The 143169-nt window shown below is 38.7% G+C and overlaps 2 protein-coding genes and 1 non-coding gene across 6 annotated transcripts; 1 reads left to right on the forward strand and 2 right to left on the reverse strand.

Moving 5' to 3' along the window:
• Positions 1 to 7077: 7077 nt before the first annotated feature.
• Positions 7078 to 23287, forward strand: GJB7 (gap junction protein beta 7). The gene is made up of 3 exons (XM_032650878.1): positions 7078 to 7854; positions 11838 to 12081; positions 23049 to 23287. Exons 1-3 carry the CDS (start codon positions 7078 to 7080, stop codon positions 23285 to 23287), a joined length of 1260 nt encoding a protein of 419 aa, XP_032506769.1.
• Positions 11026 to 11098, reverse strand: TRNAG-UCC. Its single transcript has one exon. It is a non-coding gene; the product is annotated as a tRNA-Gly (tRNA).
• Positions 23288 to 25903: 2616 nt separating the features above from the next.
• On the reverse strand, positions 25904 to 117898 carry ZNF292 (zinc finger protein 292). Of its 4 annotated transcripts, XM_032650899.1 has the most exons (9): positions 114660 to 117898; positions 114264 to 114460; positions 69466 to 69620; positions 69193 to 69271; positions 66775 to 66910; positions 51618 to 51820; positions 45035 to 45171; positions 42403 to 42544; positions 25904 to 35473 (listed from the first exon to the last, which is right to left on the reverse strand). In XM_032650899.1, the coding sequence occupies exons 2-9, from the start codon at positions 114429 to 114431 to the stop codon at positions 28328 to 28330; spliced, it is 8166 nt and encodes a 2721-aa protein (XP_032506790.1). In that variant the 5' UTR covers positions 114432 to 114460; positions 114660 to 117898; the 3' UTR covers positions 25904 to 28327. The 4 variants fall into 4 exon arrangements, with proteins under 4 accessions (XP_032506790.1, XP_032506792.1, XP_032506793.1 ...); XM_032650901.1 differs by lacking the exon at positions 114660 to 117898 and having other exon boundaries at positions 114356 to 114454; XM_032650902.1 differs by lacking the exons at positions 66775 to 66910; positions 114660 to 117898 and having other exon boundaries at positions 114264 to 114456.
• Positions 117899 to 143169: the final 25271 nt, after the last annotated feature.

Below are 143169 nucleotides of genomic sequence, written 5' to 3' on the forward strand. Positions count from 1 at the left end.
CTGGCAGTGCCAGAGTTTCTTGGACAGTGTTTGTGCCCATTCAGAGCCCAGAGAGGGCACTTGCTTCCTGATGCCTGAACCACACACGAAGTGAAGCCTCCTGTGCGGCGAGAAGTTGCTGGCATGGCAAAGGCTCATCCTGCAATAAGAGAAGAATGGGAGGGCTGGTGCTCAGGTCCAAAGGCTCAGAAGCTCAGGTTTATAGTTAGTACACCCTGAGTGGAGTCATCCCTAAGGGACCCATCCACATTAGCCAAGCCCCAGGAAGCCTGATTTATAAAGCACCTCTCCAGGGACTGGAAGTCTTGCATCTAATCTCAGGAGGATTTCATTGCACAGCTTAAGGAATCTCAGCAAGAAAACAATTCCTCAGAAGGTTGCATGGTCACTTGGAGTCATGAGAATCAAATGATTGTAATGGACATTTAATCCAGGATGTATAGGAGCCAGATGCATTAGCTATCCTTGTCCTACCAGATGGTTACTGGGACTCACTTTTTTAAACCTAAGACTTGCGCATATTCTCACTAGCTCTGACAATAGCTCAGCATGTTTGCAATAGGGGTTGTCCCAGAAAGCCCAGGATCCTCAGTTGCAGAAGAGAGAGTGGTGTCTGCACATTACTGTGTTCTCCCTACCCGGAGAACTGTGTAGACTCTTAGCAGGTCCATGCCATTTTAGGTTGTTTCTGTTCACCTATCTTTCACGCAGACCTCTACTTTTTTGTGAACCTTTGCTGCCATGTCTTGATGCCGCTCACAGGACCACATGGTTGGTTGTCTTCTCTCTGTTTCTTCATTTACTACCCACTTTACTCAGGTACCTTTTGGTTGCTATGATTGGAAAAACGTTTCCAATTTTTTTTTTAATTAATTTATTTATTTTTGGCTGCATTAGGTCTTCGATGCTGCACACGGGCTTTCTCTAGTTGTAGCAAGCAGGAGCTACTCTTCATTGCAGCGCACAGGCTTCTTATTGCGGTGGCTTGTCTTTGTTGTGGAGCACGGGCTCTAGGACCACGGGCTTCAGTAGTTGTGACATGTGGGCTCAGTAGTTGTGGCTCACAGGCTCTAGAGCACAGGCTCAGTAGTTGTGGCGCACGGGCTTAGTTGCTCTGCAGCATGTGGGATCTTCCCGGACCAAGCCTCGAACCCGTGTCCCCTGCATTGGCAGGCGGATTCTTAACCACTGTGCCACCAGGGAAGCCCTCCAATTCTCTTCTTGATGTTCGAAGTCTTGCATAATCTTACACCCTTAAATCTACATACCTACCAACTTTCTAGTATTTTTCCAGGAATACAGGACAGATGATCTCTCTGGGGTGGGTTTCTTCTATAAATAACATCCCATGATGTTTTTTACTCATTTCACACTCAAAGGAGGTATTTGTCTCCAAATTCTGAGTTACTTAATTTAGCCTGACAGTGCTCTCACTCCAGGACGTCATGTTTTAGGGAGGCCTATGATACTATTCTTAATTTCTCTTAATCAGTTAGTAGAACCTTAGAATAGCTGGTGGAGGATTTTGAGTTTTATGGGTTTTGCTCTTATATTTTTGTCATTGATCCATTTTAACTTTTTTTAATGGTGTGAGGAAGGGATCCAACTTCATTCTTTTGCATGTGGAAATCTGATTGTCCCGGAACCTTCTTCTCACTCCCATTTTTTTTTCACAGAACAAAGAATAAACTTCTTTAAAATGTGTTCAACATCACCAATCATTAGAGAAATGCAAATCAGGGCTACAATGAGGTATCACCTCACACCAGTCAGAATGGCCATCATCAAAAAATCTACAAACAATAAAGGCTGGAGAGGGTGTGGAGAAAAGGGAACCCTCTTGCACTGTTGGTAGGAATGTAAATTGATACAGCCACTATGGAGAACAGTATGGAGGTTCCTTAAAAAGCTAAAAATAGAACTACCATACGACCCAGCTATCCCGCTACTGGGCATATACCCTGAGAAAACTATAATTCAAAAAGAGTCATGTACCACAATGATCATTGCAGCACTATTTACAATAGTCAGGTCATGGAAGCAACCTAAGTGCCCATCCACAGATGAATGGATAAAGAAGATGAGGCACATATATACAATGGAATATTACTCAGCCATAAAAAGAAACAAAACTGAGTTATTTGTAGTGAGGTGGATGGACCTAGAGTCTGTCATACAGAGTGAAGTAAGTCAGAAAGAGCAAAACAAATACCGTATGCTAACACATATATATGGAATCTAAAAAAAAAAAAAAGTGGTTCTGAAGAACCTAGGGGCAGGATAGGAATAAAGATGCAGATGTAGAGAACGGACTTGAGGACACAGGGAGGGAGAAGGGTAAGCTGGGGCAAAGTGAGAGAGTGGCATGGACATATACACACTACCAAATGTAAAATAGATAGGTAGTGGGAAGAAGCCACATAGCACAGGGAGATCAGCTCGGTGCTTTGTGACCACCTAGAGGGGTAGGATAGGGAGGATGGGAGGGAGACTCAAGAGGGAGGAGATATGGGGAGATATGTACATGTATAGCTGATTCACTTTGTTATAAAGCAGAAACTAACATCCCATTGTAAAGCAATTATACTCCAATAAAGATGTTAAAAAAAAAATGTGTTCAAAGCCCTCCAGAATATAAGTTCCAACCTTTCTCCCCAACCTCTTTAAATCCACTCCCCCTAGAGAAGCGTACACATGCACATTATTTCCCAATACACACTTCACTTATATTCCACAGAACTCTGTTCAACTTATTTTGTCTGTAATACATAACAGACAAAATTAATTTAGATCAAATGTTTGGGGGAAATTTCCAATTTCCAAAATTATTCCTCATATTGGAATACTGAATATTTTACTTTCTGAAAATATTTATGTTTTCCAAACTAAATTCCTATGCAGTTAACTGCTGCTTTTTAAGAGAAAGGAGGGAGTCATAGGATAATTTGTATATTAGAAATAGTAAACGGAAACTTTAAAAATTGGGAGTAATCCTTAGTAATTTAATAAAAGGGATAAATTAAAGACCCTTTTTAAAAATAAGGAGACAATCTACATTATTAAGAGATAAAAATGTTGAGCTGATGACTTCACTGCTTTCAAATGCTTAAAGGGCTATTACTGGGAGATTCCTAACTATTATCCTTCATAGGAACAGAGCTAGAGAAAAAAAAAAAGAAAAAAAAAATATATACTTACCTTGCAATTGGAAAGACTTCACTTTGACACCAAGAAAAGGTTTTTAATGGAAAAACTAAAAATTATAATGATAATGCTTACTGAGCACCTACTGTGTGTCAGTCTCTGTTTTGAGCCCCATGAGGTAGGTACTATTATTATCACAGATGAACTTGGACTTGAACCCAAGGAGTCCAACACTGTGTTCAGGCTCTTATCCGCTATGGTAAACCACCCCTGTTAAAAGTGGACTCATATTAGAACACCCCTCCCTCCTAAGGAAAGCCATTGCCTTTCCATCAGCAGAGAACTTCAAAATAGGATGGACATTAGTCAGGTGAAATTCATAGTCCTGACACATTTGATGGCGTCTTCTGATCCTATTCAAACACCAGTCACTTTCTTACTACTTTTCTTTTTGAAAAAAAGAAAATCTCTTACCTTTATCCGTTCTCTGCAATGTCCAACAGGGTACTTTTAAATATTTTGCAACATTACGTAAATATCCTCCTGAATAATACAGACAAATGCCCAATGACACATGTCATAGGGAAACATAAGACCCTTTTGTCCTCTTTTTAATCTTTGGGGCTTTGTTTTAATAATTCATGGAGATGTTAACCTTTCAGGTGGATTTGAGAATCCTTTTTATTTAATACAATTTTGTTTGTGTTCTGAAAACCAAGGACATTGAAGTATTTATTCCCTGCTGAATAGGGCATTGTGTACATGTGTCTTTGTTGTCTCTGAAAATACCTCTTAACCTTCATACATGTCAGGGTTCTAGTATGTGGGCTTGTTACATAATGTTCCCTCTGGAAGAGATCATGTGACGAGCTCTGGCAGGGACGCTACTATCACAATATCCCCATTTTCTTTACCTTCTGGTTCCCCTCACATCATCATTTCCACGATGCTCCTCTGGCGGAGTCTATAGAGAAGGCAAGATGTAATCCACCTTTGTAATAGGAGATAGGACCTGAAATGGCAAGGTTTTCACCTGAGAAATCATGAAGTATCTTAGCGGCAGACCTGGAGCTCCAGTCCACATCTTCTGATTGTACTAGTGAGTTAAGAGCAATGGTTTCAACTGGAGAGATTTTGCTACATCTTCCCAGTGTACATTTGGAATTGTCCGGAGACATTTCTGGTTGCCACAAATAGGGCGGGAGGTGGTGCTACTGACATCTAGCTAGGAGAAGCCAGGGATGCTGCTAAACAGCCTACAATGCACAGGACAGCTGCTGGAACAAAGAATTATCCAGCCCAAAATGTCAATGGTGCCACTGTTGAGAAACTCTGTTTCAGAGTAACGAAAATTGGATTTGAACCCTGCTTTGCCTCTTATTTTGTGACCTTGGGAAGTGGCTTTATTTTTCAGAGTCTGCTTTCTCATCTGAAAGAACACCACAACCGCCACCATAAACAAACCAACAAAAACCCCACTTTCCAGGCTGGTTGTGAGAGACCAACTCAAAAGAGAACCTGCCCCTAGGTTCTTCACTAAACAGAGAAGGCTGAGCACACTGTAGGCTCAAGAAACAAAAAAGAAACAAAAGAAACAAAAAGAAACAAAACCCAGGGGCTTTCCTAGTGGCGCAGTGGTTGAGAGTCCGCCTGCCGATGCAGGGGACACGGGTTCGTGCCCCGGTCCGGGAAGATCCCACATGCCGCGGAGCAGCTGGGCCCGTGAGCCATGGCCGCTGAGCCTGCGCGTCTGGAGCCTGTGCTCCGCAACGGGAGAGGCCACAGCAGTGAGAGGCCCGCGTACCGCAAAAAAAAAAAAAGAAAGAAAGAAACAAAAATCACTGCCCAGCCTATGGAATTCAGTTATATGACAAGATGGAAGCCAAGAGTGCAAGAAAGACAGTGTCGCTGAGTTGGAAAAGAAGGCTCCCTAGCTTCCTATCCACTTTTGTAGGGTAACGAGCAAAAGAGACGGAGAGGGGCGCAAGAGAACTGAGCAGCATTGAGGGTGTACTAGGAGGGGAACGGAGGAGATGCTGAGACCGGACGTAGAAAGCAGTGGGAGGGTTGTATGGGTGAGAGAGAGCTCAGCAGTGACTTGGAAGTGAATTTGAGAGATATTTAGGAGGAATCAGAAGAACTTGGTGAGCAATTTTAAAAGGGTCGTGAGAGAGGCATCTAGGATGAATATGAGATTTCTGACCTGGGTGCTCGGGCGTTAGTGTTGCTGTTTAACCACATAAGGAAATCAAAGGGCAGAGCAGATAATACACTGAACTACAGACATATCAACCTGGAGATGCCTGTAGGATATTTAGATAATAGCCAGGAGGCAGTGAGATCTGGAAGTCCGGGGAGGAGCCTAAGATTTGAGAAACAAGAACCTGAAAGCAGTAGTTGAATCTGTAGGAATGCATGAGGTTTTGCAGGAAGAGGATATGGAGGGAGAAAAGAGCAGAGGACAGAGCTGTTCAGGGCTGGGCAAAGACAACCAAGATGGTACAATCAAGAGGATCAGAATAACAGAAAGAGCGGGGAGAGTGGTATGGAAATCAAGACTGAAAGAGTTTCAAAAACACAAGTGCAGGCAACAGTATCAAACACCACAGGAAAATTAAAGATTTGAAGCGTCCAGAACACTTGGTAATTGAGAGGTAGTTGAAGTTAAGTGCAATGCTGAGAAGGAAAACTAGACTCAGTGAGTTGATGAGTAAATAATAGTTGAGGAAGTAGAAATAAGGGATAAAGATAGAGGTTGTCAGAAAGAGAAGCTGTGAAGATTCCCCCACTAAAAATGGACAACACTTCAGCACGTTTATACACTGAGAGGAAGGAGGCAGTGGAGGCTGAAGATACAGAATTCAGAGCAGGGGAAATGGGTAGATCAAGAATGGGATTAGAGCTGGAATGATCATGATCATTTTGAGGTGAGAAGAGACCAACCCTCTCCCTCCAAACTGGGTAAAGAAGGTAAGTTGGGCACCAATGTAAGTAGATCTGGAGGGATGAGGGAGCATGAGTTTGAGGGAGTTCATAGTGGAGAGCCTCACTTCTCACTATCAAATTGTAGGCAAGCAGCTGGGGTGAGATACGGGACACAGGAGGCGGTAGGGACAGGGAATAACCTTTAGGGATTAGGGACGGGCACTGACAAATTAGAGAAAGTGAGTAGAGACTACAACTTCAATGTGTGCAATCCAAAAATTAATACACAGAAGTAGACATCACAGACATAGAAAACAAACTTATGGTTACCAAAAAGGAAAAGGGTGGGAAGGGATAAATTAAGGGTTTGAGATTAACAGACACACACAACCATATATAAAATAGATTAGCAACAAGGATTTACTGTAGAACACGGGGAACTATAGTCAGTATCTTATAATAACCTATAATGGAAAATAACCTGAAATAAATATATATAGGAATCACTTTGCTGTACACCTGAAACTAACACAATATTGTAAATCTACTATACTTCAATAAAAAAAGAACATCAAAAAAAAAGAGAAGCTGGCGTGTGAGGGATATCTCAAGGTACCAAGGTCACCTTGGGATTCATATCTAATTCTTTCTAGATCAGCCATAGAACCCAACCATCCTTAGAGAGAAGCCATAAAGTAGAAGGATTTGTCTGGGAATGGCCTAGTGTGTGTGGGATGACAAGCCAAATTCCAAGTTAAACTGGGCATGGGCTCACTTACGTCCTGTGGACCAGCCGTGTCATCTCCTTGTATGAAAGCAAGCATATCCTATGGGATTCTTAGAGAGCCCTGAACATCAGGGTTGTAATAATGCAAAAAGTCAAGTTTATCTTCCATAATTCCATAATCTACAAGTAAGACAGTAGAAATGATCAATGGAATAGAAGTAAATGAATCATGATGAAACTGTTTTCTTTTGCAGAATATTGCCTTCTTTGGAATCTAAGTCATGAGTTGGACGTTCCTCAGAGACCTCCTGAGTGGAGTAGATAAATACTCCACTGGGATCGGGCGGATCTGGCTGGCGGTCACGTTCATCTTCCGTTTGCTGGTCTACATGGTGGCGGCAGAGCATGTATGGAAAGATGAGCAGAAAGAGTTTGAGTGCAACGTTAGACAGCCTGGTTGTGAAAATGTGTGTTTTGACTACTACTTCCCCATCTCCCAGGTCAGACTTTGGGCCTTACAACTGGTCGTGGTCTCCACGCCTTCACTTCTGGTAGTTCTACATGTAGCCTATCGTGAGGGTAGAGAGAAAAGGCACAGGAAGAAACTCTATGTCAGCGCAGGCACCATGGATGGGGGCCTGTGGTACACTTACCTTATCAGCCTCATTGTTAAAACTGGTTTTGAAATTGGCTTCCTGGTTTTATTTTACAAGCTCTATGGTGGCTTTAGTGTTCCCTACTTTATGAAGTGTGATTTGAAGCCCTGTCCCAACACTGTGGACTGCTTCGTCTCCAAACCCACGGAAAAAACGATCTTCATCCTCTTCTTGGTCATTACCTCATGCCTGTGCATTGTGTTGAATTTCACTGAACTGAGTTTTTTGGTCCTCAAGTGTTTTAAGTGCTGTCTCCAAAAATACTCTAAAAAACTCAAGTCCTCAATGTGTGAGTGCCATAACCTCAGATATGTTAAATATGGTGAGATGGGGGCCCCTCCCTTGCTCCAGAAGCACCATTTAGACTCAGCCATGAGCACAGCCCAGGGAGGGGAAACAAAGGTACTCTGTGGCACACAAGAGGCTTAAAGCAAACCCTCATCCCTCTGAAGTAGACATAGGCTTCCTTGGAAAACAAAGGGTGTCAGCCTTAATGTCACTTGGGAGGAATTTTTTAATTTTTCAATATGTGCTCAGTTGTATATACTAGACAGAGGTCTCATTGTTTGGTGGTAGGGTTCATCCACATGAACCCTACATGAGTTGTGTTTGAATGGTTAATTGCAACGTAGTCTGAAGAAAGCCAACTAACAGCATTTTTCTAAGTGCTTAGATCTATCAACTGGAAAATATAAAAAGTGACACTTCTTTCGAATGTGGTGGCCTCCAAACAACAATTGAGGCACTGGCAATCGTTCCAAATGGCAGCCAATGCTCCACTCACTCAGCCCTACTCAAACTTTGTAGAGAAAGCCTGTGATGAGGGTGGGGGTAGCAGCTAACCAGGGGCACACAGAAGCACATTCAGTGAGGGGGTTCAGCCTGGGGAAAACTCCACAGAGCCCAGGACGCTTTGCAGTTTAGGTGTCCCTGGATATAAGTGGACTAGGGGAAAGGGAAGAAAGCCATCATTTACTGGCCTCCAGCTTAAATACAAATGTTACTGGGAGATAATTCCACTTAAGCCTGAACTAGCAGACATTTGCAAGGGTCATTCTAGAGTCATGAGGGAAGGCAGGTCCCACAGAGAGAAGCACGTTGGTAGGGAGCAAGGGGAAGACCCAGAAAAAGAATATGCCTACCTGATAGTTACTGAACACTTATCTTTAACCACAGAACAGTGAAATACTTTGTAAATTTCCATATGTTGGACCTTTTTACAATCAGGAATTCACAATGTACTATACACTATGTCATAGTTTGCCTACGATTTGCTAGTACATCTTCTAGAATAGATAGTAAAATGTGTGCTATGCTGTTACATTGGTTCAAAAAATGTAAAAAGAAGAAAAAGATATGTTTATTATCACTTGATTTGAAAACTATGGCTTTCTTTTACTTTCCTATTAAAAAAAAATCACAGATATATTCTCCTTGGATTTAATACTCTAACATATGTGCATTTCTCCAGAATAAAAATGAAGTGGTTTTGCGGTGTTACTTGACTGTCATTGATATCGTTACTTGGCTGCACTGGGCATGATTGTTCTGTGAAATAAAACTTGTTCTGACAATTTTAGAATAGGATTTGCAACCCTGCCTGGTAAAGATAGCTCAGAAATCATTCTTCTCCGCTGGGATTTTTTAAACAAAATGTAAGTTCATAAAAATGTAATTTTAACTAAAATTATGTCATGTCTTCCACAGCCTGCCCTCTTTAACATAAAATGTCTCACTACAGTTCATGCATAACGAAGGTTATTTGTGTCATTATGTAGCCTCCAGACCATGCCGCCAACAGCGGTCATAATCTGTTTTAAAGACTGTCTGGACAGCAGAGAGGATGTGAACTCTGTGGTCCCCCTCCTCCAGTTTACACCACATGTCACTGCTGGACTCAGGTACTTGTATACATTGTACTTCACCTTGTGACATGAAAACATGTTTGTGTCTTCACAAAAGCTAGCCTTCACAAATTCAGGTAACCAGGGAGGACTTAAAGGAACATATATTTTTTTCTACAGTAATAGGTGGTTAAAGAGGTTTAAGGTTTTGGAGGCCCTGATCATGGCATAGAATCTAGAACATAGGGTTTTAGTGCACAGAACTGGAATGGACATCAGGGAATTTTTCAGTCTGAGGATGAATTTGCTGCTGAAACGCCTTTGGGGACCTCAGCCTCTTCACCTCAGTTATGACAACAAGCTCTGCTCAAGCTAAGAGGATTGGATGCATGTGTACATTCTTGCCTTTCCACTTTGCGTACAGAGGAGACTTAAAAGTAATGGAGGTAAAGGCCATGCATAAAGTTGTTTAGATAGGAAGGGGAATAATTTTTTTCTTTTTAAAGCTTAATTAATTTACAAAATGAGTTTCCCATATGAACATTCTGGAGGCTGTCTTGGTGTCAGTGAAGACCCAAAGCATTTGATTGAGAGAAATTGGCAGTTAAATTTTGCCATCTTTATTCTTTCTCTTATCAATAAATATTTATGGAGCAATGATTAATAGAAGCAAGACACTGTGTTGTGCATCTTTAGATATAATTCCCACCTCCAGAAAATTTCCACTTCCATCAAGGAGCATGGAGGTGAAGATGGGGTTGAGTATCTCACACCTGTATCTTGTATTTACATCACCTCACTTGACCCCCCTACAAGCTTCTGGTGCTCAGATAGTAACCTTAGAGATGAAGAAAGTGAGACCCGCAAAGGCAGTTACTCCTTTCAGGGACACACAGCTAGTAAAAGCAGAGTTAACAATCACCATAGTTCTGCCTTAAACAACCTGCTCACCATATCAGGCTTCCCAGATCACTAAACAGATGTCTTTCTAATTTCACTCAAGCCATTCCTGACTTGCAATTATTTTGTTTCCCTTGTCCTCATCCCCAGAATCTTTCTGGTTACAACTTTGCCCCTGGCCACAGGTTTTCCTCTAATTGGAGCTGGAGGGTATCTTTTTTTCAAGTACTTGGATAGAAGAATGCCAAGCGTGCAAGTGGCTATGGTTCCAATCTTCCCAAGGAAATTAAGCCAACTTTCTTCAGAGAGACAAACTGCAAAGACTAGAGGGGAGGGGGAAAAAGGCAAAGACCTGAGGATGTTTGAATTCTTTGATCCTGCTATCCCTGACACTGGCTCCACCCCTACCCTTTCTGCAGTTTAGTTACATCGAAGATAAATTCCCCATTTTTGTTTAAACTGGTTTAAATTGGGTTTCTGGGCCTTGCAACTAAAAGAGTCCTAATAAAATCATGTTCTTCATTAATTTCTTTCCTGTATAATAGAAAAAAGAGGTATGACTCTTCTCCTGTATTAGCCTTTCCTTCTTAGGCTTCAAGCATCCTAACTTTTACATGTGTGTATGTGTAGAATGTTTGTGTCAATAGGAGGAAAGACGGGAAAGGATGCCAACACTGGTTACAATAAGAGAAGGAGAGATGAAATTTTTCTTTATAAATCTTTTCATTGTTTCACATGTACTTTTGTTTTTAATTTAAAAAAAAATCTCTATATTTCCCAAAGATGCCTTAACCATTTTTTATTTTTTGGCTGCGTGGCATGCGGGTTCTTCCCCGGCCAGGGATCGAACCCGCGACCCCTGCAGTGGAAGCGCAGAGTCTTAACCACTGGACCACCAGGGAAGCCCTTAAATTTTTAATAAATAAAATAAAGCAATTGAAAACCCCAAAGTGCCCCATCTCTTTCTAGCTCGCATCTCATCACATGCATGTAACACTTGCCTTAAACATTGATGCCAGTGTATTCCTAGTTTACATTTTATTTTGCCTGTATATTTAGTATGACACAGCACAAAGGAGAGGGCATTTTGCAGCTCTGTGAAAAACTGGTGAGGAAGGAAAGCAGTGATGGGGCACGTGGAGGTAAAAAATGTCAGCGTTCAATTGAATTTTAATGACAAAAGCCCAAGGGAGGCATTCTGGGAGAGACCTGCCAGCAGCTCTTTCTTTAATATAAAATTGGGTCTTTTCTCACAAAGCAAATCTTCTTTCAGCTGTAAAAGACACCGGTGATTGTGGCGAGTTCTGAGAATTTTCCAGAGATCTATCTTGTTTCCACTGTGCCAGAGAGTTTAACGAACAGCCTTCCTATTCTGAGAAGATGTAGATGATCTTTTAAAATTCTATAACTGTACCCATAAATTCTGTCCGAAAGCAATGGGAAATGAGCTCTGGATGTTACCCAAATAAGCCACCATTCCCGTCTACTTACAAGTGAAGTATCGGATCCTTCGCCACCTGTGGAGATTTAATTTTCTATTAAAAGAAAAAAGAAAAAAATGTTGTCCAGACAAAAGTGATATACGTAGTTTTTTAAATCTTGTTTTAGCTTTTTAATCTTTAACTTATTTTTATCTTAAAGTTTCTATCAGACATTAATGTCTCCTGTCAGAGTGGAGATAGGCAGAATGGCTGTGGTATAGAACTGCAGCAGGCTCTGCTTGTCTGTGCAGAGCAACAGGAAGTTGAAGAAGTGGACTCCAGAGTCCTAGCCCTCAGGGAAAGGACTGGGGCAGAGGAGACAAATATTAAGCAGTACAATTTCCACATTCTTGTTATAAAAATGTCATTAACGAAATTGATGATCATCAATCCCGTTACTGAAAGTATGACTCACTAGGTTAGCCAAGTGCCTTCAATTAAAAAGCATTGATCTCAAAGGAGAGTAAGTACAGTAACTTGAGACCTTTCTGTAGAAGATTAGCAAACCTGATAAGCCAATCTTCTTAGAGAAGATTGCTCCTAATCACATTAATTTAATGATGAGATTAAAACTACTGACCGTGACCAAGGTCGAGAATCTTGTCTCATTCATCTCTTCACATCCTTGTATTGCCACAGCTTAGGTCCCTGGTACTGAGGAGTACGGTGTTTCTGGGGAAAAAAATCTTTGTGTTCCTCTTGCCTCTTCCATGTTTAATCTACCCAATATTTATTCCTCTCCACCTAAAAGAATTCTGATTTTGTTGGGGGTGGCAATGTGCCCACCTTAAAAAAAAAAAAAAAAAAAAAAGCACATTTCCCAGTCTCCTTTGCATGTAGTTAGCAGTGTGTGACAACCTTCTTGTCAAAACAAGATTTCGTGACTGATGCTTTGGGGAGAGTTAAAAAGTGGAGCCGATCTACCTTGCATGCTTTTTGCTCCCCCCGTCTCTTCCTGACTGAGACATCATAGCTGGAGCTGCAGTGAACATTTTCTACCATGAGGTGACTCTGAGGATGGAAGCAAGACCTTATGGATGAAAGAGCAGAAAGAAAGCTCCTGGGACATTGACACCATTATGGAATTGCCATTAGCTCTGCACCGCCTGTCTCCATGCTTTTGTTTTTGTTGTTATGTGAAAGAGAACTTAACTCCCACCTGATGTAAGTCATTGATTTGTTAGTCTCTTTCACTTATAGACAAAAACAGTTCCTGACTACATTCATATTACTAATTAGGATGAAGACACAGAAGGCACGCTTCTATCTACTGAAGACAAAAGAAATGACCAGGATATTGAAAGGTAGAAATGAGACGTGTTTAAAGATCTCAATAGACTTTTGTTCAGAACAAGTCAGGTGAGGAACTTCCCTGGTGGTCCAGTGGGTAAGACTCCGCACTCCCAATGCAGGTGGCCCAGGTTTGATCCCTGGTCAGGGATCTAGCTCCCACATGCATGCCGAAACTGAGAAGCCCGCATGCTGCAATGAAGAGGCCGCTGCGGTGCAGCCAGAATAAGTAAATAAGTAAATAAAATATATAAAAAAAGAACAAGTCAGGTGAAATGCAACAAGTAATCATTCTGCATCAAGATTTAAATTTTAATATGAGACCAGGATTGATATTGGTTCATGAGGTAAAGTCCGTGGAGCTTTAGCTGTCCATCACCTTAACATGAACACAGTGTAATATGACGCTAATGAAAGAAAGTTCACTTAATTCTGTTGTCCTAGAAGTTCGTGTTCAGACTATAGGGAATGACTTTCCCAATGCTTGGAAAACAAATAACTTATTTCATGTTCCAAGATTTGAGAACCAGGACCAATGGGTGAACATCAAAGAAATAAAGATTTTTACCTAATATAGAAATGTTCTATCAATTTGAACTGCATCACAATTAAATGATTGCCTGATAAAGCACTGAGACTTTATATTAGCTATATCACTATATAAACCTGATACCACAGAAAGATCTCTGATTAATAGAGAATTGCCTTAAAAAAAAACAAATTTCATGTATTATACAATAACAAGACTCCTCATTACAACAAACAAGTTAGGCAGTTCCATAGAAATGGTTGTAAGATTTACCTTCTTTAAAATCATGGCATTATAGTGACATGTAAGATAATCAATGTTTTCATTCATCTTTTCTTCAGCTTGAGAAATTCTAATTTCATTTCAAAGTCTGGATCAAATATTTCTATCAGAGAGCAAATTTTTGATATAAAATGGGGATAAATAATACCTATCTTATAGGGTTGTTGAGCGAATTAAATGAGGTGATCCACGCAAAGCATTGGCACATAGAGGTTATTTTTTAAAATGTTAGATATTAATACATGGCTGTATTATATCACTTCTCCCTCCGTTATTTGCTTGTTTTTTTTAATCCCCCCTCTAACTATGAGCATATTGAATGCAGGCAGAGCCAAGGCCTTCATCTTCATACCTTAAGGGCTTAATCCACACTAGTTGCTGACAGCAATTAATGTATTCATGAAATTTACAGCGCAACTATGTTGTATAAGCTAAAAAATCATAGTATTCTGGAATTGGAAGAAACCTTAAAAATACTTCCAAATGAGAAGACTACAACTCAGAATGATAAAGTGACTTTGCCTAACGTTAGAGGAAATGACAGAGCAAGAATTCGGTTATTTAAAACTCCAAATCTAGCCTTCCAGAAGCTTCCTGTACAAATAGCTTCAAAGATCTCTGGAATATTGGTATTCCATGTAATGGCCGACTGTGTTGCTTCCAGTTTTTGTTTGTTTTACTTTATTAGGCAACTAATTCTGATTTAGCTGACTCTGATTTTGTTGGGAGTGGCAACGTGCCCAGCTTAAAAGGCACATTTCCAAGCCTCCTTTGCATGTGGAGGTGGCACTGACTACCTTCTTATCAGAACAAGATTTTTCGACTGGTGCTTTGGGAAAAGTTAAAAATATGTACAGTCCATGCAAGGTGACTCTAGTCTGTTTCCATTGTAAACGGTGGCCTATTTTTCCTAAAATGAATCAACAGCTAATATATCATAGTCATCTCCCAATTTTTAAAACTGTTCCAATATCTATTCAAACTATCATAAGTAGTCAAAAATATAAATGACCACCACATATTAGCCCATACCCCTTATAAAGATAATTTTAAAAACAATGAAAACGTAATTCCTGGTTCAGTTTCTGGACCTTAGCTACACACACACTTCCCAGTCTTAGCTTGCCACCTTGTGGCCTCTTAGTCCTGTGCAGCTCAGCGTTTGACCAGCGTTTGATACAGCAAAGCCTCTGGAACTGAGGAGTTTACACACACATACCCACTTTAAACTTATTTTATACGCAGGTAAATGAGCTGCACCTCAAATTTCACTTCCAGACCAACTTCATTCCAGCAAAGGCTTACAAACCTTAAGTCAGAGAGACAGATGCTGGCAGCTACAAGTGAAGTGAATTAAAGAACATGCACTGAGAGACAAGTGCACAAAAACCATCTAAATATTTATGGAATAGGACGTGCATACACGACTGCTGAAAAGGAGTGTATGTAACTTTTCCTGGGATGCCAATATGAACATCGCCTCTAATAGAGATGGGAAAGCAAGGTAATAACAGGATTTAAATATAGATTTTACCAAATCCAAATGGTGGCAGGGTCTCTCTTCCCACTCTGACAGGGTTATAAAATCTACTACAATGTCTGCTTTCTCTGCTGAAGGTATACGTACATATGTGTGTGTACATGTACATATATACTATTATAACTATTATATAAATTTCCCTTCAAGCAGTATTCTAGGATTGGTAACCTCAGTAAGAACACATGGGTCTCCTGGAATAGATGAGTCCGGTGGTGACAGCCAGCTACCTCCTATGGTTGTGATTAAATCAGTGGACATATCAGGAGCAGTGTCTGACACGATTATTAAATATTACCCATTGTCCTACTAGATAGAGCCAGACTTCACTCTTGGGTTCCCAAGCCTCCCTTCCAGGATCTTTGAGCTCAGTGCTCAAACTGCAGCTCCACTGAGTGCCTGATTCAATAGATCAGACTTGAAAGCTCTGCTGGAACATGTCTGCCCTTTGCTTCCCTGCTGTACTTCTGAAAAAAGCTGCCTACACGCTATAGGTTGGTTAGTGAAAAGAAAACAAAACATAGCCAGGCTGTAGGAAGGCTGGGTTCCAGCCTATAGTTTTAAAATCGAAATGTAGATTTTCTCTCATTGTCAGGGCTGTAAGCTTAGAGACAGAGAGAGTGCAAGCGAGCACAGGAGCACAATAATACAAGTTAAAAGCTCAATGATTACATACAACCAATCACTATTTTGTGTTGGAAAGTGCACACCACTATCACACAGAACATTCTGGATGTTTCTGGTTGCTTCACTTCTAGCAGAGGTGCTGTTGCCTTTCATACTTCTGGCTCATCTACTTCGGCTGGGGAACTGGTGTGGGATCAGGGTTTTGTTGGAAGAAACTAGAGTTGCTTCAGTTTCTCGTTTTATATTGGTAACATGTAGACTGCATTTTTTTTTAGAAAAACTATTTTTAAAGTGTAAGACACCAACATATGCCATGACATGTGACAACTTATAATTTTGCCTTATTACTAAAATAAGTATATGGCACTGCTTCCCATATTTCCAATGAGAACTTTCCCTGTATAACCCTGCCACTCTCCACCTTCATCCTCCTGCTTTGAAATGGCAACACCTTCAACCAGCAGGACAGAGAGAAAGCGTTCTGAACCAGGGGTCAAGAGACCTGTTTTGTAGGTTTACTGTCACAAGTCATTTAATTTCCCCGTATGTCACTGTCTTTATAAAACAGGGTTGCTAAGTTTCCTATTCTTCTCATGGAGCAGGGGTTGAGAATTACACTTTAAGCTGTATAAATCAGGTTAGAACACCACCCGACTGCCACCATGGATTAGAAAATTTCCTTTGAGGACAGATATACTTGAGAAAAAAACTTTGTAATGCTCCAGTTTTAAGTAGCTGTAAGCAGGTTTAGCAAATACATTAAGGATGCTTTTGAAATTTTCAAATAAGTAAATGTAATGAGTTTACCAGCTAACTAAGTGGTTTTGTAGGGTTGGAGGTAACAAGCAAGAATTACCAAAAGGTTCCAGTTGTTTGAACATCTCGGTTGTACTGATTGCAGAAGTGTTGTAGAAATATGTAAGAGATTGATGCTCTGTATAATCCCATCCCCCTTCCCATCCCTAAGTGTCTAGGTGTTGCTTTACACTGTGAAGCCTCCGTATAAAAGGGAGGACTTTGACTTGGCAAGGGCGGGGGCAGTCTCCTGGTGAGGATGACTCCTAGGTACCTGATTTCTAAGAATTTCCTCGTGTGATCTGCTCCTGAATAGTTTGAAACCCACCGTGTCCTCAAAAGCCCTGTGACTTCAACACCTCACTGCTTGGCAGGGACCTCGGCACATGAGGGCTACTATTACCACCCCAATGCCCCGTTCCTCTTCTCCAACCTCCCCTGTGGGATAGCGGCACTTAGGGGGTCCAGGACTGGTAGCACTAAAGTCTGTGCAAGTGCAGCTTGCAGAATGAACATTCTTTTGCCACACCCATAGCTATTCTGGGGAACACGAGAACCTGGTGGCTAAGGGGGCAGCAAACAAAACCCCTATTATTAGTCTCAGTTATAGGGCTCCCCATACACACTGACTAGAGTGAGTAGAGAGCTAGGCAGAATCCACTCTAGCCCTCCACAGTGGCTTCTCATTTCCTTCTGTCTCTCAGCTCCTTTGCTTTCTGAGTGAACATCACCAGTAGGGGCCCTTTGCTCCTCTATGTTCCCTACCTTCACGGCTCTAGATTGGCTTCCAGAAGTGGTTTTCCCTCCTTTGGAATCAATATTAAACTATAGACGAAAAAATTTCATAAATGTGGGTCTTAAAAAAGGAGTATCATTTACAAATCATCTCCTAATACTGTTTCCTAATCACTTGGGGAAAATGCCCTCCAGCTACCAGGACAATCTTCACAACATCATTCCAGCTAAAGACACTGAGCAACCTCTTAGCTCATGTGGCTGCCTGTGTTCTCCATACCAAGGGATGTACAAACTCTGGAGTCAGTCTGCCTGGTTTCAGCCCTCAGCTCTGCCACATACTAGCTGTGCAATCTTCAGGCAAGACACCTAGACTGTCCTCATCTTAAAATGAGGATAAGAGCACCGAACTCTTTAAGAGTTGGTGAAAGAAGAAATGGAAGTACAAGGAAAGTTCCTAGCACGGTGCCTGGCACGTAGTAAAAGTCAAATAATATTAACTGTTTTACTATTACTAGCAGATCTCACACACGGGACTTAGGCCTGGGAAAGCTAGATAGAGCAGGTTCCTGCTAGACTGTACTCTTGGTCTTGAAGAAAGAATTCAAAGCTCATCTCTATATTCTGCAACTTTATCTTAACTTAACCTGGATCTCCCAAGACTTTTGGGCCAAGAGGATACCATGAAGAAGCTACTTTCCAAAACTCCTTACGTGTACCATGTAGCCTGGAAGCACGCTCTCCACTGAATCTCTTAATTTAGGACTTCAGCACTGGACTCACTCTTCTTACACCACTTCCTACTAACGGCATCTTCGGTGTACAGTCCATCCAATAAATTAGACCAAAAGCTGTTTCAATTTCTCAACTCTGTCAGCCTTCATCTACATTCTAATTCAGAAACATAGTTCTCTGGCCATTTCCAGACACTGTGTTACATTACTCCTAAAATCTTAAATTGCAATGCTCCAGTCTTTCATACCTAATTCTTGGCCTTATGCCTACTATACCCTCTCTTTGGCACCATTAAGACCTCCTGCGGAATCTGAAAAAAGATGATACAAATGAACTTATTTACAAAACAAAAACAGACTCACAGACTTAGAGAATTTATGGTTACCAGGGGGAAGGGTCGGGGGGAGGGATAGATTGGGAGTTCGGGATCGACACGTACACTCTGCTACATTTAAAATAGATAACAAGAAACTACTGTACAGCACAGGGAACTCTGCTCAATAATCTGTAATAATTGGGAGATGAAGTTGAAAAATAGATACATGTATAACTGAATCACTTTGCTGCACACCTGAAACACACTGGTAATCAACTATACACCAAAATTTAAAAATTGTATAAAAATAAATAATACTGAATCTTCTAACCCCCCCTCAAAAAAAAAAAAGACCTCCAGTCCCTTGACCACTCCATTCTCCTTTTTTCTTTTTTCAAAAATTTATTTATTCTTATTTTTGGCTGCGTTGGGTCTTTGTTGCTGTGCGTGGGCTTTTCTCTAGTTGTGGCGGGCGGAGGCTACTCTTTGTTGTGGTGGGTGGGTTTCTCACTGGGTGGCTTCTCTTGTTGCGGAGCACGGGCTCTAGGCGCACGGGCTCAGTAGTTGTGGCTCGCGGGCTCTACAGCACAGGCTCAGTAGCTGTGGCGCACGGACTTAGTTGCTCCGCGGCATGTGGGATCTCCCCAGGCCAGGGCTCGAACCCTTGTTCCCTGCAATGGCAGGCGGATTCTTAACCACTGCGCCACCAGGGAAGCCAGACCACTCCATTTTCTTCTGTCCTCTTGGCTTTGTTTCCTACCCTAACCAGCCTCAATTCATTGATGTAATAATACTCCTCCTGGGACTATGCAACCTCTTCCTTCTTCCTCCACTGTTCAAGCTGAGGAACACTACTGGAAATATTACATAACCATGCAGACAGTGCTACTACAAGATTATGCTCTCCTAACTCAGCTGGGCCTTGAATGCTGATCAATAATCCTTTTATATTTGGCCCCTTCTCTCATTCCTCACTTCAAACTTTAACATTTAAATGTTGACTTCCTACTTTTCCAAGGCTTCTTCTGGAGCAGGAATGTTCTGTTTCCTAGGAACTCAACATTCCTACTTAACAGACTTAGTCTAAGAGATGTCCTTTTTATTTGGTAATGCTAATACCTCCACCTGTTCTTGAGACCAGGTTCCATCTACTACTCTATGTCAGCTTCTGCCTCTTTAATGGGTACCTCCCCAGAATTCATAAATATTCGACTTTACCTTAAAGGCCTTCCAATAAGGTCAGCTCCTAACTAGTTTCCTTCCCCATTTTCTCTCTTCTGGCTTCCATAATGCTCCATACCCTACCTCCTTTCCTGGCTGTCACCTAACACTTCCTTCCCAAGTCTTCTCTGCTACTTTTTCTTCTGCCCACTGAGTGTCCACTAAGTATTGGTGTTCCTCAGGGTTCTCTCTGTGCTGACGTATTTTTTCCCCTACGTGCTTGCTGCTTCTTTCAATTCCAGCAAAATGTATCAGGTGCTTACTATACCTCAGATTATGGGCTAAATGCTCAGGAGATAGGAGACAAAGACAGGATGCTTATCCTCAAGGGACAGAGCTGTTTCAGACCCCTATAAAGAACTGATCACTATACCTCTCCGCCTTAATGACCTACAAGAACCTCAAACTCAGTATTAGCCTTTCCTTCAATGCTATGTTCCTTCTACAGACATACCTGTTTTATTGCTCTTTGCTTTACTGAACTTCACAAATACTGCATTTTTTACAAACTGAAGGTTTGTGGCAACCCTGTGTCAAGTCTATCGGGGCCATTTTTCCAATAGCATTTGCTCACTTCACGTCTTTGCCACATTTGTAATTCTTGCAGTATCTCAAACTTATTATTATTCTATTTGTTATGGTGGTCTGCGATCAGTGATCTTTGATGTTATTCCTGCCAAAAGATTACAACTAGCTGAAGGCTCAGATGATGGTTAGCGTTTTTTAACAATAAAGCATCTTTTTAAATTAATTTTTTTGAGTATAGCTGTTTTTGAGTAATGTGCTAATTTCTGCTGTGTAGAGCAAAGTGAATCAGTTATACGCATACACATATCCCCTTTTTTGGATTCCCTTCCCGTTTAGGACACCACAGAGCACCGAGTTCCCTGTGCTCTACGGCAGGTTCTCACTGGCTGTGTTTTATACACAGCAGTGTATGTGTGTCAGTCATTCTCCCAATTCATCCCACTGCCCCCGCAACAAAGCATTTTTAAAGTGTGCACATTGTTTTTCAGACGTGATACTACTGCATACTTAACGGATTACAGTAGAGTGTAGACATAACTTTTATACACACTGGGAAACCAAAAAGTTTGTGTGACTCAGTTTATTGCGATATTTGCTTTATTGCGGTGGTCTGGAACTTAACCCATAGTATCTGAGGTACGCCTGTATGTTGTCTTGGTAAACAGCATCATCATTCACAATTACCCAAGCCAGAAAGTAAAGAATTTTATGATAATCTATTTCTCACATCTGAACCCCTCTCTACCAAATCCTCCTCACTGGCACTTAAAATATGCTCCATTTGTAAAAACTAGTTGGAATCCATAACACTCTCCAGCTACCATTCTATCTTCTCTTTCACAACCAACTTTCCAAAAATAGGCGTGTACACTTGCTCTCTACATCCCTCAAAACTGGCTTCCATTCAAACTACATAATTGTCAAGGTCACTAATTACTTTACCACTAAAGCCGGAGGATGCTTTCCATCCTATGTCTCATGATTTTTCCTATCACTTAATCTACTTTTATTTTAATTTTTATTTTTTTGCAGTACGCAGGCCTCTCACTGTTGTGGCCTCTCCCGTTGCAGAGCACAGGCTCCGGACGCACAGGCTCAGTGGCCATGGCTCACGGACCCAGCCGCTCCGCGGCATGTGGGATCCTCCCGGACTGGGGCACGAACCCGTGTCCCCTGCATCGGCAGGCGGACTCTCAACCACTGCGCCACCAGGGAAGCCCCTTAATCTACTTTTAAATACTGAGTCCCTCAGAGTTCAGCCCTGAACCCTTTCTATGCACTTTTTCCTATAGCCAATCACCCATTCACAAAACGGCTCCTCTTCCCGTCTCACCTACCTGAACATATGGTACTTCTTCAACTACTTATTCAAGGCAAAACCCTGGAAATCTTCTCTGCTTCTCCCCTCCTCTTCCTTTCCCATAACTCATAATGATCAAGTCCTCTCAAATATTTTTGGTCTCTCCAGTCCATCCACCTTTCTCCTTCAGCCATCACCACTCCACACCGACAGTTTCCTCTCCCCTGGATGACTTGGACAGCCTTCTTAACTGGTCTACTTGAATTCCCCAATAGAATGCTCTCACCAGAGTGAACTTCTAAAACTGAAAATGTGGGGCTTCCCTGGTGGCACAGTGGTTAAGAACCCGCCTGCCAATGCAGGGGACATGGGTTCGATCCCTGGTCCGGGAGGATCCCACGTGCCGCGGAGCAACTAAGCCCGTGAACCACAACTACTGAGCCTGTGCTCTGGAGACCGCACGCCACAACTACTGAGCCCGTGCGCCACAGCTACTGAAGCCCGCACGCCCTAGAGCCCACACACAACTACTGAAGCCTGCGTGCCTAGAACCTATGCTCTGCAACGAGAAGTCACCACAATGAGAAGCCCACACATCACAATGAAGAGTAGCCTCTGCCCAAAAATAATTTTAAAAAACCCACAAAACTGCAGATGTAAGAATCTTATTCTTTTGATTGAAACCCAAATGTGAACCCAGGATAAAGTCCAATTAGGTCTAAGACACAGTGTGATGTGGTCCTTGCTTACTTCAAACGCTATCAGGTTTTTTTTTGTTTTTTGTTTTTACCATTTCCTCAAAAGTTATTCTTACCAGTTTTTCAGTTTCCCCTTAGCCTGGAGCTTTCTCTGCCTTGCTTCCTCCAATACCTCCTTCTTTAGTGAAGTCTTCATTAACTGCTTCCCCTCACTACAGACCATGCAGTATCATATTCTCACGCCATTATATATTCTTACAGTACCCCCAGAACTAGTAATGATGGTAATTGTGTACTTCTGAGCTCCATGAGAGTTTGAGTCAAGTTTTCTTCAACTTCCATTTAAGCATTCAATAAAATTTTACTACTGCTAAGTACATACTATGTTTAAGGTACTGGACTAGGTGCTTGGCATAAAGCAGTAGGCGATCTAACTAGAAACATTTCTGCCCTTGTGCAACCTATAGGTTGGTTTTGCGGCAGTGGTGGTGGCGGCATGAGATTTAAGCACGGCAGAAAAAAAGCCATTACAACTCAAGATGAATGCTATCAAGGAAGCTGAGTGCTGTAATGGAATAACTAACTGGCCATGGGGCTAGAGAACCTACCTTGAGAAACCTAGGTAGTGACTTCAGACAGAGTACTGGGAAAGGAACAGGTTGAAGGCGGGGTGGGGAAAATGACTTTGATATGACGTGATATGCCTAACTATGAGGTAGGCAGCTGAACATGAAAGCCTGGAACTATAACAAGTTTGGTCCTAGGGTTATGTGTTTAGGTGTGACAGGTACACTGATAATACTAAGCTCCACAGAATGGACACCATCCAAAGAGAGTGTAGAGTCACACAAGGAGCCAAAGGTCCAGGTCCTGGAAGAGGAACTAGGATTGGAGTCAGTGATGGAGCAGCCAGAAACCGCTGCTGTAAGGATAAGGAGAAAGCCAAGAGAAGATGCCAAGAAATCCAAGGGAGAATACTTCAAAGGGGAAGTCCTCAACCCTACTGAATGCTCCTGAGGCAGTAAATGAGGGCAGAAAAAGAACCTACAGGTATGACAGCATGGAAGAGACTGGTGATCCTGATGAAGGCACTTTCAGCAAAGTTGTAGGGACACACAAAGTGGTAGTAAATGAAAAATGGAGGCAACTCAGATTAGTTATGATGGGAACTAAATAAAAGGGGTTATAGTTGGATGGGATCAAATGACCACTCTCCCCCTTTTCTTTCAAGAACAGTAGCTATTAGGGACTAATATGAGCTGTTGGAAAGGATCTAGGAAAAGAAAGATTGATGAAACAAGAGTAGTTAATTCAAGGTTTCTGAGAAGGTGAGGAGGGCTTTTGACAAGTAGAAGGGAGTGAAGATATAGACGGGTTTGTAAACTTAGTGATGAAATTTGAGAAAGTTCCTGTCAAATTTTTGTATTTTCTCAGCAGAAAAAAGAAAAAAAAAAAAGAGTACATAAATCATTTAAGTTTGTGGAAACAAGTTGTTACAATAAAACTGCAGAAAAATTGCCAGTTTTGAGCCTATTTAAGTTTTGAGATTATAAACCTGCCTGTTGTAACAATTTTCTCCTATTCAACTGCTCAAGAGTAGACAGAAAACTGCGATTTTTCCAGATCACGACATAAAGGGAGGTGCAGGGGTATGGTCTGAGGATATTTGCAAAGTGGGATCTAGTCTCTAAGCCAGACAAGTTGAGGGCCGGGAGTGAACTGATGAATAGTGAGCAAGTGGTAGCATTAACTGTTATTCGTGATGAGGTGGAAATACTTTTTAGTGGAGGTATCTCGAGCAGATGAGCTGGAGAGATTGTGGTTGGAGAAAGGGAATCTGAATTCCAGATTTGGAAGTGATACAGGTTTCGATTATGTCAAAGCGTAGGGCCCCCATTTATGGAGCGATCACTGAAATGAGAGGCACCTCTAATGAGCAAGTTCATCAGGAAATAAATTTTGTTCACTGAGTGGTAGTGTTGGGTGGCATAGATAGTAAGTGAAAAATATAAAAATTAAAAACACTGGTATGGAGAATGAACGTGTGACACTTCATTACAGAGTGATCCGGGTGGCTCTCTGATGAGGTGACATTTAAGCTTTACTATACAAATAGAGGAATAAGCATTCCAGACACAGGAGTAAATATGTGTAAAGCCCTTGAAGTGGTGGTGGTTTGGGGGAAGCTATTTCCAGATGCTTCCATCTCCTATACAGGAGATGGAAGCATCTGGAAAATGGGAAGTAGCGTAAGAATGTCTGGAGAGGTTGGCAGGGACTTTCAGTAAAGAGACTGGATTTTAATCAAAGTGTACTTAATGTTCAATAAATATTATTTGGATGTAGGGTGATGAAACATTAACAACCAATACAGCAGGGGAATCAATCCAATTGGAATGGATAAACTGACCAATCAGAATAATCACCACGTGTAAACAGCTGGTACAGGTGCACTGGTGCACACCTGCTGATCACGAGCCCTGGCTGAATGAATGACATCTGAGATGGCTGTCTCCCAAAACATGTTCCTTAAATCACTAGCTTAGTGGGATATACCTAAGTATTAACATTAAAAAAATTTTTTTTTAATGTTCATGATCATATAAGTCTGAAAAATTCCCACTTTAACAGTTATCATCTTTTCTGTACAGCAGAACCTCTCAGTCTTCAATATGCGGATGTACACTGGATTCGTTAAGGGGAGCTACAGCACGCAGTTTAGAAAACGGCTTTCATCACTGCCATCACCTTTCCACCCACTACTAGCACACTACACTAAACATTTTGAAAAAGGCTGCCTTACCGCGCCACTTCTTGACACCTCTCACATTCATTAGTCTCTTTCTCAACTCCAGTAACATTCTTTTTTCTGGCGCCCATCAATTTTTGCACGGACTACTTCAAGTCTCCCTGCTCTTAACCTCCAACTTATCCAACCTATCCTCTATACAGTGCCAATTATCTTTCTAAAATCGGTACCTGATCAAACGGTTCAACTGAAATGCATTCAGTAACCACTTGAAAAACAACACGATAAAGACTAAATGTGGCAAACAAGAACCTTCACGACCTGGCCCAGCAGCCTCCTCAGCTTCAGCTTCTCCAACTCCCTATCTTTCCACACAGACCACCTGCAATACTGCAAATGCACTATGCCACTTCTTATCTCCTGCCTAGAATTCCCCTTTCCCCTCTGAGCAGCCGCCGACCACTCACTGATCTTTCAAGACCCATCTTTCTAGAAACACTCATAACCACCTACCTCTTTTTCCCTGAAAAACAGAGCATTCTCTCCATGTCTCTAGCTTTCATGTACTTTTATCTTAATAACTATAGCAACTGTTTGCTTACCTGATGATCAAAATTTGCCTTTGTAAAACTCTGTCCAGCCATTTAAAATAATTATTTAATTATGCTGAATTTAACATTGCTGAAAATTTCTCAAACTGTTACATTTCACTTAATGATGTATTCTGAATAACATGTTCTGATCTGTAAGATTCAAATTCTCTGAGTTTAGAAGAGGGAAAAAAATCCATTTTTCAAATGATGAAAACTTAGGCAAATTTACACTGTAGGAAGAAAATATCTCAAAGACAAGAGATTGAGGAAAATTATACCATGAAAAATATATACTTTTTGATACTTTTTTAATACTTAGGCATTACATTCTGTATCAAATTTTACCAACATGCTGTTGTTCTATAAATTCATTATTTTATACCATAATTTGATTTTTCTGTTCCATGCTAAAAAGCCCACTATTCCATAATTACTTTTAGCATACAGTACCTGGAATATAAAAAAAATTAACTCAATGTTGGCAAACTGCCCGTCCCACCCCCCACCCCCAACATGTAGGAGAACAATTACAGAAGTTCTAGTGGTTAATTTTCTTAAGCTAATGAGCAAAAGAAAAGCCCCAGTACACTGGCATTTTCCCTTAACAGGCTCATCACTACATTCATCAGAAATAAACCTACTTACTGCTGTACTATACAGGGCAGTTTGCCAAATGCCTACCTTTAAGATCTAGGTCAACTTCTAAGAAAACTGTACGGAAACATTCAGTTGTTAACAAAAATTTAATATTAAAATGACTCAAAGTTAAGTTATTATTAATTTAGAAAAAAACATGTATTAATCACCCATAAGAACAACTTTTATTTTAATAAATAACAGTGGGCTTACCAAAGGATAGGGATTTTAATGTGTCAAGTTTTATGCATATTGGTAATAAACCTTAAGGAGGTGAAACCAACTATTCAATATAACCCATTCGGCCCTAAAAATAAAACTATAATACTTTAATAATAAAACTTAAAAAAATATTTTCCAAAAGAAAATAATTCACTCCTTGACCATGCTTATTTATTCAGAGTACCAGCAATTTCAGTTAATGTTAAGTGCTTCATTTTTCCTGCAAGTCTGATGTTGAACAGGGGATATACACATTTTCATATCACAATATCATCAATGTCTCAGGCTAATAATATTGTGAACGCAACTGGTTTATAACAAAGTCAAAAATTAATGCTACTATTTATGGCAAACAGAAACAAAAGTAAATTTGAAAGGATGTTTTCTTTTGTTTCCAGTACTGATTTTAATTGGAATTCAAAGGAAGGTAATAAACTCTCCTGAAATAACCTCTATCTCTGGCCGTAAATCCACAGTATAAATATGGTGAATAAAGCTAATCTATAAGAGCTAACTATATACTGAATAACCAAAATAATCAATTGTAACAACTAATACTGCTCTGGAAGACCAACCTAATGAAAAAAGTATCATTAGATATGGTGGGAAAATACAGACAAATCTGTACAATCTAACATCTATAAACAGTAAAATCAAAACATCCAACTTCCTTATAGAAAGTGTTTCATCTATGTAATTATAAATGTTTAAGGACTCTTGCATTTTATAAACACAAGATGGGCTCACTTTGATGATACCAATTTTTAGATTTATAAAAATGTTTAAAAAAATCTTTCCACAAAAGTTTATACAGTTTAAAGCTATACACCAATCTATAAATCTCAGAAAATGGGGGAAAAAAAACAAATAAAACCCAAAAACCTTTATAAGATCACATGTATAAAACAAGAAATGAAATGTGATTTTATTTAAGGCAATACTGGGCTACTTCACAAATCACCACCTCAAATATTTACACTGCTCCACACTACTAGTTTCTATCACATTCACAAAGGATTTTTTTTTTAAATACCAAATGTTTAAAATCTTTGATGTAGTAAATTCTTTATTCACATTTCCATTATATTTCATGGAATCATAGTAACTATATCCAATTAGAAGCACTGAAAAGAAAACTGCAGCTATAGGAAATTGCTAAAGAATCTGCTTTAATTTCACATGAGTACCACCCAAAAAATCCTGGAGGGTAAATTTACAAAGCAGAGCAAGGTGTTGATATAACGTGCCTACTTTGTGAAAAGTAATTTTTTGAGATAGTCTTGTAAATAAATGTTTTATGTAAAAATCAATGAACTATGGCAGAGTTTCTAGTTTTAGTTAAAAAAATTCTTAATTTAAAACAATAAAAGAAGTTTTAAAAACTTGATCACTTAGTTAAAAATTAAAATTCCAAATATAAATGTGTCATTTAATAGTTTAGACTTACACACTGCTGGTGGCAGCAAATGATTTACAATAATAAATATATACAAAAAAGGTATCTACAGAGTACTGTTACACATGAGCAGTGACCCGGTGAAACATATCAATCACACAGATAATTCAGTTTAGTTCATGGAAAGGACAACTGGCTGATAGAAATTTGAGGTTTAGCTCGACTATTTACAGTAACTGAAATATTGATTCTGTTCCTCAAGTCCCATAGGGATAAAAAAAAGTTTTACATGACAAATGTCATGTTGATTTTTTTTCCTTTTCTTTTTTTTCTCTTTTGGCCAGGTTAATTCATGTCAGCAACAACAAAAGAAAAACAAAAAAGTTACACAATTCTAGCATGCTTGATGGCTTCCTATTTAAAATAAAACTGTAAATAATGTATTAATAGCACATGAGTTATCAGTTCTGCCCTCTCCCCGTGGCTTTGCCCATACTGATTTCTTTCATAACAGACACATCTGGATCATTTGAATGCACTTCAAGTTTTTTCAGACTGACAGTAGGTTTCATTTCCTGAAGTTGCTTTAAGACAAGCTCAGTGCAATTTTTAAGAGTCTTGTCTAAAACAATTTTTACATTATCACTGCACTGAAGCTGTGATGGATTGGCAAACTGTACAAAGGTTTCACTTTCTTTACAAGAACATATATGATTTCCACTAGTCACAGCAGTCTTGTCAACATTTTTTCTTGCATTTGAATGGGATCCTTTTCTATTCCCACTATTTGGATGGTCTTTGTCAGTATTTTTCTTCTGCTTCACTGCAGACTCCTCAAGAAACTTCAGAAATGATACTTCGAATCCCATTGGTTTAAATGAGCTCCAGTCAAAAGATGCAGGATGCTCCTCAGTGGTTTGTATTGCAACAGCGGTTTCTTCTTCCTTGTGCATACTACTGAACTCAACTGCCGGTGCTGGTTCGGCTTTTTCAACTTTCCTCTTTTTATTTTGGGAGACATTTTTTTCTTTATTAACTCTCTTCAAATTACTTGCTTTTTGTTTTTCTGACTGGCAGGGGTTATCTTCCTGAAAATCTTTACTAACATTTGAAGAGGTCTGAGCTTGGGTCTCCACACTTGTGTTGTCTTCATTTATTAATTTGGTAATAAATAATTCTGTTAGCTCATCCACTTCATCTTTTTCATTTTTTTCAACTTCCTTCTGTGGAACTACAGCTGTTCTTGAGTTATCACTGCTCTCTGATATACCCGTGTCAGAATCTTTCACATCACTCTTTTCAACTTCTTGCTCAGAAGTTTCCTTTAATTGTGAGTTGCAACACCGTTTGAAGACAATGAGAAGATTGCGGTGCTGTGATGTAAATGCCTTAGATAATTTGTGGCATTTATAATGTCTAATTATATTGCTTTCGCTTGTAACGACTGATGTACACCCCTTTATCATACATGGATACTGGGTGACAAATCTGCTCGTACACTCAGATAAGGCATCATTTCTAGCCTTTATAGAATATACATGCTTCCCACGTTTCAGAGAATAAGGCTTATTTTCTTCAATCTGCACAATCTTTGCAGTCTTGTTTTCCAAATTATTTTTTTTCTTTCGTTTGGTCTTAGGCATTTTGGTTCCTTCCCTTCCAGATCTGTATTTTGTCCCCCGGTGTTTAGACTTTGTCTTTTCTTGGTTTGCCTTGCTTGATATGTTTTCCTGACCAGGTGTTAATCTTCTTGGCCGAATCAGATGAGCTTTATGTTTGTCATTATGCTTATTAAAAATGTGTCGGAGGAGATTGGACCGGGTCGCATATATTCGGTCACAGCCTTCACAGTCACACTTGTATATGCCATCTTCCTCAGTTTTACTTCCCCTTGCCCCAATTCCATGATCTGCCTCAAGATGAACAACATAGTTCAAATATGTGGTAAATGAAGATTTACACTCTGACTGATCACATGGAAATTTCCCAACATCCACCGAAGCAGTCATACTTTCAATTTCCTCAGGAGACATCTCATGAAGTTTCATGTAGTGTTGTATGAGGCCAGTAATTGCTTGGAAAATTCGAGAGCAGTCACTCACCTGACATCGAAATTCTTTCACAGTCTGTTTAGTTTCAATTTCTTCACTGTCTTTACCAGCTTCGCTTTCCTCTTCAACCTCTGCAGAAAATGCAGGTAGATCTGATTTGTGTACAGCCTGGTAATGCAGAATTAAGTTTTGCTGTATTGTAAAGGCAGCAAAGCAACCCTGATGAACACATCGATAAGGTCTGTAGGGACTGTATCTTGTGGGAAACTCAAGAGATTGAGAAACTGGCTTCTTGCGTTTTCTCTCCTCCTTTTCTTTTTTATGTCTCCTAACTTTCCGTCCTTTGGTTTGTACATTTGTGAGAGAATTTGTATTACATTGTTCTGAAGTAACGGTCATCACTTGTGAAGAACTTTCTGTTTTATCAGGACTTTTTTTTTCTAGAAGTTGTTTTTCTGGGATCACTGCTATATTACTGAGGGTATTTTCCTTCATTGCACCCAATTCTAAAGCAGGGTGGAATTCCCTTTTATTTTCCTCTGTCATAGCTAGCTGTCTTCTTACTTGTGTAATTCGCGAGGCTGACGAATTTTCACTCTGAGATTTTCTTCCATAAGGCCTTTTTATTTTTAACTTTACCATTTCTTCTGTTGTAAAATGATGTACCAACTGACAGTGTGCCCGGAGATTCGAATTTCTTGTAAATGTCTTTGTACATGTAGGTACTACACATTTAAATGGAGCAAATTTCAACTGATTCTTCTTAATTTCAAGAATCATCTCTGGAGTGTACTGATGAATTTTACCGTAGTGCTTAAACAGTGCATCTTTTGTCATAGCACTGTAATTACAGCCTTGGTTTTGACACACAAAGGGTTTATTAACTCTGTCATTAAACTGAATGTTGCTTATCATTTCAGAAACTGGCTGAACAAGTGTGACATTTGGAATTGGTTTAACAGGAGTGGGAGTCAGTGTCACTGATGTATTTATCAGTACACACTGGGGTGCTGGAGAGGACAGGTCGTTTTCTAATTTTAATTTCTGTAAGCCTTCTAAAATCTCCTGTACTTGATCCTCCTTATGTAGTATTTCAGGCTGAGGAATGTTACTTTTTGTCGGCATGACACCTATGAAGGAGGAAAACTGAGAAGAATCGGATAATTTGTTATTTTGTACAGTGTTTACTGAAGGAAGCTGAATGTTATAATTTATTTGAGCATTCTGTGATGTTTCACCAATACCCTGAGATCCACTTTTTACCTCAAGTATTTGAGAATTCATAGCACTTTTAATAATTTCAAGAGTCTTTTCAAAGTTTTGTATAACATTGTCTTCAGAAATCTGCAAATCAGAATTTATTGAAGGTGTGCATGAATTCAAAGCCATCATTTGGGAATCACCATTTTCAGTTTTTAATGTTAAGGGAGCTAACACTGTATGGGACTCAAGACCGGCTTTAAAATTTTCTTTCACATCAGTTATAAACAACTGATTGTCAACATTATTTAATTTCTGTGTTAGATTTTCCACCAAACCCTGAGGTTCACAATTAGGAATTACAGTTGAATGAAGGTTAGTAGTTGGTATCTCAATCCTCTTTGCTATAAGTCCCATTGCCGTTAAGTCACTTGTTACCAAGTTTTGGGGAGCATTAGGGGCAATTAGTGGAGGAGCAACTTTCTTTCTTCTCTTAGAAGCACTGTTTCCCTTTTTATTTAAATGACTAGACCTTGTGTTCTGAGGACCACTTATAACGGAAACTCGTGAACTGTTACTGATAAAATTTTGTGATGGCCCACTAGAATTAGGGAATGAACTAGAGCACAGACCATTTTCAACAGTCTTCAGTAGTAAGTCATTTGTTGGAAAAACAGGCAAACTGTTGCATTCCTCAATGGAGGAAGTTTTGGAGTTTGGTGTCCTATTCTGGTCTGTCAGCAGGGGGTTTGCATGGCATACAGTCTGCAGCAGGGCTGGCACAGGTGGATTTGGCATCACTGTTGCATTTACTGGTGCTGGGTCTGAGACACAACCTGGCGGAACATGAGAGAGCACGTCGGCACCCTCAAATGTACTGGGAATGCCGGCAGTTTCCAAAGCCTGTTTAATAATTTCGCTTCCCTCTTGACTAACACTTGTATTAAAGTTAGTCACACCACTCCGAGGAAATGTATTTGGTAAAAATGCTGAGGAGCGATTTTCAGCAGCAAGAAGTTGCAGGAATGATGGATCTTTAAAACATGCTCCTGGACTGAAGGCAGACTGCTGCGGCTGCTGCGAGTTTACTGCATTTGTGGAGAGAATCATGCTGGCAAGAAGAGAAGGCTGCCCGTTACTCTGCAGAAGTTCTTGAGCAATTTCTGCCCCATCCAGTGGTTTACAGTAAGATCGCTTAGACAAGTGTCCACCCAGAGATCTGGGGTTAGTGAAAGCCCTGTAACACCTGCTGCAGATAAATTTCCCGTCTCTGATAATTGCTGGCCACTTAGCCCTTTTGTTGTGCTTGGGTTTTCTTTCCTTCCCATTTGGGCCCTGCCCACGGTCTTTTTTTACTTTTTCCAGTGCAGACTGTTGGGCACTGGTGCTACTGAAGTCATTTCCAACACTGACTTGTGAAGGAAAAATTGCATTCTCACCATTACCTCCCTTTAGAAAAGAGGAATTAGTGTTCCCTTCCATCTGTGAGGAAAAATGATTTGCATTATTTTCCAGCTGGGAAAAAACAGAATTAGTCCCACTATCTGCTGGTGAAGGGAAGAGAGACATTGAACTACTTTCTGCAGGTAACGGAAGGAAAGGATCTGAGCCACTGTCGATATTCAAAGGCAGAACTGTTTTGGTTAGATCTTCCATTTGTGCTGGCAAGGTAGTACTAGATAAATTTTCCATTTGGGAACATAACATACCACCACCTTGTTCATTTTTATCCTGAGAAGGTATATTTGGATTTATGACACTTTCCACTGAGGGCAAGAGTGGAGCTGACACATTTGCTAAATGAGCTGGGAAAATGGAAGGTGAGACATGCTGCAACTGATTAGAACAAGTAGGATTCCCATTGGCTTTGGTCTGTGGTGTAAAAAATGCATTATTAGAGCTGCTCACCTGTGATGGCAAAAAATAAACAAACTTTCCATTATTTGGTGTATTTAAGTTGTTAGCTTTCTGACCCCTTTTGCTTTTGCGTTGCATTTTGAATGCTGCATACTGGTCGGGGTGTGCTGTCTTCATGTGTTTCCCAATACTCTGTGAAGAGTTATAGGTTCGAGTACATCCCTCAACCTGGCAACTGAATTTCTGAACTGGTGCTTTTGGAGGCACTGATGGAGTTCCTAAAGAATTACTGAGGTTGGGCTGTGGTGGAACAAATGCGATACTTTCTAATGTCTTCAGAGGTAAATTATAAAGATTGGACGATGTTTTAACATTACCTCCACATTCAAACTTGGCAGTTGGTAAATTGTTTTGAAATCCTGCCTGATTTTGCACAGAAAAGGTCATCAGGTTGTTCACTTGTCTTTCTAAGTTTTGTGGAGTAAGGTCATCTATTTTGAGGGCTTCCGAATCTACTAAAGAATTCGGAGTAATCTGGGCTTCATTAAAACAAGCCTGTTCTTTTCTCTCTTGGAAACCTGTATGACACAAACCATTACAAGGATCTTCAACTGGTGTATGTAAGTCTGTGACCAGTGATTCACCAGTGCCTTGCACAGCTGAGTTTTCTTGCTTTCCAAAGTTATCCTCGATCCCCTGATTGAGGGATACCTTAATGGACACAGCTACCTCACTGGCCTGAAGCAGAGGAGCAGGGGCAGGGTTTTCCAAACCATTTGGCAATGGTCCATCAGCTTGCCTGAGCTCTGAAGCAGAAATCTGGTCTCGTTTGGTCACAGGTGATTCTGCCTTGCTTTTATCCCAAGCACCACTTCTATCTGCTGGGAAGGTGTTTCCCGTGCTGTTTTCTGAAGGAAGCACAGACCCTTCTTTCTTAGTGTTCCCTTCTGCGTTCTGATTCACTCTGGAAGGCTGAACAGAATCTCCAGAAGAATTAAGTTGGTCTTCAGGAGGCAGCACTTTTTCAGGAGTACTGTGATCATCCAGATGCTTTTCTAGTTCACTCTGAGAACGATAAACTTTACCACAACCTGTGAACTTACAAGTATAGGTATTATAATGTTGTGCTTCATGATCATATAGTAAATAAGCTTCTGAAAAAATTCTGCCACATTTAGGAAACATGCACTTTGCTCTAAAGACTTGATGTTCCTTTCGGTGGGTTAAGAGCTCTGCGTAACTATTAAAACCGGCCTTACATTTCATTTGTATACAGATATATGGTTTACTGCCACAGTGCATTTGTAAGTGATCATTGAGATGAGTAACACTTACAAAATGCCGTCTACAGTACTGGCAAATAACTTTTTTGCTTTGCATTTCAAGAAAGCGCTTGGCATCTTCATTATCCTTATGTCCCTTTACATGAGCAATTAAATTTTTAAAGTACTTAAAGCCCTTTTTACAAAAAGTTACAGGGCAATTGAATTCATTAACAGGTACTGGTTTCTGGACCGGGATCACCTCTGGCTCATAAGATTTGTCTTTGTCATCAGTTTCATCATCTGAACCATCATTATCATTAAACACTATGAAGTCTGTTGAGTAGAGACTATTCTTCTTGATAGGCCGCTGTTCCTGCTTGGCCACAGCATTAGTCTTCTGATTCTCGTTGGTAGTTGTGATCTTAGGAGGCCTTCCCAACCTCCTTAATGGTTTCATAGCTGCTAGTCTCTCTTTACTAGATTGTTTAACATGCAATGTGACATGAGGGACAAAAGTTTCTTTAGAATTAAAGTTCTTTGCACATATGGGGCAACTGTAAATCCCATCTTTGTAATGTTTTTGAGCATGTCGTACTATTCGATGACCAAGGAATTCTTTGTCACACAGCACACAATACTGCATGTAGGCTTGCCAGTTCCTGAACCTAGCAGATATAAATCCCCTCTCTCTTAATTGTTTTATCTCTCTCTTTTTCTGCTTTTCATCACAAATGTCTCTAAGAAGGCCAGAATTAGCACCAATTCCACCATTCATGGAAGTTTCTTTACTCTCTTCCTGATAGTCTGCTACTTTCTCATAAACCTCACTGTCATTTAGTTCATCTATTGAAGACACAATGGATGCTTCTTCTCCCATTAATGCAAGACACTGTCGTTTTAAGGTTTTCCAATCCCAGAATTCTGGATCAAAGGGCCACTGAGTTTTCAATACAAGTAAGAGCTCACAGCGTAGAGAATTTGGTATTGGAAGATTTTCTTCATCATATTTCTGGTCTGGTTGGTTATACAACATTTCCACAGCATAATATGCATCTACCGTAGGCTCAATAAGAAATTCACTCAGTTGACAAGCACGTTTAACTTCCAGATCATCAGGCAACAAGCATGAAATGGTCTTGCAAATAGATATTTTCACTTCAGTATTTTCTGTAGATTCCAGGCGAAGAGCTTTTACACATAGTTCTATACAAGTGGCAAGTCCAGCCCCTTCAGTCTGTGAAAAAGCAAGTAAGAAATGTTATCTTAATTTACACTCATCAACAGATTTGTGAATTTAGTAATTTTAAAACAGATGTTTGCTTTTCTCAAATTTTGCAATAACCAATATATGCAGATACCTCCTTCCAAAGCATTGTAGCTGTGTGTGTGTGTGTGTGTTTGTGTGTCTATGTGTGTAATGAACTGTAGAGAATAGCAGAAAAAGCATAAACGTTGAGAGCTAAGTTAAGACGTGAGTATAAAATCATCTAACAGCTAGGCAAACTTGGACATTATTTAACTTCTCTGACCTTTCATATCACAATATAAAAGATGAAAACAACACAAACTGCATGAAACTGCTGTGAGCATTAATAGATATTGTGTATCTAAAGTAGTTGGTATAGTTTAGTATCATGTCTGGCACACATTAAGTGATCAATAAATGTCATTAATTTTATCACAAATTTCATTTCCTAAGTTTATATTTACAATCCTTCTGAAACAAAACCCTTAGTCCAATTACAAAACTGAGAATATCCCCATAATTCCTAACTCGTTAGTAATGAAAGGAGATTTTCCCATTTAAGAGAATAAAGTTACCTGTTCCTTAATATTGGGAATTCTAGTTCTATCATAAATTTGAATGCCAAATCAGCTACCTCATGGCTGGACCATCTTTTTTTTTTTTTTTTTTTTAAGATTATTTTTGATGTGGACCAATTTTAAAGTCTTTATTGAATTTGTTACAATATTTCTTCTGTTTTGTGTTTTGGTTTTTTGGCTGCGAGGCATGTGGGATCTTAGCTCCCTGACCAGGGATCAAACCCACGCCCCCTGCACTGGAAGGCGAAGTCTTAACCACTGGACTGCCAGGGAAGTTCCTGGACCATCTTAAGAATTAGGAGTAGCAGGAGACACAATAAACTTTTTTCCTTTTGAATTAGTATCTTGAACTATTATTATAATATAGCAGTAATAAAGGTAAGACTCATATGAAAGATACATGTAATGAAGAGATAAAAATGGGTTTTACAAGGCTAAAAGAGAACAAATATATGAAAAATAAGCCAGTCACAAGATGTGGTCACATTCATGGGAATGAAATATGTGTGACATAAGATCAAAGGGCAAGAAAGTCAAAAAAGGTCCAAGAAAGCTGAGAGGATCTGTATTTTTACAGGTTAAGAAGGAAATACAATATTTTACTAAAACAGAAGCTTAGATTTGTGGGCCAAAAGGAAGGTGAGTGAAAGAGGCTGAGATGCTAACTGGCCATCTTAATGTTATAAATACATTTGAAACCTTAAGAAATAAGGCTAACAAAACAAACTATGTCAAAATTTTTATTCTTCTGAGTTTTCATCTTTGTGTGTGTCTGATTGAAAATTAAGTTTATAGGTAATATTCAGATCATAAACTGGTTATGTAACAACTGTTTTTTTTAAGAGTTGAGTTTGAATTCACAATTTCCCATAAGTACAATGTGATTAAACAAGTAATTAGCCCATAAAAACCTACTTAATAATATCAGTTAATGAAAGTACTGATAGCACCAGCTTGAATTTATGAGTCACAGGAGCAGAAACCTAAGTGAGAGCCATTCAGAGAAGAAATAGACTCATCCCCCTCTCTAGCACTGGCACACAGCAGGCAATCTTCTGAAAAATGCAAGGTTTTATCTTTGGTGTCCCCCTTTTCTATTCCTTTCCTCTGGCTGCCCAGTATCCTTGACCCAAAGCTACCCAAGGCTTACATGCTGATATTCCTTCCCCATTAACATCCCATTCAGCCCTCCCCTATCCACCCACAGCATCATGGCTTACCCTGCTTTAAAATTCTAAAATGGTTATTACCCGTGTCTTTCAGAATTAAATATAAACTTCTTAGCATGGAATGAATACAAAAGGGCCCTCACAGTCTGACCTATGCCTCATCTGGTCTAGCCTCATGTTTTATCTTTTCCCTATCCAAACAGCCTACACTCCAGGCAATGTGAACTGTAGTTCCCCAACTACGCCATTCTCCCATGTCTTGATACAACTTGTGATATTGTAATATACTGCTAAGAAATATATATTTTGGTCTTCCTGCCCCACCCCCAGTTCCGACATGGCTCCTAAAACCTTTGTAATTTCCTAAGTAATAATAGCTATAGGGGCATCTTTTGTTCCCAGCTTTTGAAATAGGTGAAATGAGTGTTTTTTGGTTATTTATAATAACGCCCTTTCGATCACACTGGAGTTTATTAATGAGATGATTTCTGAAAGCCCCTAGATAACCACAGGCTGGGGGCTGTCAGGGGAACCAACCTGTGATCAGAGGGTTGAAACTTTCAGTCCCCCTCCCTTCCCTCCAAGGAGGAGAGAGAGGATGGAGGCTGAATCTATTATAAATGGCCAAAGAAGCCTCCATAAAAGCCCATAAAGAACTCGGTACAGGGGCTACCCTGGTGGCACAGTGGTTGAGAGTCCGCCTGCCGATGCAGGGGACATGGGTTTGTGCCCCGGTCCGAGAAGATCCCACATGCCGTGGAGCAGCTGGGCCTGTGCTCCGCAACGGGAAAGGCCACAACAGTGAGAGGCCCGCGTACCACAAAAAACAAAACAAAAACAAACAAACAAAAAAGAACTCGGTTCAGAGAGCTTCTGGGTTTGTGAACAAGTAGAGGTGGGGAAGAGTAGCTCACTCTCTCCCCCATACCTTGCCCTGTACATCTCTACCATCTGGCTTTTCCTGAGTTGAATCCTTTCAAAATACACCAGTAATCTAGCTGGTAAACTTTCTTCCTGAGTTCTGTGAGCCACTCTAGTAAATAATCAAATCTGACCAGAAAGTTGTGGAAACCTCTGATTTATAGCCAGCTGGTCAGAAGCAGGTGACACCCTGGATTCAAGACTGGCAGCTGATGTTGGGGGAGGAAGGCAGTCTTATAAGACTGAGCCCTTAACCTATGGATTCTATGCTATCTCTAGGTGAACAGTGTCAGAATTGAGTTAAATTGTAGGACACCCAGCTGGGGTCCGGAGAATCAGAGGATTGCCTGGTATGGAAAAAATCTCCTTGGTCATACTTGGTCATCAGGAAGTATTCAGTGAGTAGTGAACAGAAGAGAAAACAGTATTTTCTTTACACTACCTTTCATTCTTTTTCTGTTACTAGGAACACTCTCCCTCTCCAGCTTTGTTTGGCCATCACTATTTGAGAGTCTAAACAGACCAGTGGGTTAAAGGGCCCTCTTCTTTTATTCAATCAGCACCTACTTTACACCAGGCACTACGCTCAGCAATGTGCTCTCCCTCTCAGGAGTCTTGATATCCCTCTATATTTGAAAGACCCATATTACACTGCAACTGTTAGTGTGTCTCCATCAATACATATGAGATCCTTAAGGGCAGGGCTATATTTTTCAACACTCAGACTTCAGGGGTCTAGGAAAAAGCATAAATAAAATGATGAACCAAGCTATCTGCTCCATTTCCTTTGCAAATCTCAAATAGAGTTTAAGAAGGAAACAATTATTTTAGGTAATATGTGAGCAGCTGGGCAATAATTTTCAACAACTCATGGAGTTTTGGGGAGAAAAGGGGGGGGGCACCAGTTAACCCAAATCATCAACCTTGAGGCTAAATTTCATCATGTAAAAAAATGAGGAGTTACACTAGAACGCAGTCACTACAACATAACTTTAAGGTCTCTTTCATAGTCCTAAAACAATAATCATCTATGATTCTACTTTTAAGATAAAACCTCTGTTTGGTCAGATTTCAGAAAATAAAAACAAAGGGAGACATTTTATGCAATGGGAGACAAGATTTTGGGGCAGAGCAATTACCACACTGCACATTATCCTGCTCCCCTGGACAACTTTCCCAAGCTATTCACACTTTAAGTGCTTTTTTATGTGCTTTACTTCTGAGCCCAAAGTCTCTCTAGAAAAGCACTACTCAACAGAACTGTCTGCAGTGATGGACATGTTCTTTATCTGTGCTGTTCAATATGGTAGCCCCTAGTCACATGGAGCTACTGAGCACCTATAATGTGGCTACTGTAACTGAAGAACGGAATTTTATATTTTACTTAGATTAACTAGCCATAAGTGTCTGATGGCTACCATAATGGACAGTGTAGCTCTTGTCCAAGATTTTTCCTCCCTCCCCAACAAGGTCTCCTTGTGAGCAGGATGTAAGGTTGAGGGAGGAGAGTCCCTGTTACCTAACCTCCTCAATTCCACGGATTAAGAAATGAAATCCAAAGTGGTTAAAGTTACCAGGTGGTCAACAACAAGTCAAGATTTATACCCAGTTTGTCTGGCTTCTAGTTTCAAGTTCTATCTATTTTGCCATGCTGCTCTTTAAGTTAGATATAAAGTAGTGGCACAACCTATATTTTAAAATTACATAGAAACTTATTGTTAAGTTTATTTTTTAATTGCAGCGCTACGACATATAAAATGAAAAAGAAGGATGAGTTAAGGTTGATTAAAAACTGGAAAGCAGAAGGACTCATTCCTGTTCTTTACTCCTGAAAATGAAGAGAAATTATTTCAGGAGAAGAATAGCAAAGATACATGTAAGATTTACTGACCAGCTATAGATCTTAAAAGATATTTTTTGAAAAGTAAGAATGTCTTTTGGTTTCTACTTTCAAAAACAAAATTATACATTAATTAAAAATACTTCTTATCATATTACATCCCGCTTTTAAAGGATTCCTAAGACCTGTCTGGCATACCATTCCATGCAGTGCTAGCAACTTTGGAAAGTGACTTCCGTGTACATTTGAAGGGGAAATCAAGTGCATCCTACAAGGGTTACTATAAGAAAAATTAATTTTGTAAAAGTTGGATTCTGATTTTTGCTAATAGATAAATGGAAACACGCAATCTCTGCTCATCACTTCCCTTTTGAATTGTGTCTAATCTACTGTTTAATCCATCTATTAAGTGTTTTCATTTCTACGACTGTTTTTGTATTTCTAAAAGTTCTTTTGACTCTTTTTAAAATCTGCTTGGTCATTTTTATAGGACCTCTCTTTCTCATACTTCATTCCCTTATTTTATATCTTTAAATATATGTATTTTATAATTTATCCGATAACTGTATTATTTAAAGTATTAGGCAAATAACTCTATCATTCTTTCTGTCTACTGAAATTCATTCATGTCAGATTGTTTCATATGTTTAATAGAGCTTGATGGTTAACTTATTTATGTCTTTAAATATATGTAATTTATCGTTTTTATCCTTGTATGTTTAACCCTATTGTTAGTTCTCTCTGCTAAAATTCCCTCATGGCAGACTGTTCTCTGTTTTGTAAATCTTGATAGTGAACCCATCTTAAGAAGGGTTTTATCTAAGAATCCTGTACTGAAGGTATGTCCCTCCAAAGCAGTTCTTCATTTGCTTCTGCCAGGGATCCCAGGCATTACCAGCCCAGGACTCCATCCTTACCTTCTTAAATACTACTTATGTAAGGGAGCAAAATCTGTCACCACCAAATGTGTCTCTTTGACCTGAGGATTATGTTAGGCTGATTACTTTTAAAAAACAGAAGACTAAGGAAGTTCTTCCTGTTACCCGCCACCCCTACTTGTTACTGCCTAAAAGAATTTAGACAGAGGGCCTGTTCCTGGAATAGAGCTGTCACCAGAGATCTCTGCAAAGAATATGGGCTAGGGGTGGTGGGGAGAAACTCTGCAGGGCCTGGAGATCAGAGTCCACCGTGCCTGATAGTCTCTGCATGGCCCAGCACACCATTGGTTTACCAAACACTGCTTTTCCATCTTCATGTGAATTGCCTTCCTCCCCTCTGAAGCCCTAAACCACTACACCCAACATCCTCTTGTCTTTAGCTGAAGATGGTATTTAAGGTGAGAGTTTTGGCCATTTTGACGAGTTACTCAGTTTTCCTGGGTCTCTCCCATGTATACATGTTATTAAACTTTTGCCTGATCTTCTCTTGTTAATCTGTCCTGTGTCAGTTTAATTCTTAGACCAGCCAACATAACTAAGAAGAAAAGAGAGAGGAAAAGGTCTTCCTCCCTGACACTCACCTGGTGTGGGGATTCCTGGTTATACGGCAGGGTAAATGTGGACCCCAAATCGTGTGAGGGCAGACCTATGGTTACAATTTATTAGGGAAAACATTTCCCTCCTCTGACCCACAGTCCAGTCGGACATGCACATGGTTCCCTATCATCACCTGTGTTACACAGTATAATATTTTTCTAGTCCACTTTTCAATGAAATCATAGTACTTCAAAAGTTGGTGGAGGGAAGGAGGGGAACACAGAACTCAGTTCTAAATCCCCAACTTGAAAGGGCCCAAGATCCCATCTCTTGTCTTATCCCCGTGTGGATATAAAAACTCAAACCCCTTAGTAACATACCCCAATCCTCACCAGGGTAGCAGAACCCTAGCATCAGCTCAAATTTCTACTCCAGTTTTTAGGTTTCTCTTCTTTTTGAGCCTAGGGATTTCCCCAATATTCTTGCAATCTCAGCTGCTATACATTAAGAACAATATTTGTTTTATTTTATCAAGTATTTTTGGGTCTTTTGTAGAAGAAGAATTTTTAGATACCGTAATCTGCCAGACTGCTAGCAAAGGAAGCTATCTCTATATTTCTCTTTACACTTTCTAAATTTCTATAGAGCCAATTATCAAAATAGTATAACACCTAGCAGTAAAAATTGTGGAATGATAAAATGCAAGTATTATGTATATTGCTTTTCTCCAGGCTAACAGCAAGCCCCTGGCTCTCATTTGCATTTTTATGTTTCTCTGTATCAAGTATCATCAAGGACTAGTAAGAAAATCAATGTTCAAAGCACTAAATGAAATAAACAAAAATCACTGGAAGAGGTGCCAAAATAATAAAGTCTTTTATTGAAGATAATTTATATATTTGAAATTAAGATAAGATACCTTGATCATTCTTACCTCTGAATTAATAACTTTAATCAGGAAGAAAATGTGATATACCGTCTTGGTTAACAAAGAAAGTTGACGACATCTTTCTAGGTACACTTGTATAGATGGTTCTACTCTTTGCTGTAATTTACTCCAAAAGAGAGTGAGTTCCCTTAAAAAAAAAAAGTAAAAAAGTAAGCTGGAGCTATCATGTAAAATCATGAACATGTCAGGCTCGTAACTACATGTGAAATTAAAACTGGTTATAGATTCCAATTCTATATGTGGAATGAGGTTTAAAAGAAAAAAAATCTCAATTTCTAAAGACTTATTAAATAAAAATCAAGATATGACTTACCATTTTACTGATTAAGATTTCTGAATCTCAGAGAAGCACTCACTACCTTTTACTAGGAAAGCATCTGACATTTAAACAAGTTATATAAATGGTAACTTTGGGCCACATCTGAACTTTAAAGTAATAAGAAAGTGCAAAATGTGTGTGTATATATAAAAAGCTTCGGGGCTTCCCTGGTGGCGCAGTGGTTGACAGTCCGCCTGCCGATGCAGGGGACACGGGTTCATGCCCCGCTCCGGGAAGATCCCACATGCCGCGGAGCGGCTGGGCCCGTGAGCCATGGCCACTGAGCCTGCGCGTCCGGAGCCTGTGCTCCGCAACGGGAGAGGCCACAACAGTGAGAGGCCCGCGTACCACAAAAAAAAAAAAAAAAAAAAAAAAAAAAAAAGCTTCAATGGCATAATGATTTTTAAAAAGCATTTAATTTTTATCTTCTAACTTAAATTATTAGATAATGTTAAGAATCAAGGATGACACAGAACCCAGAAGAAAATAACTAATCTGTGCCACAGCAGTGAAAAAATAAAAGAAACTTTGAAAAATAAACTTTGAAATTTATTTCAAATGCAATTACACTGTATTTTCTTAGAAAGTAATCCTACTGAACTGATGAATTTTCCTCCCTTTTACCTATTGTCCTATTTCTCTTCTGTCCTCCATAGTTAACTTCCACAAAAATCTTCTTCCTGGCTTCAACTTCCCCTCTCAAGTATTCTCCTCCATACAGGCCTTTCCTATTAGTTCCTCAGATTCCACTCCTAGCAACTGTGCCCTTTTCACCATCCACTTGAATAACTTGCTCATTTACTGGATTTTAACCTTCATATTGAGGACTTCAAAATCTGTCTCTCCAGTCTTGACCACTTTCACCTCTCTAGTTCTTTATAAGACCTCCCCCCTTTGATCTCCTTTGAAACCTGAAACTTAATATATGAAAAAGATGATTAACATTCTTTCCAGTTCACCCTTCTTCTAACTTAATGCATCATTATCACTGATCCTATCTATCAGCCTCTGCTTTTTACTATCCTCAAGACTGTTATCTTCAACATTTCTCTCACCCCACCCCACATCCACAGGAAAACTTCGTAACTTCCCAGCTGGACTATTTACTGGCTTTCTAGTTGATTTTCCTATCTCAGCTCAATTCCCTGTACGGCCACTTCCTACCCCCAACTCGCCCTCATTGTTCAGGCTCCAATCCATTCTCAACTGTTAGTCTTAAACAGTGTTTTTGAACATAAACTTCTATTTTGCTCCCTTCTACTAAGGGCTTTTAATAGACTGCTTTTGCTTTTCATATAAAACCCAGACTTTGATGCCTTTTGTAAACCAATATAACACATTAATTTCTTAGTCATCATTAATATTTGTTATATAGAAAACCTACTTGTCCTCAATAAATACATGTTATTTATTCTCCCTTCAGAATCCTTCTACTGGCCTTTTATATCAATCTTCTCTGTATTGCATATACAATTTTTCCTTCATAACTGAGCTCAACTGTTCAGAAAACCTTTATAATTATAAACTTTAGTCTTTTTGATTATACAACCATTTATTTAGCTTGCCTGTTCTATATTCACTTATATGACGTGTGTCACTTGGTAAATATCCTTAAATATCAGAACGATGTAAACTAAATTTTCTTCTGTTTTTCCACAATACCAACACAACACTGAAGACTAATAATGCTGTCGACTGACCAGATAAATTGTCAGTTTTAGCTAACACTAACTTAAGACAGTTGATCTTAAGTTTTTTGAGTTAAGTGAAGTCATCATCTCTGTTAGCTGTATCCTCCCAAAGGATTATATATAACAGGTTTGCCCACTAGGAAATGTACCATGAAGTTAGTGAAGTAGAATGATACCTCACAGAAATGAACTATATTTCTATACATAAATCACTAGCAGCTAGTTATGTAGTAAAAAAGTCTGCAATATGCAGAGCAAAAATATACACATTAAGTCAGAGGTTGATTACATATCTGAAAAAATTTTTATTGTGGCATTAGACACAAGCCCTTCTTTCATCTTCCAACATTTAAAAATTAATCATAATTGATCATTATATGATCATTGCTGGTATACTAAGGAGTTGTGTGGTCCTTAATATAAAGTTTTTAAAGTTATAATATGAACTACTTGATAATCAGTTTGCACAGCATATAATATCTGAAAATAAGTTTTTTGTCTTTGTAACACTAAAAAGATTTTTAAAAATATGTTCTTAAGCTATCTGCACAACCTATCCTGTAATCTTATTGAACAAACTTCTCCTTTCAAAATAAAATCAACTCACCAAGCACAGTACATATCTCCTTGTTGAAGCTGACGTGATAAAAATGCAGTACATAAGACAAGAGCATTTTTTTCATCACCCTCAGATTCTAAGTTACAGATCATTTCTAGGGCATCTTTGCAATCAACTTCTGAAATCTACAGGGAAAGGATATAGAAATATGCCATAAAATGGTTTTATGTTAGAATATACAGTAATATACTTTATAATTTTTATTAGATATTTACAGATCATTTTCATCAGTAAAACCTCATTAACTCATACACTATCAATTCACAGTTTGTCATGACTAGCCTGCAGTTTAAAGAAATAATCTTCCTTCAAGTCAGAGAACCAACGATTTTCAAGACCTTTATAAGCATTCATTTACATGTAAATAACTAATGCTAATTATAAGCAACCTCTACCCATTAAATCAGGTCTATAATACTGAAAAAGAAAAGCTGCTACTTGTATTTCTTCCCATTTATCCAGTAATTTAAAAAGCATTAGAATCAGCAAAAAGACAGAAATGTCTACTGGATATAGACTAGAAAAACAAAGTGTCTATTTATTGGAGGGAAAAAAAGTATAATATGAAACATTTTATGTAGCTATACCACTTTTAAATGAAGCTCACCTCAGTTTTCTATACATCTCCATTATTTTTCTTTTCATATAAATTCATTCCATCTCAAAGCTTGTCAACAGTCATGCATGCATAAGTATAACCTAGATGAAGGCAACTTGCTTCATTTAATTATGCACTTACATCTAATGCTTATTTTTTAAAATTAAAATTTATAACCTCATTACAATGATTTACTACATGAAACAGAATTTACCTATGATCTCTACAAGTATTTGTTGTAAGATAAGGATTTGACAAACAGCATACAGTCACAAATCACTGGTGTTCCACAGAATTAGAAAGATTAATTCCAACATGGTACAACTGACAAATGGCAAAAATAATTGAAGATTAATACAGACCACTAGCACCCATGTACCACAGAGGTAACTATACACCTCCTTGTCGATCTTCTATGTCTCATTACTTTTTGAGTACGGGAAAAATGTGTGTGTGTATGTGTAAAATGTAACATGTTTAGGATTAAACAAGTGTCTGAATGGGAATGAGGGTAATCTTGAGGTTGATCTTTGGTAATGAGGATAACGATTGCACGGGGATAGATTCAGAGGTTCCATTTTATACATTACACTGAGCTAGAAAATACTAGGATAAGAAAAGACCTAACTCCAAGTCTATGTGTTTAACAACAATGATTTCTTAAAGGAAGTATGAAGTTAGTGTCAGAGTTATGACTGAAACCTAAGTCCTGGAACTCCCTGGCACAGTACTCTTTCCACTACTCCTGTCTGCCTCTTTCTTCCAAATCTTTATCTCTAAGTGACCCTATGTAAACAAACACAAAAAGGGATGAACAATATATATTTATACAATTAACATTTTCAAATATCTACAATAAGTTAAATGCATTGTTAGACATTTTATATATGTATGTAATTATTATTTAATCATAACTTTTCTACTAGGTAGGTATCATTAACATTTTATACATAAGATGTCAATAAACACAGTAAATAGCAGCTACTATTATTATTCATTTATTTGTGCCAGCTTCTTCAGAAATAGCATTGTTAATCAACATGATAGCTTGCCTGGTAAATACTATTTCTTTATAGAGATAAGACTCAGAGAGGTTAAGTTACTTGCTCAAAGTTACCTGCTTAATTAGCAGAGTCAAGATTTCAACCCAGGTCTCGCTTCAAAGTCTGTGCTCTTTCTAGAATTCTACATGCACAAGCATACTGAGGGTCTTTCTTACTAAATATTGATTCTACATGTTCAGGTTTAACAAAAATTCTTACATCCTGAAAGTCTGATTTATTTTGAATCAAATATTTTTTTGTTGTCCTTCTAAAACCTAAGCCATTCTTATTGAATTCTCATATAATGCAAAATGTGTACATTATATATAAGGAAAGAAATTTATTTTCCCAATGATATTACCTACATTAGCTTATACTTAAGAATTAAAAATATAGGGCTTCTCTGGTGGCGCAGTGGTTGAGAGTCCGCCTGCCGATGCAGGGGACACAGGTTCGTGCCCCGGTCTGGGAAGATCCCACATGCTGCGGAGCGGCTGGGCCCGTGAGCCATGGCCGCTGGGCCTGCGCGTCCGGAGCCTGTGCTCCGCAACGGGAGAGGCCACAACAGTGAGAGGCCCACATAATGCAAAAAAAAAAAAAAATATATATATATATATATTTATATATATTTGTATCTATGTAAGGTAGCCTCTATAAATTTATCCACATATATACAACATACCAACTGAAACATCTGCTATATTCAATAATACAGAAAACCTCACTTTTTATAGGTATACTAAGGAAACAATTTTACTATGTACTATTTGATAGCCTTCATTCCCGATTTGCCACTAGGTGGCCCACTTGAAAAAAATAGGACACTAAAGAGAAAATGAAACCTAAACTAATAAATGGCTTAATTAAAATTGTGCAAGTGAAATACAGGTCAAATTTAGCCATCAATGAGCAAGAATTATTTTTTATAATCCAAGGCAGCATAAAGTAAGGATTACCAATATATTACCTATATAAGAACTATTTATACATTACAGATAGCTATTTTGTATTGCTCTGAAAAATGAGTAAAAATCTAATACCAGAAAATTTAGAAATATGAATAAAAATTTTAAAGCCAATTAAAATGATCTGTTTGTTAAAGATACACTATGCTAAATCCCTTTGTAAAGCATAAAAATCATTTCAAAAATGTGAATAATGACTTCCATGTTTTAATATGGCTCTTTCTATAAGATATCCAAAAAATATACAACACTTCATCAATATTTTACATACATTTACCAAGTATACTTTTAAAATGTATTGGCTTTAACATATTTTAGGAATAGTCTTGCTTATCAAAATGAAATTGCTTTCCATCTAGAAAGGGACTTAAATGGTAAACCTGTCACATTAAAATAATTAGCTACTGTTTGTTTTTGTTTTATACTCTCAGGGTAGCAAAATCTTAGGCTAGGGGCTTCTCTGGTGGCGCCGTGGTTGAGAGTCCACCTGCCGATGCAGGGGACATGGGTTCGTGCCCCGGTCTGGGAAGATTCCACATACTGCGGAGCGGTTGGGCCCGTGAGCCATGGCCGTTGACCCTGTGCGTCCGGAGCCTGTGCTGTGCAACAGGAGAGGCCACAACAGTGAGAGGCCCGCGTACGGCAAAAAAAAAAAAAAAAATCTTAGACTAGATTTAAAAGACGAATAATCTATAGTGTTAGGAAAGAAAAAAACTTCATATACTGTTTATGGGAGTATATACACTGGTATAATCTTTTTTTGGATGGTAGTATGGCCCTATTTATTAATTTAAGATGTGTAGGTTCTTTGATCCAGCAATTCCACTTACAGAAATTTATCCTACCAGTATACCCCCAAGAAAAATGAAAGGATGTATGGACAAGGCAACAATTTAAATGTCCCCTAGTTTGGCTAAGATATTATTATAAATCTATACTATGGAATTATGCAGCCATGAGAAAGAATGAGGTTGATCTATAAGAAATAATATGGAGGGGCTTCCCTGGTGGCGCAGTGGTTGAGAGTCCACCTGCTAATGCAGGGGAAAACGGGTTTGTGCCCCGGTCCGGGAGGATCCCACATGCGGCAGAGCGGCTGGGCCCGTGAGCCATGGCCGCTGAACCTGCGCATCCAGAGCCTGTGCTCCGCAATGAGAGACGCCACAACAGTGAGAAGCCCACGTACCGCAAAAAAAAAAAAAAAAAAAAAGAAATGATATGGAAAGATGTCCAAACTAAGAGGAGGAAGACCAGCAGCCAGGGTATGTGTAAGTATGTTTAAAGTGTGTGTGTGTATGTAAAAATATCAGAAATATCAAATTTCACACTTAATGATTAGTCAGAGGAGTATTAAATGTGGAAATAATGGTTAGAGAGACACAAGGTAGATTTTACTTTTTTAACATCTATGTTTATTTTGACGACAAAACCAGTAAATACTGGATATAAAATAAACAACGCTAACTTCATTTTTACACCTACACCAAGAATTCAGGCCAAAGTCCCTTCTAGAGAAGCCAGATAAACATTCATCTCAGTCCCATTCCTCTGCTACCTCTATCACACTGAAAGTGTCCTGAGAAATAGTCAATCCCTTGTCTACTGGCTCACTTGGACAAGGATTTCCTCGAAAGGACTATAGATCCAGACCATGGCTGACTCTTTCCAACATCTATGCCTGCCTACTCTAAGGAATGGGTAAAGATCTCAAATGTTTACAAGAACCAGACAGGTAAAGTGAATGTTTGAAGCGGGTCATGTAGCATACCTCTTCTGAAGGGGGCAATGTCTGGGCAATTGTTCCAAAGTGATTACCTTTCCTTGGGGCAGAAATAATAACTTACTCCACTTGGAACAATGAAGAACCAGTTTCTATATGTTTGCAATAGAAACATAAAAGAGTAATCAAACAATCTCTAAGCAAAAAGGGATTTTTAACAAGGAATGTGTAGACTTACACATATCCCATCCTGTTCTACACTATGGGATCTAGTTTTGTTCCTGGGGTGGGAAAGAGACTTGAGCGAACTCTGCTTAAAGAACATGAAATATCTTAATTCCACCTGCTTAACAAGAGAAGGAAAAAATAATTTCGTATGACATCAGAGATACCCAGGGTCTTCAGAGGGAATTTTTCTGAGGCTCTCCCAGAGTAGGCTGGGCTGCTGGTACTTAACTCTGGATAATTAGACCAAAAGGGAATTTAGGTTCAGTATTACAAGATTTTTTGATTATTCAAGACAGCTAGAAATAGAGATTTTTCCTGGAGATTACAAATTCATAGTCTTCAACTTCAAACAGGACTTTCAAAGTTAACCTAACCACCCTGTCTTTAGATAGATTCCTACTAGAAGGTATGCTTCTTTAGGGTAGGACCTATGCCTTACTTTTAAATCCCCTCAGTGTTTAGACAGCACACATCTCTTAATAAAATCTGCTGAAGGAAGGATGGACGGATGGACAGATTGACTTAAGGGCTGGGACTGAACTGATAATGAAAACTTTAGTGGAGCTGAAAAATATCTAAAATGCAGCATCACAATAACTAATTTATTTAAAGACTAAAAAACAATGTTACACACATTTCAAAGGCTGTTATCCCAAGAAACTTGATACAGCTGCTAATGAACTTGTCTACAAAGTTATCCTGAACTAATAAGAAATTTTCTATCTTCTATTTAGCTCCTGTTATACAGCGATTAAAAAGCCATTACCTGAGACAAAAGAGAAATTATTAAACAAAATAACAGCTAAGGTCTAAACTTAATGATATCTCCCCTAAGCTAGAGCCCTTGGCTCTACTCCACCCGGCCTAGAAATTACCTGGAATCACTCTCCCAGTATCCTCATTATCCTCAACATACACAACAGGCTTATTTCTAATCTCAGTCCAAGGCTATCATCTTCCTCTTTATTTTCTATTCTCAAGAAAAGTCAATCAACATTATAATTACAGCCTCTAACCTCATGTAGGCATTTAGCTTTCTGTCTGAGGTTATCCTCCTTCTGAACTCTGATTACAATCTCTCTCTGACTACTCAGAGGATCATGCATGCTCTGTTAACTGTCTTCTCTGTTGTTTATCTCAGCTTCTCTCTTTGTATATCCTAAAATCTGTCCCACAATCCCTTTGTTCTCCATCCTCTATCGCTCTGGAGTCGAAAGATATGTATATTAGAGATGTAAGGCACATATACATTAAATGTTCACACAACACTGTCCAATGTATTATAGTTTTATCTGTACTCTTTATATACATATTCCCTGCTTTTTGATCAACAACTTTCAATTCTCCTACCCTGTCTCCAACTTCACTTTGGAATTATGAGTCCTCCAATTGCAAAATTCCCATTTGGATCATGATTCTACTTTTTGAATTCTGTGGTATAAAATACACAAATACATGAATACTATGCTTTATGCCAACTAGAAGTAAAAAAAAAAAACAGAATCACCTGTCTTACAAAGAAAAAGTTTTACATTAAATACGCAAATAAAATATTTACATATATAGATAAAGAGAGAAAGATATATAGAGAGAGAAAGAGAGAGAGAAAGAGAGACAGAAAGTATTCCTAGCAGGAAGTCATATAAAATTTTTAAGTTACTTAAATTAGCCAGTTAGAAAAAAATCTCCAAGTATCTTTAAGTCAGGTAAAACTGAAATTAAGGCCCAAACACTAACAAATATAAACATCCTAACTAAATTAAGCTACCGCCATCTTTCCCATAATTTAGCCAAAGAAGTTAAAAGAGCCAAATTATTTAAAATAGAAGCCAGGTGAAATGTTTACATATAACTTTGAAAGCTGCTTAGAATCACTATCTAAGAGCACACCCCAGATCTAAGACTGACAACAATGGCTCTTCACTAAGAGAAATGGAAGTCAAAGACATTCTAATCTAATTAAAAATTATTTTCTTCACTTTAAAAAATAATTACTAACAAAAGAAAACATACTCACCTCTTCGATTAACTTTTCATTCGGTGATGATGTACAAAGACAGACAAGGTAAGTTTGCTTAAAACTACCTTTTGTACCAATCTCTGGATGGTCAGAACACAGCTTTGCTAGAGCAGTTGCTTGACTTAACTGATCTGTTTTGATTAGATGTTTAATTCTCATATCCAACAAGATGGGACCCTCAAAAGCTAAAAATTCATTCACTTTAAAAAACAAGACATAATAGATTATTAACATTTGGTAATCGTTCACTTGCAATACAAATACTTACAAGGAATATTTTTTTAAAGCACAGAAACGAAAACTCTTTTTTGTTGTTGTTGCAGTTTCCTATTACTCTCAGGCTATCACAAAATACTTGACCTTATAAGCAGGAGTTACGCTGCTAACTTTTTAGAGCTGCATTAAATATTTTTGCCCCTGAAAGTACCATTTACAATGAGGTGAGTTAAATTCCTGATTATAAAAATAATTTTACATTGAATTCCGAAACTCATTGTTTTTAAAATAATACTAAATTCTTTTCCCCACAGCATTTATTCTTGAATACCAGGCGTTAGCATTTCTAGAAATTTGCAGTTAGGACATTACACACTTACATGGGAAACCACAAAAGGATGTTTGGATATTCAAGAAGATGAAATTCAGCTAATATTGTGTTCAATACTGTTCATGTATTTTTCATTTTACAAAGGTGAAGTCTACCTTGCCTTAATGAGTGTTGTAGAACAAATTTAAATATCTACGGAAAAATAAATAAGGGGGTGGGGGTAGTCTGCTGAAAGTTCTGTGGGTTTTTAAAATACCAATCAACAAACCTCAACACTCGCTTAAGACCCACTAATGCATAATAAATTTCTGTTCTGTTGAAATCTTAAATTTCCTAGTGCTTGTTTGATCAACTACAAATAAAAATTTAACTTTTTTTTTTTGGTGAAGGAGATTTTAAATTTTAACAAATGCAAATTTAAACTTTTCCCTAAGTTTTCTTTACCAGGATGAAAATCGTGTTTAAAAATTTACTTGGTGATGGCTAGCTGGAAACCTTTGGAAGGCTTTCAGTAATAAAATTTTAAATGCCCTATAAACACTATAAAATACACAATTTCTCATTTGTGAACAGACTGGGAGACATGTCTAGTGAGTAAGTTTTGGGTTAGAAGATGGAAAATAAGAGATGTTTTTCTCTTCTTTAAATGTCCTTTCCTACCCTCTAGTACCTTTATTTTTTAGATCTAACTGTACTCCACTATGAAAATACTCTTCTATAAAATAGTATGATTATGGCTCCTCAGTATTAAAACCATGAGCATGTAAGCAATTTAACATAGGATCACAAATTTCATCCTTTTCTAGACCTTTGTATCTGCTACTCTCTATTCTTTACATATTAAACTAAACCAAAAAGTATAAAGACTGAACACAGATAAATAACACTATCTGCATAACCCTCTGGTGCCTCTGATGATATGTCTGACATATACAGGGCATTACTTTTCTTTTTTTAATATGACACGATCCTGGTTAAGACAGTTATATATGGCAAATATCTTTTCACAGTTTAGTTCAATGGCCAAAGTAAAATCTGTAAAGATTTTCAATGACAAATTTAAGGCAAGAGAGTTAAAATCAAGTTATTCCAGCTATAAGTCACAGACTTTAAAATACAGCTTGAGTTTCCAGGAAACTCTAGCAATAAAAAGTCTGGGAATTATTTCAAATACTCCCACAAAAATTCATAATCAACAAACTCTGAAGATCATGGCAAAGACATTATTTAAAGGTGGCAAGTTTTTTTAAACAAAACTAATGACAATCTTAATAGGAGGAATTTCAAATAGTCCCTAAAATCTCAAAGAGCAGCATGTATAGTTAGAATGACAATTACACAAAATAATTTCTGTACTAACAAGTATAGCAGAATATATGCTATTATTATACATTCCAAAACATACTTGTGTGTGTGTGTGTTTTTAAACAATGGGAAACCTTTGCCACACTTAGGGCAAAATTGATTTCAAAGAAATACAGAATATTAGAGCAGAAGGAACTTTATAGATCACTTTGCCCAGCTCCATCATTTGGCAGATGAGTAAACTGAGGCTCACAGAAGGCAAGTGACTTTCTAGGGTCATAAAGCCAGTTAATGACAGAACCAGGACCAGAATAATGGGGTCTTGCAACTTCCACCTTAACACAGTGGTGTGATGAGAAAAAAATAAAAATTCTTATTTAACTAGTGTGTTTACTAGTTATCAGAACAGCACTACATAGCAGTAAAGAGCTGTGAAGTAGCATTAGCTTTTAAAGGAAAATAATAATGTATCCTGAAGCTCATGTTTCAAACAGATCAAAATTAGATTACATTCAACAATACTCAATTCAGAACTTCCCCCTCAGGGGAGGGAAACTCACTCCCCTCACTTTTCTCCATTTTTCTTTTACACTTTCCTTGTCCCAATTCCTCTGTATCTTTCTCTATTTCTCTCTACTCCAGGACATGTTTTCCTTACAGTTATAATAGCACATCAAAGACTACCAGACTTATGAAAAAAGTTTTGTTATCTTTATCCTTGACTACCTAGTCACATCAAATTTCACTCCCTACCCTGCTTTACCCATCCCCATCCCAGAAAATGAAAAAATACCTTGAATTTTACTTGTGTAGCCTTTTTATCTATTTTGTCTGTATTTATGTACTTGGGGGAAAAAAGCAGGTTTACTACATTCAAGCCTATCGAGAGCTGGATGACATAAAATGGCAATGTAAATGAATAATATTCAGCCAGTTCAATTAAGAAAGTAATAATGGCCTTCTTTCCATAAAATGCTACTTACATAATAGTAAAAAAGAAAAACATGGAAGATAATTTTAAATATATTACAATATATATGTTGAATATTTGCGATAAATCTTTACCCAAATATTAACTGATCATGTACCATGCACCAAAACTTAGGACTAGGTCCTGGATTCCCCCCCAAAGTGGAGTCAACCTGTTTACTGGGTGTGTATCTCCACACTTAGATTTGCTCACAATTCCCCTTGCAGTATCTCTGGGTAGCTGTTTCACAAGCATCTCAAACTCTGCATACAAACATCTCTATACCACAATATGTGGTACCTCAGCCCAGAACTAAGAGTTGGCATTAAAGTTCTTCTCTTCTGCCTCTTCCTCATCCTAACCTACAATCCACCATATAATCCTGTCACTTCTAACTCCTAAGTACTCAATTCTATTCATTTTTCTCAATCCCTACGCCAACCACTCACTCACCCCCACCTCCCAGCCCAAATCATTTATCTATCAGACCACTTTGTTGCACTCTACTAGTCTTCTGCAGCCACTCTTACTCTTTCCATCACATCTCCACTAGGATGCAGGGTGCCTTTTCTTTTTCCTAAAGCACACGCTGGACTGTCTTCTCCTAGTTAAAACCCCCAAGTGGTGTCCCTTTGACTTCAAAGGGTAAATTCCAAAATTACCATCATGGCCTACATGAATCTGCATCATCTATTCCTTTTAAAAATACAATTTATATTTTCTCTTAAAATTTATTCAGCAAGATCGATTGGGCAAGAAATAAAAGGCATCCAAACTGGAAAGGAAGAAATAAAATCATCTGATTGCAGATGGCATAATCTTATAGGTAGAAAACCCTAAAGATTCTACCCAAAAAACAAAAAACTATTAGAACTAATAAACGAATTTAGCAAAGTTGTAGGATATAAAAATCAAAACACAAAAATAAGTTGCATTTCTATTCACTAACAATGAACAATCTGAAAAGGAAATTCAGAAAACAATTCCATTTATAATAGCAACAAAAAGAATAAAGTACTTTGGAATACACCTAACCAAGAGAGTGAAAGACTCGTACACTAAAACCTACAAAACATTGCTGAAAGAAATTAAAGAAGACACAAGTAAATGGAAAGATGCCCATGTTCATGGACTGGAAGACTTAATACTGTTAAGATGTCCAACTACCCAAAGCAATCTACAGATTCTATGTAATCCCAACAAAACTGCAATGGCTATTTTGTAGAGATAGGAAAATTTATCCTAAAATTCATATGGAATCTTAAGGGACCCCAAACAGCCAAAACAATTTTGAAAAAGAACAAAGTTGGAGGTCTCACACTTCCTCACTTCAAATATACTACAAAGCTAATCAAAACTGGCACACAGATAGGCATGTAGGCGATGCAACAGAATAGAAAAAACTCAGAAATAAACCCTCACCATATGGTCAAATAATCTTCAACGAGGTGCCAAGGCCACTCAACAGAAAAATGATAGTCTTTTCAACAAATGGTGTTGGGAAAACTGGATATCCACATGCAGGAGAATGAAGCTGGACCCTTATCTTACACCATATAAAAAAACAAACCTGGCCTTCCCTGGTGGTCCAGTGGTTAAGACTCTGTGCTTCCACTGCAGGGGGTGCAAGTTCGATCCCTGGCTGGGGAACTAAGATCCCACATGCCACAAGGTGTGGCCAAAAATATAATAAAATTAAAAAACAAACAAAAAAAACCTGAAATGAATTAAAGACCTAAATGTAAGACCCAAAACTATAAAATTCCTAGAAGAAAACAATAGGGAAAAGCATCAAGATACTGGATTTGACAATGACTTATTGGATGTGATAAGAAGGTATAAACAACAACAACAAAAAAAACAAATGAGACTACATCAAAGTTAACTTTTACATATCAAAGGACAGAAGCAACAGAGTGAAAAGGCAATCTACAGAATGGGAGAAAATATATGCAAATCATATCTGATAAGGGGTTAATGTCCAGAATATATAAAGAACTCCTACAACTCAACAACAAAAACCAAATAATCCAATTGAAAATGGGCAAAGGATCTGAATAGACATTTCTCTGAAGATGATATACAAATGGCCAACAAGCATATGAAAAAATGCTCAACGTCACTAATCACCAGAGAAATACAAACCAAAGCTACAATGAGGTATCACTTCACAGCCAAAAGAATGTCTATTATCAAAAACAAAACAAAACAAAAAAACAGAAAATAAGTGTTGGTGAGGATGTGGAAGAATTAGAACCTTTGTGCACTATTGACAGGACTATAAAATGATGCAACCTCTAAGGGAAACAGGCTATAAGTTCCTCAGAAAATTAGAAATAGAACTACCATGTGGTCCAGCTATCCCACTTATGGTTATGTGCACAAAAGAAGTGAAAGGAGGGTCTCAGAGAGATATCTGCACTCCCATGTTCATAGTAGCACTACTCACAAGGGCCAAGAGGCAGAAGCAACCCAATGTCCATCAATAGATAAATGGATAAACAAATGTGGTATATACATATGATGCAGTATTATTCACCTTTAAAAAAGAAGGAAATCCTGACACATGCTACAACACAGTTGAATCTCGAGGACATTATGCTAAGTGAAATAAGCCACTCATAAAAAGGTAAATACAGTATGATTCCACTTATATGACGTACCTAAAGTAGTCAAAGTCATAGAAACAAAAAGTAGAATGTTGATTAACCAGGGGCTGGAAATGAAGGATGGGGAAAGGGGGGAGTTGTTGTTTAAAACAGGGCTTAATTTTGCAAGATGAAAGTTTTGGAGATCTGTTTCAAAACATTATGAACATACTTAACACTACTGAACTGTACACTTCGAAATGATTAAATGGTACATTTTATGTTGTTTTTTTACAAGAAAAAAATGCATTAAAAATCAATTCAGCATTGTTAGACAAAAAAATCCAAATTCAGAAATTTAATAAAAACATAACACTTTAAGCTCTACATCAGTGATTCTTAACCCTGGCTGTACAATTATCTTGACTTCTAAAAAGTACTAATGCCTGGGGCTCAAACCCAGAGACTCTAATTTAATCGGTCTGTGGTAGGTCTCCAGCACCGGTATGTCTAAAAAACTCTCCAGGCGATTTAAGCACTGCCAGGATTAAGAACCACTGCTCTAAGGTAACTATATTTCAGTGTTCAAATTACCAGTGAGGGATAGTCTTAATCTTCACCTGACCTCTCACCTTTTCCTGGAAGAACAAGCTACATATACAATAAACAGAATTTTCACTTGAAGATTTCAGAATTTCTTAAATCATGTTGCTTGGTCATTAAGTCATTAAATTATGATCATAACTGATTCTTTGACATGACTGATATAAATCAGAATTCTTAAACATTAAAAAAATGTTCCATGATATAGATGAACCTAGTAAATATGTAACCCTAAAATTTGTGTGAAATAAGATTTAATTATTACTATTATATTTAATTAAATTCTGACAACTTTATCCATGTAACATCATTATGAAATATACTCATCACAACAGAAATAATGAATTTTTCTAGGATGTTTAGAAAAGCCAATGAGTGTATGTTTTAAAATCATTTTTAGTAAAAATAAAATCTTGGTGGTCACCATATTATATCTCATTATGTAATAGTAGAATATTATTAAGGTTAACAAAATGCAAAATAAAGCATCAGCCTGAAATGGGAGACTGAACACTTTCACAATCTTACTGCAGTTAAGTTCTATCAGCTTAATTCTATCCAGAGTCACTGATCCTCAATGATCTAAGGGTTATACACAAGTAAAACCTAAACACAAGGCAATCTAATTTAGCAGTGATTTTTAAAAATAAAATCTAAAATGCTCCACTGATTTATTTTTTATAACAAGGTCAGTTAAGAGCAAAAGGGAGAGACAAAGCAAAAAAAAAAAAACAAAAAAGACAACCAAATAGAAGCAAGTTAAGAAAACTGTATTTCTAAGAGTACTAAATGTATATAGTCTATAAGGTGTTCTTTTTAGTGACTTTCTGTAAGAAATGTCCTAACACACAAAAAAACTGTCAACAGATATAAGTCTAGGTCTCAGAATCACCCCTTTTGGTATTCTCTACATAGACAGGTAAAGATATAAACACACACATGAAAAATATAGGAAAAGTATCAATGAGCAAAAGAACTGGAGATTTACTATTAGAAAAGAAATTCAGCTGCATGCAATCAGATCTGGCCTCACATTATTTACCTGGAAATTATTAGTTACCATTTGTTCTCTCCTCCCATCTCCTCTCCCTTTAAAATATAATTACATTTTACATATGTTAATATCGGGTAAACCTAGCAGCACTTTTTCCCTGCTCATTTTAAAAGGCAAAGTTTATTACTGAAAAAAAGACTTATTTTCTCACAAAGCTCTGGAGGATTTATAAGTACTGTGGAAAAGCTGAAGCTTTAGAAATTTCCTTTGAAAACCAAGGGGTTCAAAAAAAAGAGAGAGAACCATAGGGCTTAGGAGTCAAGAAAGAACGGGCAAGCTGATAAAAATACAATTTATGCCATTGCAAATTATTCCAAAATAGAAGTGGAAGGGAAAGGGCTGAAGGAATTCAGTGTGACTGTTAATAGGGAGCTCTTTCAGAGTTTAGATTTTACAATAATGACATATACAAAAGAAGGAAAAGCAGCAGGCTCAGGACCAAGGATGTGTGCACCATGAGTGTCAGCACCAGTACTAACCTATGCGAACTGTTATTAAAGCTAAAACTCAAGATGACCCCTAGCTCACCAAAAAAGCTGAATGTAATCAAATTGGTGGAGATGGGTAACTTCTTCAGAAGGACCTGCTCCTTGGGTTTGATTATGTATTATTTATGATGACAGAGAAAAAGAGGATTCCTTTATTCTTATGGTGCTTCTGATAATAAGCTTTAAATTGAAAAGGTAGAACAAACAATGGAGAAAATGGAAATAGATGGGAAGATGTAATTTTCAAAACAGGGCTTAAGGTACATTTTGTAGACTAGAGGAATAGATATATTCCTAAGAGTCTCAAAATTAATATATTAAAAACATGGCTTGTGGGCTTCCCTGGTGGCGCAGTGGTTGAGAGTCCGCCTGCCGATGCAGGGGACACGGGTTCGTGCCCCGGTCCGGGAAGATCCCACATGCCGCAGAGTGGCTAGGCCTGTGAGCCATGGCTGCTAAGCCTGCGCGTCCGGAGCCTGTGCTCTGCAACGGGAGAGGCCACAACAGTGAGAGGCCCGTGTACCGCAAAAAAAACCAAAAAACATGGCTTGTGAGTGGTCAGGAAAAAAAGCATGACTGTTACGAGCGAAGACAGATTCATCAAACATAAATTAAGTTACATTTTTATAAAAGTTAATTCAAAATGTATCACAGACCCAAATATAAAATGCAAAACTATAAAACTTCTAGGAGAAAACAGGAGAAAAATCTATATGACCTTGGGTTTGGTAATTATTTTTAGATAAAACACCAAAAGCACAATCCATGAAAGAAAAAAAAGATAAGTTGGACTTTATTAAAATTTAAAACTTCTGTTCTCTGAAAGGCACTGTAAAGAAAAAGGACAAGCCACAGAGTAAACCGAATATATCTGCAAAACTCCTATCTGCTAAAGGACTTGCATCAAAATATAACAAAGAACTGTGACTCAACAAAAAGAAAACAATGGATGGACCTAGAGATTATCATACTGAGTGAAGTAAGTCAGAGAAAGACAAATATCGAATGGATACACTTACATGTGGAATCTAAAAAAATAGTACAAATGAACCTATTTACAAAACAGAAACAGAGTGATAGATGTAGAAAACAAACTTATGGTTACCAAGGGGGAAAGGGAGAGCAGGGATAAATTGGGAGATTGGGATTGACATGTACACACTACTATATATAAAATAGATAACTAATAAGGACCTACTGTTTAGCACAGGGAACTGTATTCAATACTCTGTAATGACCTATATGGGAAAAGAATCTAAAAAAGAGTGGATATATGTATATGTATAACTGATTCACTTTGCTGTACAGCAGAAACTAACACAACATTGTAAATCAACTATACTCCAATAAAAATTAAAAAGAAAATACGACACAATTAAAAAGTAGGCAGAAGATATAAATGGATGCCTCTCCCAAGAAGATATACAGATGGCGAATATTCATGTGAAAAGATGTGCAGTATCACTTGTCAGTACAGAAACACAAATTAAAACAACAATGGGATATCACTACACACCCATTAAAATGGCTAAAATTCCCAAAATAGACGCCACCAATTGCCAGTGAGAATGTAGAGCAACATGCAGAATAGTACAGTTTGGCAGTTTCTTACAAAGCAAAACATAGTCTTACCATATGACCTAGCAATCTTACTCCTAGGCATTTACCCAACTGATGTGAAAATTTATGTTCACACAAGAATTTGCATGCCAATGTTTATAGCAGTTTTATTCATAAATGCCCCAAACTGGCAGCAAACAAGATGTCCTTTAATAGGAGAATGGATAAACAAACTACAGTACATTCACACAATGGAATACTATTCAGCAATAAAAAGGAATGACCTATTAAGCCACACAAAGACATAGATGAATGTTACATGTATACTGCTAAGTGAAAGAAGCTAGACTGAAAAGTCTATAATTATACGACAGTCTCGAAAGAGCAATACTATAGAGATAGTAAGTGATCAGTAGTTGTCAGGTGTTCTGGAGAGGGTTGAATTAGTGAAGCACAATTAATTTTTTTTAGGGCAGTGAAACTATTCTGTATGATACTGTAATGGTGAATACATGATACTATGCATTGGTCAAAACCCACAGAACTTTACAGCATGAAGAAGGACTCAAGGTATACAAATTAAAAAAAGTATCTAGATGGTTGGGAAGTCCAGGATAGAACGTAGAATATGGCAAAAGAATCTGTCTTACAAATGTAATGAAAGAACTTCACTGAAAGAGGTGGGAAAATGGGGTGCTCACCTAACTTTGGATGAGTGGAGTCAGCAAGAATGCAAAGAGGAACTGTACCCACAGGGGTAGAGGTTATCAATTCTGAAACCACTATACATGTATACTAGGATTAAGTATATGGATGGCCAATGGTAAGAGAAGTAATTCTGAAAAGGCTACATACTGTATGATTCCAATTATATGACATTCTATTGAAGTAAGAGGTTACAGGTAAGCGAGAAGGCTAGAATGATCCATGTGATATAGATTAGAGTCGGAGACATCAGTATAAACTCTCACATTTAGTTTAATATAGATACAGCTGGTTACATACAGAAACATTTATAGATATGTGTACATACACAGATTAGTTATACTTACATATATTTTCTTACTTTGTCTGCTGAGAGGTCCTAGAGGCAATGACACCTCAGTAGCAATGAGCACACCCAATTACCAGGTCTTGGTTTCTAATATCAATACTATTCTCCAATAAAAGGAACTAGGGTTCCTTGGAGAAATAGCTGATTCTAGGATTAGGGCAGGAAATATGCACAATAAGCCTGGAGCATCTTGTAGTGCCAGAAAACTAGGAAGTATTCAAACAAAAAACATAACTCACAATGATGGGGTATGTCAAAGGGACACAGAAGTTAACTCAAAGAGTTCTTGGGAGCCAAAGCTGAACTATTTGAGCAACAAAATTAAGTAGTACTGGATTATCACCAAAGTATAAAAAAATATTCATGAGTCCATATTGACTAAACAGATAGACAGATAAGGAAGAAAAGACAAATCTCCTGTGGAGAACTCCAAATAATCTGTGCAGATACTGCCTCCTCGAGGAGGTGGAGCTTAACTCTCCACCTCTTAAGTGTGGGCTGTACAAGGTAACTTCTTTCCCAAGAGTACAGCATGGAAAGGGGGGGAAAAAGTAATTCCACAGTGGAGAAACCTGACAAACACACTGCCTCAGCCAGGTGACCAAGGTTAACACCAACAGTGAGAAATCATGTTGATTATATGTACCTTTGGTATGATGTGATGACAATGGCACTGTACCTCTGTGATCTTTCTCCCCCAGACCCATAAGCCCAGGTCTAATCATGAGAGCAACATTGGACAAATCCCAACTGAGGGGATACAAAATACCTGACCAGTACTCCTCAAAACTGCTAAGGTCATCAAAAACAAGGGAAGTCTGAAAAACTGTCACAGCCAAGAGGGGCCTAAGGAGATATGACAACTAAATGTAATATGGTATCTTGGGTGGGATCCTGGAACAGAAGAAGGACATTAGGTAAAAACTAAGGAAATGTGAATAAGGTATGGACTTTACTCAGTAACAAAGTATCGATATTGGTTTATTAATTGTAACAAATGTATCATGCTAATGTAAGATATTAACAGTTGGGAAAAATGGTTGTGGATTATTTGGAAACTCTTCACAATTTTTCTGTAAATCTAAAACTATTCTGAAATAAAAAGTTCATTTAAAAATTAATTAGATCAGACTAACCTCAATATTAAACAATCTTACTTAATACAACTCTAGCCAAGTACCTCTTGTGGTCTTTCATCAAATCCTGACAGACAAAAAGGAGAGCCATGGACCAGACATAAGGAAATAGGTGAATTTGATGAAACAACCATAATCAAACGGCATTGGCTAAAAGACTGAAGGGCAAGCAAGAAGATTTCTATAAGTATCCCATAGGGTAGGTTTTTGGATATGACCTTTTTAATGGTTATTATCGAGAACCTGGATGCCGGGCTTCCCTGGTGGCACAGTTGTTAAGAATCCACCCACCAATGCAGGGGACACAGGTTTGAGCCCTGGCCCAGGAAGATCCCACATGCCATGGAGCAACTAAGCCCGTGAATCACAACTACTGAGCCTGCACTCTAGAGCCCACGTGCCACAACTACTGAAGCCCGCGCTCCACAATGAGAAAAGCCACCGCAACGAGAAGCCCGTGCACTGCAACGAAGAGTAGCCCCCGCTCGCCACAACCAGAGAAAGCCCGCACACAGCAACAAAGAGACAACGCAGCCAAAAATAAAAATAAATAAATTAAAAAGAAAAAAAGAACGTGGATGCCAAGAGAGTGTATGCTAATAAGATCTGCTTAAACAGGAAAGGACAAAAATCTTGAATTAACAAAATCAACATTTTAAATGATATTGACAAGTTGCAGAGGCAGAATGGATCTAACACAGTGAAATTAAAAAGAAAAAAAAAAGACTACTTTGTGTGTGCCAAAACACAACATATAAAAATGTAAATAATTTAAGAGTAGTTTTCTTTTTTAATTTTTGTGATTTTAGTAACCTCGTTGAGTTGTGAGAATAAGGCCACCCAAAAAGGTAACGTCATCTTAAGTAACACTAAGATGAAGGGGATGAGAGTACCAATGACTTCAGAGCCTGCCAGATAGCATTTGGGGTACACATAAGTTTTGAGAATTACACATGAATAAGAACAACAAACAAAATGCACTAAAAGGTCAGGAATCATGACTGTAGATTTAAAATAATGCCACACCAGTACGGCTTTTAGTCTTTAGAATAAAAGAAGACTAAGTGTGGACATGATGACGATCCTTAAGCATCTCAATTGCTATGGCACGAAAGAGGGATTTGTACTTTGTTAGGTATGGCTTTAGGGGTAGCACTAGATCCAAAGGATGGCAACTCTAAGAATGTAGTTTTTCACAATTTACACAATGAATATTATCTAATAGCAGGCTATGAATGGACTGAATTACACAGTTACCATTCTCTAGAAGTCTTCAAGCAAAGGCCCATTTATTTATCAGTGATGTTTTAGAAGGGAGTTAAAATTGGGTAAAAAATAAATGGGCATTCAGTGCCTTTCCAATTCTGAGATGATAACTAAAGAAAAGCAAAAGTAATATGTAAGCCTAAAGATCCTGTGATATTCAATGGACATCTACTTGAATTATGCTGATTTAGTTATTAGAGTTATCTTATTCTAGGATACTAAAACCTTAAGGTGAAACCAGCATTTTTAATTTAGTCCCACACACTCTCAGACCCTAAATCAAAGAGCATTTCTTGGTTTATCTGGGCTTTAGTAGTTCTAAAATTAGTCAATAAAAATTAATTATTTAAAACAAGATTAAGTGGATCATCTACTGTTCAAATAGTACATCAAACCTTCAAAGGCTTTGTTATAAACAAACTAATGAGCACAGCTTATTATGGTGTACTGATTACTGTCTGAGCTCTAGCTCTTCTCATCAAACTTGCTATAGGCTAGTGTAGGGTAAACCAAGGGGCTGGATATATCATATAAAAAGCTAAAACTTCCACATGCTGTAGAAGCATCCAATTTGAAAATATAAATAAATTAGTATGTATGTGTAAAATGTTAATTCCTTCAAGTTTTTCAAAGGAGGAAATAAACATACACTTCTAGTCTATGTGATTACCCACAGAATAACTCCCACCAAAGAAGTATTCTAAATAACGGAGAACCAAGTAAAGATTACGGCTGCAGAGTCTCTCAGTCATGTAACATCTCTCTGGTTGCTTCACGAGTTGTAATGAAATCTGGCTACCTACAATCCATCTGTTATTGTAGAAACTCCTTTTGCCTGCACAGTCCAAATTATTCCAGTAGCTATGCCATGTGAAGACCATGGAATAAAGCAGCACAGAGATAGGCAAAGACATTTGTTAACAGAAACAACGTTAGGCACATTTAAACAAATAAGGAAACTGAGCACATATTCTTTTAAGGTAAATTTTAAATCTCTGCTAAGGTAAAGGTTCCATTTTCCTGCGTTAGCATAATGTGTGAGTTTGGCAAAGACAGTCTTCAGAAACCAACAACAGAAAAAAGGATTTAATTATTTAAGCTAGGTGCAATTTTATTTTATTAGGCTGGGTGCAACGTGGCATAATATAAAAAGGAGAGAAGCTGGGGACCTCACTTCAATTCCTGGCTCTGCCTCACATCACTGACAATGTGATGTAGAAAAGAACTCATCTTTCTGAGGCTCCATTTTCTCACCTATAAAATAGGGACAATAAAGATCCCACTTTTTCCCCAGGATCATTGTGAAGGCTAAATGAAACCAGGCACATAAAAGCACATTTCAAACTGTAAGGAACTATACAATGTAATCTGATATTATTATTAATATATCATATGTCCAATATTTCCAAAGCTGAGAAGACTAAAAAGTATAATTTGGTTACAGGAATAAAAACATGGTGGTGGTAATATATTGCGAATAAAAAACTAATATGACAAAGGCAAAACAACTCCAAGATTCTCAACTTTTAAATGTTGTTGTTGTTCTTCCTATTTTAAATAATGAGGGTCTGAGAACAATGTAGCTAATCTGTGGATATACATAAAGGAAGGGAGGTAATAAAAATAAACTTTTGGTGAAAACTAAGAAACAGATAACACTGCTAAAACTATCCAGAAATGGGGAGAAATGTTAAGAGGGGAGTCAGGTAGGAACAACCAGCTTGAAGAGAAGTTTCCAGATTAGCTGAGAAGCCTTTTGGTAAATATCAAAGTACCAGAAGAGTTAACAAATAATGAACGTACACTCCTTTCTCAGAGCCTTCAGAAATTGCTATCACATAGCAAAATACCTAGAGTTTGCCATCAGTCAACAAGAAAACATCAATAAACAATGGAAGAAGCTTATTTACTTCTCTAGTTAAATACCTTGGGAAAACTTGGGGTAGAATCTGGGCACTTTCCTAAATAATCTCAAGAAAAGTACCAACGACAATAATTGTGCTCTTCTTCGTAGCACATACAATTTTTGAATTCTGAACATTAAGTGTTATACATATTAGTGATTTAGCCATCTAATTCTGATAGGCTACCTGCCAGTTTGAGTGTGACTGGGATCTTTGTTGCCTAAGCTCATACAATAATAACAAAGCAGGATAAAGTTAAGTCTGAGAAAAAAAGCTGTTTGAGAAAGAGTACTAATCTCAGAGACAGAAGATTTGAGAGTTCCCGCATTAATTTCTTATTCTGAGGAAAATCATTTCACTACCCTGTTTCTGCTTCTCCATCTGTCAAATAAGTTAGTTATCAAATATAAGTTAGATTGCCACCTGTCAGGATGTTACAGAGGGAATTCCTCTGATCAAATAATGTTGAGGAAAAAAACTGTTACTCTAAGATTATATAATCCTATAAACACATCTTCCCCCAATAAAAAAAAGGTGAAGGGCCTCAAGCACCTCATATAAAATTTAATTAAATGGTCCTTCTTGGAATATCTTGAGATGAATTATATCAAAACAATTTTAAGTACTTATTTCTAGTCTAATGATTCTTTTTTTTCTCTCTGCTCTCTAGAAAATTTACCTTTATCCTTATCCAATGGTTCCTGGGAAAGAATAGTGCACAGTACCGGGTTTTTCCACACCCCAGTCTCTTGAGCTAGAGTAGCTAAAAAATGCAATTCACAGCTGCCATTCTCCATCAGCTTTTCATGAGCTACCTATAAATATTAAATAAACATCCAAAGAATTACAACAGATTTTCAAAAGCAAGCTTATCAGGCTTTAAATATAATACTAAACTTTTGAAAAATAAGACTTTTATCTTAAAATTTTCATGTCACATTACAAAGTGCTGAATCCTTTACTTCTGATTTTTAAAGATGAATCTCAAGGACAAGAATTATATTAATTATAAAATTTAAATAAATAAAATGTATTTCTAGAAATAAGTTCATATTATTTTCTCCCCAAAATCTAAACCGAGAGCAAAGTTATTTCTCAAGGAAGCTATTAGAGTATCCATAGCATGAAAGACCTTACACGTTTTATATCCTCTGTGTTAGTAAAAAATTTTCCAAAAAAACTTCTACCATTAACAAATGACAAATCTGCATCAAGGTCTAAGTGACAACTTGTATACACATATTTCAATAAAAGGGACTTATGAAAAGAAAACAACTAAATGTATGATTTTTCATTTATTCATGACATAGCCTTACAATATCCTATTAAAGCTGACACTGAATCTTGCTTACTTGTTGTTTACAAGTGTTCATGCAATTAGCATATTCTTCAGGTCACAAAAGACCAATAGTTTTAACTCAATTCAGAAAATGTTTATTGAGAATTTCTATGGGCAAAGTACCAAGGAAGAGAGCAACTAGTCCCTGCGTTTATGGGGCATATTATCCTCTAGTGGAGTAAAGAGATGCTTAAAAACAGTTAAAACACAGGCAAAATAAAACAAATGCTGTTAAGCAGGTATAAAATAAGCCCAAGGAAGCTCTGAAATGAAAGCAAAGTGTCATGGAAACTCTTAAAGCTGCACGCTGTGTTTGTATAAAAAGTCTATTCCTCAAAACCATAAAAATCTCACTGAACAAGTTCAAGTGCTTTAAGAAATTTTCTTTGAGCAACTGCTGAGAGCTCCATACTGGGATTTAAAGAGTTATTTCCTCCTCATTAAATCATATGAAAAAGTATCAAGTAGTGCTATTGTTTCAAAAAAGAAAGTTGAAAAGGTTTACCTTATGTTGACAAACAAAATTAATATGAGGAATTCAGTATTATATTTGTATATAAACTATTTATATAATTAATTCTGTGGTAGAGTGTATCTGAGTGCCAAACAATCAAAAAAAGTTCTGAGATAATCATTTACCTAAAAATAACCACTTGCTGGGAAAAAAAACCTGAGACAAAAGTTACTGATATGCTGAAGTACAAATTGCATGATCAAAAAGTTAGCTGCAATGTGACAAACACGACAAGACACTTTCAACAGTTATTAAGTATCTACCGACTATGTGTAAAACTCTATGTTGAATCCTTTGGAATAAAGGTATGAATCCTATCTTCAAGAATTTTGCACTTGATGTAATTTTAATATTTAATATTAAAATAGGAAAGTTGATTTCTCTAACTATAGTTTATTTCACATGCTTCTAAAATTTGAGACTAATCCTCTTTTAATATCTCTTATTTGGAAAAACATAAGGCCAAAAGATATTTTAAGAACTCTGGCTAGAGGAACAGAGAGACAACTATACTTTTTGAGACTAGTTGGCAGGAACATTCTTCTTAACTAACCAATTAATCAAACTTTACTTGAAGCTATAAAATATCCAGCACAATCTAGTGCTTAACAAAATTTAACATTCTTGAAATACTGCAAAACAACTAAGTGCTAAACTATGTAGTACTTTTATAAGTAGAATAACAGCCCTAAGTAACAGAGATAAGCATGTATTTTCAGATATAGGAGAAAAAGTATGGACTACGGAGTAAAGAATCTTGGTTAAAATAACTACTCTGATATTAGCTATACAAGTTTGGGCAGATAAATATTTTAGAGTTGAGCCTCAGTTTCCTCACCTTTAAAATGGGAAAAATATACCTACCCCCACAAAGTTTTCATAAGGATTAAATGAGATATGTTAAATTCTTATAAAGCATATTGCAATTTTCAACAATTAGTTAAACTGTTTCTAAATACAAATGAGGGCATTTTCTTTTGTGTTCCCTTACTGCTCTGGCAAAGTTCTAATTATCTGATCTTAAAGAACAGTGAAATATTCAACCAATCTACTTAAATGTATATATTCATTTAGCACACATCTATTGAGCACTGACTATATGCAAGACATTAATGTTAATAAGAACAGCAATTAATGTTTGTCATTACTTAAATCATTTAAAGTTTAACCAAATAATTTATTAAGAATAAAGAAAATTGCCATAAAATATACCTATATTAAATCTAGTAGGTAAATATTCTCACCTGCACCAGTGTCTGAAATTGTTCCCACTGTTTATCAGATAACTCAACAGGCAGACACAGTAAAAGGTCAACACAGCTTCTAAAAAACAAAAAGTTGGTAAGGATACAAATAATTACTAAAATTCAAAGTAAAATAAGATGAATAATTCTAATATCATCAGTAGACTGTCCATAACTAATCTATTTAAAATTAAACTATCATAAGATTTGAGATACAGAGTTAAAAACAAAAAAGCTAAATCTAATTTTTTATTTACTCAAAGGTCTACTCACAATGCCAAGCGTTCCAGAACCAATGCTACATTTTCACATTCAGAGGTAAGATAAGGTCGGGCTTTAACATAACTTTGGATAGCCACTGTGTATACCTCCAATAAAGGTAAAGGATCTTCTGAAGTTTTCCATTTCTCTGCATATTCAAGGAGTGTCTGTTTGGAAGGGATAATAAAAAGTATTCAACGTAAATAAAAATACATATTGATTAATCAACTGTTTTTCTTTCCTCCCTAAGAAATTTTGAGAAATAACTTTTATTTATAAAAACAAAAAGCAGGTTATACTGATTAAAATATTGAAAGTAATAAAGCCGTAATCTTATTTCCAGCAGCTCTTTGTAGGAGACAAGATTAGTGTTAATTCATCCAACAATAGCATCTTTTCATGAAGTTTGGTTTTAAATAGTGAAAGCATTATCTCCTCTCTTTCCAAGTCAAAATCCACCCTTTCACCCACAAATTTCTAAGATTTAAAAGTTATTTTAAAAAGAAGACACCTGGGCAAGTAATACTTGGCCAGGCATGCAGTGAAGAATTTCAAATATTTATGTGTTCTATTTTTCATGCAAGGAACATAAAATTCAACACCTAACAAATAAATTAACCACATATGGTCAGAAAAGACATGAAATGTTTTCAGTTAATAAAAAATAGTACATAGTATATTACTGGTTTTTATGATGAGTTATCACTAAAAATATCTAAAGATGTTCAACACACATAAAATCACTATTAAAGATATTAAAGAATGATTATAAGGTCAAGAAATTTTTGTAATAAAGTGCTTGGTTTTTTATTTTATTTATTTTCATTTTTGGCTGCGTTGGGTCTTCATTGCTGCGCACAGGCTTTCTCGGGCTTTCTCTAGTTGCGGCGAGCAGGGGCTACTCTTTGTTGCTGTGTGCGGGCTTCCCACTGTGGTGGCTTCTCTTGTTGCCGAGCACGGGTTCTAGGTGTGTGGGCTTCAGTAGCTGTGGCGTGCGGGCTTCCCACTGTGGTGGCTTCTCTTGTTGCCAAGCATGGGTTCTAGGTGTGCAGGCTTCAGTAGTTTTGGCTCGCGGGCTCAGTAGTTGTGGTTCGTGGGCTCTAGAGTGCAGGCTCAGTAGTTGTGGCGCACAGGCGTAGCTGCTCTGTGACACGTGGGGTCTTCCCAGACCAGGCCTGGAACCTGTGTTCCCTGCACTGGCAGGCGGATTCTTAACCACTGCACCACCAGGGAAGCCCCTAAAGTGCTTGTTTTTTTTGTTTTTTTCTGCGGTACGCGGGGCCTCTCACTGTTGTGGCCTCTCCCGTTGCGGAGCACAGGCTCCGGACGCGCAGGCTCCGGACGCGCAGGCTCAGCGGCCATGGCTCACGGGCCCAGCCGCTCGGCAGTATGTGGGACCTTCCCGGACCGGGGCACAAACCCGTATCCCCTGCATCGGCAGGCAGACTCTCAACCACTGCATCACCAGGGAAGCCCAAGTGCTTGTGTTTTACAATAAAAAACTCTTCATCAGGAAAAACAAAGTGCTGTTTATCCTACAGAATGAAGAGATGGAAGAAACTGGCAACAGTAAACAGACACCTATGCGTTCTACAACTACTAACATTGTGAGTTACTAAAAACTATCTAAAAGGTTCTACTATTATGCTAAATGAAGTAGAACTCTAATTAAATGTTTTTAGAATATAGAAGACTGCCACAATTAGTCTTTCTCACTCTTCAAGGTTTAAGACTCATCAACATGTGGCAAATTCAGGTGTTATTTTGTAGAAAAGAGGTATCTTGAAGGAAAACTCCATAAGGCCTTGCTTGTATCCTCTGGCATACAGAAGCAGCTTTTTACAAATGTGCAGGTAGGAAAGTAGGAAGGGAGGAAGGGAGGAAGGAAGGAATTATATTCTACTATCACACACTCAAAAGAAAACACATTACTTTCTCCTCTCTACAACCCTCTAACTACTAAAAGTAGTAAGTGATCAAAGAGAATACGGAAGAAAAAAAGGATAGAAAAGGTAATCTGGTAAATTAAAGAGCAACATAAGAACCACTTACTTTCTGAGTAGTCATATATTCATAAACCCTGACTCTCTCCAAGTTGGACAGAAGTGCAGGTTACTTGAAGGCCCAGTACTTGCAACTGCCTTCTGAAGTAAGGGCAGTCTTGTGGGACTGAGCCCTTTAACCTGTGGAGTCTGAGCTAACTGAACTGTGGGACACCTATTTGGTGTTGGAGAGCTTGAGAAGAGGTACTGGAAAAAACACCATGTGTTTGGTGTCAGCAGTGCAAATATCTCTCAACAGGACTTAGAAAAATCGAAACAAAACCTACCAACTGAAGGGAAAAGTCTACATTCTGGAATTGTTTTGTGATGATCCCTCTACTTCTAGGAATAAAACTGGTGATATGATGGAGGATGACCTCACATCTTCAAGGTTTTTGGAATTAACACCAACTATGCATACAATTCTTACTTTAGCTAGCACCTGTCTTTCTACATAAAGTCATTAAATATTATTTTCCTTTTTCTGGAAAAAGAAGTTTAGGCGTCTGGGGAATTTCATGCCTGGCCAATGTACCCAATCTCACATGGGTTCAATTGAAAGCTTAGGTTTCCCCTATTAGTCCTCTTGCAGTAATGAATCAATTTCCCATAATAGTTTTAATTTTTCCTGAAAAAGAAAATATACTGTACTGATCTCCAAAAAGCTTTGAAATTATAAGCTTCTTCCTTTCTTGTCTCCCAACACCCCCAAGAAAAACCCTAGAAAAAAAAAATCACATATATCTACATGTATGTACATATATCTACATTTTACCCAAGCTCTACATTTCTTGATATGTCTAGCTCTGCAAAGGGTACTTATACATTACTTCTTTCCTTTATATACTTGAGTTCTACTGTCCTCAGGTGAAAAAGTTTTCCTTGTTTTTTCTACTAAATTTATTTATTTATTTAATTTTGGCTGCATTGGGTCTTCGTTGCTGCACACAGGCTTTCTCTAGTTATGGTGAGCAGGGGCTACTCTTCTTTGTGGTGTGTGGGCTTCTCATTGCGGTGGCTCCTCTTCTTGTGGAGCATGGGCTCTAGGCATGCGGGCTTCAGTAGTTGTGGTGCGAGGGCTCAGCAGTTGTGGCTCATGAGCTCTAGAGTATAGGCTCAGTAGTTGTGGTGCACGGGCTTAGTTGCTCCGCGGCATGTGGGGTCTTCCTGGACCAGGGCTCAAACCCGTATCCCCTGCATTGGCAGGTGGATTCTTAACCACTGAGCCACCAGGGAAGTCCGAAAAAGTTTTTAAACTTACCTTTAATTACAATCAAAGATGAGTTCTTTTGGGTATAACAGAGTCTGAATTGATGAGAAAAATAATTGACAAGTCACAGAATGTGAGAACCATAAAGCACCTTTAAAATGATATACTTTCACCTCATTTTATAGATGAGGAAAGAGGAAGAGAAAGCAGATTCTGGTGAAAAGCAGACCTTTTAGGTGGCTTTTTAACAGTCTGGGAATAATGTAACTAGGGAAAGGGTAGAAGAAAAGGATCACAGCAGATTTAATAAGAGATGGTAGGAAAAAGAAAACTAATGGCATGCTCATACTGATGACATATAGGAGAATAAGTTTAAAAGTTGGGTTAAATATCTATTTTTATAAAGGTATGAGTTGATATTCATAACCAGTAAGTGTACTGATAGTAGAACTTCCTTTGTTTCTCAAAACACTAAGATTAGTAGAACCATTGTGAAACTGGAAGCATTCCCAACATGACTAGTTCATAAATTATGCTTTCTTCAACTAAAAAAGTTACTTATTTATATCTACTACCTTAATCTATACAAAGGCTTTCAGGCAGGAATTCCAGAACAATCAGACTCATATTTTTTACACAGAATCAGAACAGACCTTCAAGATCACTTAATTCTGTTTTACGAAGTCCAGTGACCTGCAATTCGAATATTAACTGAATTGGCAATCAGCAAAGCCAGGCAGCCTCCTCACTCTCTGTGAGACATTCTATCCACTACAAACACTGTTTGTGGTAATGTCACAACTATAAATCTGTACATTACTTTATTACTTCAATTATTCCTCATAACTCTATGAGGTTATATACTATTTATCTAGTTTGCCAGCCATAGTAGAATTAAATAACTTGACCTCTTTATTGGTTAAGCTTATTTCAGCTGAAAGTAAGAAAATCCAACTCAAAGCAGCAGAAACAATAATAAAGGTTTCCCATATAATAAGAGATTAAGAGGAAGAGCAAGTTCTGGGATTGGTTAGTTTAGCGGCTCAACAACATCTTCAAGGACCACCTCTGCCTTCACTCTGCCGTCCTCAGGTGGTGCCCCACCCAGTCCCTAGGTCTCAGCAATAACCAGAAGAAAAGATGAGACCACCACTTCATGTGCATCTTTTCAAGCAACAAAGAAATCCTTCCCAGAAACCATAAACCCAATTTCTATCAGTAAATTTTTCCTCAGGTCCCAACGGCCAGAATTTCATCAGACACCTACGTCAAAAATCACACAGCCATAAAGGAACTCCACGGTTGCCCACTCTCCAAGGTTTCTCCGAAGCACAAAGCCATGCTGAAGAAGGAAAATGTGTGAATAAAATCAGGGTTCTATTAGGAAGGTGGGGAAGGGGCCTAAGCCTCACACTTTGGTTGCCTCTCCAATGGTTTTTACTCCCACATGTGTTCAAGAATGAGCAAGTCCACGTGTGTGTGTGGTGTTTTTATATTTAAATACACATACACAAATGAACAAAAATAAAACTTGTGATCTGGTTTGGAGAGGGATATGCGAGGGGTATAGAGGATAAGAGATAGGAAAACCTGTAAGTCTTCCTACGAGGCACCAGATTGCTTCCATTAATGAATAAACTGTAAACTAAGTATAGTAAGAGAAGTTAAAACTGTGTTCTATAAAGAATGATTAATGGAACTAAGGACGGGATGCTTAATCTGGGCAATAAATAACATTTACTGAATATTTACTATATGCTAGGCACTGTTCTGCAAGCTTTACAATACCTATTAGCAATTAGATAAATTACAGTAATATGCTTATATTAAAATGGACAAAGGCATAAAATAGTTAAAGAAACAAATAAGCCCCAAGAGCACAGAACTAGAGGCACAGAGGAGATTCAAACCTTAATAGTCTGACTTCAGAGCCTGAGTTCTTAAATACTATGCTCTACATTTCTAGAGAAATGAAACTTTGATTCACAGCCAAATTAACAAACCTGAAGACTTGTCACATAAAACAAGAGTTAGTCTTACTCTATGTGCTCTCACAGGACAAACCAGCACCACTAAGTTAAAGTTTTAAGGAGATAAATTTCTGCTTCCTATGAGACTGACGATCAAACAATTACAGTTAACCAAAAATTGAACAGGTTGGGCTTCCCTGGCGGCGCAGTGGTTGAGAGTCCGCCTGCCGATGCAGGGGACACGGGTTCGTGCCCCGGTCTGGGAAGATCCCACGTGCCGCGGAGCGGCTAGGCCCGTGAGCCATGGCCGCTGAGCCTGCGCGTCTGGAGCCTGTGCTCCGCAACGGGAGAGGCCACAACAGTGAGAGGCCCACGTACAGCAAAAAAAAAAAAAAAAAAAAAAAAAAAAATTGAACAGGTTGGCCTCCATCACTGAAGTTACTCAAGCAGGAGCAAAACAGCTCTGAGTTCAGAATGCAGTAAAGCAGTCCTATTTGGGAGACACATTCTATCACAACAGAAGAGACTACACTAGTGGGGCTCAGAGAGGTTTTGATTGGTGGGCATATTGTCTAAAAATTATTTTAATTAGTTTCTAACACTTAAAAATCATAAGTTTACATAGAACTTGGATTTCTGACTTTTTTTTTTTTTTTTTCATTTGGAAACCTTGGGTCCATATTCCGGCACTGAAATAACTGGCAGGAGCTGAGGCACAGGCTCTCTGCTTGCTGGAAGCCTTACCCAGCTGCCTCACTCTTTAAGGGACCTATTGTCTTCCTGCAAGTTATTTGTCGTCACCACCTTTCCTATAGCGTGTATTAGGATCAGAGAAAGAAATACAAGCAAAAGAAAGGTTAAAGGATCATATTCCAGCAGGATCTCTAAAACAGTGTTTCTCAACCTCTTTTTCATTTTCATCCGCTCCTAAGGAAACTTCTGACTTTTTTCCCTAACTGTCCCCCACCCGCAATGAAATTTTAATACCACAGGTGTACTGTCTGTTTATGGGTCACAAGCTATTGTAATATCTAAGATTCTTTTTGCTCCTTAAGAACCAATTTTCACCCCCTTGGGAACAAAAATGCACATTTAATATTCTGGCTGTTAAGTTGATTTCTCATTATCTACATCAGCAGAGACTAGGACATATATACTCTAGGGAGGAAGACAGTATAGATTAACTTCCAGAAGCTTCCTTTAGTTCCTCTAAGGATTATTAGGAGAGAAAACGAAAGAAGAATAAAAGGGGAATAAAATCACAGGGGTGTTAAATTTAATAAGCAAGAGGATTAAATGACATTATTGTCCTACATAAAGGTAAGACTGGAGTGTTGGATATGTTTATACTCTTATACTCATGGTCCAATTCCAATTTATAGCTATGATTCTCTAGAGTGGAAGCTCTCAGAAGTTTTGATCTCATGACCCTTTCTTAAAAATTACTGAGAATCCCAAAGCATTTGTTTATGGGGATTATAACTACTGATTTTCACCATGTGAGAATTAGAAATGAAAACTGAGATATTTAATTATATACTTATAAATGGATTTAAAATAACAACAAACCCATCACATGTTACTATAAATAGGGTATTTTTAATGAAAAAAATTGTTTTCAAAAAAATTAGTGAGAAGAGTGGCATTTCTTACATTTTTCAAATCTCTTCAATGTTTGGCTTAATACAAAAGAGCAGGATTCTCATATCCCTGCATTTAATCTGCTGCAATATCACAGATCATGTAACCTCCAGAAAAACTCCACTGTACAGGAATGAAAGAAGGCAAATAACAGAGTTTTGACTTTTTTGTACCCACTGAGCCTTTGGTGAGTGATACTCTTATAATTTCAAAGTTACTAAAATTTATTTTAAGGTTTTGCGTGAAAATGGTGGATTGGACACATACACTTCGCACCTTGTTCTCTCCAAACCTCACTAAACCAACAGTATTTTTTTTTTTTAAACTGGCATAAACCCACAAGGACTAAGAAAATAGGAACAGAGGAAAGAGAAACAAAATTTTAAACACTGGAAAGCATACGGAAGATGGGCACTCTATGAAAAATGACTCCAAAGTAATCTTTAGGTAAAGACCTAATTCTGAAGAATCATGGAAGGGCTCAAGAACTGGGAGCACCAGGTGCCTCTGGAAATGGGGGCAAAGGTGAGACTGAGAATGAGAGGATTGGCTGAAAGTCTATTTAAGCAGTTGGCCTCTCTGATTTCTGCATCCCTCTCCACAGCTAGGTGACCAAAGCTAGGCACTACTCCTCTCTATCCCCAGCAGTTTATTCTGGAGAGAAGTATAGAAAAAAAGGTGTCTGCACAGAGATAAGGGGAGCATTGAGTCAACTTTACATACTGACTATAGAGACAGCTCCGTTCTCATGTCCTTTTCCCTCCAAAATTGCCAGAACCTCCTTAGCTGAGTCCTTCTCAGGAAATTCAAGAGAAAAGACCCAAAGATTCTGACACCAGGCCTTCCCCCATGAAAAGGAAACAGCTAGGTCCCCCTACAGTGAAAACCACAACAAATCCCACTCATGGGCCTGGAGCTCTCAATCCATTTTTCAGTGGTAAACCTTTAAATATGGACAGCCAAGGACCACTCAGGAGGTTGAAACAAATTAGTTAAAAAAAAAAAGAAACTTGGAGCAAGCAGAGACTATACAAGGAGAAGACAAAATTCCAAGAAACTATAATTAATATTCTAGTGTGTACAGTCAGAATGGCCATCATCAAAAAATCTAGAAACAATAAATGCTGGAGAGGGTGTGGAGAAAAGGGAACACTCCTGTACTGCTGGTGGGAATGTGAAGTGGTACAGCCACTATGGAGAACAGTATGGAGGTTCCTTAAAAAACTACAAATAGAACTACCATACGACCCAGCAATCCCACTACTGGGCATATACCCTGAGAAAACCATAATTCAAAAAGAGTCATGTACCAAAATGTTCATTGCAGCTCTATTTACAATAGCCCGGAGATGGAAACAACCTAAGTGCCCATCATCGGATGAATGGATAAAGAAGATGTGGCACATATATACAATGGAATATTACTCAGCCATAAAAAGAAACGAAATTGAGCTATTTGTAATGAGGTGGACAGACCTAGAGTCTGTCATACAGAGTGAAGTAAGTCAGAAAGAGAAAGACAAATACCATATGCTAACACATATATATGGAATTTAAGAAAAAAAATGTGATGAAGAACCTAGGGGTAAGACAGGAATAAAGACACAGACCTACTGGAGAATGGACTTGAGGATATGGGGAGGGGGAAGGGTGAGCTGTGACAAAGCGAGAGAGAGGCATGGACATATATACACTACCAAACGTAAGGGAGATAGCTAGTGGGAAGCAGTTGCATAGCACAGGGATATCAGCTCCGGTGCTTTGTGACCGCCTGGAGGGGTGGGATAGGGAGGGTGGGAGGGAGGGGGACGCAAGAGGGAAGAGATATGGGAACATATGTATATGTATAACTGGTTCACTTTGTTATAAAGGAGAAACTAACACACCATTGTAAAGCAATTATACCCCAATAAAGATGTTTAAAAAAATTTAAAAAAATATTCTAGGGTGTGTGTGTGTGAGAGAGAGTCTATTAGACCTATGAATAGAAACACCATATCATAAAGGAATGTTTATTTTAAAACGATTCAAATTAAAAATGTAATAGCAGAAATAAAAACCTCAATTAAAGAGCTGGAAGATAAACTGAGGAAATTTCCCCAGAAAGTAGAGTAAAAGGGAAGGAAAGAAAAGATAAGAAGCTTTGGAGAATAGTGCTAGAGGTCTCATAATCAACAAGAGGAATTCCAGGAAGTTAAGAGAAATGGAGGGGAACAAATCAAAGAACTAATTCAAGTTAGTTTCCTAGAATCTAAGGACACGAATTTTAGATTGAAAGACCCACTAAGTGCCCAACTCAATTACTCAAACTAGACCTATACCAAGGTACTATTTCATAAAATTTCAGAGCTCAAGGACAAAGAGAAGACCAAAACAAGCTTGGGGGGGGGACCAGGGAGCAGACTTCTCAACAGCAACACTGGAGCCAAAGGAAAATGAAGCACTGCATTAAAAACTGAGGGGCGATTATTTCCATCCAATTATCATAAGTATTGAGACAGAAAAGTTATTTTCAGACATGCAAATTCTCAAAAATTTCAACTTCTAGGCATATTTTTTCAGGATGCTACTGAAGAGGGAATTTCACCAAAATGAGGGAATAAACCAGGGAAGGAGTGAAAATGATATCTAGGAAAAAGGGAATCTAACACAAGAGACAGGAAATGAAGAAAGATCCCAAGAAGACAGCTGTGCAATGGGCCTGAAAAATAACTACAGCATATCGGATGGCTCTAGGACAAATTTATTCAAGATGAAATTGACAAGACTACCTAATGTGCCTGAATAAGCTTAGAGGAGATTTATACAACTGAGGGAGAGTTTGGATTGGATTAGTGACATATACATAGAATATTCAGCTAAGGAAATAAAATAATTTAAGTACATTAACCTGCCCTCAACAATTAGAGAATGCACATTCTTCAAAAACACAAAACATTTAAAAAAACTGACTATAAACTAGGTCACATAGTCACAAAAAATAACAAGGAATTAATATCATACATTTCACATTCTTTGAACATGATGCAATAAAGTCAGAAATTATTAACAAAATACCCTTACAAAGAAAAGTACAAATTTGAAAATTTTTAAGTGTTATTTTAAAAAATTTTTTTATTTTATATTGGAATATAATTGATTAACAATGTGTTAGTTTCAGGTGTACAGCAAAGTGATTCAGTTATACATATACATGTACCGATTCTTTTTCAAATTCTTTTCCCATTTAGGTTATTACAGAATATTGAGCAGAGTTCCCTGTGCATACAGTAGGTCCTTGTTGGTTATCTATTTTAAATATAGTAGTGTGGGACTTCCCTGGTGGCACAGTGGTTAAGAATCCACCTGCCAACGCAGGGGACACGGGTTTGATCCCTGGTCCAGGAAGATCCCACATGCCGCGGAGCAACTAAGCCTGTGCGCCACAACTACTGAGCCCACGTGCCACAACTACTGAAGCCCATGTGCCTAGAACCCGTGCTCCGCAACAAAGACAAGCCACCGCAATGACAAGCCCACGCACCAAAACGAAGAGTAGTCCCCACTTACTGCAACTAGAGAAAGCATGCATGCAGCAACGAAGACCCAATGCAGCCAAAAGTAAATAAATAAATATACATACATACATACATACAGTAGTGTGTACATGTCAATCCCAAACTCCCAATCTATCCCTCTCCCCCCTTAAGTCTATTTCTAAATCACGGGTGGAAGAAATCATAATAGAAATCGGAGAATACTTAGACTTGAACTATAGCAAAAGCACATCAAAATTTGTAGGATGCAGCTAGAACAAGCTTAAGAGGGAAATTAATAGATGCAAATGTTTATACTGTAAGTTACGCTATAGCTTTAAAAAAACATGCAAATATGTTCCAACACAGTATGAGCAAAACATTAATTTCCCATTTGCCTATGTGTGATTTTTTTGGTGAGAAACATTAGGTGAAAGCAGAAAACTATACCCAGCTGAACTAAGCTTGCAGGAAAACAAAATGCACACACCTCAAAAACATGTATCACCTGCATCAGTTCACCAGGCGTGTGATGAGCCACACCCATCCACACATGGTTTTACAACTTTCTGTCCAATTTCAGAGAACTCTCCTTCCACCACCTCACAATAACTCACAAACTGCATCCCTTCTGACACCCACTCCTACAAACAAAGTACAGGTCTTTTCCAAGGTAAAGCACCACATTTATTTTAAGTTATGTACATCTTAACCACTAAAGGGGTATAAAATTGTACTACAGTTTTTATAAGGTTGTGTGTGTGACACTGATGAAGTTTGAGTGTTGTGCCTCTAACCCCATTTTCCCCATAAGCCTTGTGATTTTTGTTGTGCAATCTTGCATAGCAAGGTTTTTTGCTAGGGATACTTATGCTGTGATAAAGCAAAACTGGCTGCATTAGAAAAAGACAAAATGAAAAAGTCATAGAGAATATTACCGGGACAAACAGAGAAATCTGAACATATATTGTAATTAGATAATATTATTGTGTCAATGTTAAAATTTCCTGTGTGATGACTGTATTTTTGGACTTAAGAGATAAATACAAGTCCAATTTTTGGACTTAACGCAATGTCATGATGCCTAGCTCTAAAGGATTCAGGGAGAAAAAGAGAAAGCATGAGACAAAGCAAATATAGCAAAATGTTAACACCGGTGAATCTTGTAAAAGGTATATGAGTATTCAGTGTACTATTCTTTTTTTTTTTTTTTTTTTTTTTTTTTTTTTTTTTTTTTGCGGTATATGGGCCTCTCACTGTTGTGGCCTCTCCCGTTGCGGAGCACAGGCTCCGGACGCGCAGGCTCAGTGGCCATGGCTCACGGGCCCAGCCGCTCCGCGGCATGTGGGATCTTCCCGGATCGGGATACGAACCCGTGTCCCCTGCATCGGCAGGCGGACTCCCAACCACTGCGCCACCAGGGAAGCCCTCAGTGTACTATTCTTGTACTTTTTCGATAATAAAAAGTTTGGAAGAGCAAAATATTGGGGATGGCAAGTGTGGTAGACTGAATTCCTCACTCCTCCTTGTATCCATGCCGTTTTTCACATGACTTTGGAATACTTCTCATAGTGGTAGAGAATATTTTCCTACCCCATGTGACTTGTTTTGACCAAAAGAATGTGTCAGAAGTGATGGTAGGTCATCTATAAGTTTAAGAATCTTGCTCCTTCGTATGCTTCTACCATCAAAAGGAGAAGATATGTCCAGATTAGCCTGCTGTTCCCAGGAAGATGAGAAGATGCCACCCCTGTTGCTCTAGCTGAGGCCACCCTCTATACCAGGCAACATCCAGCCAACCTTAAACCTGTATGACTCCAGCCAAGACCAGCAGATTGCCTAGCCAACCATGCCCTGACTTCAGATGAATGAGCAATACATACTTACTATTAGATGTCACTAGGGTTTTGTGGTTGTTACACACAATTTTGTGAAAACAGCTGAGTTAAGTAGCTAACTTAGGTTAGACAAAGAGAATAAATTCAAAGAAAGTTTAAAATTTTGAAGTAGTAAAAACAAGAGCAGATATATTTATATATGAAATAGAAAATGAAGATACAACAGAGAGGATCAACAAAACCAAACACTGGTCATTTGAAAGACTTAAAAAAAAAACAACCTTTGGCAAAAATAATCAAAAAAAAAAAGAGAGAAGGCACAAATAAATAGAATTAGGAATGAGAAAGGGACCAAAACTACAGAAGCAATACATATTTTTAAAAAATCTTAAGATAATACACTGAATAACCTTATTCCTTATTTGAAATAGCTTTAAAATCTTTAACTATTTGTCTTTGTTTTTTTTTTTTTTTTTTTTTTTTTTTGGGGTACGCGTGCCTCTCACTGCCGCGGCCTCTCCCGCTGCGGGGCACAGGCTCCTGACGCGCAGGCTCAGCGGCCATGGCTCACGGGCCCAGCCGCTCCGGGGCATGTGGGACCCTCCCGGACCGGGGCACGAACCCGCGTCCCCTGCATCGGCAAGCGGACTCCCAACCACTGCGCCACCAGGGAAGCCCAAACTATTTGTTTTTTAATGCTTAAAAATCTGAATGAAATGGGTAGAAGTTATTAAAACTATCTCAAGAACAGAAAAAGTCCTTTACCCACTAAAGAAACTGAATCCAATTATAAAAAAAAGAATCTAGTTGGCTTTCTACAGGAAAATCCAACAAACGATCTTTTAGGAAACAGACTATTATAGAAACTTTTGGAAGAAAGGAAGAGAAAAAGGGAGGGAGGGAAAGTTCCCCCAATTCAGTGTTTGAGGCTATTATAAACTTAAAAACTGGGTAAATGTGATATGAGACAGGAAAAATCACAGGCCAATCTCACTTAATAAACATTTTAAAATCCCCAGTATTACCAAACCAAATCCTGCAATAAACTTTAAAAAATTTAAAAAAATATTTTGAAACAATCACAAAGTTACAGAAAGTTGGAAATACAGTATAGAGAAAATTTTTTCCTGAACCATTTGGGAGTTAGTTGCCAACCTGGTGCTCTACTGCCTTCAAATATTTTAATGTGTATTTCCTACAAACAAGGACCTCCTGCGTGATAAGAGAGTACGACCACGAGAATCAAGAAAAAACTACTGGGCTTCCCTGGTGGCGCAGTGGTTGAGAGTCCACCTGCCGATGCAGGGGACACGGGTTCTTGCCCCGGTCCAGGAAGATCCCACATGCCGCGGAGTGGCTGGGCCTGTGAGCCATGGCCACTGAGCCTGTGCGTCCAGAGCCTGTGCTCTGCAACGGGAGAGGGGAGAGGCCACAACAGTGAGAGGCCCACGTACCGCAAAAAAAAAAAAAAAGAAAAATCTACCGGTACATACGCTACCATTTAATCCTCAGACACCACTCAAGTGTGCCAATTATCCCAATGATGTGTTTCACAGAAAAGGATACAGTTCAGAACCATGCCTTGCATTTAGTTGTGATGTCCCTTCAGTCTCTAAGTCCTAAGCGAAACTTTAAAGACTCATTTAGGACCCTTACACTGTCAAAGATTACATACAGGCCAGTTATTTTGTAGAATAACCCTCAATTTGGGTTTGGTGTTTTCTCATAATTATATCCATGTTATGCATTTTGGCAGGAATACCACAGAAGCAATGATGATTTCTGCTCACTGTATGCTATCAAGCAGTACATGATTTCAATTTGTACCATTATGGATGATGTTCATTTTGATCACTTGATTAAGTTAGGGCCTGCCCTCCTCACTCCTCTTGGGCTCAGCATGCTGGAACCGGCTGTCTCTCCAGGTAGTTCCCCCTTCTCCCTCTGCTTCGGCGCTGACATCCTCCGCCAGGCTGCCCCTCTGTGGAAATGCCCCCCTTCTGAAGCCCCACACCAGGCTGCTCTCCCCTCCCCCACCCCATGGGCAACCTACTCATCTCACTTGGGCTCTAAATCCCCACATGCAGCCACCCCTGCCAACTCCCTACAGAGCCCTCCTCACCCTAACTGGGCTCTGACTCCTGCACCACAGAGCTGCTACTCATCCATCCTGGGCTTTGACACTCACTCTGGGCCTATGCAACACCCCTGCTCCCACCACAGACACCTACTTTGTCTCCTCTACATAAGGAATCAAGGACTGAATTATTCAGGAAGGGAAGAGGAAGGGCTGCAATGTATTTTTTTTTAATGTATTTCGGACCCAGAAGGATTTATCTTGGCAATATGAAGATAGTAAACAGATGTCTCTAATTTTAAACTAATTTATCATAGTAATAGATTTAAAGGGGAAGCTATATGATTACCTCAATAATTACCAAAAAAAGGACACGATCAAAATACAAACCCATTCAACGTAAAGAGAAAAAAAAAAAACCTTTTTGCAACAATGAATAGAAGGAAAGCTCCTTAACTTGATGAAATGTATTCAGTAAAACCCACGGCAAACCTCATACTTAATGGTGAAAAGTTAAAAGCATTTCCCTTTAAAGTCAGAAACAAAACAAAAATGTCTATCACTGCTTCTACTCAACACTGTAGGCCTAATCAGCACAATGAGAAAAAGAAATGAACACAATAAAGGCTGCAAAGGAAAAATAAAAACGCCATTACTGCAGAAAATGCATACTTAAGTCCAAGAGAATTCAAATTAGTTGCAGGATATAATCAGGATATAAATCAATTCTATTCACAAGCAAGTAGAAAATATAACTGTTAAAAAGATACCACTCACAATAACTAAACCCATGAGGTACCTAAGAATAAACCTAATGAAATATATATAAAATCTTCAGAAAAGATTTTTTTTAAAGACATAAAAGAAGGCCTGTATAAATGGAGATACTGCATTCATGGATGTTAGAAGACAAATTTTTTAAATGGCAATATGACCCAAATTTGATATATAAAGTCAAAGCAATGCCAAAGAAATTCCCCATAAGGATTTTTCATATAACCTGACAAGTTGACTCTAAAATTCACACAAAAAGCCAAACCAATTTTGAAAGAGCCAGGTGGGAGTATCTGCCCTAATCAGATAGCAAGACTTAAAGAGATGGAAATTAAAAGAGCATGATATTGGTACAGGCATAGATGACAGAAAAGAATTAGAGAGAGCTTTAAAACAAAGCTAAGTATATATGGGAACTTGGGTATATAACAGATGTGCCGTTAGTAATTAGTGAGAAAAGCACAGACCATTTCATAAATAATGCTTAAACAACCAGTTCTTCAGGAGAAAAAAACTACAACTATTCCCAGCATACAACAAAATTATATTCCATATGGATTAAATATCTAAATATCTAAATGTGAAAAGCAATACTTGAAAACTTTAAGAACACAAGAGGAGAAGATCTCAAGATCTTGAGAATATTTCAAGGGACAATGAAGGATTTCTTAAACAAGACAAAACACACAACCATAAAGGAAGACACTGACAACCAAAGCTACCTTAGAACTTAATATTTGGTTCACCAAAACCCCACATTAAAACCAAACGAAAAGCTACAAACTGGGAAGAAGTATTTGCAACCCATATTCCCAGGAATACATATTAACATGTCCATAATAAAAGTTTCCTCTGACTAGAATTGGTGAAGGAGGTTATTCCCAACTACCAAGCTAGTCAGAAGCCTGACTCAGCATCTCAGGTTTGAGCTTGTCCCTTACTGTACTTTCTTCTGGGGCTGCTGCTTTTGTATCATCTTTCTCCTGAACAGTAAGAATTCAATGAGTCTCTCTCACTTGTGATGAAATCCAATATTATTTCATAATCTTACTTCCACATTATTCCAGATCCTTTGTTTCCCCATACCTTAGTCTATTGTCCTTGGCAAATGGCCCATTGTTGTAGTTATTTCAGTGGCACTTTAACATTTTCAAAGAAAATCAATTATGAATTTGACATAATTCACACTCCCATACATTCATTCTAGGATGTGAAGTAATCATTCAGAAACTGAGCTTCTGACAGCTTAAAATCCTAAATAATCTCCAATATGGATGCTGTAATTCTCCAGAATTTCTCAGAATCCAAGGCCTACTTTCTTTGCAGCATTTTGGCGGCATGAACATCATGACCCCAACATTTCCTATTCCCTACCTTGACGTGGTGTGGCCCATTAATTCCTCTAGTTCTTATAATATATCCTTTGCTATAAACAAGTTTTACAAAAGCAACCAAATGAGTTCCTTAGTGTAGAGCAGGGGTCCCCAACCCCCGGGTACCCCTGGTACCAGTCCGTGGTCTGTTAGGAACTGGACCACACAGCAGGAGGTGAGCGGCAGGCGAGCAAGCAAAGGTTCATCTGCCGCTCCCCATCGCTCGCATTACCGCCTGAACCACCACCCAACCACCGTCCCCCCACCTCCTCCCCCTCCCCCCCCATCCATGGAAAAACTGTCTTCCACGAAACCAGTCCCTGATGCCAAAAAGGTTGGGGACCGCTTGTGTAGAGGGTCTCAATCTTGGACTAATATGAACATGTTTGACACTAACCTGTTCACAATGCCCACAGGTATTCCTAAGAAACCTGATGTAATAGAGATAAAAAGTAACAATGTCTAGTACACTGTAACCTAGAGAGGAAGTGTTTTTAGATCCCATCCATTGAACTAATTCTCATAACACTATATAACTGTTTCTGCATACAGGACACCCTAAAAATGACAATTTTGACTTCAGTTTAGTCTCCACAATATTTCTAACTTTGTACGTATACTCCAAGAACCATGACAGCTTGTGTCTGGTTGACCTGTACCTTTATATTGTGACTCCAAGAGTGAAGCAGTCATAGTGAAGGTAAACACATGGTTCAAGTCTAGAGTGATAATTTTATTCCAACATACAGCTGAATATCACATGAGAGGTCCAAAATCCTAGAGAGGAAAACCTCCACAAAGACCGTAAGCTTAATATCTCCAGGGACCCACAAGCACAGTATATATACATAATCATACTCAAAGAAGCACAGTCAAAATCCCAGAAATAATAACAGCATGAGTCTCAATCTCAACCTGCTAGGGTTCAGCAGAAAAGGGTACCATAGTCTACTTGGTCTGTCTCTCTATCATGGGCCAACTGCCACATATATGACATTCCTACTGATATGGACTAAATATGTGTGGGCCCCTCAAAATTCATATGTTGAAATAATAACCCCGAGGTGATGGTATTAGAAGGTGGAGCCTTTGATAAGTGATTAGGTCGTGAGGGCAGAATCCTCATAAATGGAATTAGTGCCCTTACAGAAGAGGTCCAAGAAAGCTCCCTTGCCTCCTCTATCATGTGAGACATGGTGAAAAGGTGCTGTCTATGAACCAGAAAGTGGGCTCTCAACAGACCAGATTCTGCTAGTGCCTTGATCTTGGACTTGCCAACCTCCAGAACTGTGAGAAATGAATTTCTATTGTTTATAAACCATCCAGTTTATGTTATTTACGTTATAGCAGCTCAAACGAACAAATACACCTACTTTAGAATGTGAAATATGACAGCAGGAAGCCCAGCTTAGAAGGTGATCAATTCCCTTTGGTTCTATAATTTACAACTATCTTGGATGCTAATAAAATTCAACAGAAACTAGTTTTTCCTTGGTCACTTATATTATATCCACTGATCCACAAAAACTTTGATTAAAAGCAAATGAAAAAAAATTACTTCTTTTCCTAAGAAAAATGTTAATACATGCTGAACTAGAAGCAGATGTGATCCATTCTCAACATAACAAATGGTATTGGGACAACTGGATATCCACATGCATAAAAATGAAATAAGACATTTACCTTACATCACATGCAAAAATTAACTCAAAATGGACCATATTTAAATAAAGTGCTAAACCTATAAAACTTCTAGAAAAAAAACATAGGAAGAAATCTTAGTGACCCTGGGTTAGGGAAAGAGTTCTTAGATACAACACTACAAGTATGATCTATAAAAAGAAATTGGACTTCGTCAAAATTTAAAACTTTTGCACTTCATAAGACTTCACTTAGAAAATGAAAAAATACAAATCCAGTAAAGTTGCAAGATACAAAATCAACATAGGAAAATCAGTTGCATTTTTATACAATAACAACAAACTATAAGAGAACTGTAAGAGAAATTTAGAAACTATGAGAGAACAAACTATGTGTCTATAAGAGAACAAGCTGTAATAGGAATTAAGGAAACAGTTCCAGCTTTTAAGAAAAGCTTCAAAACCCGTAAAAACAAACAAAAAACACTGCAGTAAATTTAACCAAGGATGTGGAGAACTGTACACTGAAAACTATAATATTGAAAGAAACTGCAGAAATCACAAACAAATGGAAAGATGTTTCATGTTCATGGATCAGAAAAATTATTATTGTTAAAATGTCCATAACTACCCAAAGCGATCTACAGATTCAATGCAATACCTATCAAAATTCCAATGACATTTTTCACAGAAATTAAAACAAAAATTTGTACAAAACCACAAAAGACCCCAGTAGCTAGAGTAATCTTAAGAAAAAACAAAGCTGGATTCCTGATTTCAAACTATATTACAAAGCTACAGTAATCAAAACAGTATAGTACTAGCATAAAAACCGACATATAGACTAACAGAACCGAACAGAGAACCCAGAAATGAATCCATGCATACATAGTCAACTAATCTCTAACAAGGGTGCCAAGAACACACAATGGGGAAAGATGGTCTCTTCAGTAAATGGTGTTGGGAAAACTGAATATCCACACACAGAAGAATGAAACTAAACTCCTATCTTAAACCACACATAAACATTAACTCAAAACAGATTGAAGACTTAAATGTAAGAAGACTTGAAACTGTAAATCTCCTAGACGAAAACATAGGAAAAAGAGGAAAAAACCTCCTTGACACTGGTCTTGGCAATGATTTTTTGGCTATAATACCAAAAGCACAGACAAGAAAAGTAAAATAGACAAGGAGGACTACATCAACCTGAAAAGCTTCTATACAGCAAAGGAAATAATTAACAAAATTAAAAGGCAGCCTATAAAATGGGAGAACACACTTGCAAACCATCTATCTAATAAGGGGTTAATATCTGAAATATATAAGGAACATAAAACAAGTCTATGGGAAAAAAAAATTTTTAAGTGGGCGAAGAACCTGGATAGATATATTTCCAAAGACAACATACAAATGGCCAACAGGTACATGAAAAGGTGCTCACCATCACTAATCATCAGGGAGATACAAATCAAAACCATAACAATGTATCACCTCAGACCTCTTAGGATAGCTATTATCAAAGAGACCAAATAAGTGTTGGTGAGGGTGGGGAGAAAAGGGAACCTTTGTGCACTGTTAGTAGGAGTGTAAAGTGTACAGCCATTACAGAAAACAATATGGAGGATCCTCAAAAAATTAAAAATGGAATGTATGATTCAGCAACTCTACTTCTTGGACATATATCAAAAGGAAATGAAATCAGTATCTTGAAAAGATATCTGGACTCCCATGTTCATGCAGCATTTTTCACAATAGCCAAAATATCGAAACAGCCTAATTGACTATTAACAAACGAATGGATAATGAAAATGTTGTGTATATACACAACAGAATATTATTCAGCCATAACAAAGAAAAAAATCCTGTTATTTGCTGCAACTTGGATGAACCTGGAGGACATTACGCTAAGTGAAATAAGCCAGACAGAGAAAGACACTGTATGATCTCACTCGTATGTAAAAAAGTCAAAATCATAGAAGCATAGAATGGTGGTTGCCAGGGACTGGGGGGTGGGGGAAAGAGAACTGTTGGCCAAAGTGTACAAACATTCAGTTATAAGATAAATAGGTTCTAGGGATCTAATGTACAGTATGGTGACTACAATTAATACTGTATTGTATATTTCTAATTTGCTAAGGAAGTAAATCCTAAGTGTTCTCAATACACGTACTCTCTCACACACAAACATACACACACACATACGGTAAATATGTGAAGTGATGGATATGTTAAATTAACTTGATTGTAGTCATTTCATAATGTATATGTATATAAAATCTTCATCTGGCACACCTGAAATATATATAATTTTATTTATCAATTCTCCTCAACAGATGTGGAAAAAACTAAGCATTCATTTAAAAAAAAAAAGAAACAAAGAAAGAAAAAAGAAAATGAAAAGACAAGGCTTAGGCTAGGAGAAAATGTTTGGAAATAATATATCTGATACAGGACTTGTATCCGGAATACATAAAAAACTATTACAACTCTGTAATAAAAACACAAGTAACGACCTTCTCCCAAAAATGGACTAAAGTTTTATATGGACAGTTCACCGAAGATAACAAATGGCTTAAAAAGCACATGAAAAGATGCTCAATATCATTAGTCATTAGGGAAATGCAAATTAAACCACAAGATACCACTATACATCCACTAGAATGGCTGTAATTAAAAAGACAGACAATACCAAGTTTGGTGAGAATATAGAGAAACTAGAACCCTCATGCATTGCTGGGAAGAATGCAAAATGGTACATACAGAATGTAAAATGGTACATACAGTCACTTTGCAAAAATAATCTGACAGCTTCATAAATTCACTATCCAATTCTATTAACAAAGCACCCCAACAAATATAACCATGTTGACAAAAAGAAATGTATATGAATGTTCATAGCAACACTAACTGGCAACAAGCCGAATGTCCATTAAATGGAGTGGATGGATAAATAAAATGTATTATATCCATATGATTGAATATAATCCAATAAAAATAATAAAAAGGAATGAAATACTTCATAGCTTTTACTCCACTTAGAGAGAATACTCATATATCTTGCTATGTGTTTATGGGATGTGACCCAAAGCCCCTCTGAAGGTATTGTGTAAAATACAGTACATGCACCATACAGCTTTTCAGAAAGCCATAAAATTCTGAATCACATCTGGCTTCAATGGTTTCACATAAGGACTGTGGAATTCACAGAGGATTAATAACTTTCCCAAGCCCTCCTAATACATTCAAGTATTTTATACCTTATAATAACCTATATTAAGCAACATCCATTTCCCAACTACAAATTAGTTCTTGTTTTAATGTTTCTTAAATGACTGAACATGAAGCACACAGTTAATGTGTACTATGTAATCGTGACTTATTTTAGAATTTAAATTTTAAGCAAATTAGTGTCATTTAAGACACAGATCTCTAGCTGTCCGAATTTCCTCTGATTTAACCCATCAAATTCACAGAATCAATTTGAAACTAATGAAAAAGAAAATACTGATGAATATATATTAAACATTGCTTAAAACATTAATGGCTCAAAATCATATTACTTTTCCCAGAAAATATTAGCTACAATTCAGAGGTACCTGATATAAAGGTTTAAAAATACTTCTAAAATACGAACTAACCCAGAATCAGAGACGGAAAACAAAATCTTCTGAAAGCCTTTTCCATGGCAAAGCACAGTCTATGAAAAAGAAACTTTCAAACCTCCCCAGCTGTCAGAAATATAAGATTAAAAGCAGCAAGGAGCCGCTAATTCACTCTGCAAGATGGCAGAAATTCCAAAACCTTATAAACAACCAGTGTTGTAGAATGTTTAGTAGGGTCTTTTGGAGGTCAATTTGGCAATACAAACATTTTACATGGGTATACCACTAAACTAAAGATTCTGGTTCCACAAAACAATCCTAACCAAATGCTGCCGCACACATACAAAGACACTGATACAAGGGTTTTCTGACACTTTCTGTAATCCAAAATATTGGAAACAACCCAAATGTCACTAGTAGAAGATTGTTTAATAAACTGCGGTATGTGCACACTATAAAATGTTTTATTTAAAAAGAATTAAGTCGGGCTTCCCTGGTGGCACAGTGGTTGAGAATCTGCCTGCCAATGCAGGGAACATGGGTTCGAGCCCTGGTCCAGGAAGATCCCACATGCCGCGGAGCAAAAAAGCCCATGTGCCACAACTACTGAGCCTGCGCTCTAGAGCCGGCGAGCCACAAATACCGAGCCCAAGTGCCATACCTACTGAAGCCTGCACGCCTAGAACCTGTGCTCCGCAACAAGAGAAGCTACTGCAATGAGAAGCCCGCGCACCACAACAAAGAGTAGCCCCCGCTCGCCGCAACTAAAGCCTGCACGCAGCAATGAAGACCCAACACAGGCAAAAATAAACAAATAAATAAAATGAAAAAAAAATTTTTTTAATAAAAAAATAAAAAGAATGAAGTAGTTTTGAATTTACTGCCATTGAATGATGATCAGGATATATTATCAGGTGAAAAAAATGTACAGCACAGAACAATACGTATTACATGATTCTGCTATTTACACTTGAACATATAAATGAATTACATTTATTTGAATGCACAGGAAAATGTCTAGAAAGATACTCAACTTTTGTAACTAGTTACACCTCTGGAGTGAAGAGTAGAACAGGATAGGGAGGATGACACCTTTGTATTGCTTGTATTTTTAAATAAAAAGAATGCCATTTTTATAACTTAAAAAAGAAAGTAGTTAAAAAATGGAGACTATTAATACTATGTACTGGAGAGTTAAAAAAACTAATCACATAGAAGTGTTTTTATCTATCTGACTTAAAGAATGTTTCTACTACATAGAAAACTGTGTTAGAACTGACTTTCAGGGTATGCCAAGGACGATTACATTTCTATGGATAATTAACACCAGTGACCCCACCCCAAACAATGACTTCACTGGCTCCTAGTAAATCAAACTCTACAGAGAGATTATATATTAGGGTCCAATTTCTAGAAATGAGTTTTATATCATCAAAAAATATTAAAGTTGATCAAAAATAAAATAAACATGTTTCAAAGATGTTTACTGGCTATTTAAATATTCCTTTGAAGGAATTTTTCTGCAGTCTTCTTAAAAATATATATCCACTGGCCTAAGAGACCTCCATTTTCTGGTAAATTTTCCTATAGCAAGCACAGGCATTTTTCACTGCTTCAAGAACTTTAAAATCTTCTAGGATCTTTTATCTTGACAATGTTTATTTTACTTCCAAGATAATGTTCATCAATGCCTCTGAAAGTACCTGAAAAAAGAATGCTGAGAGTAGGGCATAACCATAATAGTGGAATTTTGTTAGTTATGGAGTTTTAGGGTTAGCAAGAGAGTAAAAATGGAAAGATTATCTGTATATAAAACTTAACCTCGGGCTTCCCTGGTGGCGCAGTGGTTGAGGGTCCGCCTGCCAATGCAGGGGACACGGGTTTGAGCCCTGGTCCAGGAGGGTCCCACATGCTGTGGAGCAACAAAGCCCGTGTGCCACAGCTGCTGAGCCTGCGCTCTGGAGCCCGCGAGCCACAGCTGCTGGGCCTGCGTGCCCGGCAACAGGAGAGGCCACCGCGGTGAGAAGCCCGCGCACCGCAGCGGGGAGTGGCCCCCCGCTCGCCGCAACTAGAGAGGGCCTGCACGCAGCAACGAAGACCCAACACAGCCAAAAACAAATAAATTTAAAAAGAAACTTAACCTCTATTTAAAAATTTTTCTTCTAGATAGACTTACTGTGCTAACACGTACACACACACACACACACACACACACACACAGAAATGGGGGGGGTAGTAATCCAAAGGAACCCGTCAACTGAAAGAGCTCCCAACAGCCAAAACAGGAACAATTTGAGCAACAAAATACAGTAGTGTTAAATTATAACACAAAGTATAAAACAAATATCCATGAGTCCATACTGATGTAAATAAATAAATGAATAAATAAATGTGGGAAAAGAGACAAACTTCCCATGTAAAAGAATCATGAATAATTTATCTAGACACCACGCTCAAGGAGATAGAGCATAACTTCCCACCTCTTAAGTGTAGTGACTTCCTTCCAAAGAGTACATAATGGAAAGGGTGAATAAAGAGTACCTTTACAGTGGAGAAACCTACAAACACTACTGAGCCAGGTGATCAAGGTCAACATCAAGTGTTAGGTCATATTGTTAACAGGTACCCTTAATATGACTGTGATGACAAGGGCACTTTACCTGTGAGGTCTTCCTGCCAAAAAACCTTAACCCCAGTCTAATCAAGAAAAAATCATTAGACAAATTCCAATTGAGGCATTTTCACAATACCTGACCAGTACTCAAAACTTAAGGTCACCAAAAACAAGAAAAGTTTGAGAAATCATTACAGCACAAAGGAGACTAAGCAGATATGACAACTAAGTGTAATGTGTATTCTGGATAGGATTCTGGAACAGGAAAAACACTACGATAAAAAAACTGAGAGGGTTCCCTTGGTGGCGCAGTGGTTGAGAGTCTGCCTGCCGATGCATGGGACACGGGTTCGTGCCCCGGTCCGGGAAGATCCCAAATGCCGTGGAGCGGCTGGGCCCGTGAGCCATGGCTGCTGAGCCTGCGCATCCGGAGCCTGTGCTCCGCAACGGGAGAGGCCACAACAGTGAGAGGCCCGCGTACCGCAAAAAAAACAAAAAAAAAAAAACTGAGAAAATATGAATACAGTATGGACTTTAATGATACTATATCAATAAAGGTTCATTAACTGTGACAAATGTACCACACGAATGTAAGATGTGACTAATGTGGGAAACTGGCCCTGGGGTATATGGGAATTCACTGTACTGTCTTCACAATGTTTCTGTAAATCTAAAACTATTCTAATAAGAAATGTGTTCTAAAAAAACATTTTTATTTGTTAAAATTTTTCATTAATATGTTCATTTTCAAGCTTGATATTTGGCTATTTTTAACAAGTGAAGTACTTTCTAAAATAAACAAAAGATAATACAGTTGGCCATGTATTAATCTAAACTTTAGAATTTTTCTTAGATAATGCAAAAGATTAAGCAAGAATACTGACATTCTAAAACCTAGTTTAACATAATTATATTTTTAACTCTTTAATCACCCAAGTTTCAAATAAACATGGTTGCAAGCTAATATTATCTGATTTGTCCTCCTCTGTCTTTCCACTGGTACATTGATATATAACCACCCTTGGATATATACAATGTTTAAACGGTTCTGGAAACTTAGAATACTGGTTAAAAATCTGTCCGGCCTCAGGATAAATTAAACAATGCATAGAGCCCTACAGCAGAAATACAAGACCAGGAGGATGGTAAGAGATTTCTTAGGTATCTGCCAATAGGAATCTTCACCTCCGAGAGCTCTCTATTCTAAAGAAGGTGCGAAAGTAACCTGAGTTGTTTCCCCCCTCTTACCATATTAGCCATCTGTACATACCTCTTTCCAGATGCATTCAGGAGACTACAATTTCCAGAGATGCAAATGAAGAAGGAAAACACATGGACAGTGATGGAATCATAACCAAATCTCACTCTGGGGGAGGAGTTTTTCCATGTACTGTTTCTGGCAAACTATAGACCGTTCAAAATATCCAGGAATAAATTTAAATTCCCTGGACATGTTTTGCTTGGCTCACACAGTGTTTTTCGGGTTTCCCCACCTCCCCCCCCCAGACATTTTGAATTAGATGCCAATATTTCAAAATTGGGACCATGCACATAAAAATCTGGATTTCTAGTTCTTCTTGGAAGACTCAGAAGATCTAGTAATACTGGGTCAAGAAACCCACGTAGCAGTGAAAAGCAGGAAGGTAGCAACTGGGAAATCAGGGAGGAGCTCTCTGGTTCTTCACTGCTCCTTCCCTACCCAAGTGCTCCATTTATTTGACATTCCTGGGGTTTACAGGCATCTAGTGTTGTCACTGCTAGCACAGACAAACAGTTAAGTAGTGAAAGCAGTTTTTAACACAGGAGCACTAAGCTACATTAGGTCATCAATAAATATCAAACATTTGTCCACAAAATAGGTTCATCCAACAGCCCTTCAGCTGAAGATCTGGCTATGGACATGTATATTTTCCAGGACTAAGTGTCCACGCCTCGGAATCCAGAGATGTAGTCAAGAGAGTTATTGAACAAAATGATTTTTTCTTTACATTTCACTGGTATTTATCATGATTTATCTGGACCCATAATTATCTGTATATTTTATGTATGTAAGTCAGAGGACTGACAACTTACTACATTTTTGTAGTTAATTTTTCCCTTAAAATTTGGACTATTATTTGTATTAGGATTAGAAAAAAAAAGTTATTTGCTCACATAATAACTGGAAAAGATCAGAGTGATGATGACACAACTGGAATCCTGAATTTACAAAACCATACATACCAAAGGCTCCCATCTTACCCTATTCATCTACCCCATCAACCCTTGCTGTACTGTAAAAGTAGTTAGGAAAAAATTTTTTGAGTTCAAATTTTCAGAGAAACTATGAGTTCAGGAGTACAGAAACAACTCTTAAAAAAAACAAACAAACACTGAACTCAGATAACAGCAACAGTGTGATATGTCTCTTTGAAGACCCTTCTTTTCCAAATTATCCTTCCTCAAATTACCCGTATTTCCCCATTTTTATTTATCTGCTCAAAACCTTATCTACTTAAGATATACCCACATATTAGTCTAGATGTTCCTTAACAGGTAGTTGCATTTTCCCACACTGATGAAATAGGGGGTTTGAGTGAGGATGCAAAGTGGGGCTCACAGAAATATGAGAACAGTGGTTACTTGGGAAAGAGGGCAGGGAAGGGAGAAGGAATGAAAATGAAGTGTTAAGGAGCCCTCCTCCCCCGCCAAAAAAAAAAAAAAAAAACTGCTCACAACTATTATTTCTAAATCGGACAGCAAGCTTGCCTACTACTCAGAAAAATAGTAGGAAACACTTCTTTCCTCCATGGCATCCTGTTCCTAGAATACAAAATAACACTAAAGCATACTCTGCTAATAAAAAGACTGTTGTGATTAGCTGGGAATTTACGTCCACTAACAACACAGAAAAGTATGCTTAAAGTTCTAAAAGAATACCAAGGGTACACCAACAAAATTAAAACGATTACTGTTAATTAAATTGCCATACCGTGTCACCTGAAGGGAGCTTTTAAAAAAAGTAACTTGTTAGTAAGTTACAATATATACAATATACTTGAATTTCATTTAGTAAGATACAACATATACTACGTATTTCAATTTCATGTTATATTTTCTTGCAGGAACCAACCAGCAAGAAACAAAAATGTACTTGATAGTAATACATATTATAAATTATTTTCCTATTATTTTTACTGTTGCAAAGAATTCTATTTTCCTTTAAGATGAGGAGACTCACCTCTTTGTAATTATAATCTTTCTCTAGTACATCACACCTTTACTGAATGTCACGTCAAAGACTTAAATAATGTACCATTCTTTCCACTGCAGGGGGAAAAAACTCCTATTTGTAACTTTATTAAAAAGCACATTTTTTTCTTTTCAAAAGCACTCACTGTATACATAGTAATTATAAGCTAGGGTTTTTTTTTTTTTTTTAAATCGGCTCCTCTACAGGAAATATAATTTGCTTTTAAAATTTTATTTAAAATACTAACTGGATAAATGCTCCATTGGGAAAATCATCATCTACAGAGTCAGGGCCATCAGTTTTATCTTCAATAATATCTCTACCCAAAGCTGTCACAAATAGTGAAGTTAAAGCAGTAGGACCAGGAGGTAAGAAACCCCTCAAATAGGATTCTGCTGTTCTACTGTTTTATTAACTTTTAAAAAATAATGTAATTTATTTAATACACTATGCAGATTCATTACTTCCATACCAGTGTAAAGGTTACTGGATATAGCAAAATTATTTCCTATAGAATCAATAATCTGATCATTAATTTACTTCTATTCTTTTCTCCTTCAACTTCTGGAAACATTATCATCATCCATTTTAAGTATATATCACTGCTTCAAAGAAAAAGCTAGAACTAGGGTTCACAAAAACCAAAGTGGAAGTCAGAAATCCAGTAACTGGAAAATTGAGAAAACTTCCTGGGAATGAATGTAGTATTAATAGAACACTTTAGTCAACTGTACAGCAATAGCTGCAGACATGTGGTAAATGTTATTAAAGACATGAGAGGAATCTTAAAATCAGCAAAGCTACTGATTTTAAATATCCACAAGAAAATTCAAATATGAAAATATTAAACAGAATCAAATTCAGATGTCTACAAATAAACCATTTAACAAGTGAGCACAGCGAAGAAATTAGTCAAAACAGCACTTCTTTGTCTCCTTGTCTCAACAGCTCCAGTCCTCTGGGAGTGTGGGTGTGTTTTTCTTTTAACCCAACCTCCTACTTGGGGAATTTTTTTTAAAAGATAACTCATGCCTGCCATTTGCTAATTTACCAAAAAAAAAAAAGACCAGGTGGAAATTTTTTGAGCAATAAATATGCCAATAACTTAATAGGATTGAAAAGTTATCACTTGATGTTTCCTGACTGTTTAAAGTATAAGAGATATTTAACTATGAAACACAATGACTCCATTCCCTTACCTCAACAATTTTTGGGACCAGTGACTTTTAAGGACCACTACAACATAATTATAATCCCACTAGAATGAAAACCTGAATTTACAACCATGGTATTTTTTTAAATACCAGAGCTACTTTCCATGGACTAGCAAGCAGGTGAACCAAATAGGCAATGTGTATAAGGCAGAAAGTACTGGTATTAATCTACATACAGTTTTTACGCTCAGTATGCACTTTATCTCATTTTAGCCCACTGCATCAGATAGGGTCAAACCAAAAACCTGGGAACCACACAGTAATTTGAACAGGGAAAGTTTCACATAAAGAATTATTAATTTTAACAGAGGAGTAACACATATAAACAAGTAAACAGCGCTCTAAAGCAGGGATCACCAACCTCCAGGCCACAGACCGGTACCGGCGCACAGCAGGAGGGGAGCGGCAGGCGGGCGAATGAAGCTCCATCTGTATTCACAGCTGCTCCCCATCGCTCGCATAACCGCCTGAGCTCCACCTCCTGTCAGGTCAGCAGCGGCATTAGATTCTCATAGGAGCTCGGACCCTACTGTGAACTGCACGTGTGAGGGATCTAGGTTGCGTGCTCCTTATGAGAATCCAGTGCCTGATGATCTGAGGTGGAGCTGAGGCGGTGATGCTAGCGCTGGGGAGCGGCTGCAAATATAGATCATCATTAGCAGAGAGGTTTGACTGCACAGAGACCATAATAAATCAACTGCTTGCAGACTCATGTCAAAACCCTACCAGTGAGTGGCAAGTGAAAACAAGCTCAGGGCCCCCACTGATTCTGCATTATGGTGAGTTGTATAACTATTTCATTATATACTACAATGTAATAATAACAGAAATAAAGTGCACAATAAACGTGATGTGCTTGAATCACCCCTCCCCACCCCCATCCGTGGAAAAACACTCTCCACGAAACCGGTCCCTGCTGCCAAAAAGGTTGGGGACCGCTGCTCTGAAGAATCCCCAAGAACTGAGAGAGTACCAGAAGGAAAAAAACAAACCTGAAGGAGGACTCTTCCCCAAAGCTAGGGTTTGGACCTTGTTGGAGAAGGTATGGTTACAGCCTACTGGAATCGCAAAGAAGTTTGCCAGGTTAGGTTGCCTGGGCCTAAGTGGCCGGTAGGTGAGTCTGCAAAGAGAGCTGAGGACCTGCTTGCAAGCAGTACCTGCGTGGGGAGGGCCACGGAAACAACCTTGTACAGCTCAAGCAGCCGCACAGGGAAAGTGGGGTGCTGGTGGCCGGGGTGTGCAATGTCCGTGACAGAACTGTGGTGAGGCAAGTCACAAAGTCGGGGCTGGGGCTGTGAGCTCACGAAGAACCTGTCCACTCGGGGCACTCATCTGGGGCAGAGGACCACTGAATGTCCTCCTATATGTGCCACTAGCAGTCATGCAGCAGCAGCATCAGCAAGAAACACAAACAGAAGCCCCTTCTTTGTGTAATGGCCCTTCAGCATCCTCTACTGACACAGCTTAACATTGATCAACAGAGAAATGCTTAAAGGGCCAAGCTCCAATACCACAGAGCAAGTAACAGTTGATTCAGAGCTAAGAGAGAATCTGGTAACAGGCACACTCAATACTCAGGGATGTTCATAAAGGGTAAAGCATGACAGAAACAATAAACTGGAAATACACATTACATTAAGTTTGCCTAAAAGACAATATGAAAAAAATTCTGATTGGGTCACTGCTGTCATTTCTCCAGTACACTATGAAAATGGGGAAAATAAATCAGCACTCATTTAATAACGTATCTCAGAAACTTCAGCTACTCACAGCACTATAAACCAGAGGTTTCCAAACAGAGTAAAATGCGGTAGAGAGGGGGAAAAAACTGTTCCTATGAAATCTATCTAAAACAAACTTTATAATTTAACAAACAGACTCAAATAACTATATAAGCTGAAATAATATGCGCGTGCACACGGGTGTGAAATTTATGAGACATTCCCATACTAAGGGTTCCTATTCAAATGTTTACTGGTAGGATACCCAATTCAAAGCAGCTTAAAGACCGCTGATGACCTACTTTTCCCCATGGATTTTAGGCACCTCTTTACACCATATAAAAAGACCAAACATGGGCTTCCCTGGTGGCGCAGTGGTTGAGAGTCCGCCTGCCGATGCAGGGGACATGGGTTCGTGCCCCGGTCCGGCAAGATCCCACATGCCGCAGAGCGGCTGGGCCTGTGAGCCATGGCCACTGAGCCTGCGCGTCCAGAGCCTGTGCTCCGCAATGGGAGAGGCCACAACACTGAGAGGCCACATACCGCAAAAAAAAAAAGGCCAAACACAATACAAATGCAGTTTTTTCCTTAATCCAATGAAATAAAGAATTGATCTTAGTTATATTTGGAGATTAGTAACAGATTTCTTCAACAAGTTGCCCTCATTGTAATTTATAAATATGTACTGATTACCCTTAAAAGACCTATACATTACTCAAAGAAATTCAAAACTAATAAGATTCTCACTACTACTAAACAAATAACTTTACTTAACACATTATTAAATAAAACTATTACTCAAACTCCACTACAATAACTGCTTATATTCATTGCTCTGCTTTCCTGAGGTTTAGTTTCAAATGATTAAATTTTACTATTGTAAATTATCTTTGTGCCCTAAAACAAATTTCAACAATTAACACTTATATATTCCTCCCAAAAAGAAAAAAAAGTTTTACTTAGTTTGGGTTTTGCTTTTGTTTGTTTTTTAAAAATTAAGTCTGAGTTAATTGACTTGGGCTACTTTACTTCTCCATGCCTCAGCAGTCTCTCATATATAGGGAGAGTAACCACCTACTTCAGAGGGTTGTTGAGGATTACAATGAGTTCATCTCTCTCAACCTCTCTCTCCCTCTCAAACACACACACTTACACTTAACAGTTCCTGGCACACAATCAGCATTTAATGAACGCAAGCTATTAAGAGAGCTGCTACTTATCATTCATTCATGTTTGCTTTATAAAAACTATACATATTTGGTCCAACTGAATCCTTGCCTTGAACACAGAAACCCAATGTCAGAATTGAGATGAAACAACTGTGGTCAGAAGAAACCTAATTTCAGGAAGTAATGGCCTCTTATGAGCACAAAATTCACCCCACATTTAAAACCAGCCTATTCAAGCAAAAAAAGAGGAGACAACCATTTAACAGATTTAATCACTTATTAAGCCATGGCCCCTGCTTTTAAGAAGCTCCAGTTTGGGGAGAGGGCGAGGAGACAATCTTAATATAGAAAAACTATGATAAAAGCCAGAAAAAATACAGTTCAATAAGAAGGATGGGGAATATGCCACTAAATCCATTTAGGAGTATAAGAAAGCCTCATGAAAAAGATAATAATACCTCATAATCTCATCACAGATTGAAGGAAATAAATATGGAGAAATGGGGTTGATAAAAGAAGGAAATCCTAAAGGGGAAAGCTGGAGCCAAAGCACAGAGGTGAGGGAAGTTATGTAAACTGTAGTATAAGAACAGACTACAAACCCCTAAGGCTCTATATAAAAAAGAAATGAAGAGATATGGCTGCCAATCAGCCAGGCTGGCATCCTAGGTGTCATGTCATGAAAGTCCCTGAATGTAAGGCTAGTGAGCTTGAATTTTATTTTTCATGGAACAGCATTTTATGTAGTGCTTACTAATGTGGGGGGTGCTGTGCTGATGCCTCATTTACCTCACAATACTACGATCCTCATCTAATAGGTTAAGAAACTGAGCCCATAGTCAGTAAACGGTAGAGCTGGGATTTCAACTCATGGTGTTTGAGCTCCTCCACATTGTGCTACCTTCTAAAAGTCTTTAAAAATATGATATCCAAGCTTTAAAAAGATAACATAATCTTAGCGACAATGTAGAAGAAGATAGATTAGTGGAGAGAATGGAGAACAGAAAAGTACCTTCATGAAAAAAATGTTTGTTGTATTTTTTGTTGTAAGAAACTAAGTGGCTATAATAGCATATCAGATCTAACCAGAGAAGGATACAGGAAACAGTGCATGAAAAAAATTGACAGAACTCAGTGACTGGGCTGTGGAGGTGAAAGGTGGCGCTAAAAATGACTCAAGATTTCAAAACCTAAGTTTGAGGGGGAAGGGAGGAATGTCACCAATACCAACAGGCTTTCTTTTTGGTGAGGAGTGGGGAGTGGAGAGCAAAGTAGATGAGTTCAATTTCGGTCTTGTTTAATTAGAAGTACCTACTGAACTCACGAGGAAGAGTTCCACAGGTGGCTGGAAGCAGGAGTCAAGAGCTAAGAAGAGTGGCAAGGTCCAAGAGAATGGACCCCTGGAAATCCTATCCAGAGTGAGTGACAGGAGATGCTGTCAGAGTGGATGCCTGCTGAAGATTAGTATGTGAAGCACGACTGTCAACCAGGGCTCAGGAGCCACTTTCTGATTAGAGTCCTGTCTCAGATATGTTGATGAGATGGGGAAAATGGTTGAGGGTCATTAATGAAGAGTGAAAGGAAGAGAAGAACACTGAGGAAATGCCACAAAAAAATTCAGAAATGTTGTATCTACTCCGTTTAAATATATTAATACTAGCTAATAATTACCATGCATTTCCAGCGGTGAAAGGAAGAGTCAGTGAAGACGACTAAGGAGCAGTCACAAAGGTAGGAGAATCAGGAGAGCAGTGTAAATAAACTGAAGGGAGATGAACTTAAGATGGGGTCACAAACACTTTTAAATGCCAACAGAGGCTGAGCAGGCAGCCACTTCAGCCTGTAGCCATGCATGAGTCCAATATTGCCCGATCTTCTGATTTTCCAGGAAAAGCCAAACACTCTCATTTCAACATGAAAGCTTATGATTTTTAAAATGCTAACAATTAAATTTTATTAAACACAATATGCAGGTATATGAAATAGTCTGAGCTGCTGGATTGCTACTTGGGTCTAAATTTAATAAAGTATTACAAATATGCCAAGCAGTGACCTTCAAAAGAGTGTCTTCTCCAGTGTGGTGAGGGGTAGAATCCAAACTGCAACAGAAGGTAAGAAATAAAGGCAATGTACAGGGTACTTTTCCAAAGACGTCTGGCAAGAAAGACTAGAAAACAAGAGTTAGAGAAAGACATTTTTAGGATAGGAGACATCTCATATGTGGAGAGAAGGGGTCAGAGAAAAGGGAGAAATCTGAAGACATGATCAACATAGCAAAAAGATGAGAAAGACACACACACCCATCTCTGTAGGCTAAAGGACAGAAGTGATGGAAAGAAAATTGTGAAGAAACAGGAAAGTGGAAAGGTTCTTTGAGGAGGTGCACAGACGAAAAGATCCACTTGCCAGGGAACAGCCACTTCTTTGGAAACCCAAGGAAGAAAATAAAAGATCTAGAGAAAACATGAGATGAAGATTTGAGGGAATATATAAGATGGCCGAATTAAACGTAAGCACTAAGTATATCTGTGGGACTGTTTCATGCATAAGTTTCACTATTATTTAATATTTATTGTTTCTCTGATAAGGTACAGTTTCTCTATTTAGACATTCACATCAGTGTCACGCTTCCAGAGAAGCAAATTTATTTTAAATCTTAGGTACCAAAAAATGAGTTTATTTAGTGTGCCTTGGTATGTAAAACAAAAATAAGCAGCACAATTAAAAGTCTTTAAAGATAAAATATATTAAAGTCTTCAGTGATGGCTTTATTATGCCTCTAAGACAAGAACATTCATTATCTTTTGGGAGAGTGTAGAAAAGCAGTAGAATGAGGGAAAATAAGAAAAAAGAACCATTTGAGAAGAAAATAACAGCAGAAGAGAACTCTGCTTGAACTCCCTTTACAACCCCTGGCAATAGCATTGTTATTTTCTGGATTAGTACTGTACTTGTCAAACTGTTCTGCAGCAGTAACTTTTCTGTTTTATACATAAGATTTCAGGTAAGACTTTGGGGGGGAAGGAAAAGGGAGTTCCCCTTGTTTCTTTTTTAAGTTTGATAAACTAAAGAGTATTTTACTAAGATTAATATTTGTTTATGAGAGAAAGTTTCAGACCTAGTCCTTGTAAATGTATTAATAGCTAACATTTGCTGTGTGCTTCCAGCATCATAATATGCAAAGTGCTCAACAAACATTATATCTTAATCACACCAGCTTTAAGGCAGATATTATTCTTACCTCCAGTCTAGATAGAGATGAGCACAAAACCAAGCCTGAAATCCCACAGAAGTAAGGGAGCTAGAATTCTAATCATAGTTCAAAATCTATACTTTTAGTTACTAGGTAAATACTAGCTTTTCTCATCCCAGCCTCTCAAATCCCAGGTTTAAAATTTTGGACAAAGGAAAAGATTTTAATTGCAAAGCCAATAATCTTCTCCTGGCACATTCACACACATTGAGTAATCTGCATGCCCCCCGTGACAAAAAGACCTTTCATAAATTATTATAAAATCTAATCCTGCCTTCTCTAAAATGTAGGCTTTAAACAAGCTGGTTAATCAGTAATCTAATGCTATTTTCAAAATGACAATAATAGATGACTTCAAAATGATAGAATTATTAATGTAATAACATTATTCTAGGTCACTATCACGTATAAAACATCAAAGGTGTTTCCAAAGTAGTCTCTAAATGTAAATGAAAATGTTACTTTATACAACAACAATCGTTTTAAATAATCATGCCTTTGATCCATTCTTATACCAACAACCAGCAAAAGTCTGTAGCATCTCCATGTCAAGGATAAAAAACAAAAACAAACAAACAAAAAAACCCCAGAAAAGTCTTAAGTAGCATGCCAAAGGTCACAATAAACAAATTCATGAAAATTAAAATTGGTGTCCTTAGAATTCCAACACTTTTAATCTACAGTATCTAATGAGCTGTCAAGCAAAGAATATATGAAAGAATCTGGAGGGTAGGTTTTCTTCATCAACTAAAACAAGATTTATAAAAGATAATTCGGTGAGGAGGGGCACCAAACACCACAAATGTTTTCATTCAAGATACGTAAATCCTCAAAGGTCTTCTGGTGTTAAAAATAATTTCTCTTTAGGCAGCATTTACAACATCAGATTGCCTTTTCAGAAACACTAAATAGGTCACGATATTAAATATACTAGGTCCGACTCATTCTTGCCAACATATTCAGTTTTACGTACTAGAGTTCATTCTGAATTACTAAGGAGCAACAGTTATGACAAGCACTCAGAAACCCTTCCTAGAAAATACCTTCACGCAGGGAATTCCCTGGTGCTTTCACTGCAGGGGAGTGGGGCGGGGGAGGTTCAATCCAAAAAAACAAACAAAAAAAATGACTGGGATGGGGATCAAGTCAATTACTTACTACTTCTGAATTTAGATTACCTCTTTCTAAATGTAAAATCTGTATCTAGGAGTGATAAACTTAAAACATAACATTGCCTATACGTCAGGCATCAATAAGGATGCCAAATGTTCCACACGAATATATTATCCATATATTTGAAATTCATTTTTTAAAGAACTGCTTCATTTTAGCCATTAAACCATATATCTCAGTCTTCCTAAACAAATGCCTAATAAAACTGAACATTTTCTGATAAATCAATGTCATACTGAACAAGTATTATATAGCAATGATGAGGCCCTAAGAGTCAATTTGGGTAAACAGATATTTAAACAGACTAAACGCTTTTTAATCCTATGATCTCACAAGTCTTCAGATTAAACAATTCATTGTTAGTAAAGCGTAACAGTGCCTGTTTTGAACATTAATTCTCTTCCTCTTCAATCTGTTTGGTCTAGACTCTAACTCCAAGGTTCACCCTCACCCCAAACAAAGCATGAGCAAAAATCTTGTCTTGATAGTTGGGGACCTCCTATTTGAACCCAAAGCCATTTGACTTTTCACTGCATAACATTGCTCCTCTGAACAAAGTCACAAAGGCAGTAAAATGAGGAATGAACAATTTAGATGGAGCAGAAAGTTCCTGCTGAACAGTGAAAATATTTTTAAAAAGTAAACAATAGAGCACGGAGACCACTGGGCTCAAGCTTAAATTTGGATTTGATCCTATGTACCAGTATTTCTCAAATTGATTCCATGGACATATGCTGGGTTTTTAGCAGTCATTTAAATTTAAAATTGTATTTTAATTTTGATGCTCCTCATAAATAAAACTATGAATTTTCTGAATCAACTAGACTAGAAGGCCACCTTACAACTTAGGAGTACCTATGTTTGTGCTTATTACTGAATTGAGCCCATTGATTCCCTATAAGCAGTGTTTTCCAATTTCTTGGTTATGACGTATGAATGGATCATAAAATCAAGAGCAGCTTTTAAAAACAATAACAGTAAATGAAAATAGAATGCATCACACACAGTAAAGATAAGTATTTTTTTGTGATAATTTTTTCAGTGGACAACTAAGTGGCGACGTAAAAAAAAAGTTACATCTTACTCTGAGCTGAGTAACTCTAAAGTCTACAGACTCTCTTGGGTTTCTGCAAACACAAATTTGAGAAACACTGTCATGAGTACTGGACTGCCACTGAGGTAGAAGGATAAAAGCAGGATGTTGGGGGAATTTCACAAACTGAATGGAAGGTTAAAAGCAAGTTCATCAGTTAAAAGGAAAAAGAAGTTCAAATATTAGGACAAGAACTAGGATGTTATTACTAAACTGTACAAGGTAGAGACAACACAAAACACCACATACAGACCAGGTTTAATATTAAGGTAAAGAACCATGGCAAATAAGAAGTTGTTCCACAAACTTTCCAAAGTTACAGTGATGGAGTGGGATGCCCTTCTTCTATTTGGAAATTTAAATTAGAAAGCAGGAATAGAAATGCCTTTTGCCAATCAAGGAGAAAAGGAGTAATTGGATGTGCTTTGATGACAGAATATGTATGACAAGAAAGAAAGCAGAGGTGGGGCTATAGAAACAAAAAATTAAAATCTCACCCAATAAAGTGCCCGGAATTGCACTGGAGAATAAACAGAAGTGGGATATGTCATAGACTGTTACAAAATTGCTCCCTGAAGCATCACATCTCCCTGTACCCACGAAGAGGCTGGGTATGACTACTAGACGCAATGGGACAATGGCGAACATGACACAAGCAGAGGCTTGAAAAGCAGTTGTGCTACAGAACTGGCTTTCCTGTTGCAAAGTAAAGAAACTCAGGCTACGTTACTAGAGGGTAAGAGTGGAGCAGAGATGAGCCAACTTAACTGGGGCCCCTCAACCAATCCACCAACCACAAGACATATGAGTGAGACCATCTGGGATCATTCAGCCCCAGACAACCTACCAGCTGACTGCAGAACGACCCAAAAGACCCATAGACTTGAGAACAGTAATAAAAAAGGCTGTTCTTTTAAAGCCACTGTGTTTTTGAGTAATGGCAGTAACTGACACAGGATACTTCAAGAAAAACCAAAGGCTCTAACATTCTGAACTTTTTAAAATTTCAATGCCTCAACCTTGGAAGGGTAAGTCTTTAAGAAATGTAACCATATATTATCTATGCTTACAGGATCAGTTAAAATTCCTTGGTTTGGATCTTAAACTCTAAGTCTGGTTCTAATCTACCTTTTCTATCCTATTTTTCATCCCAACCCATGACATTTTTCTCCAATATTCCAGTTTGAAAAGTTGTTCCAGATCTCTGAGGTTTATTCCCATCCTTCCCACTTTAGTTATCCACATTCAAGACCCAATGTAAATAGTGTTTTCCTTTCCTTTCCTTTCAATTTTTAGCTAGTGTAATTTTAAAATGCTCTAGTTTTCTTAATTCACACTCTACTTATTGTATTAATCACTAGATACTTTACTATCTAATAGTATTACTTGCTTAACTATTAATATATGTACCAGATTTTGTAAGCTCTATCCATGCCATAATTCTCCATAGCTCCCTTAGTGCTCCCATATAAGAGGAATTTCAATATGTTTAAAATAAATTAAGATGTAACTGATTGAACTTTAACAAATCTTCTTGGCTAAATATATGTAAGGTGGGAAAAGGTAACATTTTTTCCTATGAGGTGCACTGTGCAACTCTAAATGATAAGAGAAACAATGAATCAAGAGGCTCTCCTGGAAAACAATAAATAGCTAAAAGTTACACAGCGTGTCTGACAAACACATTAATAAAAAGTAAACTTTCCATTTTATAAGCAAGGCTACTCACACATTGATTGGTTTATGAACTGAATTTACGTGTGGGAGTTGGGAAAAATAAGGTAATTTCTCAACTTTGACAGAATCTCCAGGAAAATAAGTACAGCAGCAGTTTCATACAGTTAAGACCATACATTTTCAAAAATCCTTGGTTTTGCAGATTAGTCATATAAAATATCATGAATGGCAATTGCAAAATACCTCTTCCCCCATTTTAATTTAGGATCAAGAAGTGTTAAGAAGGAGGCAAGAAAAATTGGTAAAGTTTTCCTTTGCTGAAACTGGTATAAGTATATTCTGGAAAGCAGAATTTAATATCTCCAGCATGCAATCATACTAATTATGAACACTTAACAAATTATTTCCCCTGAGCATTACCTAAACTTTTAAAGTTTAAATGACTTATTACTCCCTCAATACCTAAAGTAATTATCACTAATTAACAAGCAAGCTATCTTATCTTCTGATTTGAAGTGACCTACAAATTAACTTAAGATGGTCTCTAATAATCAAAAGAAAGTCGAGTTTCTCAAGGAAAATATTTAAGTATTTTCAAAATTTTTGCCTCTACCATTAAAGCTAAGCAAAACATGCAGACAAACAAAAGAATCAACTTGTATCAAACAGATGAAAGAAATATATACAAAGATATACTGTAACTGCATAATTTAAACAGTAGTTCTCAACAGTTTTAATTTCATTTGTTTCTTATACCAACAAGGCACTAAACACAGTTAATAAAGGCATTAAGGTCTATGTCAAATCCTACCTTTTTAGTAAAGCCTTCTGTCTGATAACCCAGCCTGATGTGCTTACTACCTATTCTGAACTCTACTGAAATTACTACACACAAAATTAACTTACTCTTCTAAATAACCACCAACAATTAACTGATTAATTAGACACAGCTGCAGACTAGAATTATTACACAGTTTAAAACAGAAAGCCATAGATTTACGTGGGCAGCTACAGAATGATCTCAAAGATACCTTTTTTTGGTGAAGAAAAAAGATGCAGTATAGGGCTTCCCTGGTGGCGCAGTGGTTGAGAGTCTGCCTGCCAACGCAGGGAACACGGGTTCGTACCCCGGTCCGGGAAGATCCCACGTGCCGCGGAGCGGCTGGGCCCGTGAACCATGGCTGCTGAGCCTGCGCATCCGAAGCCTGTGCTCCGCAACGGGAGAGGCCACAACAGTGAGAGGCCCGTGTACCGCAAAAAAAAAAAAGATGCAGTATACAGTATGTCTTGATTTTTTAATTAAAAAAAAAAAGAGAGTAGGGCTTCCTTGGTGGCGCAGTGGTTGAGAGTCCGCCTGCCGATGTAGGGGACGCAGGTTCGTGCCCGGGTCCAGGAAGATCCCACATGCCGCGGAGCGGCTGGGCCCGTGAGCTATGGCCACTGAGCCCGCGCGTCTGAAGCCTGTGCTCCACAACGGGAGAGGCCACAACAGTGAGGGGACCGCGTGCCGGAAAAAAAAGAAGAGTAAACAGCATTTCTGGGAAGACACATAAAATACTATTAGGGGACTGTCTTTGTGGAAGGTGACTGGAGGCCTAGGGTGGGAAGGAGAGCAAGTTTTCAGTGTATGCCCTTTCTTGGTCTTTGAATTTTTAAAAACCATTTTAATGTACCACATTTTCAATTTAAAAAAGGGGAATAAAAAATCAAGCAAATGTGTTAATGATACACAGCCTTTTGACATGTCTTCAATTGTCATTCTGAAGTGATATTTAAATCTTATTAGTTTATATCCTACTAGAGTCTCCTGTATCTTATATTCCCTAACATTTAAACCTAGTCCTTGCATTAAATGCTTTCTTAAAAGCACATAATTTCAATTTTATCAAAAGGTCAAATCTCTGCTTTAATCAGGATAACTAAGTATGCTGACTTTGCTACCCTCCTTAACCTAGTAAAAGTGAATTGTTTTAGTAATTGTTTAAGTAATTGCTCATAATTTCTGCTAAGAAAGTAGAAATTTTCAAGTTCAATGTGCAATGAAGCTCAGTGTGTGCATTTATATATGGTTGAAAAGCACTGACCTGGATCTGCTCCAGATTAACTGCATTTCTTAATATAACTATATTAACATGAAAAAACATAAGGACAAAAAAAATCCTAATATATTCTTCTTTCTGGTCACTGTTTCTCAAAAGGGCACTTGTGGGTATTTAGGCAGAGGGATAAATTTTAATGGAGTGGGACTGTCCTGGTCACTTCAGAAAATGTAATATCCATGGCCCATGGGCACTAAATGCCAGTTATCACATCCCCAGTCACTGCAGTAACCGAACTGACCCCACGTGTGTCTAAATGTCCTTAAGAGAGAAATGTAGTGGGAAACAGTACCATGCCCAGTTGAGAAGCTGCTTATATGAATTAAGGTATGAACAAAGGTAAGAAGCATGCGTGTGTGTATGATACAAAACCATATTTCCACAACTGCAATTCCACCTTTTAAAATAACTGTCACCAGAAGGTAAACAACCATAAACAGTCACAACTCATGTATTAATCAACGAGTCATCCAGTCCAGTATGTAATGCTGTCAACAAACACCATGCTCCAACAAATCATTCTTCAACTATTACGATGGCTTAACTTTTTAAATGAATCATTTTAAAATCCTTTTAGAACAATTCTCCTATTGGAATGCTTCTGTTCAAACTCCCAAATAAATAACCTTCCATATAAAAGATATAAATCACAGTTTACTACAATTACTTGTCTACCTTCCTCCAGACACTGTAAGATCCTTGAAGCCAGGGACCAGGCTCATGGTTGCCTGGCCCTCGGTGTAGGTATTCAATAACAATGCTGAATGAGTGAGTGAATCCTGGCCTAGTCTAATACAATGGAACAGTCCCATAAGTTCCAACTACAATCTGTTTTTATATAATGATACTGAAACAAATAAATGCAATAAATTATTTCTGGTTATCCTATATTCTTATTCTAATTTGCTTTTAGGAAAATTAAACATTATCCAGATTACAGCTAGCTTGTAAAGATATAAGGAAATCTAAGATTTTCTGACAAATACTCCCATATGCCCATCCTCCACCACCTTCCCTTTCTCCTACTCTTAAGCTTTAAGCAAACGTTCATATAAAAGTGGGACATGCTTCCAGGAAGCAAACTAATATAAACAGCAACACAATAGTTACCAATAAGAAAAACTTAAATGTTTTTCATTTCTATTTTACTTCTCAGAACTCAAGAAATCTGTTACTATCCTACACTTCATTCAAAAAGAAAGAAAAATCTATAAACTAGAAAGAGTAAGCAACTTTATTTCTGTAGGTTTCACTACATTCTCCAGAAACTCACCTTTTGTTGAGGTAAAAATTCAGAATATAAACTAATTCACATTTAAAAGCACTAAGCATCAACACTTGCAGAATATTAACTCTGAAGCTCACTAACTCTGACAAATATTATTCATCTTTGCCTTCCTGAAGCATGTGACTATCCCAGTTTTACAGGAAAACCTTAGATAGAAAAAGTGAAATGATAATCTCCAGGTTAGAAACATAGATATAATTTCTAGCTCCTAGTATTTCTAGCACTGTTCTTAAACTGCTCCAATAAATTCTGTAATTGTTAACCACTGCTCTGCTCAACTCGTAGCAAAATGTTAATAATAATGGCTATGATACAATTTTAAAGAAACAACTGTTTCAAGTTACCTCCCATCTGGCAAGACCAAATTGGAAACTTATCATATATATATAAACTATATATATATAAAATGTTCTACAGGGAATTTAAAACATCAGATACACTCTACTATTCGAATAATGGAGATCACTTTTAAATGCATTTACATTATTGTGGGATTTTAGTGCATGCAATATGTCATTTTTGAAATCCACAAACCCAGCATTTGTTTTATTACTATTTCATGTAGCACTGCTCAATAAAAGCAATTTACATGTTGTAAGACTAATCACTTAAAACTAATACAGGAAATTACCTTCATGCTGACAAAAAGGAATACTGTTTCATACATTAAAAATGATTTTAAAGTGACAAATATCTGATGTTGCATATGCTCCAAATTAAGTCCAACTTGTATGAGATTCCACTCTCCCAGAATTATTAATCCTGATTATACATATTGCTGGTCAAGACTATTTAGAGCAATAAGCCTTAAATCCATCAATGGAAACTGTTACCTGAAAAATGTCTTTCAGCAAAGCTAGACTTTAATACTTTTCACTGACTGAAAAGCTAACTTTACTTACAAATTAAAGAGTTCCTTTCATGGGCATCTTATTAAAGTTTTTTTTAATCTAAGATAAATTTTTAAATCTGAAAGACCAATTAAGAATGAGTGTTTACGATCAGGATAGTGAAATTAGTAAATTTCAACAATTGTTTAAAACTAGGATTCAAAGGAATGACAGAATCTAATTATGCCATAGGTATTCACCAGACCTGTATTACCTTAAGTGGGTGGCTTTCACATTGCATTTATTCCCAGACAAGTCACCATGCAATCTCACAAAGTTTTTTTGTTGTTTTGCTTTTTAAGATAACCGCCATCAAATAATTTGCGACAATAAGGTGCATAGAACGATGGAGAATTTCTGGGTATGGGATCAAGTACCCCTGATCTTATAAAGAAAGATTTCAGAACTTGGAGGCCAAAAGTTAAAAGTGAAAATGTGATCTAGTGTGACATGCTAAAACGGTCCACCATTGTTCGACCTTAAGTTCAGTATCTTAACGAAACAACTTCTGTATAATGACATGTTCACAAGCTAACTCTAAATGTGACCCGTATAAATTCTTTTTCTTCCTCAAGAAGATAATCTAACCAAAATCTTGACCACAGCCAGCAGTAGCACCTTGAAATTTCAAACGTAACTGGAGGGTAGGTAATCAAGTCCAAATGTAGACACAAACTCCCCGATTTCTATCAAGCAAACAGTGCTATTAACATTCCAAATCCTGGTTAGAACGCAGTTACTGAAAAGCAGTGTCCTTGTGCAAGAAAAGGAAGAAAGGCCTGAAACTGACCTGAGCACGGGTCCACATGAACCTCAGTCTTCTCCGTTCCACCGGGAGGCCAAACAGGGAAGGCTCCAAGTAACAGGGGGGTGGGGAGACGACAGAGGAAGGGCAGAGAGGAAACCACACTCCTCCAAGGGTGAAGGCAAAAGAGAAGCGGACTCTGGAAAAGCCGCTGCACAGCGACATCCGACTCTAGGATACACATACAGGGACAGCTTCTCTCCACCGAAGAGAGCAACCTTTACCATGGAAGCGGTGCTCCTAACAAGTAAAGGCAGGAAGGGACAACCTCCGCGCCGCCTACCCCCGAACGTCTCGCCCAGCTAGAAGGGGTCGGCGGGGACTGCTCCTCGGAACATCAACAAAGGCCCCTTCAGTCCTAAGGCGAAACTCGAACAACAAAGGCCCGGAGACAGCGAGAACGGGGCCGGGGGCGGGACGGATGAAAGCAAAAGGAGGCAAAGGAATCAAACCAGTGGGGGCGGAGGCCCGTTGGAGTGGGACGCGGGGGCGCAGAGGCGGGGGGCGCGGTAATCCCCAGTGCACAATAAGAGAAGGAGGAAGGGGACCTGGCCTCCATTCCCCCCTTACCCTCTCCTACGGCGGAGAGGGCTCCAGTCCTCGCAGTCTGCATCTCTCGGCCGCGGGGACCGCGCAGTCCCGAGTTCGGGGAAGGGAAGGGGAGGGGGGATTTTCCGCCCTGACCACAACTCCCTTCCCCCAGCCGGGAGCCGCCGACAACAACCGCCACAACGGCAGCCACACAAAGGCGCCTTCCTCGTACTCCCCCGCTCCCGCCCGGGCGGCGGCGCAGACGGTGCCAAGGCAGCGAGGACCACCGCACGGCAGCCAAGCGCTCACTCGCCCTCTTCCCCCTCTAGCAGGGGGAAAGGGGGAGGGGACCCCAGGCGCCCTCACCTGGCACAGCTGCTGACAGTACTCCGTGGCCGCCTCCACGGCCGGCACCCGGCTCTCCCGCAGCTGTCGCTCCAGCTCCTGGAGCCGCTCACCCAGGCGCTGCAGCTCCGCGGCGCAGCCGCCTCCGCCGCGACTCAACCTCTCCTGCTCGGCCTCTTCGTCCGCCATCTTCACACCCCGCTCCGTCGCGTACGCACCTGGGTCACGTGATAACACAATGCCACGTTCGGCGGGGTCACGTGCCGGGCGCGCTCGCACGCCGCCGAGCACGTACAAAGGGCCCGGTGGGGAGGATGGGGGGCGGGGAGAGTGGCGCGAGGGAACCCGAGGGAGGTGAAGGGAAGGGGAAAGGAGGAGGGCGGGGTTGGGCTGTACGGAAAACCGCGGTTTACTTACCCCCAGCGGGAAGTGGGCAGCAGCGGACGAAATGGGCGGGCCGGTGGAGGCCTGTTCTCGGTCACGTGAGGGCCGCGACGCGGGGAAAAGCTTGGGGAGGGGCTCTCTTCTCGACCGTCCGGATCCCGGCGTGGCTTTCCCCAGTCTCCGAAGCCTTCTACGGACATATGCCCCAGTCCCCCAAGAGGACGGGTGAGGGAGAGCTCTGGATGGGCTGGGGCAAGGGCTGCATTTGCGATTGGCCCGAAGGCAGGCCAGAGGCAGGGGAAGTGGGAGCAGGTAAAACCCACCCATGGACCAAGAGCGTGAGAGCCAAAGCGGGACTATGAACTGTCAAAATTGTCTCCGACTTCTCACCAGGAGAGGGAGGAGGGATCTAGTGCCTGAGGTACCAGATCTCGTCCCACTCCCCTCCTTGTCAGTCCCAAGAACGCCTCTCCCTTGGAAACACAATCTCTAGGGGGTTGAGGCAACAAAGAAAAATAACAATTGGGTCAGAGCAGAATGAGGTCCAATCCTCAGTCTGGAGAACGGAGCAAACTCATGAAAAGCATAGCTTAATAGATTTCAGACTGTGAAATTGTGGACGTTGGAACCAGGTGATTTTTAAACCACGGAAACATTTCTGGAATAACTGATAGCCAACTAATCTGTTCCGCCGCGATTTAAGACTCTCCTGCACACTACAGAAATCACCGCCACATAAAACACGCTCTATATGAAAGCTCTTGAAAAGAAAGTAGGTCAAGAAAAAAAAAAAGACAGCAATAAGGACTCCATTAAAAATCACAACGGAGGGGAAGTTGCTAAAATAAAAGAACAAGGTTATCGAGAGTTATTACAGATTCAACAGCATTTTTTCCTGATGCTGCAAATAGAGATGGCACTCTGAACCATATTTTATTTACAACCTGGAACGAATGAACACTTGGCACTTGAACAGAACAGTAGAAGTAGTACAAAAATTCAAGTGCTTAAGCCTAAAGTTCAGAATAAAACAAATATTTTGTTAGTAGTAGAAAATTAGACAAAAGGCTAATCTTTCTTACAACTTGTCTACAGAAATGCAGAAACAATGATAGTGATGAGGCATCTGGAGATTTCTAGTATTAATAGAAAATGTTCTAGACAGTATGTTGTCCAGAATGAATGTTTGTAATGCATCAGTGATGGTGATGTTTAAGTGCCATTATATAAGATGAGTGGGCACAAATGAACCCCTTATAAAGGCCATTATCAGCTAAAATAATAGTACAGCATATGTGTGCTGATATTACATGTTAACAATACAGGTTCTTCAAATAGTTACAAATGGAAGAGGCTGGGGAGTACACTCAAGGGCTAAGGAACAAAGATGTAAAAGTATCACTGAGAGCTTAAAAAGCAACAATTAAGGCAGCTAATGGATTTTAATATTTGCAGCTCACTCTCCCAAGTGAAGTATTTTAGATGTCCAAACAAGATTTCTCCAATGTATGTTATCTTAGGATAACCGTTAAAATATAAAAACTGAGAAATATGAGATTAGCCACATATACCAGTAAATTCAAGGACATCTAAGGCATCAAAGGCTAGCAAGACACATTTTCACTTCAAGCATTATGGTTTACACCACACCTAATCTATAGAAAGAAAGAAAAAAAAAAGAAGAAAGGAAAATATATCCAAAGAGAAATGTATCCACTTATTGATTAAAAACAAAAAGCCCAAGAATGTAGGTCATTTCCACTTCCTGCCCATGATAGCCCTAAAACCAAAAAGATTTGATTAGCAAATTGCTTCTGAGCATTATCACTGACTTGCAAATGTCCCTCAGCTTGGAAGATTAAGTCCTTCACTTTTATTTGGTATCTTTCCCCCCACCTTCCCCTTCCTGCATTCCTCCGTATTAGAATCTACAGAAAGTGTAAGGACTAGGGGTGAGTGGTGTAATTAATGACCATTTATTGAGTACTTATGCCCAGGCACTGCTTGATACGGGGAAAATCAAAGGTGAATGAAAACTATCCCTGCCTTGAGGAAGCTTACAGTTTTGAGGAAGAGTGACCTGCAATGGCAGTTCGTACGACAAGTGTTCTATTATGAGAATGCATACAGCTTCAGTTCTGATCACCAAAATCGTCTAAGGTGCTAGCTGGAATGTCCATCGAATCTCTACAGAAGTGCAGGTTTTTTTAATTAAATGAGGGCTGGAAATACTTTCCCTTGACAAGTCGACCTTGTCTTCGAGACCTCAGAAATTTCATTCTTATCCATTAAAAAAGTGTATCAACAAGTACACATGACGTACTTACGTCCATTTGTTCTTGTAATAACACTCAGTTCACGGGAATCATTGCACACACGCGCACACACACCCCTACTTACTGAGACGTTCCTGGGGGAATTCGGAGGCCCGTTCCACGGAGAAAACAAGCATAAGCCCCGGGGCCAAGAGACTTGGCGTCTCTGGGGACCTCAGTGTCTGCGCCGCGAGTGCCCTTGCCCATTTTGGACACAGCGCGACTGCTATGGACGTGATACAATCATATGGACCTTCAGTCCCAAGAGACTCGATTTCAGAGTAAATCTGGGAGACAGAAAAAGCCCCCCACCCCACCCCTGCGATCAATACAGCCGGGGAGACCCTTAGGACACAGAGGTCGCTGCATCCAGGCCGCGCCTGCCTGCCTGCTTCACGAGTTTCCCGGGCTGCCCCGGCCCCCAACTCGCTAGTGCACTTTTTTTTTTCCCCCTAAAATTCTTGAACTAGCAGGGCCTGGTGGCAGGAAGGGCGCTGGGTTGTGCCTGATAACAGAGCCAGAGGGCCGCGCCAGGGATGCGGCGGGCGCGGCGGACGGCTCAGGGCTAAGGCTGGGCACGTCCTTCCGACCGGGGCGCCGAGCAACCCCAGCACGCTGGGAGAGAGCGCTGGCCTCAGGGGGTGGAGAGCGCCCCGCCCTCCCGCCGCCGTTTCTCCCTTCCCCGGCTGTCTCCTGGGGCCCCGGCCACCGGGAAGGTGCGCAGGGCTGGAGCCGGGCTGAGGCCGCCTCCGATCTGCTCGGCTAACCGTGTCCTCGGGTCCCCACTCGGCCGAGGCGGGACGGGACTCCCCTGGCGCGGCACGGCGCTCGATCGCCTGGCAGCTGCGCGGTTGCTCGAGCTCTTCGTCCAGGGGCCGGCGCTCAGCAGCCCCAGCCCCGGCATCTGCCGGCGCGGCTCTTCCACCCGGCGCTGTGGATCGAGACCGCAGGGCGGCTGTGGCTCGTGGTTCGGTAGCCGCGGGCGCCCGGGGCCTCCAGGCCGAGGGATGCTGGAGCCTCTCCAGGGCGCGGCGGGGCTCCGGGGCTCCGGAAACCGACAGGGCGGGGATGCTAGAGTCTCTGCTGCGGAGGCCGCGACGCGGGCACGGCTGCTGGGTCTCGGGCGGGTTCTACCTGCTCTCATCCGAAGGGCTGGGCCGCGAGGCCCCAGACAGGCCGCCTGCTGGGTCTCAGAGGTGAGGGCCGGAGTCTGTCTGGGGATCGGTCCAAAAGAAAGTCCCCCCGGAGTCTGGGAACCACTTCTGTGTCCGCAGACACAAAGAGAGAGCATGGGTTGAAGGTCTATTGGAATCGGTTAAAAACACACCACACTTTCCCGAGGAAAACATTTTTCATGAGAGGAGCAGCGAATGGAGTCCAATCAAAGTTGAAAACACGAGGCAGGTGCTGTGCCACATATTGAAATGATTCCAAAGGCACCGGAAACGCTGGGCCCGCATTTAAAACGATTAATTCTAGTCCTTGCGTTCTTCCCAGAAAGAAGATGGCATGTATATTTAAATAAACAGGTAGTTAAATGAGGAGAGATATTTGTATTGCCTATTCGGATTTTTATTTTTCTTTCCATGAGGAAAAGCCAGGTGCAAATGAGAAAGAGTAATACTATTCTAAGGAAAATGCTTTTAAGAGAGCCTCAATTATTCAAACGTAAATTAACCGCGAAATAAAGCAAAATAAATCTTGGAAGCATAAATGTGGCATACGCTATCTCTGTAGAGAACCCCTGAGTTGATTCACAGCATCTCTCCCAAGAAGAAATATAGAAATTGCCTTAGGAAAGGCAATATAAAAGTGCCTTTTTCTTATATTTCTAAGTTTTCATCATTGTATCTCATTTACCTCATTGGAAACCCATCAGAGAGTATCACTTTTGTGGTCTCTGGATTTTAAAAAATAGGGCTGTCAAAGTGTGATGAACTTGGAAATGCACAGGTCTCTCTTCCCATTTTAGGACATCAACTTCTTAGGAGTTTTGCTGATTTCTGTGATTCTTACAGACGTATTCTTCAATATAACAACAGTGGCAGTAATAATAATTCAATTAACATCAATTTGAGTGTTTAGTGTTCTGTTCATATACTGGACCAGGATCAGTCCCACCGAGTGCTTACCCTCTATCGTACCTTTACAAAAATGTTCACTTGCTCACTATTCCTCTCTCTACATCCTCACCCTCTTGACTTCCTCTCTAATCAGGGCTCCTCTGTGAAGTCTTCCTTTGTCTTCCTGGTGGAGTGAAGTCTGGATACATCTGTCACCAGAGTAGAGTTGACTGATTTGTTCTGCTTTCCCTTAGCCCACCACCCCCCCTTCCCATGCAGAAATAACCACACATTAAAGCTCCTGTAGCTTTGATCTACTACTTACTGCATTTTTTTTAAATGTCATACCATTTTTTTTTATTGGAGTATAGTTGCTTTACACTGCTGTGTCAGTTTCTGCTGTACAGCAAAGTGAATCAGCCAAACATATACATATATCCCCTCTTTTCTGGATTTCCTTCCCATTTAGGTCACTGAGTAGAGTTCCCTGTGCTATACAGTAGGTTCTCATTAGTTATCTATTTTATACATAGTAGTGTATATATGTCAATCCCAGTCTCCCAATTCATCCCACGCCCCCTACTGCATTTTAATTCGAAATCCCTCATCTTGCCTTTTATTATAGTTAGTCTATAGATGAGCCTTGCTCATGAGCCTGTAAGCCCTTTGAGGGTAGACACTGTGTCTTATATCCAGGCTCCCTTCTCTAATATTCCTTGGCACATTTCAAGGTAAAATTAAGTAGTCAATAAATGCCCATTGAACTAAATTCAATTCTGTTTATTTTTGACAGTCATAGATATAGATTTACACTTATCCTCATATTATCTAAAATATCCTAGACTATACAGGATGAGCAATGATGCTCTCTAAACTTTAGGAACTTCTTTACAACTGCCTTTCAAATATTTTGGGGACTCTACTTTTTATCAACAAAATTATCTATAATCAAAAGTTATAGCAAGTAGACTCGAAAGAAGGCAAGATAGATGCTCAGTTGTTACACTCTATCAGATGAACTGCAAAAACACAGGCTGTAGCTTTCCCTTTCACAAACTTAATCTGTGCTTTAGATCTAATTTAATTTTTTCTTTTCTCTTACATTTTGTCACAATATTGATTTTTGTATTGTCTTCTCGAGAGAGTCTAAATTTCCAGTCCAATTGTTTTCTTAACATAACAATCTTTTCTCAATTTCTTTACCACGAGTTTACCCACTAACATCTAGTGCATGCTTAATGTGGGACCTTACTACCATCCTAGAAATCTAAGGAGAAAATAAATGTAAGAAGATTACCTCTCAGTCCAGGTAGGGCTTATCCTTCAGGATCTGAATTATCTTACAGCAGAACCTCTAAAACTTTAGTGTACATAAAGATCACTTGAATAATTTGACTTAAAGGCAGATTCTCAGGCCACACCTCTAGAAAGTCTGACTAAGTAGACTGGAGTTTGGCCCTAGAAACCTGTTTTCTAACCATCACTTCGGGATCCTTCAGATCATACTGTTCTAGACCTGTAGTTTTCTAATTTCTGCCTTCCCTTCCCTCCCTCTGACTCATGGCCCTTGTACCAATTTTGTAAAAAAAGAAAGAAAGAGGGTTTCCCTGGTGGCGCAGTGGTTGAGAGTCCGCCTGCCGATGCAGGGGACACGACTTCGTGCCCCGGTCCGGGAAGATCCCACATGCCATAGAGTGGCTGGGCCTGTGAGCCATGCCCGCTGAGCCTGTGCGTCCGGAGCCTGTGCTCCGCAACGGGAGGGGCCACAACAGTGAGAGGCCCGCGTACCGCAAAAAAAAAAAAAGAAAGAAAGAAAAAAAAAGCCTAAACACCTTCCTTCTTGCTCCACCCTCCACCAACGGGCACAAAGCACTTAAAAAAAAAAAAGTTATAGCTAACTCTTCATAATTTGTTCTAATCATCCTGTTATCCAAAGCCTTTGTTTTGTGAATCATTTGACTCCTAAGCCCCTAGTTCAATGTGCAGCACATGGGAGGTGTGTTCTCAATAAACGTGCATTTTTCAACCTGTTCCTCATACATTCCCTAGCAAGGCTACTTGTTGAGGAGAATATTACTTCTTAACAGCTCTATCAGAAGTGGTGTGAAGGGGTAGGGGAAGAGAGCTCAAAGTTTTGTCTGTATTGGACTTCCCTGGTGGTCCAGTGGTTAAGACTCTGCACTCCCAATGCAAGGGGCACGGGTTCAATCCCTGGTCAGGGGATTAAGATTCCACATGCCTGGTAAGGGAACATGCCGAGCGGCCAAAAAAAAAAAAAAATTCTCCCTGTATTTATAAGTCTTAATGACATGTATTTTTTTATACATATAAGGGTAAGTGGACAGGGAAGAAAGATAATGTAAAATTTGATTTGTAAATTCCAAATATCCATGGTTCTGAGACTTCCTAAAATTGCTAATTAGGTGCCATTAATTTTAAAATTACATAAAATTTTCAAACAGCAAAGAAAGACATAAAATAGAAAATAAACATCTTCCTCCATTCCTAACCTCCAGGATCAAGTCCCACCCTGTTACTTGACTCAACAATGGTTTATTTATTCTTAAGAATTTTCTTCTTTTCCCTGGTGGTCCAGTGGTTAGGACTCTGTAATCTCACTGCCAAGGTCCCAGGTTCAATCCCTGGTGGGGGAACTAAGATCCCACGAGCCCCACGGTAGCAAAAAAAAAAAAAAAAAAAAAATTTCTTCTGCATATATAAGCAATATGTGCTTATCACCACTGCTTTCTTAACAAATCTACTCATACCGCTCAGCTGGACAGTCTCCCACTTTACTTTTTTCTCTTAAAAATTAATTTACAAATTTTCTATATCATCATTCTTTGTAATGACCCTATGATATTCCATGGTATAAATGAAGGTAATTTAATTAATTATTTCATGGAGGAACAAGTTGGTTCTTTTCTTTTTTTTTTTAACTATAAAAATGCTGCAGGGCTTCCCTGGTGGCGCAGTGGTTGAGAGTCCGCCTGCCAATGCAGTGGACACGGGTTCGTGCCCCGGTCCAGGAGGATCCCACATGCTGCGGAGTGGCTGGGCCCGTGAGCCATGGCTGCTGGGCCAGCGCGTCCGGGGCCTGTGCTCCGCAAAGGGAAAGGCCACAACCGTGAGAGGCCCGCGTATTGAAAAAAAAAAAAAAAAAAAAAAAAAAAAAAAAAAAAATGCTGCAGTGGCCTTCCTTGTGCATATATTTGATTATCTGAGCAAGTAAGTATGTATGCGATAAATTCCCCAATAAAGATTTGTTGAATCAAAGCAATTTGTGATTTCAATTTAGTCAGATGTTGCTAAATTGCCCTTCCAAAATGTTTGACCAGCTTATAGTCCCATCAACAGTGTAGAAAAGGACCGGTTTCCCAGGAATTCTTAGTAGAACTATGTTTTGTCAAGCTTTTAAAACAATTTCATAATTTAAAATTAATAGCTCATTTTGATGAGCATTTCTTTTTGTTTTATTTTGTTTTGCTGTATGCGGGCCTCTCACTGTTGTGGCCTCTCCCGTTGTGGAGCACAGGGTCCGGACGCACAGGCTCAGCTGCCATGGCTCACGGGCCCAGCCGCTCCGCGGCACGTGGGATCTTCCCGGACCGGGGCACGAACCCATGTCCCCTGCATCGGCAGGCAGACTCTCAACCACTGTGCCACCAGGGAAGCCCTTGATGAGCATTTCTTAAACTTTGGGACAAACTGAGGATCTCTTTTAAATTGAAGTATAGTTGATTGACAATATTATGTTAGTTTCAGTTATACAGCATAGTGATTCAGTATTTTTGCAGATTATATTCCATTATAGGTTACTACAAGATATTGCATATACCTCCCTGTGTGATACAATAAATCCTTGTTGCTTCTCTGTTTTATGTATGGTAGTTTGTATCTATTAATCCCGTACCCCTAAATTTCCCCCCACACACACTTTGGTAACTGTAAGTCTGTGAATCTATTTCTGTTTTGTATATACATTCATTTGTATTATTTTTTAGATTCCACATATAAGGGATATCATATAGTATTTGTCTTTCTCTGTCTGACTTACTTCACTAAACATAATATTCTCTAGGTCCACCCATGTTGCTGCAACTGGAAATATTTCATTCTTTTTTATGGCTGAGTAACATTCCATTGTGTGTGTGTGTGTGTGTGTGCGTGTGTGTGTGTGTGTGTATACCACATCTTAAGCCAATCATCTATTGATGGGCATTTGGGTTGCTTCCATGTCTTGGCTATTGTAAATAGTGCTGCTATAAACATAGAGGTGCATGTATCTTTTCAAATTAGTGTTTTCGGTTTTTTTCCAGATGTATATGCAGGAGTGGAATTGTCGGATCATATGGTAGTGCGACTTTTAGTTTTCTGAGGAACCTCCATATTGTTTTCCATAGTGGCTGTACCAATTTACATTCCTACCAGCAGTGTAGGAGGGTTCCCTTTTCTCCACACCCTCTCCAGCACTTATTGTTTGTAGATTTTTTGATGATGGCCATTCTGACAAGTGTGAGATGATACCTCATTATGGTTTTGATTTGCATGTCTCTAATAATTGGTGATGTTGAGCCTCTTTTCCTGTGTCCTTCACTTTTTGGCAAAATTTTCCATTGCGTTGTGAGGTCTTGGAGCTTCCAATCAAGTCTATATCATTCTCTGCAGACTAAATAAATTACAAATTTATCTTCACCCAATATCCGTATTGCTTTTTAGCAAACTCACAATAGAAAATTTCAGATCTTTCTATAAATATTTACTGAAGGGGGTCTATACAAGTCACAATTTGCAAGAATGATGAGAAAAATAAAGATGATAAGACACTACTCATGCTCTAATGATCTTATTTTCTGATCTTAACCATGTTTGGAGCATCCTACCCTGAATGGACTTGCTCTGAGAACTGCCTGGCACACTGTCCCAGAAATTTGGAATTGCAATGCAGGGTCATTTGATCTGTGTGTGGAACTAAATGGATGGAAATAACAAGGCATACCACTGGGAAGTGTGTTGCTGGCAGGGTTTAAGGAGAAGCAGAGAAAGCCAATGCTGGGGCAGGCAATAAAGTTGACGTGTAGAAAGAAGTGGAGCCCATGTGGTCCCAAAATGCTTGTGACCCAGGGAGTGGCTTCCGTGAAACCTGACAGCCTTGCAGTCTCCACCTGGCCCACACGTGTGAGTTAATAATTTCCCTCTTTTTTACTTAACTTTACTGTGAAAAGAGTATAGGTCAGTTGTAATTAACAGAATGTTGACTCACACAGGGAAATTAAATAAATAGCTATAAGACAAATGAGAAAGTAAGAAGCATCTTAGGTAAATGAAATGTGTAGAGGTTCAGCATGCATGACTGAAAAGAGTTTGTGAAGGTCAGTAAGTGGGATTCAGCACTGGAAAGGTAGGTTAGAGCTGCACCATTTGGTGGACATTATGGCACCACTGACTTTTTCTCGTTTTGGCTGCACTACGAGGCTTGCGGGATCTTAGTTCCCCAACCAGGGATCCAACCCCGGCCCCAGCAGTGAAAGCGACGAGTCCTAACCACTGGACCACCAGGGAATTCCCACCACAGACAATTTTGAGCAGCAAAGTGACATGGTAATAATAACTGTTACCATCTATTGAGTGCTAATAAAGTGCCAGGGAAAAATATTTTATGCGCATGTTTTCATGCAATTGCAACAATTATCGTTTGTAGAAATTATTAGTATCCACAATACAGATAAGAAATAGGGAATGAAAGATAAAGTGGCTTAAATAATCCTCCACCCTTAGCTCACTGCAGATTTGGGAGCTCAACTCTTCTAGATTATGTTGCCTTAAAGTCAGTGTTGTCCTTTAGAAGAGCAGCTCTAGCTGGAAATCCTTAGCACAAAATAGAAGAAGAGGCAGAAGGTAAAGAGGCTAATTAAGAAAACTTTCTTTCGTGAAATGTCTATTTAGGTCTTCCGCCCATTTTTTTTTTGTTTTTTTGTTTTGTTTTGTTTTGTTTTGTTTTTATTGAGCTGCATGAGTTGTTAGTATATTTTGGAGATTGATCCTTTGTCCGTTGCTTTGTTTGCAAATATTTTCTCCCATTCTGAGGGTTGTCTTTTCATCTTGTTTATGGTTTCCTTTGCTGTGCAAAAGCTTTTCAGTTTAATTAGGTCCCATTTGCTTATTTTTGTTTTTATTTTCATTACTCTAGGAAGTGGGTCATAAAAGATCTTGCTGTGATTTATGTTAAAGAGTGTTTTTCCTATGTTTTACTCTAAGAGTTTTATAGTGTCCGGTCTTACATTTAGGTGTTTAATCCATAGGGAGCTCAGCTCGGTGCTCTGTGATGACCTAGATGGGTGGGAAGGGGATGGGGAGGGAGGTCCAACAGAGAGGGGTTATATGTATACCTGTAGCTGATTCACTTCATTGTACAGCAGAAACTAACACAACATGGTAAAGCAATTATACTCCAATAAAAAATTAAAAAAAGAAACCTTTCTCTAGGAGAGATTTATGAGAGCTGCTGGGGGATAACATTGGGAAGATAGAAGCTATACAAAGATTTCTTTGGCCAGTCTAAACAGCTGATGGCACGTAAAGAAAAGGGGAAGCCGAAAGTCAAAGCTGAACTCAAGGTTTGGAACCTAAAACTTGGAAGGGCAGTAATGCCCTGAACAGAAATAGGAAAGTAAGAGAAAGCTTAGCCTGGGACTTCCCTGGCGGTCCAGTGGTTAAGACTCCGTGCTTCCGCTTCGTGGGGCATGGGTTCCATCCCTGGTCGGGGAACTAAGATCCCACATGCCGCACAGCGCAGCCAGAAAAAAACAAAACAAAACAAACACACAAGACAAAGCTTAGCCTGGGTGAGAGCAAGGGTGGGAAGGGACCTTGATGAATTCATTTTGGGATGGAGATACCAGCAAAACATCTAGGTGACGCTGTCCGTCAAGCAGGTCGATGTGTGAAGGGAAAAGTTCAGATTGGAGATACTGATTTGGGAGTCACGTTCATAAAAATAAAACGTAAAAGTAAAGCCATGAAAATGGATGAGATTGCCAAAGTAGAGGATATAATGAGAAGGTCGATGGCAGAAACTTAGAAAAATATTTAGCGTCCAAAGGGATTTCTAAAGAGGTCAAAGATCCAATATAACAGAACCACATTATGTCACTGGAGGCAAAACAAAGAAAATAATTATCACTCAATATCAAGAGCAATTAAGACACAAGTTCAGGTCTTAAGGATCTGAGAATATATACCCCCCACCCACGAAGTAGAAATTTAACAGTGACAAAAGTGTCAAAGGAAGTTATTTTCCAAAATAATTGTGCAGAAAATGGCTTTATGAGATCAGGGGTGGAAATGAAGAGCTTAGGCTGCAATTCATGAAGGTCATCACTGCAGATATTCTGGGCATCCTGCACGACACACTGCAAGGCACATGTATTACACTGCAGTCATCTTTAACAGAACAAGGGAACTTAGTTCCCGGACCAGGGATGGAACCCGTGCCCCCTGCAGTGGAAGCATGCAGTCTTAATGACTGGACTGCCAGGGAATTCCTGGGCCTTTAGTTTTATTACTGTGTTTTGAAGGGAAAGTATTTGGAGTAACTGAAACTTCTTAGTGCAAAAACCTTCTACAGAAAAGTATGGTGATCGGTTACCCTTTTAAAGTAGCCTTTTGTGTCCTATATATATAGTTCAAGTATATGAAAAATACAAAATACTCCACAAGCTTGTTTGTCATAAAACTAGTTTTCATAGTTATAGCCCTACAACCTCAAATAAATCTGTACGGAGTAGTTTCTAATAATTCTGTGAGGAACGATACATATTGATCATTTGGAAGTTAAAAAATAATGTTTTGACTGCAACCTTGAAAGTTTATTTAAAGCACATTTGATTCATTTTTAAGTCCTGCTTTTACTCGTTTGACAGGAAACGCAAGCAAAAAGAAACGTAAATTTCTCATGGCTTCTCTTTTCAGCTTTACTTCCCTGCTGTGTTGTGCCAGTCAGCACTCACTAAGAAATGATTCTTACTTTCTAAATGATGCACCAAAGCTGCAGACAGTTGAGTGCTTGTAAGTGTTCAGTTACTTTCTACACTTGACATAGGGCAGAGCACCGAAGAAGGAAATCCTAGAGGAATGGAAATGACAGCAAGACCCTGGCATCTTGAGGGAGAGGTAAAAGAAGTTGCCTCCTTGATTCACTGAATATTTCATATAAAACATGTAACTATTACTAGAAATCAAGCCACTTATCATTTGTCACTAATACAAAAGGGGAATAATATACCAGAAAGCCATTCTATCAGCAGAAATATTAAATAAGAAGGAAACATTAGCTCAGTCTTAATATTCCTTTTTTGTTTTTTTGCGGTACGCGGGCCTCTCACTGTTGTGGCCTCTCCCGTTGTGGAGCACAGGCTCCGGACGCGCAGGCTCAGCGGCCATGGCTCACAGGCCCAGCCGCTCCGCGGCATGTGGGATCTTCCCGGACCGGGGCACGAACCCGTGTCCCCTGCATTGGCAGGCGGACTCTCAACCACTGTGCCACCAGGGAAGTCCTTAATATTCCTTTATTGATGTAAGAGAATAAGTTTTCCCCTTAAGGGTATCTTTTAACATCTAAATTAATAAACAATTTCAAACATAGTATATTCATGGAATTTCATATTAATATTATACAGAGTTAACAATTGTTTAAAACTGTGTCTGATTTAATTGAATAAACAAAATAAGAATGAAAGAGGAGAAATAAAAACCAATACCGCAGAGATACAAAAAATCATAAGAGGAACAGTTACATGCCAATAAATTGGACAACCTAGAAGAAATGGACAAATTTCTACAAACATACAGCCTGCCAAGATTGAGTCAAGACAAAACAGACAGTGATATCACTCATATGTGGAATCTAATTTTAAAAAATGATACAAATGAACTTATTTACAAAACAGAAACAGACTCACAGACTTAGAAAACAAACTTATGGTTACCAAAGGGGTAGCATGGGGAGGAGGGATAAATTAGGAGCTTGGGATTAACATACACACACTACTATATATAAAATAGATAACCAAGGACCTACTGTATAGCACAGGGAACTCTACTCAATATTCTGTGATAATCTATATTGGTAACAGAATTTGAAAAAGAATGAATACATTTATATGTATAACCAAATCACTTTGCTGTACATCTGAAACTAACACAACATTGTCAATCAACTCTACTCCAATTAAAAAAAAAGAAGAAACAGACCAGTTGCTAGAAATGAAATAGAATCTGTGATTTTAAAAAGTCCTTGCAAACAAAAGTCCAGGAGTGGATGGCTTCACTGAGGAATTCTACCAAATATATAAAGAACTTATACCTATCCTTCTCAAACTATTCCAAAATATTGAAGATAATAATAAATAATAAATGCTGGAGAGGGTGTGGATAAAAGGGACCCCTCCTACACTGTTGGTGGGAATGTAAATTGGTACAGCCACTACTGAGAACAGTATGGAGGTTCCTTAAAAAACTGAAAATAGACTTATCGTATGATCCTACAATCCCACTCCTGGGCATAAATCCAGAAACAATGAAAACTCTAATTCGAAAAGATGCACGCACCCCAATGTTCATAGCAGCACTATGTATAATAGCCAAGACATAAAAGCAACCTAAATGTCCATTGACAGATGAATCGATAAAGAAGATGTGATATATATATATATATATTTGAATATTACTCAGCCATAAAAAAGAAATTACAGCAACATGGACCTAGAGATTATCATACTAAGTGACATAAGTCAGACAAAGACAAATATCATATGATATCACATGAATGTGGAACCTAAAATAATGATACACATGAATATGAAGATTGATTCGATGTGAAAAAGACTTGATTAGCCATTGCTGGCTTTGCAGATGATAGGGAGCTACCAGCCAAGGAAATCAGGGCCCTCTAGAAACTGGAAAAGGCAAGAAGATGGATTCTCTCCTAGAGCCTCCAGAAGGAATGCAGCCCTGCCAAAACCTTGATTTTAGCACAGTAAAAACCTTTAGGACTTCTGACCTCCCGAACTGTAATGTAACAAATTTGTATTATTCTAAGCTACTAAGTTTTGATAATATATTACAGTAGTCATAGGAAACTAACACAAGTGCTAATGTCATGGAAGGAAAATAGTTTTTAAACTGATCAATTTTAGTATAATTAGGACCAACAACTTGAAATTTTAAAAGAGACATTTAAGATAGATGTTAGAAAAAATAACAGTAATTTGACTTAGATACAATGTGTTAAAGCCAACTGCTAATGTGTTATTATTATTTAATGTAAAGGACGTTATATTAAATAGACTCCAGATTCTTGATGCAGATGGCGTTTCCGCGCTTGTTCAGTGGCATGACACTCCGAAGCCGAGTAAGCCTTTCAATCATGTTATTTGTGCTTTTTTCCCCTTTACTAAAATAAAGCATACTAAGAGGGAGCATATGCCCATTAGAGTGTGTTGAATTCAATCAACATAGCTGGATTTGGAACTTCAATTTCACTAGCAGTATCAGAAGGTTCACTTGTACCCATCTCTCTCTGGGGAAGATTGCCTTCCTGTGTAGTCTGATTTCCATAGTTACATAGAATGAGAACCTGGCCCCTTGAAAACAAGGTATTGATCTGGCGAGAATCTACCTTGTTCTTATTCATAAAAGCTATTTTCAGTTATAAGCATTTAAGGCTCTGAAAAATCACCCTGTTCTAAAGGAATATTAACTAAAGCTTGGAGTGATGGTTATTGCCCTCATTTTTCTTCTCATATTTTATAGATTACCACATACTCAAGTATCATATTCTGCAAAAATAATATTAGCCTTAGAGAACTTGAGAAGACTTGGACCTGACCAGAGTCTCTGCCTTTTCATAAACTGCAATTTTTAAATGGGCCTTATCCCCTTTTTGTTTTTTAAAATTTATTTTATTTATTTTTTATTTTTGGCTGTGTTGGGTCTTCGTTGCTGCGTGCGGGCTTTTCTCTAGTTGCAGCGAGCAGGGGTTACTCTTCATTGCGGTGCGCAGGCTTCTCACTGCAGTGGCTTCTCTTGTGAGCACGGGCTCTAGGTACGCGGGCTTCAGTAGTTGTGGCTCACGGGCTCTGGAGTGCAGGCTCAGTAGTTGTGGCGCATGGGCTTAGTTGCTCCGCTGCATGTGGGCTCTTCCCGGACCAGGGCTCGAACCCGTGTCCCCTGCATTGGCAGATAGATTCTTAACCACTGCGCCACCAGGGAAGCCCTACCCTCTTGGTTTGCTGGTCCTTTTCAACAAAATACCCCTGACTCCAATTTATAAACCAAAAGGCAGGAGAAAGGGGAGAGGTAGCCCTCTGAGAGCTTTTATGCAGAGGACAGATTGACTACAGAAGGGCCCAGAGATTTTATGGTTAGTCTTACAATATCCCCAGTTTCTTGCAGAGATTTATTTCTAATTGCTAAATTTTATTCTCTACAAAATGTTTACTCCTTTACTCCTTTCCTTTCTTTTCCTTTTCTCAACTATCAAAACATTCCCCTGTTGGGGGTGGGATGAATTGGGAGACTGAGATTGACATATATACACTACTATGAATAAAATAACTAATGAAAACCTACTGTAGAGCACAGGGAACTCTACTTGATGTTCTGTGGTGACCTAAATGGGAAGGAAATCTAAGAAAGAGGGGATATATGTATACATATAACTGATTCACTTTGCCGTATAGCAGAAACTAACACAACGTTGTAAAGCAACTATACTCCAATAAAAATTAATTAAAAAAAAAAGAAGAAACAAAACATTCCCTAAGAAGTTTCCTTTACAACCTTATACATGCATATACATACAGCATTGCCATTTCAAACAATACTGAGTTCAATTTAGTGAGGATAACGTGTAGAAATAATGGCTACAAGTTTCTCTAGGTGGAGGGAGAGTGCTCCTATAGCCCTGTTGATGCTGTGCCATGTTAATATAAGTAAGAATTATTCTTTGGTAAACACTCAGCCATCAAATTCCTCCTGACAGGTGGCAGAAACCCGCAGGCGGGTTCCAGGACCCAAAGAAGTACTGCAGGTTGGACTGTGATAGGCTACAATAAAGGAAGAGGTAACCAGATGACGGAGGATTATACAAGGAAACTGATGTACAAAAAGTTTGAGGTCCTGGCATGACAGCTCATTTCTGTCATCTCTGGGTCTTTATACCTAAGGAATGATTTTTACCATGAGGCTGAAATCAATAGACATTTAACAAGTACTATACACAGGTTTATCATCAATCAAAAACCCCAAGGACCTAACACAGCACTTACTAAAATTGAGTTTGAATCAACCTACAGATCAAAAGAATCTAGCAGTACCTAGATTCTTTTGATCTGTAGGTCCATCCGTACACATATTTTCAACTTTCCTTAATGTTAACTATATATTTTCCCTTCTAGTAGTATTTAGTGCTATATTCTAATTCTAAAGTGCTACAATCATTTTAATAACTTGATCCTTATGTTTTTGACTTGTTTTAGTTTCATGACTTGGCGGTAGGTAGGTATAATCAGATAACCAAAGGCAACTTCATGGGTTTTTTTTGCAGCTTTTCCTCAAATATATTAGTTTGGTTTTCCCTTCCTGGAAAGCAAACACTCTATCTTCAATCTCCTTTTGAGTGAAGGTTTGCTGTGTAAAAATTACATAAAACCAAATTAGTCACAAAATATCCTTCTCTACGGTATTACCAAGGCAGAAGGAGTGTGGAAGAAAAGGGTTCCAAGTTTTCGTGTTTCAGCTATGTGCAGTAAATGATTTTTTTTTCTGAATTACATTTCCTTAAATCTTTTGTCAATTATTATTGAGGAGTGCATCATTTTCTCAGTAAAATGAACCAGAGCCTCTAAAAGAAGTTTCACAAAATACAATAGCAAGGATGAATTCAAAGTCAATTTTAGTAAGTGCTGTGTTAGGTCCTTGGGGTTTTTGATTGATGATAAACCTGTGTATAGTACTTGTTAAATGTCTATTGATTTCAGCCTCATGGTAAAAATCATTGCTTAGTGGAAAAACAATAGTAGTGAAATAAAATGAAAAGCAATATAATATTTTTTTAAAGATTAATGGGAATACAATGAATGTAATAAATTCCTCTTGTAACATAGTTGAGTAGTAGTACGAAGAATGTGGAAAATATTGGGAGAAGAATGTAATATTAACCACTTAATAAAAAGCTTTATAACATATATATCTTCAGCAGCTAAATTTACTTTCCTGCAGCTCTTTGTATATAGATAATTTTCACTCATACAAACCTTTGCATTATTTACAATCAATTCAAAGTATTATGGTGATATAGAATTTAGCAAGAAAATATTAACTTCCTCCTCTAAATCTCCCCTGGGATCAACAGCTTGCAAACACATTCTTTGTTAGGGATGCACAGTCTCCATTTTTTTAGCACCAAGATAACAGCTCCTCACACAGCTATTCTCTTACTTGATTAGGGGCAAAACGTCACCTTTGCTGAAAGCAAACCACTGCTTTTCACAGCAGTCAAATGATCAAAATTGCTCTTTACAGATATAAATTGTTAATGGATTTCTGTAGAAAAAAAAAGTTGTTGATAGGGTAAGTTGTGGCTTGAGCTAAGAAATGGAGAAAACTGCAGGAATCTAGGACAAACATAAATTTATGATCCATTTTAAAATAATTATTTAAATTTATTACTAAATCCTGTTTCTCAAATGTATTCTTTCAATAAGTCCTTCAATTATTATTAGACTACCTTGGATATTGAACCAAATTACCATAATCTGAACCCCAAAGATGTTCCAAAATAGTAATGGATGTGGTCCCCTCTGTTTTCTTTTGTTTCCCTAGCCCATCCCCAATAGTGCAGTGGGATGGAAGTTAGGCCACTGACATCCCAAAGATAATGGAACTAGAGAACCAAGGCAGCCACTTCCTTTTCTTTTTGGCCATGCCGTACGGCTTGCAGGATCTTAGTTGCCAGACCAGGGATTGAACGCCGGGCCCTTGGCAGTGAAAGCACAGAGTCCTAACCACTGGACCACCAGGAAACTCCCAAAGCAGCAACTTCTCGTTTTTGTTCATTTGTTTCCTTGCTTTTAAAGTTTGAATCTCCAGGACCAAGTATAAGGCAGAAAGGTTGGAAAAAATACTTGATAAGTGAGTTCCACTTTGCCCTGACCTCCTTTCATTCCTACCTGAGAGCTGTGAATGAAAAACATTGGTGCCATATCAGTAAACAAAGGATGTCACAGCCATCAAGCCATCACATTACAGCCACCAGGATGGTGAGTCCTGAGGCAACTCAGGATAGAGGCAGGGTGCCCCGCAATCCCCCAACTAGCAGTCAGCCAATGCAGCCACTCCCAAAGGTACACCCTGAGCACGCTCAGGATGAGAGAGCACAGGATACTGGCCCCAGATAGCTCGCATATCAAAGGAGTGATTTCAGTGAGCCCAGACTCTTGCATCTTCTAGTACATAGAAAAGCACTAAATTCCTTAACTTGAGATAATCTGGTTTTCCTTAATTCCCAGTAATCGTTTGATGTTCTGACTACCTGGTCTTTGTTGCCAAAACTCCTATACATCCTGGCTCCCCCTCTCTTGCCTCGTTGGAGCAGTCTCTCAGAGTTATCTGAGATGCTGTGTCCCAGGCTTAAGTCCTCAGTTTTGTCCACCAAATAAAACATAACTCTCACCTTTTAGGTTGTGCATTTTTTTCCGTCAACAGAGCAAAAAGTTTTTTAAAAATTTGTTTTTCATCCTGCACTGGGAGAGGAAGAGTACATTGGAAAGAAAACAAGAGTTAAATGTTGGTGAGTTGTCCCTTGAAAGGATGCCTCACCTCTCCAAACAGAAGTCTGGGGTGGGAGAGGGATGATGTTGATAGACTATCCAGATCCACGGGGGCATCCAAGAGTGGGTATGTCTGGTGCCCTGCTTTCTGCCCCGTGGCCCTGTGGATCAGATGAGATGCTTTGGGTGGCATAAACCATGAAGAGGCTTCCAGGAAGAAACTCAGTGGCACACAACTTGCTCTCTCTCCTGTTCTCACTCTCTCTTTTTAAGAACTGTGTAATGGATATCTAATTAATAGACTAGAAATATTTATAAAGAATATCAATGAATCAAACAAATGTTTATTGAATATTAATGTGTGACCACCTTAGAAAACTATTGAGGAAGTGATTGTGCAGCCATACATGTTTTGTTGTTGTTTGTTTGTTTTTAATATTTTACTTATTTATTTATTTTTGGCCACGTTGGGTCTTTGTTGCTGCGCGCAGGCTTTCTCTAGTTGTGGTGAGTGGGAGCTACTCTTCCTTGTGGTGCATGGGCTTCTCGCTGCGGTGGCTTCTCTTGTTGCAGAGCACAGGCTCTAGGCGCCCAGGCTTCAGTAGTTGTGGCATGCAGGCTCAGTAGTTGTGTCGCACGGGCTTAGTTGCTCTGCGGCATGTGAGATCTTCCTGGACCAGGGCTCGAACCCGTGTCCCCTGCACTGGCAGGCAGGACTCTCAACCACTACGCCACCAGGGAAGTCCACAATACATGTTTTAAAAGCCAGAAAAAGGAAAAATTCAGAGTGGAATGAAATAAGATTCATGGAGGAGAGGTAGGTCTTGGGTGGAAGGCAGAGACATATTGGTTATTAGTAAAAATAAAACAAACACAAAAACCAAGCAAGGAAGGAACAGGTATTCGAAAGGATAATCTTTTATTTCTGGAATCTCCTGTAGGCTAAATCCAATCACTGCAGCATGGATACATGCAGAAGCTGAAAAGAATTAAGAACTAATGATAAATGACAACAACTCCTTTTTTCCTTAACTGATTCAATCCCATAATGGGCAAAGAAGTGCTCTTTCTGAAGGTTCAGTTGTGGATATAGATATACAAGGAGACTTCCCTTCAGCAGGCAAAAGGGCCAGGGGAGAGTGACTGCTCCTTACTTTTGTTTCTCTGGCTAGTCTTCAGGTGCAATCGTCAAAAAACACCCCAAATTATTCTGAAATGTAAATTTCCCTAATAGAAACAAACAGGAGAGTGCATTGCTGCTGATGTTCAGAACCAAGCACTGCAGTTTGGGGAAATTTTTCAGATATCATGTTGTGAAATTGTGTGTGGGTGTGGTGTTGGTGTGTGCATGTACGCGTAAAGTTTACGATAAAGCCCTTGCACCTGTACCTCTATTGCTACATCACTCCTTTCGGGGGCTTTTCCCATGGAACCTAGCCTCTGCATAACTATTTCATTGCTTGCTTGGAAAAGGTATTATGAAGCTGTTACGGACTGAATTATGTCCCCCCCAACCCCGAAATTAATATGTTTAAGCAACTTCCCTTGTCATGGTATTTGGAGATAGGATCCTTGGGAGGTAATTAGATTTAGATGAGGTCATCAGGGTGGGACCCTCATGATGGGGTTAGTGACTTTTAGGAAGAGATGCAAGAACTTGCCCTCTTTCTCTCCATGTGGAGACATAGCAAGAAGGTGGCAATGCGCAATCCAGCAAGAGAATCCTCACCAGAACCCAACCATGATGGCACCCTGATCTTGGATTTCTGGCCTCCAGAGCTGAGAAAATAGATGTCTTCTGTTTAAGCCCCACAGTCTATGGTATTTAGTTATGGCAGCCCCAGCAGACTGAAGCATTGGACTTGCCAGCATGAGGACGTTTTCTGAATGTCAAGTGGTTATTGACTTTTAGTCTGCAGGAATGCATTATGATGAACGTAAACTATAGCTTCTTGCTTCTTATGTGTCATGATGTCAGGGCTGGAGCTGGGTCTAGTCATAAAATGCCAGGGACAAAGAGACACCAACTGTTACTTACTTGAGAGAGTATTGCTGAGAGAACAGAACTATTCACAAATGACAGAGAAGCTCTTAATGTTACCTCAGGGATTAGGGGTCTCACATCTTCCTCTGTTAGGGCCATGTTTTTACAGTTCGTACAGATCACAAACTTTCTCTGCAAGTCTTGTGGAAAAATCATCATGTACCCCTAATTATTGTCACATACACAGAGCTTAAGATTTTTTACTTGATGTGTGCCTAGTTTAATAAGTAGAGAGTCTTATGATTTGAACCATCTACCACAGCAAAAGCCACAGTCTTGAAAAGTGTGGTATAGAGAAACTTTAGGATGACCAGACTGAGAACACGAATTATCAGTCTCATCTTTTGGGAAAAGTCACATTATCCCATAAATTATTGTGACTGTGGTGCATATATAGAGAATCAGGGCTGTCTGCATGAAAGTGATGGCTAGAAATTATATTCAAAGACTTGTAAAGCCAGCAATCCTTCCCTAAGTGCAAGTTCCCTTTATATGAAATTCTAATATACTTAATTTTATTTTTGCATGCATTTTGGTAATCATGAAAAATTTATTTCCAAAATAGGTGAATGATTATTTTGGGGACAATTAAGGCAAGGAGAGAATTGGAAATAGAAAAGAGGAAAATGACAAAAGTATAGATGGCAAATTACAGAAACAGAATTCTAGAAATTTTGAGCTAGAGAAACAAAGGTGAAAAAAAATGCAAATGTTAGAGCCAACCTGTTACATCTGTTAGAAAAGAGGACACTGAGATGCCCCTAAGGGGCGAATGAATCAGAAACTCCCTTCAGTGGGATTCTGGGGGCACAAGTGAAAGTCCTGGGTAATAAAAGGAGAAAGGCTTTAACATTTGGGTAAAGAAGCAGAAACACGAAAAGGCTAACTTTTAGGATCTATATTATTATCTCCAGAAAAGTCAAGCAAGTTTACCAGCATCTCCTTGAGACTGTAAGTGAAGGAGATTTGTGTGTGTGTGTGTGTGTGTGTGTGTGTGTGTGTTTTTCTTTCAGTACGTGGGCCTCTCACTGCTGTGGCCTCTCCCGTTGCGGAGCACAGGCTCCGGACGCGCAGACCCAGCGGCCATGGCTCACGGGCCCAGCCGCTCTGTGTCATGTGGGATCTTCCCGGACCGGGGCACGAACCCGTGTCCCCTGTATCGGCAAGCGGACTCTCAACCACTGCACCACCAGGGAAGCCCGTGAAGGAAATTTTAAGAAGTTTCTAGTAAACAGGAAATGGTAAATGGAAATTAGTTGTATGGTGCCCATTATTACTCATTTAAAATGTTTCTAAGACCCAGCTTCAACCCCAGTCGCTACCTAATAGGTCAAATGCATGGTGAAAGGAAGACTGTGTATGATAGATGTTTTTATATCTCTTCAGGTTCACAATCCCTTGGGGACTGATGTGTTTCAGAATTCAAAGGTTTTTTTAAAGTCTTAATTTTAGAAAAATTGTGTCTATCTATGTATATACACATATGTGTTTTGCTGAGAAATATTGAAGTGCTTGATTACTTGATTATGAGTTACTTTCCCAAACTCCACCAGGGACCAGATAGATATAGAGAGAATATAATAATTATACATATTATATATTCTCTCTATACATATCATATATATACATATTTTTAAATAAATTTATTTATTTATTTATTTAGGGCTGTGCTGGGTCTTCGTTGCTACACGTGGGCTTTCTCTAGTTTCCGCGAGCGGGGGCTACTCTTCGTTGCAGTGCACAGGCTTCTCGTTGCAGTGACTTCTCTTGTTGTGGAGCACGGGCTCTAGGCGCACGGGCTTCAGTAGTTGTGGCACGCAGGCTCAGTAGTTGTGGCGCACAGGCTTAGCTGCCCCGCGGCATGTGGGATCCTCCCTGACCAGGGCTTGAACCCGTGACCTTTGCACCGGCAGGTAGATTCTTAACCACTGCACCACCAGGGAAGCCCCATATTATATTTTGTATATAATAATTATTTACATACATATTCTGTCTCTCTCCCTCTCTCTCTCTCCAGATACATAAAGTTGATGATAAAGAGGCTAACTGAGCAATGAGAGTGAGTGAGCAGGTGGTACAGAGTGAGTGGAAACAGAAGACAGAGCTCCAGGGCAGTGGTCTTCACGATATTTTCCTAATCGATGTGCCCAGTCTCTGTTTTAGGTTATAAAAAAATTTCGTGGTAATTTTAAGTAGTTGCAAAGTGTATAAATTCCTCCATATTCTAAGTTTGATACATTTATTTATTATTAGTTAAAAAATTGAAGTGTAATTGACCTACAGTGCTATGTTAGTTCCAGGCACCTGACATAGTGCTTTGATATTTCTATACGTTACAAAATGATCACAGGTAACTTTGATATTTTACATTAAAATGGTTACATCACTCTTTAAAATGTATCATATAGAATCCAAATACTATACCACCTTCATATGTATCATAAGCCATTTAAAAAATACATAAACAAATTCTTCTTTAACTTAGGAGTTTTACATTGCCACCTTTTCTTTTCAGACTTATTTCTCTTGCACTTCCCCACATACTTTTTATCCTAATGTAATATATCTTAATGTTTGAAAATCTTTAGTAGATAATTCTAACATACTTCTCTGCCACAAGAATTATTTTCAGGGCCAATTTACCAAAACAACATACATATATTATGATTTGATAAATAATTATTAACATAAAACATTTTGGAAGCGCATGTGGATACAGCTGTGATTCATATGATTGTTACTTCTATGCCAAGTACAGGGGTAATAATGATAATGATAATAATAATAGTTAATGTGTATTGCTGTTGATTTTTTGCCACACATGGTCTATGTCCTTTTTGTGTTAGTTTATTTACTGTTCACGGCGGTCCCATGATGTGGCGACTCTTACTGATCACATTTTACGTGCATCTATGGATAACTATTACTTATCATTAAAAGAAGATGGAATTTTCAACATCAGTCCTATTCAATTTTCAAAAAAAAATTTAATGATGTAAGCTCTGAGAAATCTTTATTCCTATAAGTAATGGGAATGGAAGAAGTTTTATTGTGGTAATATTACTCAATTTTTAAAACCTTCTTTCAAGTTATGTGCTAAAAATACAGCACCTGACAGCTTGATTAGGTGCTCCTTCAATTTTGTTGAAAGCACAGAATTAGAAACCTCCTAACTTGCAAAGTATTTGTTACTTAGTCATTAGAATCCTCTCATATCTGTGAATCTCCCAATAGGGCTTCACTCAGAGTTGTCAAATGAGAATTAGTTACTCTTACCGGTTTACTTAGAAGCATATCAGTTTACCCAGAAAGGGTTGGGAAAGTTGAAAAATTGTTAATGTCAATTCCGTTTTGCAAACATATTTTATCTTATTATATGTGATTTACTTATTTTTTTCTTAAATCCTTGTATATTTACATTTAGTTCATTCAATCTCTGGAAAATATCTGACATGTAAAATAATCGATCAGGGCTTCCCTGGTGGCGCAGTGGTTGAGAGTCCGCCTGCCGATGCAGGGGACGCGGGTTCGTGCCCCGGTCCGGGAAGATCCCACATGCCGCGGAGTGGCTGGGCCCGTGAGCCATGGCTGCTGAGCCTGCGCGTCCGGAGCCTGTGCTCCGCAACGGGAGAGGCCACAACAGTGAGAGGCCCGCGTACTGGGGAAAAAAAAAAAAAAAAAAAGTTGATCAAACCAGCCCTTTTGTCAAACCAATGAGCCCAATCGCACTTACTTTCCATCAGAAGAAATATGGTTTCACTTTCAAATCAAACATAAGAGTTAGTGTGCCTCCCACCAATTATCTTCTTCCTTCCTAATTCTAATGCCAAGGTATTTACATAAGTCATGGAGCTTTGCCAGGAGTTTGTTACTGAATGAAATAAAAGATGGCTACTTTGTCTTACTGAGGCTCTTTTTTTTGTTCTTTTTTTTGCTCTCAGAAGAATCTATCTTCAGGGGCAATACATTTTGTGATAATAGGTAAAAATTGGAAGGGATGAGGTTGTTGAGCAAAAAATTGCCATGACTTCTGCTGCCCCACTACGCCATACATCTAAGACTGAAACATCCCAACAGAGATATCTAACGCCTTGCTTCAATCTTAACAGATATATATTTAAGACAGAGAATGGTGTCAAGGTCTATTTGGGTTTATGGTATCGTTATCGAGGCTGTTGCCCCAGAATCATTCCCCTGCCCCTCTCTCGAATGGGAACCAATTTCTTTTGCCTTAGTTTCAGGAGGAAACTGCAAAGAGAAAAAAACAAGACCTGATTAGAACTCACTAGGCCCAAGATGGTAGAAGATCTGACCTCCAGTTGCCTTTGACCCTCATTATACGCTCATTATAATACATTTGCATGCTTCAATGACACACCCACCAGCACCATGACAGTTGACAATTGCCATGACAACAACTGGAAAAGCCCATACAAGCACTGAAAAGGAGTGTTGCCTCTGTGGGTCTAAGCCACACTCCTGTTCTCAGATAAGTCGTGAATATTCCTCCCATTCTTTCCAGTTCTCTCTCTTTTCCTCTGACCCTCCTATATATTTGGTGTCTCTGCTGCAACTGGGTTGAGAAGTTGATTTGCAAACTAAGTTCCCACTTTTTCATTCTTTGGCATTGACTAAAACTTGTACTGTTCCAGTCTCAGCATCGGTTTTGTTATTGGTTGTGCGAATCTGAGAGGGAAAAGAACCTACCTGGCAAAGACAAGGGGTATCAGCCCAGCGAGGGTCTAAGTCAACCAATTCAGTAACAGTATCTTGATTAAAGATGGCTTTATCAACACAGATATTTAGAATTCTCCCTACGTTTTCACTCTGTGGTTTTTACTCTCAGAGCAGTACAATACAGTAAGTTTGGGGATGCATGAGAGACATGTCTTTATTTTGTAATGTGGGGAAATGCAATTATGAAAGGTGAGGGAAGGTGGGCAAGGAGAACAGGATGATGTCTTGACTGTGGTACATTCTCAGGCAGATCAAGTCTAGAAAATAATGCCTATGGAATCTGAGGATTTGGAAACTGATGGTCCAAAATCTATTTGTAACTGGGAAGAGCAAAATCTGACTCCATGTTGGAGCTGTTTCTTTTATTTTAAACTTTGCTTTTCATTGCTTTTGTTATTATAATCATACATAATGGGCTGCTTCAGGGAAGCCTGCCCCTCTGCCTGAACCTTAAACTAAAGTGCCTTTGTTCAGCTCACAGGGAGATAATCTGACCCTGCCCACCTGCGAATGGCTGTAGAAAAGAAGAAATTAACACATCCCTTCCCCATGCTGCCCAAGCCAGGAGATATTTTGCAAAACTAATGGCTTTTTTACTTTATTTCCTCACCTCCTCCCCCTCTCTGTTCTATAGAAGAAACTGGCATCCAGACCCCCCACTAAGATGGTTTTTGGGGACACTAGTCTGCCATCTTCTTAGTCGGCCAGCTTTCCAAACAAAGTCATTATTCCTTTTGCCTCAACACTTCGTCTCCTGAATTACTGGCCTGTAGTGCAGCGAGCAGAGCGAGCTTGGACTCCGTAGCACATTCGTGCCATTCCATCTTCCGAAAACTCTTAGAGTACCCCCAGGGCCATGCAGGCTCCATTTGAAGACTGTGCTATAAAAGAGGACAGATGAATCCTCTGAATTAAATATCAGAGAAATCCCACAGAGACTGGTTCTCAACCTGGGCTTGTGGAAGGGCTCCAGCGTGCTACAAAAGCCACCCTAAAATTGTGCTAAAATTTTTTGTGTTTTTGCATGGGAGGGATTTTCTTAATTTTCATTATAAGTGACTCTTACTAAAAAATGTTTAGATTCCATATCCCTCCATTTATGGAGAGAATATGCCAGGTCAAATTTCCTATAACTAATGTCTACTTTCTTATGAGTGAAATTGGAAAGATTGTTTTATATTTTGTGTGGTTCCAAGGAAGTTTTAATAGTTTATAAAACTACATATAATGAAACAAAATCAAACTTTATTTTAGACATGTGAGAGAACCAAAATAGGTGGAATATAGGGTAGGAAAGTAACATAAAGCTAAGAGCAAGATTAGAGCACAAAATGCTTCTTGAAACGGTCTCCATTCCCTTATTAAGGTCAGACCATGAATGTGGTTATGTGCTTTCTAGCAGCCAACACAGGAAGTACATAATCACCTAACTCACATTATCCATGAGATGACTATCTATTCCTTTCACTGAGGCCAAGGAGAAATCCTCCCATGGCATTTTTTTTTTTTTTTTTTTTTTGTGGAGAGACTGCTGTGGACAATATCCTCAATAATACCCTTACAGTTTGTATAACAGTTATCTTCATAGAATTTCTCCTTAAGGTAGCCTTCAATGCAATAGTTATACTTACTGAGTCATTACCGTGTGAGAAATACTTGATCAAAGTATTTACTTACATGCATTACAACATCCAATCCTCACAAAAACATTGTGAGATAGAATAACTAGGACTAAAGTGATGGTGTGTGACTTGGAAATAGGTCATAAAAGGCACTGTGATTTTCTGTCTCTCTCTCGGTTCACTCACTCTAGGGGAAGCCAGCTGCCATGTCAAGAGGACACTCAGGCAGATTATGGAGAGACCCACTTAAGTGAGGGACTGAGGTCTCCAACCTACAGCCAGTAAAGAACTGAGGCCTCAGACAATAGCTATGTGAGGGAGCTGGGAAGTGGATTCTCCAGACCCAGCTGAACCTTCAGATAACTGCATCCTCTGATTGATGCTGAGTCAAAGCACCCAGGCAAGCCACTCCCAGACTCTGAACCCACAGAAACTGTGATTTAATAAATACTTGTATTTTAAACCACTAAATTTGGGAGTAACATGTTATGCAACAACAGATAACTAATAGAGGTGATGAAGGTACAAACCTCTCTGGTGCTCTAGTCGAGATCAAAGAGATTCTTTAGAAACTCCACAGCGAGGGGTTTTATGTGAACATGTTTGAAGCAAACCTTTTGGAAAATCTGATGACAGTCATGCAACCTCTCCCCAGAAAACGCACAAACTGCACATGCACAACACTGAGATGCGTCGAGGAAATCACAGTCTTCCTGAGGCCTATCCAGCGATCCCTGTGCCCCAGATTAGAAATGTGGCTTACAGTGGTGTTTCTCAAACTTTACCGTGCATGTGAATCTTGTTAAAACGCAGATTCTGATTTACTAGGCCTGGGTTAGGGCCTCAGTCTTTGCAAATCTAACAAGCTGCAGATGCTTCTGGTCTTTGGATCACACTTTGAGTAGTAAGAGAAAAGGAGGGGTAGCCTGCA

The sequence above is a fragment of the Phocoena sinus genome, chromosome 12 (assembly GCF_008692025.1).
Source record: "Phocoena sinus isolate mPhoSin1 chromosome 12, mPhoSin1.pri, whole genome shotgun sequence".
NCBI classification, from domain to species: domain Eukaryota; kingdom Metazoa; phylum Chordata; class Mammalia; order Artiodactyla; family Phocoenidae; genus Phocoena; species Phocoena sinus.

Coding starts and splice junctions, on each gene's coding strand:
- GJB7 (XM_032650878.1), top strand. CDS start 7,078: ATGAGTTGGACGTTCCTCAGAGACCTCCTGAGTGGAGTAGATAAATAC. Junction 7,855..11,837: donor CCCAGGGAGGGGAAACAAAG/GTACTCTGTGGC, acceptor TTTATCTTAAAG/TTTCTATCAGACATTAATGT. Junction 12,082..23,048: donor CATCAATCCCGTTACTGAAA/GTATGACTCACT, acceptor TTATGTGTTTAG/GTGTGACAGGTACACTGATA.
- ZNF292 (XM_032650899.1), bottom strand. CDS start 114,431: ATGGCGGACGAAGAGGCCGAGCAGGAGAGGTTGAGTCGCGGCGGAGGC. Junction 69,621..114,263: donor ACTGTCAGCAGCTGTGCCAG/GTGAGGGCGCCT, acceptor CCTTCCAAACAG/ACACTCCTTGAATATGCAGA. Junction 69,272..69,465: donor GTTCTGGAACGCTTGGCATT/GTGAGTAGACCT, acceptor TTTGTTTTTTAG/AAGCTGTGTTGACCTTTTAC.